This window comes from Macaca nemestrina, chromosome 5 (genome assembly GCF_043159975.1).
Source record: "Macaca nemestrina isolate mMacNem1 chromosome 5, mMacNem.hap1, whole genome shotgun sequence".
NCBI classification, from domain to species: domain Eukaryota; kingdom Metazoa; phylum Chordata; class Mammalia; order Primates; family Cercopithecidae; genus Macaca; species Macaca nemestrina.
Window position 1 is genome coordinate 133,252,400 of NC_092129.1, and position 144,179 is coordinate 133,396,578.

Here is a 144,179-nt window from a genome sequence, read left to right on the forward strand (position 1 = left end):
TGTCTCATGAACGAGAATAAAAAGAAAAGGAACCCAGGTGAATGGTAGTACGATAAGAAAATAATATAAAGGTATTGACCCCTTAGTTATTTTTTATATATTCTGAAGAAAACGATTTTGCTGCCCTAAACTTACAAGGCTGAAAGGGGGTAATCTCTACAGAGGATACGTAAGAACATGAGAGTCATTTAAAGAATTTTAATTACTTCAGCCTATTCTTTTAAATGAAAAGTCATTCAGAGTTTACCCACTTCTTTCAAAAGACTGAAATTTCAACAACCATGTTAGTATTTACTTGGACATCTCAGCACTCAATACCTGAATCTTAAAATAATATGCAACACAAATGTCTCAATGGCATATGCAGAGTGCTTCAGTTTGAATGCGATCACATGGGAGGATTCTGTTTACCATCTTTATGTCTCATAAAATGGTAAGTTAGGGCATTCTTCACTAGAGGGCACTGAGCTTTGTAATACAATGGGCAGCTAGTAGTTCACAACGAGTGGAGAAATTGTATTAGGTGTCAACTACTGAATGTCAAAATAAGAGCTTTTGATCTGGCTGTATATACTGATAACTTCTTTTTTAAAAGATGTTACTGAGAACAAAGTATACCTACTTTTGGCCCTAAGGAGCCTATATAAATATAGTTTTCTAAATATTAACTGAGTAAAATAGATTTTTTATAAGTTAAGCTAAGGCTTTTATTTACAAAACAGAAACTCCTTTAGATAGTAAGTGCAATATCCTGGGGGAAACTTTAAAAAGTTTGAGGTCTGGTTATTTATAAACTCTGAGACATGTAAAAGTCTCCCCAAATTTAGATTACATCTTGTTTCCAAGTGCATTTAAAACAGAAACTTGAGCTCTTTGTTCTTTATAAAACATCAGAACTAATTGGATCTAACTTTTGCCTGAATAAATAAATGATAAGACAAAACATTACTTTTCCAGGACAGTATGGTTGAAGGTAATTAAATTTGAGATATTTATATATATCAGGCTAAGGCAAACTTTTAATTCTGAGATTAAAGGAAAAGGGAGGAAAAAAGGAGATTCCCACTGTAAGATTAAAGAAATTGTCTTCTGAAGACCCAGGTGAACAAATCCGCAATACATATCATCACTTTACTGAGAAAAATACATCAGATTGTACTTTGCTGTAATAGGGGTTATTCATTAGATTCAGTAGCCCCTTCTACTTGTAGTTTATCAGAAGACTCCTAAGAAGAGGTTCAGTTATTTTTTCACTTCCTTGTTCTATCATTTACTATCTGTGTGATCTTAAGTGATTTAGCCTCCCGGTGCCACAGTTTCTTCACCTGCAGGATGGAGGTAATAATGAATGTTAAGAGGTTTAATTCCCATAGGGTTGTCAAACATTGGCATAAATATATGTATATATGTAATGGGATTAGACTAGTACCTGGCATGTAGCAAGCACTCAATAAACGTTAGCCATTTTTCTCATTGTTATTACTGTCTTATATCCCTGTTGTACCATTTGAAAACTTAAAGTAATTTTAAGGACCCCTCTAGGGGGTAGAAATGGGTCAAAATTGGCTAAGGCACATTTATTTCTATTAGTGTAAAAATGAAAAACTTCATTTTTAAAATGTGCTCTATTGTAGTTCTATTGAATTTAGAAAATGTCCCTCTTTTATCTTCTTCTTTGTCCAGTTTTAACAGCTATTATGTCCAATTTTGGATATGGTTGCTAAAGCAACTTCACAGCCCTGAGAAGAACAGAGGCTACTATAATAAGACAGCAAACCCCTAAGCCAAGAAAAATTGGTTCTATGGTGCCTTAGTTGTGAAGAAACACATTTAGTAACAACTCTAAACCAAAAATGCAAATTAGAAAACAAAAATAGCTCTTTTGACATAATAAAGCCCAACTGAGAAATTAAAATTTCTCTCTGCTTTTACGTTCCTTCTTTCCTTTCTCTCTCTCAAAGCTAAATATTTCTTAACAATGAATGAAACATGAGAGGATTTAGACTTATGTTTAGAAACTAAGCCAATCCGTATACTTCAAATACTAATTTTGACAGGTGCAACTGCATATTTTTGGTAAACACAGAATGCCAAGAAATTCTATCCAACCAAATAAACAAAAGTAAATCCCTTAATTTTTAGGTTCCAGTGCAGGTGGCTCATATTTAAACAAAGCCTGTTTGTTGAACATATGCCAACTGGGAGTTGGGGAAAATCAAAGGGCTCATATAAAGTAAGAATTTTAAGTGGCTGACATTACACTAAGGTTCTGCAACAAATCTGTAAAGTCCGCCTCTCAAAACAGTTCTACCAATTCACCTTCCTTCAGCACAAGTACTCAGTGCCCATTTTTCAGTATGTTCAGCAATTTTCTTTTAGCTTTTTCCAGTCTTCGTCAATTTGATAGGTGAAAACATGTTTTAATTTGCATTTAAATGGTGAAGTTAAGGTTGAACATCTTTCAAATACTTATGGATGTCTTCCTTTGAGAACTGCCCATTTTCCTATTTGTATTTAAGCTATTTGTTAATGATATTTTAGAGCTCTTTATTAATAAAAGTTTTATTTCTTTTATTTATATTGTAGATATTTTCCTGTTTGTGATGTGTTTTTGGCATGCTTTTGTATTATTTTTATTTTTATTTTTGAGATAGAGTCTCACTCTGTTGCCCAGGCTGGAGTGCAGTGGCATGATTTCACCTCACTGCAACCTCCGTTTCCCAGGATCAAGTGATTCTCCTGCCCCAGCCTCTTGAGTAGCTGGGATTACAGGCGTCCACCATCACACCCGGCTAATTTTTCTATTTTTAGTAGAGACGGGGTTTCACCTTGTTGGCCAGGCTGGTCTTGAACTCCTGACCTCAGGTGATCCACCTGCCTCAGCCTCCCAAAGTGCTGGGATTACAGGTGTGAACCACCATGCCCAGCCAGTTTCGTATTTTTAAAAATCTTATTTCAAAAAGTTCAAAAGATTATGTAATAATCTTTCATGGTTTTACTTTTGCTTATATGCATAATAGGGCATTTGCTACCGTGACATCCACTGTTCATTTATTTCTTTTTAGCTTCCATTTTTATATTTAACTTTATTTACTGGGAATGTGTTTAGGCATAAAGTAGGAATATTAAACATCCTCTCACCCTCCATCATGTAATTAGCCAGTTTTATGAAGACCATTTATTGAATAATACATATTTTTCTGTATATCATTGGAAATGCTATCTTTATCATGTGCTACATTTTAATACAATATATCCTCTATTCTGAAAGTGTATTTTTTTTAAGTTTCTGGCATTGGCATTTATCAGTCACTAAAGAAGAGATGCATCATAGTTGGCATGGGCTGTGCATGGGAGAAGTTAGATGGCTGACTGAGGAGAACTGTTATTTGAATTATTGGGACCACGTATAGTTAATTTATTTATTTTATTTTTTGAGATGGAATCTCACTCTGTCACCCAGGCTGGAGTGTAGTGGCACTATCTGGGCTCACTGCAATCTCTGCCTTCTGGGTTCAAGCGATCCTCCTGCCTCAACCTCCCGATTACAGGAGCCCACCACTGTGCCTGGCCAATTTTGGTATTTTTAGTAGAGACAGGGTTTCACCATGTTGGCCAGGCTGGTCTCGAACTCCTGACCTCAGATGATCTGCCCGCCTCAGCCCCCCAAAGTGTTGAAATTACAGGCGTCAGCCACTGCGCCCGGTAGTTTAATTTTATTTGGATCTTGTCTTGGGTCTCTTTGGTGTGGCCATAAAGGAATACCTGAGGCTGGGTATTTTATAAAGAAAAGAGATTTATTTGGCTCATGGTTCTGTAGGCTGCACAAAAAGCATCGTGCCAGCATCTGCTTCTGGCCAGGGACTCAGGTTGCTTCTACTCATGGTGGAATGTGAAGGGGAGCTGGCATTTGCAGATCATGTGGTGAGAGAGAAAACAAGAAAGAGGTGCTAGGCTTTTTAAGAAGCAGTTCTCATGGGAACCAAGAGAACTTATTTACTCCTGGGAGAATGTCACCAAGCCATTCATGGGGGATCTGTCCCCAGATTTCTCCCATCTGGCCCCACCTCCAATATTGGGCATCAGATTTCAACATAAGATTTGGTGGGATGAAAAACACATCTCATCTCTTTCTCACATTGCAAAATACAATTATTCCATCCCCCAAAGTCTTAACTTGTTCCAGCATCAACTCAAAGTCTAAAGTCTCATTTGAGACTCAAGGCAAATTCCTTACAACTGTGAACCTGTAAAATAAAAAAACAAGTTATTTACTTCCAAGATACAATGGTGGTACAGACATTCCCTTTCCAAAAGGGAGGAATAGGCCAAAAGAAAGGGGTAATAGGCCCCATGTGAGTCCCAAAGCTGTCAGGACAGATATTAAATATTAAAGCTCAAAAATAATCTGCTTTGACTCCATGTCCCGCATCCTAAGAACACTGGTTCAAGGGGTGGGTTCCAGAGCCTCAGGCATCTCCATCCCCATGGCTTTGCTGGGTGCAGCCCATGTAGCTGCTCTCACGGGTTGGAATCCAATACCTGCAGGCTGAGATTGTAAGCTGTTGGTGGCTCTACCATTCTGAGATCGGAGAGTGTTAGCCCTGCTCCATCTGCTCCAGTAGGTACTTCTCTAGTAGAGGCTCTCAGCCCCTGCGGCAGGCTTCTGTCTGTGTACCCAGGCTTTCTAATACATCCTCTCAAATGTAAGTGGAAGCTGCCAAGTCTCCACTACTCTTGCATTCTGCATGCTTGCAGACTTAACACCACATGGAAGTCCCCAAGGCTTACTGGGTACACCTTCCAGAGCAGCAGCCTGAGGCCTTTTGAGCTGGTGCCATTGGGGTACAGGGAGCAGTATCACCTGCCCCGTCAAAAAGCCATTCTTTCATTCTAAACTTCTTAATCTGTGATGGGAGGGGTGGCATCAAAGATTTCTGAAATAGCTTTGAGACTTTTTTTCTCCATAGTCTTATTAGCACCTGGGCCCTTTTAGTCATGCTCATCTCTTTAGCAAACTATTGCTCCTGCTTGGCCATACTCTCAGACTCCTCTCCTAAACACACTCTTCTTTCCTTCTCTAACACAAGGCAAGGCTGCACATTTTCCAATTTTCCTCTGGTTTCTACTGTAAGCAGTTAGAAGTAAACATGCAGCAGTCTGAGTACTTTGCTGGTTAGAAATTTCTTTTCCCAGATACCCTAGGCCGTCTCTTAAATTAAGCCTTCCATAAAGCCCTAGAGCATGGACACAATGCGGACAAGTTCTTTGCTACGGCGTAACAAGTGTGACTTTTGCTTCAGTTACGTATAAGTTCATCATTTCCATCTAAGGCTTCCTCAATATGACCCTTGCTGTCTCTTTTTCTATAAGCATTTTGGTCCACAACTACTTAACCAGTCTCTAAGAAGTTCCAAACTTTCCCTCGTCTTCCTGTCTTCTCCTGAGCCCTCCAAGCTCTTCCAACCTCTGCCTATTACCCAGTTCAGAAGCTACTCCCACATTTTCAGGATTCTTTAGAGCAATGCCTCACTCCCGAATACCAATTTTCTTAGTATGTTTAGTGTTGCTATAAAGGAATATCGGAGGCTGGGTAATTTATTAATGAAAAGAGATTTGGCTCATGTTTCTGCAGGCTGTACAAGAAGCATGGCACCAGCGTCTATGGCACCACGCCATTCATGAGGGATCCACGCCATGATCTAAACAACTCCCACCAGGCCCCACCTCCAACATTGGGGATCAAAAAATTTCAACATGAAGTTGGTGGAGCCAAACAAACCATAAGCAAATCATAACGGATCTGTAATTAATTCTTAAATTCTTTCCAAAGAGTATACCAAGATGCAGTCTTATTTAAAGAAAATATTGTGTATGTTTTGGATTGGATGATACCTATCAGATGACACTGTAGATCTCTTAAAGTTAGATTAGAAACCCTTCAAAGCAACAAGAGTAGTATGGCCAGTTCACACAGGGTGAAGAACTATATCACTCAGCAACAATGGTAAGTTAAAATTCCAGTTAACTATCAGTTATCTGTTAAACAGATGCCTTGGGAGAAACAGCATACGTAATTCCTCCCTCCCCACCAAAAGCTACTATAACATTAGTGTTAAAAATCACTGAGTTAGGGCTCTCCTACTCATTCTAAAAACATGAAGCTTTAAGTTTCCACGTGAAGGGTTTTTAAGACATTTTGTAATAACCTTTACTTTTAGTCACTTTGCCAGGTTTTTCTTTGAGATTTTATTTTCCTCCAAAATCTATTAATAGGTCTTCTTTACCATTATTCCTATGAGGATATTGCTTGTGACCCCTCTCGGGCTGCCCCAGGGTCCTCATGTGTGATCTCCTCAGTACAGTAAAAACCTAACTTGTTTAACTACAGGTGTGTTCCTGGTGGTCTCTGCCTGAAGGGTATTAACATAATTATGGCATCTCCCAAATTAACTGATATTATAGGTTACACAAAAAAGTAATTGCAGTCATTTTATTTTACAGATAAAAAAACAAAAAACAAAAAAAACCAAGACAGTATACTGTAGTTAGAAATAATTTTTGATACATTAGGTTATAATTTATTCCCATATATAAGCTTACTGTCATGATGAGAAAAGGTTTATAAAGTTTTTTGGTTTTTTTTTGTTTTAATGAAATAAATGTGCTAAGGTTCCTTTTTAATACTTTTTGGGAGTATGTTTTGATGACAGTAGAAAATAAATATTCAACATTAATTCACTAAACCACCAAAGAAGTAAAATTTTGATACTACCTCCAAAGTTAAAGATACCAGGCATATCTTAACTACTTCCCAAAAAAGACTATGGAATTAGGTAAAAGAGTGAAGGCATTTGAGGATTTTTCAAGTTCCAGATGACCAGACAAAAACTTAATGTAAGCCTTGGCTACAGAATGAATGACAGCAAACGCTTAGGTTTTTATGCACTAGACACTATATGTAAACACTTACTTATCACAGTTCCTGATATGAGCTGTTAATCAATAAATGACCTCCATTCAGGCATTATAAACTATTCGATCCTTAAGGCAATTCCTATTTTGTGGTTCTAGGCAAATACTTATTGATAGAGCAATATAAATGTTAGCTTCCTAGAAATGGCAACTGCTAAACACAGTTTTCAGAACTACATTAGATGCTAATGATAGACCTACAAAGACTAATTTTAAAGTGCATATCAGGAGATAATAAATCCTGCAGAAGCCTTAGCCTCTGTACATATAATCATAGGTTAACAGTTTTACAAATTCATGAACATTAAATTAATATGGAACAATCTAAAAAATAAAAAAGCTCTTTAAGAGGCATTCAGTTTCTTGTAGGCTTCTTCAATGAAGGTTGACATGCTCTTCATATGTGATGAATTATGAAGAATATCCAAGTCCTTTAGAAGAGCATTCTGGTTTGGAATTAGTGCCAAAATTTCTTTCTGTGGGAAAGATAGTATTAAATATAGTTGTTAACATTTTACTATGAGAAATCTCAAATGTATGTTAGAGAGAACAGTTTAAAATAAACCTTAAGTATCTATCACCCAACTTCAATAATTGTCAACTAATGGCCATTCTTCTTTCAAATCTCTCTCCCTCTCCCCATCCTGCTCCTTTCGCCACTGGTAAATGATTGAGAGGATTTTTTTTTTTTTTTTTTTTTTGAGGTAGAGTTTTACTCTTGTTGCCCAGGCTGGAGAACAATGGCACAATCTTGGTTCACTGCAACCTCCATCTTCCAGGTTCAAACAATTCTCCTGCCTCAGCCTCCTGAATAGCTGGGATTACAGGCATGTGCCACCACGCCTGGCTAATTCTCTATTTTTAGTAGAGATGGTCAGGCTGTTCTTGAACTCTCGACTTCAGGTGATCCGCCCACCTCAGCCTCCCAAACTGCTGGGATTACAGGCATGAGCCAACTGTGCCCAGCCAATAGGAAAATTTTAAATTACTTTTTAAGAAAACATGAAGACTTTCCAATGCTACAAACATTTACACTACAATATCTACTGGAGTCTTTGAAGAAAGATAAATTACCGGTTTAGAGTTTACTACAAATAAGACAGCACTGTTTTATAAGGAGTTATATGCTGTTGTTAAAAGCATAAAAAAACCAAACTGTCAATTATTTACTTCTAGAAATGTAGCCTACAATTATGACTACACAAATCAGTAAAGATATATGTACAAGGGTGTACCCAGTCTTACCTGCAACAAAAAAATTATGTATTTCCATCAGTAATTTACAAATTATATGACCTCCATGCAACAGAATGTTACACAGCTGTCAACAAAAATGAGCGATCTACATGACTGACAAGATGTTCAAACTATACAGTCAAATGAGCAAAGTAATTTGCCAAACCGTTTATATCAGGTTCCATTTGTTTAAAGAACGAAATAGGACATAATGTTTTCATATATATGTGATGTAAAACTGGTCTATTATATATAGGGATGCCTTATTTTACTGTGTTCCCAGATATTGCGTTGTTTTACAAACTGAAGGTTTGTGGCAACTCTGTGTGAAGGAGGTCTATCAGCACCATTTTTCCAAAAGCACATGCTCACTCTGTGTCTCTGCGTCACATTTTGGTAACTGTTGTAATATTTCAAACTTTAAAAATCATTATGGTATCCGTTATGGTGATCTATGCCTAGTGTTCTTTGATGGAACTGCTGTAATTGTTCTGGGTGCCACAACTGCAACCATATCAAACAGCAAACTGAATTGGTAATTGTTATGTGTTCTGACTGCTCCACCAACCGGCCATTTCCCAGTTTCTCTCCCTCTCCTTGGGCCTCCCTATTCCCTGTGACACAACGATACTGAAATTAAGCCAGTTAATAATGCTACAATGGCCTCTAAGTGTTCAGGTGAAAAGAAGAATCATGTCTCTTACTTTCAATCAAAAGCTAGAGATTACTAAGTTTAGTGAGGAAGGCATATCAGAAGCCACGCAAACCAAAAGTTAGGTCTCTTGTGCCAAACGCCCAAGTTGTGAATGCAAAGGAAAAGTACTTGAAGGAAATTTAAAGTGCTACTTCAGTGAATACATGAATGATGAGAAAGCAAAACAGCCTTACTGTCGATATGGGAAAAGTCTGAGTGGTCCGGATGGAAGATCAAACCAGCCACAACATTCCCTTTTAAACCGAATCCTAATCCACAGCAAGGCCCTAACTGTTTTCAAGTCTATGAAGGCTGACAGAAGTGAGGAAGTTGCAGAAGAAAAGCTTGAAGCTAGCAGAAGTTAGTTCATAAGGTTTAAGGAAAGAAGCTTTGTTTGTAACATAAAAAGTACAAGGTGAAGAAGCAAGTGCTGACAGAAAAGCTACAGCTAGTTACCCAGAAGACCTAGCTAGCTAAGATCACTGGTGAAGGTGGCTATAGTAAACAACACATTTTCAATGTAAACAAAACAGCATTCTATTGGAAGAAGATGCTATCTCTAGGACTTTCATAGTTGGAAAGGAGAAGGCAATGGTTTTGTTAGGCTCTTATTAGGGGCTAATGCAGCTGGTGACATGAAGTTGAAGCCAATGCTCACTGATCATTCTGAAAATCCTAGGGTCCTTAATTCTACTAAATCGACTACATCTGCATTGTCTGTGCTCTGTAAATGGAACAACAAAGCCTGGGTGACAGTACATCTGTTTAGAGCGTGGCTTACTGAATATTTTAAGCCCACTGTTAAGAGCTACTGCTCAGAAAAGAAGATTCCTTTGAAAATATTACTGCTCATTGAAAATGTTCAGTTACCCAAGAGTTCTGATGAAGATGTACAGGAAGATTGTTGTTTTCACATCTGCTAACACAACATCTATTCTGCAGTCTATGAATCAAAGAATAATGTCAACTTTCAAGTCTTATTATTTAAGAAACACATTTCATAAGGCTATAGCTGCCCTAGGTAGTGATTTCTCTGATGGATCTGGGCAAAATAAATTGTAAACATCTTGAAAGAAATTTATCATTCTGTCAGTAAGAACATTGATGATTCACAAGAGGAAGTCAAAATACCAATAATAGGAGTTTAGAAAAAATGGATTCAATTTTCAATCCTCATGGATGACTTTGAGGGGTTCAAGATGTTAGTGGAGGAAGTGACTGAAGATGTGGTGGAAATAGCAAGAGAACTAGAATTAGAAGTGGAGCCTGAAGATGTACCTGAATTGCTGCAATCTCATGATAAAACGTGAATGGACGAGGAGTTGCTTCTTATGGATGAGCAAAGAAAGTGGTTTCTTGAGATGGAATCTATTCATGATGAAGATGTTGTGAACACAGTTGAAATAACAATGAAGGATATAGAATATGACAAAAACTTAGTTGACAAAGCCAGGACAAGGAATGAGAACTGACTCCAATTGTGAAGGAAGTTCTACGGTGGGTAAAATGCTATGAAACAGCATCACATGCTCCAGGGAAATCTTTCGTGAAAGGAAGAATCAACTGATGTGGCAAATTTCATTGTTTTCTTATTTTAAGAAATTGCCACATGCATCCCAACCTTCAGTAATCACCACGCTATCAGTCAGCAGCTATCAACATTGAGGCAAAACCCCCCACCGGCAAAAAGATTACGACCTGCTGAAGGTGCAGATGATGAACATTTTTTAGCAATAAAGCATTTTCTAAATTAAAGTATGTCTTTTTTTTTCTTTTATTTTTTAAAGAAATAATGCTTTTTTGCACTTACTAGACTACAGTATAGTGTAAACATAACGTTTATATGCAGTGGGAAACCAAAACATTTGTGTGATTTGCGTTACTGCAGTATTTGCTTTTTTGCTGTGGTCTGAATCCAAACTTGCAATATCTCTAAAGTATGCCTGTAATCAATATGGTAAATAGGTACTTACCTGAAGTGTGGGTGCTTTGAGAGTTTTCTGAGAAAGTTCTGGAAGAGAGAGTACTCCACTAGTATTTATTTGATGTATCTAAAGTAGAAGAAAGCTACAGATTATTTCAAAAAGCTGGTTTCTCTCATCATATCATACTCGAAAGCTGTCTTGGCATAATTTAACCATTAAAAATTATATCCAAATTCCAGTAATACAGTTTAAAATAATTACCTGTTTTACCCTCTCCTCTTCTTCTTCCACCTCACTTGCCAGAATCTGAATTTTGTTCTTTAGGCTCTGAATATTCCCAGTCATTAACTCTGTGGTCTCTACCATTTTATCTATTTCTTCCTGAATCAGAAAGAGAAAAAAAAAAAATTTTAACCTAAACACATTATTATATTAAATCCTAATAGATATTGTTATACATATACATTTTTAAAAAAACACCATATACATTTAAAACATTTTTAGAAGCAAATGGCGAATTTACTTTTGTTTCTTTCAAAAAACAGACTTCTTGGAAAGCTGGTATGTCAAGGTATTAATGTGGTATATAGATATCTAATTTCCCTGGAATAAGGAGATGTACATGAACACTTCCTCAAAACTTACCAATGCTGGTAGGGTCAGAGATCCTGGAAGATCCAAGTGTAAATCTAGCAGAGCCCAGAATCAATGACAGCAAATATAGTAACCTTCCTTAAGCAGCATGAAACTTCATGTAGTGGAGAAATTCTGAATTGTTTTCATTGATTTAGGAACATTTGAGAGTCTGCTATTTTAATTTGTCAAAAGGAAGTAATGTTGGGCATTAGAGCAGGGAGAATAATAAAAAAAAATGAGTAACAGTTTCCCACATTAAAGGAATATATAATTTAGAGGGGAAGATGAAAAGAAAATAAGAAATGAATAAAACAAGTATGGGGACAAGACATTAAGGATATGTTGTGTGCAGGCTGAGGAAAAAATTAAAATTAGCAAGTCTCCAGGTTTCTAAAGGGTATTAAATATGGCACTGCTTTCAAATATAGTCCTAGCAACAGTCAATGATAACATTGCCTGCTGGCTTTGGGGAATAAGTAAATAAGCCACACAGAAAATATACAGAAGTCGTAACTCTTACATCTTGTTCAGCAATAAGGTTGATGCTATATCTATGTCATTCTCCAAATACTGGATGCAGAACTGTTGCTGGCAACTAGAGTAGTCTTCCTCAAGAAATATATTTTGGCTTCTAAATGACCTTTTTTTTTTTAAAGAGTAGCCGCAGGGGTCAACAATTGCCCATGGCATGTTTTTGTACAGTTCAAGAACTGTGAGTTGTTTTTACATTTTAAAAGATTGGTCAAAACCTCAACAAAACAAAAGGATATGCAACAAAACAGTCAACCATATGTGGTCCAAAAAGGCTAAAATGTTTATTGTCCAGCCCCTTACTGGGAATGTGCTGTTCCCTGAATGCCTAAGATTTTGGGACTGTGAGCTCTATTCACTTGAATCTAAACTCCACGGAGGAACAGACTCTGTTTTTATTTTTTATTATAGTAAATTTCAAACACATACAGTAAGAGAGAATGTTATCATGAACACCCATATACGTATCAGCCAGTTTCCATTATCAACTCATGATCATCTTTTTTTTTTTTTTTTTTTTTGAGATGGAGTTTCGCTCTTGTTGCGCAGGCTGTAGTGCAGTGGCGCTATCTTGGCTCACTGCAACCTCTGCCTCCTGGGTTCAAGTGATTTTCCTGCCTCAGCCTCCTGAGTAGCTGGGACTATAGACGCCTGCCACCATGCCCAGATAATTTTTTTTTTCTGTATTATTAGTAGAGACAGGGTTTCACCATGTTGGCCAGTCTGGTCTTGAACTCCTGACCTCTGGTTATCCACATGCCTCGGCCTCTCAAAGTGCTGTGATTACAGGCGTGAGCCACCGTGCCTGGCCCGTGGCCATCCTGTCACACCTTTAACTCCATCCACTTCTCCTGCTTCCCCTGCGCTATTTCAAATACTAGATATCCCATCATTTTATCTATAAATATTTCAGTATATAGCTCTAAAGGATTTAAAGATATATGAGTACAACATCATTACTACACTTTAAAGAATCTCAATAAATTCCTTAATATCAAGCATATGGTTAGTATTCACATTTTCAATTTTCTCATAAATTGGAGGTTTTTTTTACATTTTGTTTTAATCAGGTTTCAAACTGTTTGTGACTGGTTGATATGTCTTAAGTCTCTTTTCATCTATAGGAGGCTTCCATTTCAATTCATTTGTGGAGATTAGTTCGCTCTGTGGAATTTCCCATGGGCTAAATTTTGTGAACTGCATTCCCTGGTGAAGTTTAAACTGGTTCCTCAGCCCTGTATTTTCTGTGAATTGGTTGCTGGATCTAACAGAGTGCTGTCCAATATAAATATAAAGCAAACCACATATATTAGTTTCCTGTGGCTGCTGTACCACCTACTTGGCTTAAAATAACAGAAATTCATTCTGTCATGGTTCTGGAGGACAGAGTCCAAAATCGAGCTGTTGGCAGGGACACAATCCCTCTGAAGACAAGAGAGAATGGTCTCTTGTCTTTTTCAGCTTTTGGTAGCTGTACGCATTCTTTGTAGCTGCATTGCTCTAGTTTCTGCCTTTGCCTTCACGTGACTTTTTCTTTGTACCTTCTCTTGTCTTTTATAAGAACACTTGTCGTTGGATTTGGGGCCTACCCATGACAATACAGGATGATTTCATCTTGAGATCCTTAATTATATCTGACAAGACCCTTTTCCTAGATTCAACCCACTACAAAGGGAATGTATAACAGCACTGAATGAATAAAAGGGTTAAATATAACAAGGATTAAAATTTCTCATTATGAAATTTATTTTGTTCCATTGCTTTGGTTATCTTTGGGTATTACTACCATACTCATATGGTATCTTCTTTGAGGATTTTTTTCTCAATTCCTTTTAAAAACGTTTTTATGATTCTGAAAATTTTCTCCTTATGTTATTTTCTATTTACCATAAGCATTATCTGTTGTGTTTATTTGCTTTAGTGTTTCTTCTAATTTAGTCTACATATCTGAAAGGCTTTTTCTTTTATGTCTCATTCATTCCTGAATTTTCTTCTTTCATTTATAGTATTTCTAATTCTGATTTATAATTTTTTCCCTATACTTCCTATCATTTTTTCTGAATTTATTTCAGTTCACTTGATAAATTAGGTTAATGTTATCTGTTCTAGGCACATGTCTTTTTGGCATGCTTTCGGTGTATCAGGAATGTTATTTTTGGTCTTTATTGTCATATTATGCTAACTCTGATTCTGAAATCCTATGGCTCCATTTTTATGACAACATCAAGGGAGTCTAAAAAATTATGCTTCAGCTGTTCTAATGCTGTCTCCCCAGAATCTCCGAGATGTTGTTCACCATTGTTTCCCCAGCACCATTACTGAGTGAGAGCACAACGAAAATGTTAAATAAATAAAATTTCTGTTACTATTACAGGTTTTAGAAGATCATCACCAGCAATAGCTCTAGGCTGCAGTGAGAAAAAGCAATGGGTCTAAGGCACAGAGGAGAAAACTAACGGTTACAGATCGAGTTTACAAGCTGCTAGTCCAAAAATCCTCTTATGCCAATGAAGAACTCTCCTGCCCCAGGTGCCAGTGGTGCTTCTTCTGAGTGACTAACAAGCCCACCATAGACTGTAATTATGCTTATGTCCCATGGAGGTCAAATTTCAGCTGAAGACCAAAAATGCTTACAAGTAGCATAAAAATCATACTATCATTTATGACTTCAGAACACCCTTAACTGATGTGCATAAATACTAAATGTTAAAATTCTCCACGATCATAATCTCGAACCTTTTAAAATAACCAAAATAAACGTCATCTAAGTGTTTAGGTGATGAAGCTAGTGCCAATACTGAAAAGATGCCCTAAAAAAGTAGGAACCTTGGGATGGAAATAAAATATAATGTTACACTTTGAATAAAGTGAGGTAGCCACCAGAAAATGCCACCCTATTAACTAAAAATATATATAGATTTGTGCTCAAAGTGACAAAGTTAGCATCTCAACTTTAAGCAATCTGTCTACGGTTCAGTTAGAAATAGCATTATGTCTTTTTATCACATTTGTAAAAAGAGAATAATTTAGGTCATACTCTAAGTTATGTGAGGATTAAGGGATATAAGTATAAAGTGCTTAGAACAGTGTCTGAAGTGTAGGAAGTCCCCAGTACATTTTAACTCTAATGATACTTGTGTTTTCTTGCCATATACAGGTCAGAAAAACTTACACATTTTAAAATTCCACAGTATTGAGTGATAAACTCCTATAAAGTGATAATTAAAAATACTAAGATAGTTCAGTTAAAGTTAGATGAAAAAAACAGGACTGCTACTTAACCACAAATATATTAGAAATACTTCAACTTTAGAGGCGCCAAGTTCAGACAAATTTTTGCTTTAATGAAAAAAAAAATTTAATAAAAAAACCTGGTTCAAGATCTAGTATTCACTACTGCAGGAACATCATGATAATTTAAAAAACTTTAGTCTTTTCCCCTTTCCCTAACTCTCTAATTATGGATTTCCTATTCAAATTTCATACCTGCAGTAATGCCAGACCTTCTTCATTAGCTTTGCCTCGTGCCCTTTCCATATTCAGTAGCCTTGACACATTAGTTAAATCTTCCATCTTTTTGGGAGGGACTTTCAGAGTTTCACACAGTTGTAGCAATCTTAAGGATAAAATAAAAACGTAATTATTTTATTTTTTAAGTCTTATTATTATTTTAAAACAGTTCTCATTTTTTCTTGTTCTCATATTCTTAAAAGGTACAATATTCTTTTATTACCACTGGGTAACACTGCCAGTAAGTCTCCCCCTCAAAAAGCCCTGACAAATCATCATTTAGCCTTTCGATTTATTAAGATTTACCTCAAATTAAGGGACACTGGGGCTACTTTACTAAAAGAAAATTTTCTATTTTACACATTTGACAATGTATATACATTTTAAAACCAAAATTTCCTTGTACCATCCAGATGTTTTCTAGACTATTACAGGACATGAGTCTATTATATATTGTGAATTGTTGGTTAAGAGACAGAACACTAGTCTAGAAGTCTTAACTATGACCCTGGACCCCAAATCTCAATTATTTTAGAGAATGTGATAAAAGACAGAGAAGATTTACCTTAGTTTTTTAAAATGATTTCAAAAAAACTAAGTTCTATAGAGTTTAAGGTAAATAGAACACTAAGATTAAAGTGCACTGCTCGAAAATACTATAAACATGAATGGTATTTAATATTAAAGTTAAAAAATTCCTTTATAAATTCGAGTTGATTTGATCACCAGTAGAAACATCTATTTCTATCGTCGCATCTGGCAGACCACAAAATAGCTTTCCCAGATTTGATTCTTGAATTTATGAGGAAGAAAAGCTAAATTTGATTCCTTTTATAACAGCAGCATCTTTGCGTTCTAAAAAGTTCTACTACTTAAGATTTGAAGAAATCTGAACAATAGTGGAACCCACTGTCCCACTTTTGGGATCTTGTTAAAAATCTTAATTTAAAAAAAAAAGAATCTTTTATTTTAGATTCAGGAGTACATATGCAGGTTATGTAGGTAAATGTTGTGGGGCTTTGGTGTACAGATTATTTTTTCACCCAGGTAATAAGCATAGTACCTGACAGATAGTTTCTCAACCCTCACTCTCCTCCCTCAAGTAGGCCCTGGTATCTGTTGTTCCCGTCTTTGTGTCCATATGTACTCAATGTTTAGCTCCCACTTGTGAGAACATGCATTATGTGGTTTTCTGTTCCTGTGTTAGTTTGCTTAGGATAATGACCTCTAGCTCCAACCATGTTGCTGCAAAGGACATGATCTCATTCTTTTATGGCTGCATAGCATTCCAAGTTCTATATGTCCCACAATTTTCTTTATCTAATCTACCGCTGATTGGCATTTAGGTTGATTCCATGTCTTTGCAATTGTGAATAGTTCTGTGGTGAGCATAAGTGTGCATGTATCTTTATGGTAGAGCAATTTATATTCCTTCACGTATATACCCAGTAATGGGATTGCTGGGTTGGAGAGTAGTCTGTTTTAACTTGAGAATCTGCCAAACTGCTTTCCATAATGGTTGAACTAATTTACATTCCTACTAGCAGTTTAAAAGCATTCCCTTTTCTCGGCAACCTCCCAGCATCTGTTACTTTTTGACTTTTTAAGAACAGCCATTCTGACTGGTGTAAGATGGTATCTCATTGTGGTTTTCATTTGCATTTCTCTACTAATTAGTGATGTTGAGAGCATTTTTTTTCACGTTTGTTGGCCGCATGTATGTTTTCTTTTGAAAAGTGTCTGCTCATGTCCTTTGCCCACTTTTTACTAGGATTATTGGTTTTTTGCTTGCTAATTTGTTTAAGTTCCTTATAGAGTCTTGATATAGACCTTTGTTCGATGCATAGTTTGCAAATAAAATTTTAATTTTTGTAAAGAAGAAAGTAGGCAGCAAAAACTCCATAAATCGTAATTCTCATTAAACTGTTAAGACAAAACTCCAGTTATTTAGAAAAATCGTCATTAGGCTATCACATTTAAACACAAACTATCTGCCTAAGCCTTCCTAAGAGGGATAAGTTTTTTATTTTCTTGACAAAAATATTTTATTTATGAAGTTTCTTCTATATGTTTATTAAATCAATTATGTAGAAGGGTCATTCACTACTCCAAATGTTCTAAATAGCAGTTAGACTTCCAGGAGTCTCACTAACTCTTAGAAACTAAAACCATGGCTTGAATATATCCTACTATATCAGCAACATTTAATCACCACTTGTAACATTGTTTCTATAGGGCAGACTTTCTAGAAGTATGTTCCTTTAGAATTGTAATGGTGAACAGTTGTGTTTGCCTAGCAAACTTATCAGTGTAATCATGGGGCTAGGTATATAATCCAGTCTATATCAATCATATCCATGGTAGCTCTTGTCACAAAATCACGCCAAGAACAGATAAATATCACCTAAGCTCAACCAATTAGAAACCATCTCCTAGAATTTTCTAACTGAAGCTAAGGGGTAAGAATTGTCTTTTTCCTCTCTTTACAAGGCTAAAATGATATATATAGGTAGCTGCCTATCACTATAGTTGTAATCTAGTAAGAACTGAAAACTAAAAAAATGAAAATAATGAAGCTAACATTTAGTCAAAAGCAGAGATGAGCCTAATATATGAAAATGAGTTCCCGGAAATATCAATTTGGGAGATGCTAGGTTAAAGAAAATGAAATAGATTTATTTACTGCAGGACTTCTTACATGCTAAGGTACCCAAATATAATTCACCATAGGTTATCTTTATCCATAGACTAACTGTAAGAACAAGTGTTTCAAATATACTTTGAGAAACACTGCTACAGAAGAATGTATTTAGAGTTCCAATTATCAGTTTGCTAATGCTATACTTTGTTGTATTGGTATAAGTAACTGTATCTTGGGTATGGTTACTTCGGAACGAAAGAAAGCAAGCTGTGAAAGTAAAAATAAGGAAGAAACAGTCAGGCCTTGAAATGTGTATCTCCATAGCTGCTACATGATGAAGAGACTGCCTATCTGTTGAATATAATCTTTTCCAGTGAACCAAGGTGATCACTATGAACAGCAACTATTATGTAATGTAATATTCTCATTCATACACTAAACATTAGTATTTGTCCTATATTAAAAAGATCCTAAACAGCTACATTTTCATTATGCTTGTATTAGCTTATTTATTATCTTTTTAATATCTTCCTCCTTCTTTAATAATAGGCTGCTATACCTTTAAGCAATTTACAAGCCTGCTTCTAGCAGTCTTTAATTTGTTCAACCTTTCTCAACAAACTCCCACCCCCACCAAAACCATCCCATTCACTCTTTCTACTTGGCTACTATGGGTTGAAAATTATATTTAAAGGAAAAGTAAATAGAATTTGTGCTCAAAGGAATTCCTTAAAATAGGTCACAAACATTTCTAGGCAAACTTGAAACTGAGAAGCAGAACATTTTCTTATAAAAAGAAAAAGTCATGTAAATACTAGAGAAAAGTAATTACTGAAAATCACAGGCAGTGGTGTGCCTTTTAAGAACTCTTGAAAAGAAATCTCCATTGGTGATTTACCATAACATGAAGAGCAATAATATCTTAGAAAATTAGACTTGTTGCTCGTGCAAATAATTTAAGACAATATGAAGTGGAAAAACACAGCAATAGGGTAAATATCAGATAGATAAGACTGGTGAACTATTAACTTCAAATTATTAAAAATGAAGTTGAAGGGAGTTCAAGTTGACAAAACTGTTTTCAAATTCTGATACGGAGGAGTGAACTGTGGAAACAGAATTTTGTGATTTTCAGGGTTTTTTTTTTTTTTTTTGTAAGTGCCCCTGAAACTTATTTGAGAAATACGTGCAGCAGCAGTTTAGAAAAAAAAGAAAACATATTTCCAAGTTGTTCACCTTCTTTAAAAAAAAAGAAAAACTTACATTCCACCAAGTGTCTGTTTGGCAACATAGGAAGAAGTCAGGTTTTTAAAAATTTTGTTTTAATCATTTTAATTATGCAACAGTATTACCTATTCTTCAGGAAGTTGAGATGGTATTGTATTTCTTCTTTATCTTTAATTCTGTCACTCAAAATTGTCCTAGAGAAGAAAAAAGATGGAATAAATAGTAGTCTGAAACACAAATAATAATATACTCTGTGTATTTTTTCTCTCTGATTTCTCTCAAGTGTCCCTCCCTACTAGCCAGGCAAAATCAATCACTTTTCCTTTCATATTAAAGACACTTTAAACAGAGGTACAATGAAAAATTTCTACTTATATATATATTTTGCCACACTGTATTGTAATAATTTATATGCCTGGCTCTTCTGATAGAATTCAGCTCCACATAGCAGAATTCTATCTTATTTTCTCTGTATCCCCTCTAGTGTGGTAGCTTCTATGTAAAGTGTCACTCTGAACTCAACTTCTTCCTAAACAATCTCTATTGACATAAATTAAAGTTTTATTGATAGCAAGTCAGGCCACAAACACTTGCTTTTATTTCATTGATAGAATTTCAAGTTTCTAAAATTAACAAAGACTTTTCTGCCGAAGGCAAATACCACCACATTAATTATATCCTCTTCCGAAATAGAAATATACTCTATTACCTTAAGATAGATAGCAATATTTAAAAGAACAGTATCCATAGGAAATGCCTAAGTGGGAACCAAAAGAATGAAATGGAAAAATTTTATACTCACCTTATTACTGATTCCATCATAGTTTGCAAATAGTCTCTGGTACTCTTTGACAGAGGTTGCCATGTTTTTCTCTTGTTGGGTGCTATCTTTATCTGTTTTAGGTTAGTGTGCTTTGTTTGTCCTGTCGTAATAGAAGAGGTTCTGATCAATCTAGATGTTTTACATATTGTTGCTTAAAAACTGAATGTTTGCATCTAAAAAAGCTTATGAAATTATCAGAACAAAATATTATAAAGCTGTATAAACTGTTTTACTTTTTATCACACAGCTATAACATCCCAGGTGTTGAATATGAATATGCTTTCTATTGATAAGTTAATGGAAATACTACCAAGTGATAATAGAAATAATTTTAAATGAAGAATCGAACTTTAATTATGAAAAGTTTCATTCTCAGAAATGGCCTAAATTCTTTAAACATTTCATTGAGAGGACCAGAAAACTATTTTCCAAATGTTGGATGGCAACTGGAACAAAACAGACTAATCAAACCACAAATAGTGTCAACTATGTTGTTGGTACTGTTCTACTTATTAGGTATTAAAAAAAGAAGAAATAGTGCTGGATCTCATGAAAATCAGTGCTGGAGAGAAGGAATATTGAACAAATTATAGGCGTGCAAAGCATACAAAAGGAAAAAAAAAAAAGTATTGTATGCTATGGGAGTATAAAACCAGAGGACCTAACCTAGTGTTGGCTGAGGAGACGTAGAGAATCCTTCCACGAAACAGTGATGTTTAAGCAAAGGCAACTACTCCAAACTAATTTACTCTAAACCGACTTATAATAGTGGTTCCAAACTAATCTATACAGAATAGAAAGCATATTTGTCTTGAAGAAAAATCAGGTTTGCTTTTTATTACAGATCACTAATAATTCAGGCTGTGGGCCACTTTGATTTTCTCTATTTCCTATCAACTCAGTGGCATTGAAGTCTCTACAGCATTTTGCCAGAGGTGCTAAATAAAATTTCAGTTGACCAAAATAACTAACCACTACTACATATTCTTACAAAAATGCAAATGTAGTTGTTTATTACTATCTTTTCCAGAACTCATAAACAAGATGCTGAACATTTTTTCATGAATGTATATATAGCTTGACAGAGAAGCAGGTTAAACAAGGTAATAGAAAAGAAATACCTTCAGAAAACAGATCTTTTAGATGATTTTTATTTCTTTTCACTGTGTTTCTAACCTAGAGGGGAAAACACATGCATAAACATAAACAGAATTAAACATCAGATAAAAGGATACTTTTACAATAGATTTTTATATACGTCAAAGAGTATTCATATAATTTCTAGTAGATAGAAAAAATGTATGTTGCTACTTCTACAGAAAAATGGTATATATTTATCACAGGCAGAGGATATACTAAAGCAATTCTTGACAATGGTGATAATAACAAAATTTTATACAGTGTCAAAGAATGTTTTAAATGAATCATTACTTACTTTGCCTATGAAATAGTGTTACATACTTTTCCTCCAAAACAAATATAGGCATTGCCTAATGAGTAGGGTAAAACCTGAAACTTTTTTTTTTTTTTTTTTTTTCAGATGGAGTCTCATTCTTTTTGCCCAGGCTGGAGTGCAGGGGCACAAGCTTGGCTCACTGCAACCTCCATCTCCTGGGTTCAAGCGATTCTGCGGCCTCAACCTTCCGGGTAGCTGAGATTACAGGTGCGCACCACAACTCCCGACTAATTTTGTGTGTGTGTGTGTATATGTATATACATATATTTATACTTTTTTTTTTTTTCTTTAAGTAGAGACAGGGTTTCACCATGTTAACCAGGATAGTTTTGATCTCCTGACCTCGTGATCCACCGACCTTGGCCTCTCAAAGTGCTGGGATTACAGGCATGAGCCACAGTGCCCGGCCCTAGTCGAAGATTTCTAAATGAGAAACTTTATATTTTCATTACCTTTTTCTCTGACAACACAACTTCCTCATTATCCTTTTTTCTCTTTGGATTTCTTTTTAACTGTTCAAAGTTTTTCTTGGAAGCATTTGCTTTACCAGACATCTTGATCTAAACACAGTGCTTCCAAAAAAAAAAATCTGTAAAGATGAAAATACAAAAAAAGCTAAAGCCGTGCACAATGTTTTGTTTAAAAAACTTACCTATAAATGTTCGACATTCTCTTTTTTTTTTTTTAAAGAAAAATAATAATAAAAGTTTGGGGATAGTATTGTATGCTTTTAAACAAACATATTTTAAAACAAATAATTTTCACTCTTATCAGAATAAGGATATCTAATTCAATTTCATTCCTAGAAATTAACTTCCATTTGTATGGATTTTAGAAAATCATTTAAAAATGCTTTTGTATCTCTTATTTTATACTCTATCGTATGATAACATCCTCTCAACGTTTAAGTCCATGGAAATAGAAATATAAAGTGGTCACAGATAATGTCAGTTCAAGGAGTAAAACCTAGGTCTTGTTATTTTAAGTAATAAATTTAACATTACTCAATTTTTGCCAAAAATGGAAGGAGACACTTTTTAGGATTATACCATCAATCTATGTGGAAATTCATGTGTTAGTCTGACACTACTAAGAATTTAAACTGCAATCCTATCTGGGCTATGTGCATTTTAACAAGAGTACAGAAATGTACTGATTACCCTGCCCTCCCACAAATTACAAAACAGACATGGGATTGGAAATGGGGATTTGATAAAATTTAGAGTAATTTTCCCTCTTTTATTACCAAACTCATTTCTGATAAAAGGAACAGAAGAATGAGATGCTTATTCTTGCATTACACCATAAGAAGTGGATAGAAGTTAGGTGCAGTATACAAGGAAATATGTATATGCACATATTAGCTATATATGCCTAGAAAATATATATATACACACATACGAATACATACACATATTAGCCATAGCTAGATATACAGATAAATTATTCATCATTCCTTTTCTAAATATTCAGAATTATCATACTGATACAATTTAAATATACCTGTGGATTTAGAGAGAGACAATAAAGTAGGTACTCTGGATAAATCTATTCTTTCAAATGTTAAAAACTTCACGCTCCCTTCCACTGAAGACTGCAAATAAAAAGTGGGAAAGAATTAACAGAAAGGTCACAAACTACATTTAGCAACCACATATCAGACCAGTTACAAAAAGCAGTAGGTCAAAATATCACTTTACCCTGCTCTTGAACAATGTGATACCTTACCAAACACTCATTCTCTATCTTGTGTTCAATTTCTAAAATGCCTACTTCCCTCAACTTTACATCTACACCCTTATACCTCCCCTACTTAAAAACCCATCCACATGACAGAATTTCACTTGTAGATCTCTCCTGGAAGGGCTGACATGTACAGCAGTTCAAGTTATTCACTGAATAAAAGCATCTAGTGAAAGGGCAAGTGACAGCTGAGATTTTAGATTAAAAATGGTACCCATTCCTTCTTACGATTGTTAATGAGAAGTAAGGTGTTCTGTCCCCATGTCTTAAATCTCGGCAGACTCTGAAGCTGTTTGAGCAGCAGAATATAGTAGAAGTGATTCTGTTCTAGCTTACTGGCTTAGACATGAAGAGACTGGCAACTTTGACTTCCTCTTGCTTAGAAACACTTCCTTTTTTTTTTTTTTTTTTTTTTTTTTTTTTTTTTTTTTTTTTGAGACAGTCTTGCACTGTTGCTTGGGCTGGATCTCAGCTTACTGCTGCAACCTCTGCCTCCCAGGTTCAAGCGATTCTCCTGCCGCAGCCTTCCAAGTAGCTGGGATTACAGGCACCCGCCAGTACGCCCAGCTAATTTTTTGTATTTTTAGTAGAGATGGGGTTTCACCATGTTGGTCAGGCCAGTCTCGAACTTCTGACCTCAAGTGATTCTCCTGCCTCGGCCTCCCAAAGTGCTGAGATTACAGGCGTGAGCCACCGAGCCCAGACAACACTTGCTTTTGTAACCAAGCCATAACCATATGAGGCATGCCAACACTGAGAGGAACTGAAACCCCAGGAAGGTCTTAGCTGAGCTCCCAGCCAACAGCCAGCACCAACTTGCCAGTCTGGTACATGTACCTAAGTCAATATGTTGCAGCCCACACTGCGTGGACATGAGCAAGCTCTGCCTAATCCCTCCCAATCCCAAATTTTGGAACAAATTAAGTGAGTAAAAAATGTACCCCTATATGTTCTGTGTAACAGTCAAACTCTTTACCATGCCATTTTTAGTTCTTAACAACCTAACTCTGCCTACCTTTTCATACTTCTCTCCTACTACTCCTTAATCAAATCTCCCTCTCTAGCTAGATTTGATGATTTCCTGAACACACTTTGAGCAATTCTGCCTCCCAAACATATACTGTACCTTCTACCTGGGCAGCTCTCTCCCATCTCTGCCCACCCTCTCAGATCATGAGCCACCTCCTTCTCAAAATCTTCCTAACTATTCTACTTCATTTCTCTCTAAGTCTGTGGCTCTTATGCTCTCTCTCATTTGGCACTTATTTATAGTTTGGTTCCATTAATCATTTTCTTCTTGATATTCTTTATTAAAATAACATGTAATTTATTGCTACTCCAAATCTCATTCAAACTGTTTGCCATAATCCTTTCAAGTGTGGAAATTGAAGGTAATCATTTAGAAACTTTTACAGCAATTTTTGATAGAGTAATTTTATGCACATTGAACCTAATCATAAAATAATTAGCCTTGTCTTTGCCATATCATTTTCTAGTAATTACTATTTCTTTAAAAATAGACTTTTTTCAGAACAGTTTTAGATATACAGAAAATTGAGCAAAACATACAGAAACTTCTTGTATAATCCCTGCCCTCCCCCATCCCCTGCAAGCTCTAGTATTAACATCACACACCAAAGTGGTACATTTGTTGTAATTGTTGACACATCATATTACCCAAAATTTATTGTTTACATCAGAGTTCACTCCTGGTATTATACCACAAGGCAGTTTGACTATAATTGATTTTTAATTGCATTTTACAAAATTATCAGTTATGACTGATTAGAAATAAAAAACAAAACCGGTCTAACAGAGTTTGAGAAATACTGTTAACAATGAAACCTACTTGAGGCACTAGACTATAGCACAAAGTTTCTCAACCTCAGCACTATTAACATTTTAGATGGATCATTCTTTATTGTGGAGTCTGTGGTGTGTATTGTAGGATGTTAAGCAGCACGCTTGGGTCTACGTAGACCGTCACATGCTAGAATACCTCCAACCGCTGAGTAGAGTCAACCAAAATTGTTTCCAGACATTGCCAAATGTCTCCTGGGTCAAAATCAACCCAGGTTGAGAACACTACCATAATGGTTAAGAGCAGTCCTGAGACAAGGGTAAATTGTTCAAGCTCCAAATCTAGCCCTGCCACTTAATTAACTGTATATCTTTGGGCAAGTAAATTAACTCATTTTCCCTATTAGTCAAATGATTAATAAAAGTACTAACATTAAAGGCTTTTGTAAAGCAAAAATGATTTAACAAAGAATATATAAACCACCTAGAACAGTATTTGAGACATAGTAAGAATCCAATAAACAAAATACATAGTTTCTCTTAATTCTGGGCTACTTGCAGTGCATATAAAAATGAATAGATATTTCGTCCCATTCTTAGATCCAAGGGAAACCATAGCTTAGTGATAGTGCATAGGTAGAGACAGATATGAAAATAATTACTATATATATTTATAAATGTTATAAAGAGGCAAGTGAGCGAATGACTGTCTTAAACTGGTTTGTGCATATGGGTAAGAATGTACAGGCATAACTCTTTTTATCGTGTTTCACTATATTGAGCTTCGCAGACACCGTATTTTGTTGTTGTTGTTGTCATCTTACAAACTAAAGGTTTGTGGCAAGCCTGCATTGAACAACTATATTGATGCCATTTTTCCAACAGATTGTCCTCACTCTTCGTGTTTCTGTGTCATATTTTGATAACTCTCACAATATTTCAAAACTTTTCATTATTATATCTATTATGGTGATTGATGTTACTACTGTAATTGTTTTGGGGCACTATGAACCATGCCAATATCAGACAGAGAACTTAATAGGTAAATGTTGTGTGTGTTCTGACTGCTCCACCAACTGGCTGTTCCCTGCCTCTCTCCCTCTCCTTAGGCCTCCCTGTTCCCTAAGACACAATGATATTGAAATTAGGCCAGTTGATAACCCTACAATGGTCTCCAAGTGTTCAAATGAAAGAAAAAATCACACCTCTCTCACTTTAAATTAAAAGCTAGAAATGATTAAGCAAGGTGAGGTAGGCATGTCAGAAGCCAAGATAGGCTGGAAACCACACCAGTTAGCCAAGCTGTGGATGCAAAGGGAAAGTTCTTGAAGGAAATTTAAAGTGCTATTCCAGTGAAGACATGAATGATAAGAAAGCAAAAACAGACTTATGACTGATAGGGAGAAAGTTCGAGTGGTCTGGCATTGAAAATCAAACTAGCCACAACACTCCCTTAAACCAAAGATGAATTCATGGCAAGGTCTTAACTCACTTCAATTCTGTGAAGGCTGAGAGAGGTGAGACAGTTGCAGCCAAAGAGCTTGAAGCTAGCAGAGCTTGGTTCCTGAGGTTTAAGGAAATAAGCCATCTCCATAACACGAAAATACAAAGTGAAGCAGCAAGTGCTGATGCACAAGCTGCAGCAAGTTATCTAGTTCTAAGTAAGATAACCGATGAAGGTGGCTACACTAAACAACAGATTTTCCATGAAGACAAAACAGCCTTCTCTTAGAAGATGCTGTCTAGGAGTTTCATGTCTAGAAAGTCACTGCCTGGCTTCAAAGCTTCAAAAGACAGGCTGACTCTCTTGTTAGGGGCTAATGTGGCTGGTGACTTGAAGCCAATGCTCATTGACCATTCTGAAATATCCTAGGGCTCTTATTCTTTTAAATCTACTCTGTCTGTGCTCTGGAAATGGAAGAACAAAGCCCGGGTGACAGCACATCTGTTTACAGCATGATTTACTGAGTATTTTAAGCCCATCTTTGAGACCTACAGCTCACAAAAAAAGTTTCCTTTCAAAATAATACTGCTCAAAGACCATGTACTTGGTCACCCAAGAGCTCTGATAGAGATGTACAAGGAGATTACGCTGTTTTCATGTCTGCTAACACATTCATTCTGCAGCCCATGAATCAAAGAATAATTCTGACTTTCAAGTTATATTATTTAAGAAATACATTTTGTAAAGCTATAGCTGCCCTAGACAGTGATTCCCCTGATGGATCTGGGCAAAATAAATGGAAAACTTCTGGAAATGATTCACCATCCCAAATGCTAGTAAGAACATTCATGAGTCATGGGAGGAGGTCAAAATAGCAACATTAACAGGAGTTTGGAAAAAGTTGATTCCAACCCTCATGGATGACTTTGAGGGGTTCAAGACTTCAGTGGAGGAAGTGACGAAAGATCTGGTGGCAATAGCAAGAGAAATAGTGGAGCCTGAAGATGTACCTGAATTGCTGCAATATCACGATAAAACTAGTGGATAAGAAGTTGCTTTTTATGAATGAGCAAAGTTCTTGAGATGGAATCTACTCCTGGTGAGGATGTTGTGAATATTGTTGAAACACCAACAAAGAATTCAGAATATCACAAAAACTTAGTTGCTAAAGCAATGGTAGGGGTTAAGAGGATTTACTCTAATTTTGAAAGAAGTTCTACAGTGAGTAAAATGCTTTCAAACAGCATCGCCGTTTACTAAGAGATTAGTAAAAGATTCACTAAGAGAAATCTTTAGTGAACGGAAGAGTCAACTGCTGTAGAAACTTCATTATTTTGTTATTTTAAGAAACTGCCACAGCAACTCCAATCTTCAGCAACCATCACCCTGACTGGTCAACAGCCATCAACATCAAGCAAGACCCTCCACCAGCAAAAAGATTAGGACTTGCTGAAAGCTGAGATGATTGCTAGCATTTTTAGCAATAAAATATTTTAAAATTAAAGTATGCACAGTTTTTTTAAATACATAATGCTATTGCACACTTAATAGGTTACAATACAGTGTAAATACAACTGTTATATGCACTGGGAAACCAAAAAAATCATGTGACAGGCTTTACTAACTTTATTGTGGTGGTCTGGAACCGACCCCGCAATATCTCGGAGGTATGCTTGTACATTATTCATGGAAAAAGTATTATTTTAATGACGTTTTGAAATAGTGAAAAAGTAGAAAAATGAAGCATCCAAGGGAAAACAGTAAAACTCGGACGGCAGGAAAGCTCGGGAAAAACAAAACAAAAAAAAACTGGCGTGTTCAGGGACAGGAAAAGTTCAGCGAGTCTTTTAATGTGTATAGGAGAAGTGAAAAGAAACAAGGCTGGGAGAGTAGTTTGCCGCCAGACTATATGCTTTAGGGGAGAGGGAGGCATTCTAGGTTGTCTTGTTTTCCTTACCAGCTTGTTGATACTCATGGGACTCAATTATCTCAATTTAGACCTCTATGTGGGCACAATAGTGAGTAGGACGCCTGGAAAAACAGACACTAATGTCCCAGGCTGCACTTGACTTCACTCGTGCCTGCAGAAGAAATCCAGAAATGAGGATGAGCATAAGGATGATTCGGGGGAAATAGGGAGGAAGTATTCATGGCTTTGCTCCCTCCTCCCTTATCAAATATCTCAATCCCAGGATCCTAACGGCAGACCTTTTAGGACATCGGCATTTCCCGGTGAGCAATCCCCCCTCGCCCTCCTCAAATACAAACCGCGAAGTCTACCACAAACGCGTTGGCTTTAAAACTCATCCCTCAACTTTGGATCCACCCAGCCAGTTAAGGATATCACGACTCACCACTGATTCTTCTTGCACCCTTCTGGGAGCCGCGCTTAGAGTAATTCGCGCCCAAACATTCGTAAAAGAGGAGACCCGGAAGTGGGCGGGAAGAAAGCGGAAACGGGCATCTAACCCTACCCCTAAACGTCATCAGGAACGCGCCCGTGAGGGCGCGATTAGATTGGCTGGAAGGAAGGCGGTGTCGGCCTACGCCCCCAGAGTCATCTGGCTGTCGCTGGCGGTTGCGCGGTTTGTGTGGGCTAGGTGAGGGCGGGGAGGCCTGGCTGTCTGGATCTCTGACAGGTGAGGCGGGGGACGCAGAAGTCCAGCCGCCCTCTCATGCAGCGGAGTCCGAAACAGGCCTACCAGTGAGTAGGACGTACACCTTTCAGATCTCTCCATTCTTCTGGCTCCTGTCCTTCCTCTACCCCTTTATTTTGAACTTTTGTCCTTTCTCTCCCCGTCTGTCCTTTACTTCTGTCTTCTTACCTTCCTACTGTGACGGGATCCCACTCTCTGCCTTCTCCTTAGGTTTAGATTTTCACTTCGACCAATCTCTCTTTTTGGGCGAGGTCCTTGGCAATTCGGAGGTACTTCTGGAAAGAAGGTGCTTTTAATACTTTAGGGGCCATGTCGTTATCTTCTCTGGCCACCTAAGCACCCTGACTGTTCCCGTTGGCGGAGGTCAGTTTTTGTATGGTTCCAAAGGGATGAGCTTGCTCCATGGCTGCCTCCCTTCTAGTTTGTGGGTTATGTCATTGTCAGGGTTTTTCTAAGAGTTTTCGGGACTAAAAGTGATTTTCTGTGTGCAAACAGGATTAAGAGTGTAAACAGGGTTAAGAGTGAGAGGTAGAATAGAAAAGACAGGTCTAAAGTGACATAAAAGCTTAAATTACTAACTCGTTCTCAGTTTTGTCTAGAAAGAAGGTGGTTTTAGGGAAGCTTGAAGCCCTGGATAACGTACGTGTGTAAAGTTTTAAACCACTTGATGATTTTCTCCCAATATAATTTTGTGTTTAATGATGTACTTATGCTAATATCAAATATAATTTTCATGTCCTATGTTTCCATCTCCAAACCCAACTGGTTGAACATCAGAGTATCTTCTTGAACTATTAATGTACAATCACACGTCAGCAGCTAAAGCTTGAAGTTACTGGTTCAGAATTTTTTTCTCACTGATTTGTTTTTGAGGTGTGGGGGTGGGATTAATCATTCCTCTTTAACTCATGTTAGTTGTCAGTAACATATTTGCTTTGCATGTTGCTTCTTTGAATGCTTGAGGCCTCTCTTGATGGTCTTCTGAGAAAATTCAGAGGTCGTATTGCCTTCCGCAGTAGTTGTGTTTTTATCTAAAAGTGGTATCTGTTTCCAGCGTCCACCAATTCACATGTGATTTTCAAGCAAGATCCTCCACCAGCAAAAAGATTAGGACTTGCTGAAGGCTGAGATGATTGTTAGCATTTTTTAGCAATAAAATATTTTAAAATTAAAGTATGTACAGTATTTTTTTTACACATAATGCTATTGCACACTTAATAGGTTACAATACAGTGTAAATACAACTGTTATATACACTGTGAAACCAAAAAATTTGTGTGACAGGCTTTATTAACTTTATTGTGGTGGTCTGGAACCGACCCTGCAATATCTTGGAGGTTATTGTCCCTTATACGGGGCTCTTTCCTATTAGTTGTTCAGATTTGGGAAAGTCCACATGAAATGAGTGTGATATTTCCTGCCAACAGTTTAGACTCAGGTGGGTTTCAAATTACCTTTTATAGGATTACTATTGAAACGGTTTAGTTGCAGCTTCATTATTTTTCTCACCCACCTTTTAAGCTAGTAAATAAAGTGGATGGCTTGCAAAAAGATGGATGACAAGGACCCCATAGATTTAAAGAATAAAAATTGTGCTAGTATTAAAAAATTGAAGGGTTTTTTGTTTGTTTGTTTGTTTTTTCTTTTTTCTTCTTCTTTTTTTTTTTTTGAGACAGGGTCTCTCTGTTGCCCAGGTTGGAGTGCAGTGGCACGATCTGTGCTCATTGCAACCTTTGCTTCTCGGGTTCAAGTGATTCTCATGCCTCAGCCTCCTGAGTAGCTGGGAATTACAGGCGTGTGCCACCACGCCTGGCTAATTTTTGTATTTTTAGTAGAGACTGCATTTCACCATGTTGGCCAGGCTGGTCTTGAACCCCTGACTTCAAGTGATCCACCCGCCTCGGCCTCCTGGAGTGCTGGGATTACAGGCGTGAGCCACCATGCCCGGCCTCTTTTTTGTTGTTTCCATTTAGACTTTGTTCTATGTACTTTTTACATAGTTGAACCTATTGCATTTAAAATTATGTGTCTTGAGTCTTTTACTTACTACTTTTTGAGTTTCTCTTTTTTTGGGAAAATACGCATAACACATTTTTAACTTTGTACTTATACATGTATTTACAGAAACTGCATAAAACATAACTGTATAATTTGATGAATTTCCACAAACAGAATATATCTATGTAAGTGGCAATCAGATCAAGAGCATTACTCCCAAAAGCCCCTCTCTTGCTCCTGTTGTATTCTAGCAACCATAAGTAATCATTCTTCTGACTTCCGACATCAAAGATTAGTTTTGCTAGCTTTCTAAACATATTTTAATAGCTACATGAAATGCTATCATTTTTATATGCTGTAATTCACTTATTCATATGTTATTAGACACAATTTTCCTAAATTTTCTCTATTACAAATAAAACTATAGGGAACATCTATGTATTATTACAGAAGCTTTCCCAGGAGTTATGTTCCTCAGTGGAACGGCATAAACATTTCTGAAACATTTCATATATATTGACAATTTACTTTCCAAAGTAGTTAAAATAGTTCATACTCTCACCAGTGGTTTATGGCTCTTGTTTAACGACCCCGTAATAAGTGTTGAGTATTTATTTCATTTAAACTTTACTAAACTGATAGGTAAGAAATGGTATGGAAAATAAAATTTGAAACTCCCTTTATTTGTTGCCGTATGCAGTATAATACACATAGTATAGTGAATATATTAATGTTTGTATCTCAGTATCTTTTTAAATAATAGGCTCTATATGTTTAGGCTGTATGACTCTGACAAGTTTTAGTAATTCAGGTGAACAGTTTACTGCTTTGTGAGGTGGGATTTTGATCAGGCGACTTTATTTCTCTAAGCCTCAGTTTCTACATCTAGAAAATGATGACACTGAACCCAGCAACCTAGTATAAAAATCTTTGCTAGTTATCAGGAATGTACAGCTCTAATGTTGGAGCAGTTTATAAATTAGCACAGAAATAGATTACTGAAGAGGCCATTTGGCTCACCTTATGGGTTCTGGGATGAGTTGTGAGCGTATTAGTTAAATGCAAGGACTTTGAAACCAGCTGCATAGGTTCCAGTCAATGCTGGCTCTTCTGTGCCTCGGTTTCTTAATCTGTAAAATGGGGCTAATAATAGTACCTACCTATTAAGGGTATTGCAGAGATTAAAATTGCTACTCTCTGTGATGTCATTATAGACTTCTGTGTTACTAGCCCATAGAAACGCTGCAAGTTGGAGATAATGCCTTAGCTGAATTAGCAAGAGAATAATATTTTAGGCAGAAGGAAGAGCAAGAGCAAATTCACAAAACTTTGACATATGCGCAGCCAACTGTAGGTAATCCAGTATTTCTAGTGCACAAAATGCATAAAGAGGACAAAGACAGAGGTGGGTCTGAGGGGGAAACAGAGACTGGTTCATGAAGGCCTTGAATACCTGTTTGTCTTATTCACCACTTTTTTCCTCCTTTACCCAACATAATGTCAGTCATAAACTGATATTTAATAAAAGCATTTTGATGTTAATTAGGAGGCTGTAGTATATCTTCCACATGATACAGAGTCTTTGAAAAATTTCATGGGGAGTGTGACATAGTCATATTTACAATGATGTCATTGTATGGAAGGGATTCGTATAGAATGGAATAGAAGGGGGCTAAGACTGGTCAGTAAGACCAGCTAAGAGGCTACTGAGGAAAAAGAGTGGAACTAGAAGACTGATAGTAATTGTGGAGAAGAGGGGCCAAAGTTATAAAATATCAGGTGCAGGAAGCAGAAAAGGGGAAGAAATGAAATCAGACTAATACATCTTCTTTCTTTTTTATTCCTTTCTAATCAGTAGCTCCTATTTCCCACCCCTTGTTCTAAATGTTTATACACTATGTTTCTTTTTCTAGGTCAGTTCTTATTTCTGTTGGGTGTTTCCATGCTCCACCATGTTAAGAGCTAAGAATCAGCTTTTTTTACTTTCACCTCATTACCTGAAGCAGGTAAAAGAATCATCAGGCTCCAGGCTCATACGGCAACGATTTCTACACCAGCAACAGCCCCTTCACCCAGAATGGGCTGCCCTGGCTAAAAAGCAGCTGAAAGGCAAAAACCCAGAAGACCTAATATGGCACACCCCGGAAGGAATCTCTATAAAACCCTTGTATTCCAAGAGAGATACTACGGACTTACCTGAAGAACTTCCAGGAGTGAAGCCATTCACACGTGGACCATATCCTACCATGTATACCTTTAGGCCCTGGACCATCCGCCAGTATGCTGGTTTTAGTACTGTGGAAGAGAGCAATAAGTTCTATAAGGACAATATTAAGGGTGAGATTTTAATATAAGACATAGTATTTGTGATAAGACATATACCTCCTATATTTTTATTTTTTTGAGGTTAATCTCTGTAAAGATGATATTCACTCCATAATTTTGTAGTTAAAGACTACACTCTGAAAAAAGTAGATTTTTTTAAACTTCTGTGGTCAAAAAGATAAGTGAGTTAGAATAAGGTGCTAAATTTTTGAAAGAAAACAACACTTACATGCACATTATTTAAAAGAAATTAGGTGAGGTGAAATTGCATGAAGAAAAGAAGACATTAGCTTTGCCTTTGAAAAATGTTTAACATTGTTGGGATAGGTATTGGAGAGGAAGATAGTTAAATGATGCCCAAAGAAAGTGTAAATGTGATAACGTGGTACAAACATTCAGTGCAATCTGGCATTCATTCACTGAAAATTATCTTAATTATTATTAATTCTTTCTGAGCTGTAATAAAATCATAGTGTTTGAATACTAAACTGGTAGATTTATAAGATTGTACTGCCCATGGAAGGTTGAACTTATATTTAGTATAGATTATTTTAGTTATTTAAAAATTTTGTACGATTGTCATAATTCTGTTTTCCAGAATATTTTGAATAGCCAAGAATCCTCTTGTGGCAGTGTTAGATAAAAGAACAAAAAAGTAAGCAAGCATACAAATGTTAAGTTATTTTTACCATATATGAACAGCCAGATCTTTTCATGAATTTTAGAAATATTTCAATCAAGTACCATATCTTCAGATAGACATGAGATGATTGAGATTTGTTGTTTCTTCCATTCTTTCCTTTAGTGAGGTCCGGAACTAAATTTGTGCATTTTGGCACAAGGGAAACAACTGACTCTCTTAAGAAGTGAAGTATCTTTATTTAAATTGGTTTTGACATGTATGAGCATAAAAATAGTTGTTATAAAAGTATACTGTTATGAGATGAATCAACATTTTTAGTGGTGTTAAAGTAAATCATTTACCTTGATTCCAGACTCTTGAATCTTACATTATTTTTCTATATGTATTTAGCTGGTCAGCAGGGATTATCAGTTGCCTTTGATCTGGCGACACATCGTGGCTATGATTCAGACAACCCTCGAGTTCGTGGTGATGTTGGAATGGCTGGAGTTGCTATTGACACTGTGGAAGATACCAAAATTCTTTTTGATGGAATTCCTTTAGAAAAAATGTCAGTTTCCATGACTATGAATGGAGCAGTTATTCCAGTTCTTGCAAATTTTATAGTAACTGGAGAAGAACAAGGTGTACCTAAAGAGAAACTTACTGGTACCATCCAAAATGATATTCTAAAGGAATTTATGGTTCGAAACACATACATTTTTCCTCCAGAACCATCCATGAAAATTATTGCTGACATCTTTCAATATACGTCAAAGGTATACTTTGTGGTTATTATAGGTTTTTCTATAGTTCCTTGAATGTAGGAATTTTTACACCATGCTAAAACCTAATTTTAAAACTGAGTATTATAAATTTGGAATGTTTTATTATTGTTACTTTTTGTTTTTAATGTACTAATTTTATGTTCTGTCATTACTTGTAGGAATCTGGGCAATAGATCCTTACTGTGTTTTCTTTATTCCTAAAATTTAACTCTGATAATTGTTAGATTCAGGGAGGTCTTCTACTTACATTTTTAAATTTTCCTCCGAAATTCAGATGCAGTTGTGAAGTAGACACTGGTATCAGACAAATGGGGATTGGAATATGAGCTTTATTTCTGCTAAAAGCTGAATTGGAAGATATCACTTATCACTCATATCTGCAATCTCAAGGAGGTCCCTAATATTCACCCCTGAATTAGACTCATCTTTCCCAATGAGAATGATGGGAAAAGTCCCTCCATAGGGACACATTTTCCTCCTTCATTTTCCTGTGAACAATTTGTTTATATTTCCACCCATTATTCACACTTTGCTTCTTACTAGCAATGCACTCCTTCTCTTTACCTATGTTAAAGTCAGACCATTATTTCATGGCACAGGGAAAATCGTCATCAACCCTTTTTATCTCTATCAATCCTTGTAATTACTATTATCTCCAAACTCTAGCAAGCATTGCTTAGCAAGCATTTTATGTATGGTTAACTCTTGGTAAAGATAGTTTTTCTTGACTCTGCAGGATATGTGTGATATACTCTACCTAATGTGAAATTTTAGAGGAATGGTGGAAATACAGTTTTTGTAGTGATTGTGGTGGAAAGAACCTGTCTGGGATATGCTTAGTATTAAATGTCACAGTAAATCAAACTGGAATCTTTGATTTTTAAAGCCATGCATTTTATCCCATTTTGTTTCAACATATAGTACTAAGAATTAAATCATTTTCTTTTTTTTCCTGCCATGTACTTATTCATGTTTGATGCCTTCATTCAAATTAGAAAATTAATAACTAGTAAATAATAATAAATTTATACATCTTCAGCAAATTAACCCAAAGTTTGGGTCTACAACCTCTTATGAGGTCTAAGTGATTGGTTTGGAATTAAAAATGCCTCATTTAGTTCTCAGACCAAAGGTTACATTCCTAACCTCAGCTAGCTAATTCCACAATTTAAACTTTTAGAAGAATGGTTAGTACAAATTCTTGTCCACCAGAAAAATAAAGTAGGTAGAATCCTGATGATGGTTCATGGACGAACCATTTCAATTGGAAAGCAAATTAAATGTAACAAATAAGTATTAAATATTTTGTTAACATTATAAACTACCAAGTATATTTGAGTTTAACGTAATTTTAAAATAATATTTACGCTTAGAAAGTGGATTTAATAGAACCTTTTAATATTTTACTTATTCATTGTTACAATTTTTTTTTTTTATGTAGCACATGCCAAAATTTAATTCAATTTCAATTAGTGGATACCATATGCAGGAAGCAGGGGCTGATGCCATTCTGGAGCTGGCCTATACTTTAGCAGATGGATTGGAGTACTCTAGAACTGGACTCCAGGCTGGCCTGACAATTGATGAATTTGCACCAAGGTGAGTAAATTAAACCTAGATATTGTTTCAACATTAAGAAATGCATAGGACCATTTTATATGTTGATAAAATGGATTTATAAATATAAATATCAGGCTAGATTTAGATTTTCTTATATTTGAGTGATAATGAGAGAAAAAGCCAATATTTCTAATAAAAAATAGAATTAAATTTGGCTGTACTTCTTTGTAAATTCCAGGAATATCTTGTTTCCAACTATTTAGAGAACACAAGTTTCACGTTTTAACAAACTATATTAAAATGTAGACATCATGTTTAGGCAGTTTTATTTTTCTAATTTTTCCATTTTAGAATACGGAATTAATCTATTATTTATTTTTTATTTTTTATTTTCCTGTTGCACTATCTAATGTAATGTTTTGGGATCCACTGTGCTGTTGAAACATTTGTTTCACAACAGTTTCTTAATAATGTTGTATGACAAATATGGGAAAACTTAAATGAAGTTTATGAAATATTTAAATTTGGAAGTCGAAAGTCATTCAGTGGTTCAGTCAGTACAGCAATCACTTGCTAAGCTTTGCTGTGCCAAACACTAGCCTATATGCTGACAATACAACATGTAGAAAACATAGCTTCTGCCTTCAGTGTTTATAGACTACTGAAATGCTCCTTTATACCAGGGATTTGTGTACTTATTGTGACAGCAGTTCCCAAAGTGTGGTCTAAGAACAGTTGGGCATTGCTAAGACTCTTTCTGGGGTATTTGAGATAAAAATGGTTTTTATGCTTATATTAGAGCCTCTTTTTCACTTTCATTTTCTCAAGAATTTATAGTGGTGTTTTTCAGAAGCTACACGATAAGTGATATTGCAACAGATTGCAGAAACGGATATGAGACTCCAGCTGTCTTCTCTTAAGCCATACATTGAAGAGATTTGCAAAAATGTAAAACAATGATGCTTTTATTATACATATATTTTAAGAAGCATACTTATTTTTCATAAGAAATGTTACTAATGTTAACATGTTGTGGGTTTATTTTGATTTGATTTGATGATTATTGAGATAGGATCTTGCTCTGTTGCACATGCTGGAGTGCAATGGCATGATCACTGCTCATTGCAGCCTCAGCCTGCCAGGCTCAAGCGTTCCTCCCGCCTCAGGCTCCCAAGTAGCTGTGACTACAGGTGTGTGCCACCATACCTGGCTAATTTTTAAATTTTCTTGTAGAGATGGGGTTTCCCTGTGTTGCCCAGCTGGTCTCAAACTCCTGGGCTCAAGCTATCCTCCTGCCTTGTCCTCCTAAAGTGCTGGGATTCTAGGCAGTAGCCACTGTGCCCTTCCTTATTGTTACTTTTAAGTGAACTAGTAAAGAAAATATTGATAAATATTATACAAATAAAGAAATAAATTCTTTGGAATCTTCAGTAAGTTGTTTTTTTTTTTTGTTTTGTTCTTTTTTTGAGACAGAGGCTCGCTCTGTCGCCCAGGCTGGAGTGCAGTGGTGCGATCTCCACTCATTGCAAGCTCCGCCTCCCAGGTTCACACCATTCTCCTGCCTCAGCCTCCCGTGTAGCTGGGACTACAGGCGCCCGCCACCGCGCCCGGCTAATTTTTGTATTTTTTTTAGTAGAGACGGGGTTTCACACCATGTTAGCCAGGCTGGTCTCGATCTCCTGACCTCGTGATCCGCCCGTCTCGGCCTCCCAAAGTGCTGGGATTACAGGCATGAGCCACCGCGCCCGGCTGGAATCTTCAGTAAGTTTTAAGAGTAAAAAGGGAACCTGAGATAAAAATATTTGAAAATTGCTGTGTTAAGAACTTTCAAGGCTGGGTGTGGTGGCTCATGCCTGCAATCCCAGTGCTTCGGATGACCGAGGTGGGCAGATCACATGAAGCCAGGAATTCAAGACCAGTCTAGCCAACATGGCAAAACCTGGTCTCTATTAAAAATACAAAAGTTAGCTGGGCATGGTGGTGCTTGTCTGTAATTCCAGCTACTTGGGAGGGTGAGGCATAAGAATCGCTTGAACCTGGGAAGTGGAGGTTGCAGTGACCTGACAGTGCTTCATTGCACTCCAGCCTGGGCAATAGAACAAGACTCTGTCTCAAAAAATCAACTTCTTCCAAAAATGTATCAGGAGTGGATTTGCCAGCTTTGTGCCTTTAGAGACAGGCAAGTAACCTAAATGTTTAAATCAGCACAGAATATGAGATAAAAGGGAGAGGTGAAGGAGAAGTATATGCCTAGACCAAATGCACAATCATTCTTTTACAAAACACTTTCTGACTATTTAAACAAAGCAGATTTGCTGTTTTATTTCATTCATAAGTGACTCCTATCTTACATATTGAGTATTCCTAAAATATATTTTTTTAAAGAAATTGAATCTTTCTTTAATGAAGGACACAAGAAGAGATTCTTTCATAAAGAAAACCAATTACAAAGTGAATAATTCTTACCTGAAACAAAATTTCTTCCATATGCATAAAACTGTGATTTTATGTTAGGTTTAAAGTTACATAAATATACATGTACTGATCTTAATTCAAATTAAGTTGTTTGAAATTAAAATATAGACCTTGATTTTCTAGTGTGTGATGCAATTAGTTTTTTTTTCTGTTCTATATTGTTAAGTTTAATTAAATTCTGGACCTAGCATTACTATTTTAGGTTGTCTTTCTTCTGGGGAATTGGAATGAATTTCTATATGGAAATAGCAAAGATGAGAGCTGGTAGAAGACTCTGGGCTCACTTAATAGAGAAAATGTTTCAGCCTAAAAGTTCAAAATCTCTTCTTCTAAGAGCACATTGTCAGACATCCGGATGGTCACTTACTGAGCAGGTGTGTATATAATTCAAAATGTAGAATTTTAATAAAGTCTTTTATATATATATTTTCTGAGCAATATGGCACAAGCAGGAAATAGATTTAAGAAGCTATCTGTTAATATTTGAAATCATAAATATTCTGAAGCATAATGTATACTTAGATTTGTAATTATACATAGTATAATAAATAAATAAATAAAAATTGTCTCCCTCTAGTGGTTAACAATATAAAATCACTTACATCCTAGCTTCCATGTAGTGCTGAAACACTTTTGTAAAAGTAAACAAGGCTGGGTGAGGTGGCTCACACTTGTAATTCCAACAATTTGGGAGGCCGAGGCAGGTGGATCATCTGAGGTCAGGGGTTCGAAACCAGCCTGGCCAACATGGCAAAACCCCGCCTCTACTAAACATACAAAACTAGCTGGGCATGGTGGTGCATGCCTATAATCCCAGCTACTTGGGAAGCTGAGGCAGGAGAATCACTTGAACCTGGGAGGTGGAGATTGCAGTGAGCCGAGATCACACCACTGCACTCCAGCCTGGGCAACAAGAGCAAAACTACGTGTCACACACACACAAAAAAAGTAAATGGAATTTAATGATGAGGAAGAAGCAAAAGTCATAAGTTAATACTCCCATATATTTGTAAGAGTTATAATTCTTAACATAAAACTGCCTATTTAAAATTGATTGTATATACATACATATTTTATATGTTAAAGTTATATGTTTAAACAAGCATGCAAGCAAACAGACTGTTTAAAGACTATTTTTACTTGGGTAATTTTATTTGTTCTCTTAAAAATTGTATAGTTATGGCCTTGTTTTTATACATGTTCTCTTTACATATGAAATTATTTTGGTACATTTAAAAATAATTTATATGTGCAAAGTTACATTGCTTTTATACATTTAAATGTTGAGTAATAACTATTGTGCTCCATATGAAATATAACTTCAGGTTCTTTTTTTTTTTTTTTTTTTTTTTTGAGACGGAGTCTCGCTCTGTCACCCAGGCTGGAGTGCAGTGGCCGGATCTCAGCTCACTGCAAGCTCCGCCTCCCGGGTCTACGCCATTCTCCTGCCTCAGCCTCCCGAGTAGTTGGGACTACAGGCGCCCGCCACCTCGCCCGGCTAGTTTTTTGTATTTTTTTAGTAGAGACGGGGTTTCACAGTGTTAGCCAGGCTGGTCTCGATCTCCTGACCTCGTGATCCACCCGTCTCGGCCTCCCAAAGTGCTGGGATTACAGGCTTGAGCCACCGCGCCCGGCCAACTTCAGGTTCTTATAAATGGAAAAATAGACTGGGCGCAATGGCTCACGCCTGTAATCCCAGCACTTTGGGAGGCCAAGGCGGGCGGATCACGAGGTCAGGAGATCAAGACCATCCTGGCTAACATGGTGAAACCCCGTCTCTACTAAAAATACAAAAAAATTAGCCGGGTATGGTGGCGGGCGCCTATAGTCCCAGCTACTTGGGACTGAGGCAGGAGAATGGCATGAACCTGGGAGGTGGAGCTTGCAGTGAGCCGAGATTGTGCCACTTCACTCCAGCCTGGGCGACAGAGCAAGACTCCATCTCAAAAAAAAATAAAATAAAATAAAGTAAATATAAGTGAATAAATGGAGAAATAGAGACTTTTAGGTTGGAAGGAACCTTAATAATCATTTTTATTTTATCTTGCTTATTTTTTCAGCTAAGGAAACTGAAGTTCAGAGAGATCCAATGACTTGCCCAAATCACAATTAGGCATACAATAAACTAGAACTCAAATTTCAGATATCTCAGTTCATTGTTTTATCTGTTTGGTTAACATTTATTCAGTGCCTGTTTTGTACACATCATTGTGGTAGATACTGTGAGGTAGACAAAATAATTAGGGGAGAGTGAATTATGAAATGAAGGACTATATAGTCTTAAGTAGAAAAAGAATGTGTTCTTGATATACTTATAGAAAAGTATTTAGGCAATATATAAGTAAGCACAACAAACGTCTGATATTTCAGAGGATTATAAGAGGTAATGTTTTAGTGCTTAAGAGAAGATTAAGCACTAAACAGTGACTCTGACTCTTCTAATTCTCTTCTAATTCTGGCTTCTAAACTAATTTGTCTAAATTTATTTGCTATTCTGAAGCTTAGTATGGAAATTGACATAGAAAGTATGCAGCAGTTGCTGTTTAATCATGTTGCTGTTTATAGTTACAATATCTATCACTTGTTTCTTTGGGTTTTTGTTTTTTATCAAATATTTTAGGATCCTTACAATAATATTGTCCGTACTGCAATAGAAGCAATGGCAGCAGTATTTGGAGGGACTCAGTCTTTGCACACAAATTCTTTTGATGAAGCTTTGGGTTTGCCAACTGTGAAAAGTGCTCGAATTGCCAGGAACACACAAATTATCATTCAAGAAGAATCTGGAATTCCCAAAGTGGCTGATCCTTGGGGAGGTTCCTACATGATGGAATCTCTCACAAATGATGTTTACGATGCTGCTTTAAAGGTGAGTTTTTCCACTTTGCAACTTTGTTTTCAGAATTTGCAGATTTGTAAAGATTTATAGATGTTAAAACTTATAAGTCAAGATTTATAGATTTTAAATTTATAAATCAAATCACTTACAAATTTATATAATAATTTAAACAATGTTTGCAAAAAAAGAAATTCAGATTTAATTTTATAGTTTTCAAAACTGAATCCATTTAAAAATACATTTGTATTAAAGTATTTTATTAAAAGAATTGAAAAGATAGCTAGTAGTTAAAAGCTCATAGAAAGAACAGCAATTTTTGATCTTCCACTTTTTTTTTCCTGCTTCCTGGAGTAAGATACATACTTCTTTGCTTATTTTTGTTTTTATCTGCATAGTTTATAATCACATGTATACTGTTTCTTCTAATTTTATCAACTGTAGACATTACACATGAGACCTTAGACACTATTGCTTTCCTAGTAGAGTAGTTTAGATTTTGGCTGATTCATACCCCTACTATGCCTCCTCCCTTAGTACTGATATAATTATATCTCAATATAATCCTTTCTGAAATCTTCTAATGTTCTCATTTGATTTAAATTGTCTTTTCTCTATTTCTGCTCACTATTGCTGTTGTTTCACTCCTCTTTGCCATTATAGTAGGAATATATTTTCATTTCTCCTCTGTTGAATTCTGAATCTTGAATCCCATGTCTATCTCTTGGTTATTTGGAAGTACATCTCATAGAAACCTGCTAAAAATGGTGCATGGGAGATAAATTATTTGAAACTTTGCCTGTTTGAGAATGTCTTTATTCTGTTTTTATACTTGATTGATAATCTGACTAAGCTTGACATTATTTCCATTCAGGAAATTCATAAGCAAGTTTGTAAGCATTGATCTGTTTTTTATTCTATATTTTTATTCTGGCTTTCAATATTTCTGATCAGAAATTTGATGCCATTCTTATTCAGGATCTTTCTTTTTCAAAGTATTGGGACCTCGTCTTTACTTTTTGTGTTGATGTATAACTTGGTGTATTTTTTCCTACATGGTACTGAACCTTTATTGGGTCTTTTTCATCTCACTTTTTAAAAAAATATATTTTTATAGCTCTAGGAAATTTTCCTGTATTATTTCTTTGACAGTTTTTTTCTTGCCATTTTCATATGGTTTCTCTTTCTAGAACTCCTAGTCATAAGCTATGGACCTCCTTAAATAATATCCTGATGTTCTTATCTTTTTTTTTTTTTTCTTTTTTGAGACAGAGTCTCGCTCTGTCACCAGGCTAGAGTGCAGTGGCACGATCTCAGCTTACTGCAACTTCTGACTCCCTAGTTCAAGCGTTTCTCCTGCCTCAGCCTCCCGAGTAGCTGGGATTACAGGTACATGCCACCACACCCAGCTAATTTTTGTATTTTTAATAGAGACGGGGGAGTTCACCATGTTGGTCAGGCTGGTCTCAAACTCCTGACCTTGTGATCTGCCCACCTCGGCCTCCCAAAGAGCTAGGATTACAGGCGTGAGCCACTGCTCCCTGCCTGTTCTTATCTTTGCTATAGTATATCTGTTTGCCTTTTTGTTCTGTGTTCTTAAAGATTTGTCAACTTTATGTTTCTACTTATTTTTACATTCATGTATTTTTAATTCGTAGAGCTCATTTTTGTTTTCTAATTTCCCCCTTATAATTAATGTCATCTTCATTTGTTGCATTAGTGCAGAATCCCTTTTTATTCTGAATTCATGATATTTTCTGAAGTTTTCTTTTGCGTCCTGTATTGTCTCTGCTTTCTCTCTGTGCTTTTTGTTATTAGCCTTTAGTTAGAGTACAGGCTTTTATTTTGGTAAGACATCTTACCCTTACTTCTCTCTGTATTTGGTGTTTGATAGTTCATTGCATCTTGAGTTCATTTGCTGTAGACAGTAAACGTTGGTTCTCCTGACAGAATGAGAGAGGGGTGGTTGCAGACTCTGAAATTGTCTTCTTCTTTTTTAGCTTCTCATTTTACACTTACGTAGAATCCAATTACGTAGAATCTTGAATTCATCAGGGAAAAGCGGGTTGAACTTGATCCTTTCTGCTAAGCCATATATCATTCCACTGTCTGCTTTCTGCTTTCATATAGAAGCTATGATTGAAAGTTTAAATGTTTCCTGATTTCATTAAAGATGAGGTTACATTGTTTCTCTGCAGCTCAAATAAAAAGTAAATTACATTTTAAAATATATTTTTCTTAGAGACTTTATGTAATTATGAAAACTTTAGGTACCTAAAAATAAAGATTAGAGAATTGATGTGGCTTTAATTTTCTCCCAAGACTTAAGAGGTTTTGTGTTTTTTGGAATATACTTGTTAGTTGTCTTTTCAAGTAACTATAAACACACAAATTCTAATTAATGTCTTTGGTGTTTATTTAATTATGTTCTTATGAAACATTAAAATTTAGTTTATAATTTTATTAATATTAGTAATTATGTAACACTCATAACAAATTTGTATAGTTTATATACATTTTTAATATTCTCTTTTAGTTTTGTTAATGTTTTTCTTTTTAGCTCATTAATGAAATTGAAGAAATGGGTGGAATGGCCAAAGCTGTAGCTGAGGGAATACCTAAACTTCGAATTGAAGAATGTGCTGCCCGAAGACAAGCTAGAATAGATTCTGGTAAGATAAAGTGAGAAAGTTCATATATGAAATCCAGCATTTGAACAGAAATTCATTTCTATTTGAAGATAACATGTATGGTTACTAAAACAAAAATAATGAAAAATGGAACTTGGGTAAATTTTTTCTCATATACTTTATCTATGTTTGTATTTTCGCATACATGGATGCACACAGGCAAGCATATGTACAAAGTGTGTGTGGATGTCTACCCATTGTATATATGTACTTGTTTGTGAATAGATGTCATTAACATTTTGAAGATGACACTGTTGATGATCAGTGTTCTCTGCATTGGAGTATTCATTCATTCAATGAATACTTTTTTAGTTTATTTTGTTTGAGGCACTTGCTATGTCTGGGCATACAACAGTGAACAGGACAGACATGACCTCTATGCACACAAATCTTACATTCTAGTAAAAGAGAGGGAAATGATCAAGCAAATAAAGAATTATAGATCATGATAAGTGCTATGAAGGAAATATGAAGGAGTATAACCAGTGGTAGGGGTTGCGGGAAGTTTTATATAAGAGTAATAATCTGGTAGTTTGAGGTAAAATATATTCTTTATCATGTAAGGAAGTATCTTTGTCATTTTGATTTACTACTTATAGAAGCGTTCTTTTTTTTGTTGAAAAGTGATTGGCTGAATTCAAAAAAATATTAGAAAAGCTACTGGGTATTCATTCTCTACCTTATAAATCTTAGATGGCAACTTCTCTGATTGTTATTTTGAAGTGATAGAAGATTTATTAGAAACTGTGGGAAAGTGTGTATTAATAGTTTGGTAGAATAATGAAAGTCCTTCCTTACAGAGATTCTGACATATTCCTCTACTTTCCTCCCACACCCCCTTCTCAGATTGGGATTTGCTGATCTATGTCGAAGTTTCATTAAGACTTAAGAATACTACTTAAAGATATTAAATTTATAAGAAAAATACGTCATACCCAGAGCATTACAATTAGGCAATTATTTGGGAATAAAATTTTTCTTTGGGAAATTACCAGGTTCTGAAGTCATCGTTGGAGTAAATAAGTACCAGTTGGAAAAAGAAGACGCCGTAGAAGTTCTGGCAATTGATAATACTTCAGTGCGAAACAGGCAGATTGAGAAACTTCAGAAGGTATTAATAGCTTTTTTTTTTTTTTTTTTTTTAGTATTTTCTGTGTTCTGGGCACTGGCTAGGCTCTGAAATTGTTGTGCTTAAATTAATCCTTAAAACAGCATGAGGTGGGTATTAATTTCCATCATTTCAAATGTAAGGGAACTAAAGATAAGACTTTGAGAAACTTGCTCAGGATAAATAATTAGACAACCCGGACTCAGTCTTAGTCTGTTGACACCAAAAACTTGTTTTAAACCATGATATCTACCTCTGTGAAACTTCTAAGTTGTTATTAAAAACCACACTACAATAATACCTTCCATAATTTATAGATTAAAACAAAGGCTTAGATAATTATGTAACTTACTCAAAGTTAAAAACAGAATAAAGTTTAGAGTTAGTATATGAATTCAGGGCTTCTTATTATGATTTCTTTCACCAGAATGGTAGCATCTGATACTACTGTTAAATAATTACTTGCTTTTTGATTTTTAAAATTCAACTATATTTGGTAGTGCTTTAGTAAGGTACAGTATATAATAACCTTTATTTATTTTGATTGAAACTAGAGTACTGTATTCCCTCCTTATTTTGTCACTGAGTTGATCCAAAGCATATGAAATAATAAAATAGGTAAATCAAATTCATTGTCACTGTTGTAACCTATATATTTTTGTTGTGTGAAGCTACTTTGGCCTCTTAATCTTTGGCATTTGTAATTACTGCTGTTTCCAGGGTAGGAGGCTTAAAAATTTAATGGCTTTTCTTTGTTCACTTTTCCTGAGATTGTTTAATGCATGACTTTTTTTTAGTTCAATCTATAAAAATCTAATAGTATTTATTGTATTTGGAAAACCCCTTTCTTCTCTCTTATACTTTAGGTTCTTATTAACTTTATATCTTCATAGCCTGAGGGATTTCATTTATCGTAAATAATGATAAACCTTATTTTGGGCAACAGAGAGGAATTCATTAATGACAATATAGGAATAATAGTTTTCCTATATTATATATAAATAACATTTATTGAGCACTTACTATGTACCACATACTGTACTAAATGCTTTTCTGGAATTGTTGTTTTTGTGTATTATTTTATTTAACAGGTAATTACTATTTTTATTTCCATTTACAGATGAGGGAACTAATGATTGGAGAGTCTCATTTAGTTGCTCAAGTTTATAGTATAAGTGAGAAAGCTGGGATTTGAATGCAGGCTTTTTGACTCTAGTGCCAGTTTAGGATAAATGGATATTCTGATGTAACTTTTTCCTAGTTTTGAACCTTCTTAGGACCATGACCAAATCAAAGTTCTTCTATTATAAAAATTGACTTTCATAGCTAGAATCAGATATTTTTATAGCAAAATATATTTCTGCTTCAATACTCTGAGCTCTCTTCAGTAATGAACTCAAGTTTATATTGTCTTATGCTTTCCTCTTACCCATGGGTTTTAACAGTATTTTACCTGTGGTGGTAATTTTTTTTAAATCGTGAACTACCTCAACAGTAATTTTGTATTAAATTATTTTTTTTAATCCTTAGTCCCAATTAATTTTAGCATGTGTTTTCACTCCCTGAATTTTAGTAATCTGTTGTTGAGATAATTATAGCAAACTACCTAATCTAAGGACGACTAGTTTTCTAGGAAACCAGAAAAGGTATACTTCTCAGGTCTTTGCTCAAATGTCACCTTATCTAAGAAGCTTACAGTGATCCAATATCTACAATGGCACCCTACTACCCTGTGCCAAATCACTTCATTATTTTCTCGATTTACTTTATTTTTCTCTTAAATTGTATGTGTTTATTGTTTCTGTCTCCAATGAAAGATAAAGGAAAATGGGCATTTTTTTTTTTTTTTTTTTGAGATGGAGTCTCTCTCTGTTGCCCAGGCTGGAGTGCAGTGGCCTGATCTTGGCTCACCACAACCTTCACCTCCCTAGTTCAAGCAATTCTCCTGCCTCAGCTTCCCAAGTAGCTGGGACTACAAGCATGAGCCATCATGCCCGGCTAATTTTTGTATTTTTAGTAGAGACGGGGTTTTAACTATGTTGGCTGGGCTGGTCTCGAACTCCTGACCTCATGATCCACCCACCTCGGCCTCCCAGAGTGCTGGGATTACAGGCATGAGTCACCGCGCCCAGCCAAAAATGAGCATTTTTATAGAGAATTTGGGGTTAAGTTTTTTCTTGCCCTAAATATAGTTGGACCTCCATATCTATTGGTTCCACATCTATGGATTTAACCAATAATGAATTGAAGATATTTCAGAAAAAAAGAATGGATGCATCTGTACTCAATGTGTACAGACTTTTTTTCTTGTTATTTCCTAAACCATACAGTATAACAACTATTTATGTAGTACTTACATTGTATTAGGAATTATAAATAATCTAGAGATGATTTAAAGTATACAAGAAAATGTACATAGGTTATATGTCAATACTACATCATTTTGTATAAGGGCCTTGAACATCCCTGAATTTTGGTGTCTGTGGATAGCGTGGGCAGTGGGTCATGAAACCAATTGCCCAAAGATATTGAGGGATGACTGTATAAATTTTCTATACCACCTCTGCTTATATATACTATATAATATTCGTGGCAGCTTCAGCAGTATCATATTTTAGACTCTCTTACAGGTGGTACAATTTGTAAAAAAAATGGATTTATGCAACTTTATTTTGACAAATTGTTGGCAGAGCAGAGTTAGGACCCAGGGAAAACATTTTTTACTATGTTTTTCATTGTGTATCTTAGTCTCTCTTTCTCTCTTGAGATTATTTTTAAATAAAAGTACAGCAATATACATACATATTATTATTAATATATTGTTATTTATCTAAAGGAAACTTAAAATATAACTAAAATATTCTCCAAGTTCATATTTTTTTTCTCTTGTCACTACTAATCTTTAGTGTTCCTTCAAAATACTTCATATGAAAGACCTACTTGTTTTCAATGTCTTGCTACTTTAGAAAAGCCTAAGTAACATGTGCTGCTTGGGAAGGTCAGCACTATTATTGCCCTGCATGTTTCTGATTTGTTGGGGTTATACCAAATGTAATATTATTTTAGGAAATCCTGAGTAAATGAATGAATTGAATGAATAAAATTCCTAGGTTATATATTATTCTGTTCATTTTTTTCCTCTTATATTTGGAGTTAGGATTATGGGAAAAAATGCCACGTGGTATGCATCAGGGTCTAATCTCTTGATCTCTGTTTTATTCTCTCTTCATGTAAATTGTCCCTTTCCTTGACTTTTTCCATAGATCAAATCCAGCAGGGATCAAGCTTTGGCTGAACGTTGTCTTGCTGCACTAACCGAATGTGCTGCTAGCGGAGATGGAAATATCCTGGCTCTTGCAGTAGATGCATCTCGTGCAAGGTAGAGATACATAAGTTGGAGGTTTCCAAAGACTAAAAGTTGGCCGGTTTAGCTTTCCAGAGTATACTTAAATGAAAGGTTGACCCTATAAACCATGCGAGCCCAAAAGAAAATAATGGCATCCATAATAAATTTAATTCTTATCATTTTAAAATCCTCTGTATTTAAAACATTCACATATTTTGAGTGAAATGTATTAATAAATGTATATTTTACTGTGGGTGAGGAATTTTGAAACTACTGAAATGAATCCATTTCACTGATTCACAGGTTGAAATGTGTTGGACTCTCAAGTATATCACTAGGTTTATGCCTATTACCTTGATATTTTACCAGTTAAAATGGCTCTGGGGTGGGGAGGGGAACATTAATCGGAGAATTAATAGGAAAAACTTGTCATCCCATTGCTTTTGAATTAGTTTTAACCATGAAGCAACCAGAAGAGTAACCAACTTCCCCACACTCTCATCCCAGTCCTTCTTCCCTTGTTACTAGAACCACATGTTCTTTTAGGAGTAGAATACTTGTTAATTGTTACTAGTCTTCTATCTCCTGTTGACATTTTGGTCTACTGCATTTGATTTTCTACTGTAATATAATTGCTCTTACTAAGTTCACTAGCGAATGCTCTTTGTCTGATATTGTGGATAATTTTTAGTCCACATCTTGAATTCTCTACAGTATTTAACATTATTGACCACTTCTTCCTTCTTGAAACTTTTTGCCATTTGTAACCCTTAACATGCTCCTTTGTCTGCTAACTTTTGTCATCCTGCATTTTTAAAAGGCTAAGTAAAAAACAGAATCTAATCTCATGTTGTATCTGCTTCTGTGTTACCATAGACGTGATATTTGGCAAAGTGAAGTTTTTTGTATTTACTACCCAATAGAATTGTTGTGAAGACATTAAAGCATTAAAAATAGTTCCTGAAACAGAATATGGCACTTAATGTGTTAATTGTTATTATTTTTCTATTTGTTGTTGTTTTAAAATTATCTCATTATATATATCAATATATAAATAAATTCATTATATTAAGAACCAGAAGGGGCCTGAAATATTATCCTTCTTGTAAGCTAGCAAGTTATTCTGTTTAGTGGGGTGCTGGTTGATGATATGAGATCCCTGGATCAGAACCTAATGACAGTTTGTTACTACAGTATTAATAGCCATAACATCAGCAGGTTTGGGCTAGTTCCTTTGATGCCCAATTGATGTGAGTGATGTGAAAAGGGCTGCTAGGTGATACCTCTTGTACAGTGTATTGGGTTACTTTCAAGGAGAGGAACCCTGAGCTTAGGGATTCTGAATCTTTTGTAATGGGTAATAAGCATGGCCCCCATTGTTCTAGAGGGAGACATTATTATATTGGACAGAAAGCAAACCTACCCTTTGCTCTGGGGGTAGCTAATATTCCTGTCTTCTAAGGCAATTCACTATACAGACATCTTTGAAAACATAGTCCAGAATAAAGAGCCATCAGTGCTTTGCTCCACAGGATATGAAGAAATGCAAGTGACCCACGGAAAATTTTTCTCCCAATATATGGCAACATCATTAAATAGATTACTTTTGCTTTTAAGTGTTTATTTCTTAATATAATGAACTATTAAAAAAATATGTTGCTTTAACTGGTTGAGGTATAGTATAAATAGTATGCGTTGTTTTTTTCTACTACTGATTTCATAAAAGAAATTAGATGACTTTTTTTATTATTATACTTTAAGTTCCAGGGTACATGTGCACAACGTGCAGGTTTGTTACATATGTATACATGTGCCATGTTGGTGTGCTGCACCCATTAACTCATCATTTACATTAGATGACTTTTATTAAAGGCCTTTGACGGTTGCCCATTCCTTTTAGATTAAAACCTAATCTTTCGATAGTCTGCAAGATATGCTAGATGTGACTCTTGCCCATTTCTCTGACCTCATCTTATACCACTTTCCTCAATATGCTGTGTTCCTAATGCCCTTCTTTCTATGTTTAGAACATAAAACATATTTTCCTACATCTCAGAGCCTTTGCTTTTAGTGCTTCCTTTTTCAAACACTCTTACTCTTTTATGTTCCCTTGGGATCCCCTTTTTTATAATTTATATCTTAGTTCAAAAGTCATATCTTCACATCTTCAATAACTTTAAAATAGTTCTTCCAGACACCCCATTCCATCTTTGCCTGGTTTAGTGTCTTTATAGTACTTATTACCTTATGAAATTATCTTACTAATTTATTAATTTAGTTGTTTATCATGTGCATCCTCTGACTAGATGTTACAGATGTTAATGTCTATAAGAACAAGCACTTTTTCTTTGGTCTCGTTTATTACTGTATTGCTCTAGTAGATATAGAGATATAGTAATATCTGGCACATATTAGGCACACAGCTAATGTTGGATGAATTAGTGAACAAATGGATGGAATATGCTAAAAGATTTACTTCTTATCAAAAAATATTTATGGGAGTGTTTCTCTTTATCCATTTGTGTTTAGTGGTGAATTATTCAGCAACCTTCAGGTACTTGTCTATATATATAATTTTTAGGTCATTCAGTCATTTCTTGATTGACAAATGTTGAAAAGATAATTGGATGCATAAAGGCATCCAGAATACATTTTTCACGAGTATTTTCAGAAGAGACGCTTTCATAATACATTAAAAACATTCTTATTTTACATTTTTACAGTCTATTGTTAATAAACAGTCTTAGGTAATAAAATATGTTTAATTATATTGAATATTATGGTAAGTAGATATCTTTATCACGAAATAATGAAGTTAATGGAACCACCATTTCATGTTTCAGATGTACAGTGGGAGAAATCACAGATGCTCTGAAAAAGGTATTTGGTGAACATAAAGCGAATGATCGAATGGTGAGTGGAGCATATCGCCAGGAATTTGGAGAAAGTAAAGAGATAACATCTGCTATCAAGAGGTAATATGTAAGGTTTCTTAGGCCAGAATTTCATCTTTTCTGTTAATAGAATCCCCTTGAATCTACTGGGAGCTTAATTTCCTTACATACAACTGAGAAAATTTTTGAATTTTAAAATAATAAATAGCAAATTAAATGTTAATTATATTATCTATATTATATAGACTATATAACATAATTAATAGAGTATATAATTTGTTCATTACATATAATATATAATTAGAAATATACATGATATATATTATATCTGTACTATCATTATTTTAATATGTACATGATAATGTTTATTTTATTTTATTTTTTATTTTTTAATTTTTTAATTTATTATTATACTTTAAGTTCTAGGGTGCATGTGCACACCGTGCAGGTTTGTAACATATGTATACAAGTGCCATGTTGGTGTGCTGCACCCATTTACATTAGGTATATCTCCTAATGCTATTCTTCCCCCCTCCCTCCTTCCCCCTCCCCACAACAGGCCCCAGTGTGTGATGTTCCCCTTCCTATGTCCAAGTAATCTCATTGTTCAATTCCCACCTATGAGAACATGCGGTGTTTGGTTTTCTGTTCTTGTGTCCATGTCCCTACAAAGGACACGAACTCATCCTTTTTCATAGCTGCATAGTATTCCATGGTGTATATGTGCCACATTTTCTTAATCCAGTCTGTCACTGATGGACATTTGGGTTGATTCCAAGTCTTTGCAATTGTGAATAGTGCTGCAATAAACATACGTGTGCATGTGTCTTTATAGCAGCATGATTTATAATCCTTTGTGTATATACCCAGTAATGGGATGGCTGGGTCAAATGGTATTTCTAGTTCTAGGTCCTTGAGGAATCGCCACACTGTTTTCCACAACGGTTGAACTAGTTTACAGCCCCACCAACAGTGTAAAAGTGTTCCTATTTCTCCACATCCTCTCCAGCACCTGTTGTTTCCTGATTTTTTTAATGATCGCCATTCTAACTGGTGTGAGATGATATCTCATTGTGGTTTTGATTTGCATTTCTCTGATGGCGAGTGATGATGAGCATTTTTTCATGTGTCTGTTGGCTGCATGAATGTCTTCTTTTGAGAAGTGTCTGTTCATATCCTTTGCCCACTTTTTGATGGGGTTGTTTGTTTTTATTTAATAATAAATATTAAATATTGAAACTAATAATATTAGTTTTCATATAATTAATACTATTTTGAACTTTCACTATGGTCCCCTTCAGGAGTTTCTCATGTCAAACAGATGTTTAACTAACAATGATACTGCTTCATATCCTCCAGGTATTTATATTTCAATCTGCTTACTCTGGTAGAGTTTCATATTTTTTGAATTTGTTTACATTATTTATTGCTTAAATAATTATAAAATCTTGATTTTCGTAATTGAAAGTAAACATTTAGTTGGCATCTATGCATACATTACAATCAGTATTTATTGAACTGATAATAACTTATACTTCCACAGCATGACTTGGAAATATATATTAATGTGATCATATCTCTCAAATGTAAAAACTAGCTTTTTGATGATTGGTCTTTCCAACCTCTGTAACAAGTTTCCCATTAAAAACTGAATTTCAATACTTGTACACTAGGTAAATATCAAAACAGCCAAGGTAAAAGTCATCAAAGTGGAACTTTTTTTCTTTTAACAAAGATAAGTGCTTTTTTGTGTTGGAAGTAAATTTGTCTATGGAGCAAGCAAGCATTTTGATTATTTAGCATTATAAGAAACCATATTGCTCTTAGCTTGGGAGAGTTCACACTTATGAAGGGTAGATGAGATATGGACAATTCAAAGCATCTAGTCTGTCACATATATGTATAAATGACTATGAAGTCACTTTTTCGCTTATATTTAAATCTTTCTGCATGTTGTACTCTGTACACTGGCTCATGAAGGTGGGAGGTTGTCATTTTTTGTCTTACTTCACCATGATGTTCTCAGCGCTATGTGCTTACAGTCTGTGCCATCTTTCAGATTTTCCTCTAAGGGGGAGATGGCTTTAATGGAGCTTTCAATGTAAATAGATACATTAACAAAATATGGATGGGAGCAGGGAGAGCATCAGGAAGAATAGCTAGTGGATGCTGACCTTAATACCTAGGTGATGGGGTGATCTATGCAGCTGTTCGCCATGGCACATGTTTAACTGTGTAACAAACCTGCACATGTACCCCTGAATGTAAAATAAAAATTGGAAATCAAACAAATAGAACAACAACAAAAAAAACCCAAAATACAAGTAAACAAATTAAGTATTTTTAAATAAACTTGAAAGATTTGCTGTAAATAAATTAGTTTTTATATCTCACCTTTGGAAAATTAATATCTAACTACTGATATATTTTTAAATGTTTTTTAGGGTTCATAAATTCATGGAACGTGAAGGTCGCAGACCTCGTCTTCTTGTAGCAAAAATGGGACAAGATGGCCATGACAGAGGAGCAAAAGTTATAGCTACAGGATTTGCTGATCTTGGTTTTGATGTGGACATAGGCCCTCTTTTCCAGGTACTAAAAACTGTTGGGGGGAATTTCAAAAGTATGTACTAGTCACTTACATTTAGAAATAGTAGTAAAATGATGACAGACCAAGACATTGAGCAAATTAACACACCTCCTGGTAACTGGTATGCAGCCACTGACTTGGCAAATGCCTTTCTCTCCATTCCTGCCTATACGGCCCACCAGAAGCAATTTGCCTTCAGCTGGCAAGGCCAGCAATATACCTTTACTGTCCTACTGCAGGGGTTTATTAACTCTCCGGCTTTGTCATAATCTTATTCAGAGAGATCTTGATCACTTTTCACCTCTGCAAGATACCACACTGGGCCATTAATTGATGACATTATGCTGATTAAATCCAGTGAGCAAGAAGTAGCAAACACACCAGACTTATTGGTGAGACATTTGCTTGCCAGAGGATGGGAAATAAATCTGACTAAAATTCAGGGACCTTCTACCTCAGTAAGATTTCTAGGGGTCCAGTGGTGTGGGGCCTGTTGAGATACTCCTTCTAAGGTGAAGGATGAATTGCTGAATTTGTCCCCTACTAAAACCAAGAAAGAGGAACAACGCCTAGTGAGCCTGTTTGGATTTTTGGAGGCAACACATTCCTCATTTGGGTGTGTTACTCTGGCCTGTTTATCGAGTGACCCGAAAGGCTGCCACTTTTGAGTGGGGTCCAGAATAGGAGAAGGCTCTGCAACAGGTCCAGGCTGCTGTGCAAGCTGCTCTGCCACTTGGGCCATATGACCCAGCAGATCCAAGGGTGCTTCAGGTGTCAGTGGCAGATAGCAATGATGTTTGGAGCCTTTGGCAGGCCTCCATAGGTGAATCACAACAGAGTCCTCTAGGATTTTGGAGCAAGGCCCTGCCATCTTCTGCAGATACCTACTCTCCTTTTGCGAGACAGTTCTTGGCCTGTTGCTGGGCTTTGGTGGAAACTGAACGTTTGGCTATGGGTCATCAAGTCACCATACAACCAGAACTGCCTATCATGAACTGGGTGCTTTCTGACCCATCTAACCATAAAGTGGGTCATGCACAGCAGTATTCCATCATCAAATGGAAGTAGTATATATGTGATTGGGCTTGAGCAGATCCTGAAGGCACAAGTAAATTACATGAGAAAGTGGCTCAAATACCCATGGTCTCCACTCCTGCCACCCTGCCTTCTCTCCCCCAGCCTTTATATATATATATATATGTAAGGGGGAGTTTATTAAGTGTTAACTCACATGATCACAAGGTCCCACAATAGGTCTTTTGCAGGCTGAGGAGCAAGGAGAGCCAGTCCGAGTTCCCGAACTGAAGTACTTGGAAGTCTGATGTTCGAGGGCAAGAAGCATCCACCACGGGAGAAAGATGTAGGCTTGGAAGCTAGGCCAGTCTCTCTTTTCACATTTTTTTGCCAGCTTATATTCTAGCCATGCTGGCAGCTCATTAGATGGTGGCCACCCAGATTAAGGGTGGGTCTAGCCCTTTCCTAGCCCACTGACTCAAATGTTAATCTCCCTTGACATCACCCTCACAGACACACTCAGGGTCAATACTTTGTATCCTTCAACCAAGTTGACACTCAGTATTAACCATAACACATATAGTCCAATTAATTATGATAGAAATAAAAATAAAATATAATTATCAGACTTTTAAAAGTGTCAATTCAGAACTAGAACTGATTATGCCTGGAAGATCTTATTGTACTCTTTATGGAGATTTGACTAATATTTTGTGGAAAAGATAGCCCACATGGGATTGGTGAAAAGTGTTTTGAAAAGGAAATCAAATAGCAATATAAGCTCAATTCATAAGTAAAGTTATTTTTGTTTATTTTTGTTTTTGTTTTTTAGCTCTCTACTAATATGTTACTTAGTCACAGAATATTAGACTTAGACAGGAAAATAATTTGCTGGAGATAAATTACACTGATATTTTCCATAGAATGATAATACAAAAAAATTTGTCTAAAAAGTACATTGTAATAATTTTATATGAAAAGCCTTATCTAATACATATTTATTAAACATCTACCAGATGCTAGGCTCTGAGTTGAGTAGGATACAATTTTGTCCTCTAGGAGGTTACAATCTCCTAACAAAGAGAGATTTACTTACTTGTAATTACAGCAGAGCATGAAAATTACTGTAACTAAAATATGGACAAGGAGGGCACCTCACTTGTTACAAGAAACCCAGAAACTTATGTTTGTTGATCCTTGAAACTTTTGTTTGATTCAGAAGCACAGTGCCATTCCCTTTCTAGTAAAAATCACTCTCTGAAGTCGATGGAAAAGAGCTGCAACTAGATGCAAGGAGTCCGGTGAAGAAAAAAAATGAGAAACAGTGAGGACCTTAACTAGGGCAATGTCAGGATCTCAAGAGAAACCAAATCTCAGCTAGGATTTTGAAGAAAATTTAATGGAGGGACTACTTACAGATATATAGGCAGGATTGATAGAACCACTAAGGAATAGCGAGGCCTCCAGGAATTAAATTTTTAAGAATTTCAAAAGACACTTGTTTTTCATGGTGTGAAATGGTGTCTTATTTGTTTAAGTTCCTTATAGATTCTAGAGATTAGACCTTTTACTATTGCTTGAAACCAAAGGTAATAAGTACTAAAAACTCATCACTCCCTATACTTACTATGTTTTATTATTATCTGCTCTTTAGGTTATTTCCATCTGCTTTATCTATATGGTAGAGATACTGTGTAATTGTGTGACTATTGTGCATCTTTTCTGCTTTGCATTTAGTAATGTCATGTTAATAGGGTGAAATTGGCTGTGGTTGGAATATTCACAACATAAACTAAAAATTAGGGATTGAGTTATTGCTTTCAGAAAATTTGATGAAAAATGTAGATAATCAGAACAAAGTTCTCTGAGGGAAATAATAATATAATGATGAATATTAAATTTAAAAGTTTCTGATACCTGTAGGCATTACATTAGGAAGACCTCCCCCAACATTTGAGGAAACATTCGTTTAGTATTCAAAAAAAATTATTATTATTATTTTTAACTTTTATTTTAAGTTCAGGGGTACATGTTTAGGTTTGTTATACAGGTAAACTTGTGTCATTAAGCCTAGTACCCATTAGTTATTTTTCCTGCTCCTCTCCCTCCTCCTGCTCCTCTAACCCCTGATAGGCTCCAGTGTGTATTGTTTCCCTCTTTGCCTTCTTTGTGTCCATGTGTCCTCATCATTTAGCTCCCACTTATAAGCAAGAACATGTGGTATTTGGTTTTTCTGTCCCTGTGTTAGTTTGCAGAGGATAATGGCTTCCAGCTTTATCCATGTTCCTGCAAAGGACACAATCTCATTCTTTTTTTCTGGCTGCATAGTATTCTTTAGTGTGTATATATCACATTTTCTTTATCCAGTCTATCATTGATGGGCATTTAGCTTGATTCCATGTCTTTGCTGTGGTGAATAGTGCTACAATGAACATACATGTGAATGTGTATTTTTTTTTTTTTTTTTTGAGAGTCTCACTCTTTCGTCCATGCTGGGGTGTAGTGATATGATCTTGGCTCACTGAAACCTCCACCTCCTGGGTTCAAGCGAGTCTTCTGCCTCAGTCATATGAGTAGCTGGGACTACAGGCACGTGCCACTGTACCTGGCTAATTTTTGTATTTTTAGTAGAGATAGGTTTCACCATGTTGGCCAGGCTGGTCTCAAACTCTTGACCTCAAGTGATCCACCCGCCTCTGCCTCCCAAAGTGCTGGAATTACAGGCCTGAGCCACCGTGCCCGGCTGCATGCATGTGTTTTTATAATGAAAAGATTTCTATTCGTTTGGGTATATGTACGGTAATGGGATTGCTGGGTTGGGAGGTATTTCTGTTTTTAGGTCTGTGCGGAATCACCACACTGTCATCTACAATGCTTGAACTAATTTACACTCTCATTAACAGTGTATAAACGTTCCTTTTTCTCCACAACCTTGCTAGCATCTGTTATTTTTCGACTTTTTAATAATAGCCATTCTGACTGGTGTGAAATGGTGTCTCATTGGGGTTTTTATTTGCAGTTCTCTAACAATCAGTGATTTTGAGCTTTTTTTAAAATATGATTGTTGGCCATATGTATGTCTTTTTTGAAAAGTGTCTGTTCATGTCTTTTGCTCACTTTTTAATGGTTTTTTTTGTAAATTTGTTTAAATTTTTTATAGATGCAGATATTAGACCTTTGTCAGATTCACAGTTTGCAAAAATTTTCTCCCGTTCTGTAGGTTTTCTGTTTACTCTGTTGACAGTATCCTTTTTAGTGCAGATGCTTTTTAGGTTAATTAGATCTCATTTGTCAATTTTTGCTTTTGTTGTAATTGCTTTTGGCATCTTCATCATGAAGTCTTTGCCTATTAGTATGTTCTGAATGGTATTGCCTAGATAGTCTTCCAGGGTTTTTATAGTCATTATCTAGTAATAAACAATGATTTATCTTTACTTTCTGACTGTTTAGACTCCTCGTGAAGTGGCCCAGCAGGCCGTGGATGCAGATGTGCATGCTGTGGGCGTAAGCACCCTTGCTGCTGGTCATAAAACCCTAGTTCCTGAACTCATCAAAGAACTTAACTCCCTTGGACGGCCAGATATTCTTGTCATGTGTGGAGGGGTGATACCGCCTCAGGTATTTTTCATCTCTATTTTTCTAGTACTGTGATGGGAATCCTGAGTAATGATAGCTTATATGTGGTTCTAAAGATAATATGTTCCTAAATCTACAACAAATTTATTTCCTGTTGATTTCACTAAATAAATTCTAGAAGGTCTAAAAGTGGACAGTGTTGTTTTATATTCACGTTATATTGCAGTTCATTATGTATAATTTAACTTAACACTTTACAAACCTTCAGTGAGAGAACTACCTCCTTACAAACCAATAACCTGTGCCAGATGTCTACCTTCATCCTCAATAAACAGTTATGGAGAAAGAAAAGGATAAAAGTAATAAAACTCTTAAGAGGAGTAGAGAACAGTGGTAGTACATACACAGTGAATATATCAAATCCTAGCCAGACATATAGTGAGTATTCCTTGTCCTGGGGGGTGGGATGAGTCCTTTAGTTTGCTTGCTTCCATTTAGAAGGAGCTACCTTGTCCTTTTCCTCCAGGATGGTCCCATCCCTAAATGTTATCTTACCTCAGAGCTGTATCATTTACATGGTCCTATAAAACCCTTTATTATTTAAGCTAATTTGATTAGGGTATGGTATTTCGGGAGCCAAAAATATCCTATTGCAGACATAAATAGAATCAGCTTGTCTTGAAAATTGTAGGCTGAATGGGGAGGAGGTGACTACATGAACAAAACTGTGAGTCCTCTTAGGAAAGGAGAAATAGATGTTACCTACAACGATATCAGTTAATTTATTAGTGAGGTAGGGAGACACTTTCCACATATGACATTCCTGGCCAGTTAAAATAGTTATTTAAGTTACAAATAGGTTCTATTTCCAATCCAGTTCTCAATTATATCAAGATTTTCTTTTTTATTGAGTGGAAAAAATGTCAAGTTAGAAGAACTGTATATGAGGCCACTGTAAGTAAATGACTCATAGATGCTACAAAGGCCCCATTGCTATAGCAGGAATCCATCAGTGAAGTGTGACCTTGTTTCCAGCTCTACGGCTTTTTTTTTCTCCATTAAAACTCAGAATATAGAATAGTGCATTAATATACTACTCGTGAAAGGAGAAAATTCATATGAATAAGGTTGTGAGATTCATAATAAAGTGGGGCTAGTGAACAAACTACATATTTATTTTCTTTCCAACAGCACATTATTTAATATGATATAATCAACACAAAATTCTTTTTGTTAATATACTTGCCCATTATATTCATAAAATAGGTCATTATTTGAGAAAATAAAGGGTAGTTATTCTTTATTGCAGTCTGTCTGCAGGACACTTCTATCAGTGTTGCAGTTTTAGAGTCTATGATACCTAGGCATGATATTAAAATGTAAGGACCAAAATAATTAGCCAGTAGAAAACATTTGAATTGGAATTCATGTTGAGAAAAAAAATGTAGGCCTATTATATAAGTGAGCTGACATTTTCAAGAATTGTATTTCAAATAAGTTGTATTAATTCTCTGGATATTTAAATTACTTAGAACATCTTTAGGTGTTTTCCATGTGATTTTTCCCATGAATTTAACAACTGAGGATAAGGACCATTTTCTGTATTATACTTTTGTGTGAATATGGGTATCCCATATTATATAATTATAGCAGTTAACACCCTTATTTTATCACTATTTGGTTGAAGTGAATATGTAAAATGTTGCTATTATTCAATTAAAGGTCACTTAGTTTTAAATTAGAAGGCACTAATATCTAGTGGCTAATCAAACAGATACAGCCTCTGCCATGTGGAGCTTACTGTTTCTGCTGTCTGATTAAATGAATAAATGTGGTCTGTCCTCACCAGTATGTTACTACAATCAGGATTTTCTAACTCTCTTAGCAGCAGTTGCCTCCAAGTTTTTTTCAGCAGCTTGAGCAGACTCACGATGCCTGCTTCCATCCTGAAGCAAGTACTATGCTATCCCTGGCCCAGCTAAGTGGAGGACATTCAAACATATATTTTTATTTGGAAATAATTTCAAACTAACAGATAAGTTGCAAAAATAAAAATAGTACAAAAAATGTCTGTATACCCTTTACCCAGATTCACTTACTGTGAAAATTTTACCCTCTCACAAAGGTATATTTTACAAGGCTTATGTAAGAAAGAGTTAGGTAAGTCATATACCCTTTTTGCAGTTGCAACATTTTGCAGTTCTCTTCCAGTTGAATCCTCCATTCTAAATCCATAACTCAGATGTCAGGACAAATGTACTTGGGATTTTTAGGAAGGAGAGAAGTATATGACCTATTAATCTGACGATCTCCAATTTAGAGATGATTATTATTACACATTTCATTCAGTTCCTTTATGAGCTCTTAAACTCTGTAGCATCTGCTCAAGAACAATGACATGTTTTGAGCACTTTTATGTGTCACATACTGGGGAAAGAGATTGGACATGATCTCGGCTCTCAGAATTTCACAGACTAGAAGGAGACAAGTTCAATGAGATGTGTTAAGTTCTATTGCAACATTATAGTATTATAAGAATACAGTTATATAATAGAGACAGAAAAGTAGTAGTTGGGGAGTAATTAGCATGACCATATAATTTATCATCCAAATATGATCACTTGAGAGTAGAAATGGGTGCTCTTAAAAAGGGTGCTGCAACAATAAACTGTCCTGTCATATATGATCACTCATCAGACTGTCCTGTCATATATGATCACTCTACTGGATAAGGATCAGGTTCTTATAGCACATCGTAACCGCAATCGATATTGTAGCTACAAATGTTCAGATGTTAAAACGGCCTAAATCCTGCAGGGTTATTTGTGCCCTTGCTATCTTTTCACTCATACTTTGACTGTTACAATAAACTAAAAATGGTGGGTGCGGTGGCTCACGCCTGTAATCCCAGCACTTTGGGAGGCCGAGGCGGGCGGATCATGAGGTCAGGTGATCGAGACCATCCTGGCTAACGTGGTGAAACCCCGTCTCTACTAAAAATACAAAAAATTAGCCGGGTGTGGTGGTGGGTGCCTGTAGTCCCAACTACTCGGGAGGCTGAGGCAGGAGAATGGCGTGAACCCGGGAGGCGGAGCTTGCAGTGAGCCGAGATCGTGCCACTGCACTCCAGCCTGGGCGACAGAGTGAGACTCCGTCTCAAAAAATAAAAAAAATTAAAAAATAAAATAAATAAAATAAAATAAAAAACAACAGCAACAGAGAATGAAAAAAAGGGCTTATTTTCATTTGTAGGAAATCTATCAGGTGTCCAAATTCAAAGTGCCACCATTCACTAACTGCAGACAGAATACCTAGGAGAAAATAGTTTTTTAGGCTCAAACTTATCATATGATACTAAATTTAACACAAATAATGACAAGTAGTGAAAATTTAGGTGAGAGAAAATTATGACTTAAGGCTCAGAAGTTCTCAGGATATCCAGCTTCCCACCACAAACAACACATAGAGGTATTTAGAAAATGGGTGGAGTGTTTTGTTTTTTAAATAATGTGGCCCGGAAGACTGGTGCTGAGGGCTATTAGTAGCACTCCCAATCAAGGAAGAATTTTTTAGACCCACATGCCAATAGTATACCAGTTGAGAAGGTTTTGGGTATTTGAGGGACAAAGAAGAAAGGATAGCGTTTTATTTCCTTGAAAATGGAAATAGTGTCTCTTATTAATTAAACAAATTCTTTCGACAGGATTATGAATTTCTGTTTGAAGTTGGTGTTTCCAATGTATTTGGTCCTGGGACTCGAATTCCAAAGGCTGCCGTTCAAGTGCTTGATGATATTGAGAAGTGTTTGGAAAAGAAGCAGCAATCTGTATAATTTCCTCTTTTTGTTTTAGCTTTTTTCTAAAATATTATTTTAGTTATGATCAAAGAAGAGAGTAAAGGTATGTCTTCAATTTAATTTTAATACCTGATTTGTACTTTCCTTGAAAGCTTTACTTTAAAATACCTTACTTATAAGCCTGGCGTCATGCTATACGTATGTACATACAGTTTCACTTCAAAAATTAAAAAATAAAATCTCTAAAACCTCTCTATAACGATACTTTATCAAGAACTCTAGACAAAGGTATTATTTTAAAAAATCATGGTGATGTATTTATTAGAGTGTTTCTTATAAATCTGTTTACTTTTTATATTGAGAATTAAACTATACCTAAAAAACTCTGACTAGTCCCATTTGTCAGTTTAGCATTACATGTCTTGAGCACCAGAAAATAAAATCCATATATTAATAAACACCTATCTTGAAAAACTAGTGGAGTGTATTTACATGGAGAAAGAGATTTTGGGTGGAGTCCTCAGCCAAATTCTACCAGAATCACCTTGATAAAAGAAGTATTGAAATCAAGCACAGCAGGTTGGAATATGGGGAATTTGACATCATATTTCTTCAAGTCTGATTTTACTTTCTTCCTGAGCATGACCATTTGACCTTGTTATTTCTGGGCTTTGCTCAAGACCCAGGAGAGTAGATGTTTATGAACATTCCTTTAAATGAAAGTGCCTAGGTTATAGTTATGGCTTTGTCTGGAGTGGTGATGTCAACTGTGAGTGTAGGTCTGATACAGAAAGAATTCAACTTTCCAGATCTAAAAAGATGCTACCTTGCATAGATTTGCTCATTAAACATAAATTGCAAAAATAAAAATATCACAGAGAACACCTGTACTTTGCTTATTGAAAGATTTGCTCACTAAAGAAGGAAAGTTGTCATTTACCTGTGTAACAAATCTGTGCATCCTGCACATGTTCCCCAGAATGTAAAATAAAAATAAAAATTTTTTAAATAAAAAAGGAAAGTTGTCCTTTATTGTTAACATGATACATTACATGAATATAAAATAAATAATTATCTTTTGTAATAAATTTCTGTTGTGTTAGATCAGAGAGCAATCTTTTGGAAAGTATAGATATATTACTGTAGAAGTTACAAACTCATTGTAATACAATGTATTTAATTTTTAGAATAAGATCATCTGAATGGTATTGTCATGATTATTGTTCCCATTTTACAGATGAACACTCTGACTTCAAGTCCAATGATATATTCACTATGCCATTGTATTGACTTTTCCTTGTAAAGCAATGCATACCAATTTAATAAGTATTTGATTTCTGTAATGTGTTCAGTTGTCTGCTGGGTGACGTGAAATAAACTCATCTTTGAGGATTTTAGAGTTCTTGACATTCAGTATCTTTTGAGTAGACTACTTTGGAAGGAAGAATAGCAGCCACCTGCTACCAAATTTCACATCCATTGTGTGTGTGTGTGTGTGTGTGTGTGTGTGTGTGTGTGTGTGTGTGTACCTGAAGTCAGAAGTACTGGGCTCCAATAACCTTGATATTTGAAAACCTATTTCTGAAATATCCAGTGGCATAACTCACAGAAATTAAATCTGGCCTGACTCTAAGATTAAATTTTCTCATTAAATTGAGAAAATGTTAAAACTTAAACACTTTAGTGTTGTTTAGATTCCAAAAGAAATTTCATCTGACTTTTATTACTATCCTTATTTTTGGATGAAAACTTCTATGGCCAACAATGAGCAGACTTTTGGAAATGATCGGGAAAATAACCAAGTATATTTAAAAAGTGGATAGATGTTTTATACAGATAAGCTATCCCATATTCACCAAATAGTATAAGAAAATAATTAATGGATCAGGAAGATAACTACTTTCCTCATTTCCTTTCATCAAAAACATCCAATTCAAGATAGAAGATTCCAGTAACAATTATAAAACACAACCAAAAGATACGGTACAAAGCAATTTAACTTACTGAGATACGTGTTGTTTCACAGGTCAGCACTTCATCAATCTAATAGTGCCCAATCTCAGTTACAGCTGTTTCATCTTTGATAAGATTATATTTATGTGCATGATGCCAGTGAGGTAACTGACAGATAGGAAGAAGAGGTTGCATTCATAGGCAGTGTGATCTAGATACCTTTGCTTTGTTTACAGGCTAATGAAGAATCAAAAGTTCATCTGTGAGAAACACACCACTTCCACACATCCACACCTGAATTGAAGAAATAGGGAACTCGGGCATTAACTAACTTAAACTCATATAATCAGGATTCAATCAAAGAAGAATCAGTAGGAGAAATGTGTGTGTGAATGTGTATGAGTTTGTGTGTGTGTGTGTGTGTGTGTGTGTGTGTGTGTTTATGAGTTGGCTGGAACCCCACAGGCATAAGCTGAAGCTTGTTTTCTTCAAGGAACCAGTCAGGAAGGAAGATAATAGACTGAAGGGAGAGCAATTGTTGATTCAGTGACTGGAGTCTCTGAGCTCAGTAAAGGTTCAAACCCTTTTTATTGTTTATTAATTATTATTTATTTTGTAATTATACTTTAAGTTCTGGGATACATGTGCAGAACATTCAGGTTTGTTACATAGGTATACATGTGGCATGGTGGTTTGCTGCACCCATCAACCCATCATCTAGGTTTTTTAAACCCCACATGCATTAGGTATTTGTCCTGATGTTCTCCCGTCCCTTGCCCCCCAACCCCCCAACAGGCCCCTGTGTATGATGTTCCCCTCCCTGTGTCCACGTGTTCTCATTGTTCAACTCCCACTTATGAATGAAACATGCGGTGTTTGGTTTGCTGTTCCTGTGTTAAACTGCTGAGAATGATGGTTTCCAGCTTCACCCATGTCCCAGCAAAGGACATGAAACTCATTCTTTTTTATGGCTGCATAGTATTCCATGGTGTAGCTGTGCCACATCATTTTCTTTATCTAGTGAGCTTTTATCAGATTAAGTCAGATGACTTGCTTAGGATAATCTCTCTTTTGATTAAAACCAACTGTTTAGGGGCTTTAATTATATCTACAACATTTCTTTCCAGCATTATTCAGAGATTAGTGTTTCATCGACTGGCAGAATGTGTTTGTGTGTGTGCTACAGAATGACTGTCTCCTTTCCATCCTCCAATTCACAAAAGAGAGGGAATATCTTATCCGTTGTATCTCACCCTAACTGGAAATATACTAGAAAGGGAATTTTGGAGACTGTAGTTCATTCTAGCTAAACTGACACATTACAATTACAAAATCATCATATCCCCTCACTTTATAGATAGGCAACTGATGCAGAGAAAGGAAGAAGATTTAACCACGATGACATGGTATTTATAGCGTGTATAGAGCCCGGTCTGCTGGCTCCAGACTCAGCAGTTTTCAGATTCATATCTGAGGAAAGTCACATTATCAAGATTTATAACTACCCATATTTGCTATTCATTATTCCACAGAAAGGTCCAAAATTTAGAGTCAGTACATATATGGTTGGTGACAAAAATATTGAAGAATCACTTTTGTATTGAATCAAACATTTGCATCAAAGGTATCTGGGGATGTACTTTCTCAAAACCAGTCTTTTAAACAAAATTCTCAGAGCTTCTGTGTTATTAATGAATATATGTCAACTGGGATTAGTAAATACATAAGACTTTTCCAAGACTGTAACAACTAACAGTAATTGTTATACCAAGCAGGCACTACTTTTCCTTTACTGTAAAGACAGCTCTGATTATAGACACTATTGACTCTTCTTCCCAAATGAGTCAGGAGTAAATAGACTCGGGTGGAACTTCTGGCTCTAATAGACGGAGTTCCATAACTACAGGGAAGGCAAAGTCTTTCTAGCAATATTATAAGTAGGCTAGTTGCATCACATCTTATCTATCTGCAGTGTTCTATCAAAAAGCTAATCTGGAGAAGGGAAGTTCATTTGCTGAGCCTTGGACTCTTTCAAAGTCTTGCACAAAGTGTTATTGAAAAAAATATAGAAAATACATATAAAATATATAAAAAGAACTCCAGACTGGGGAATCCAGAAAATATGTTTCCAACAAATAGTCTGCTGATAATAGAGTGCTAGTTAAGTCATTCAAGAATTCTGTATCATATATTTCCTAACTAAAAGTGAGGAGATTCTTTCCCTAACAATAGTGACATATTTTTCATTTGGATACTGTGTTTCTTATCTCTAGAAGTTACATTTGTTTTTTGTTTTTTTTAATAGCTTTCTATTTCTCTTGTCACATTTTCTTTACATTTTGAACATATTTGTAATATATTAGCTGTGCTAAGGTTTTTGCAAGACGATTCTATTATTTCTGTCATTTTGGAGTTTGCATTAATTAATTTATTTTCTTTCTGGTTATGGGTTGTGTTGCTTTTTTGGTAATTGATCATTAGATTGCAGATACTGTAAGTTTTGTATTAGTTTGCTGTATTGTCTGTTTTCACATGGCTAGAAAGAACTACCTGAGACTAGGTAATTTATAAAGGAAAGAGGTTTAATTGACTTACAGTTCTGCATGGCTGGGGAGGCCTCAGGGAACTTACAGTCATGGCAGAAGGTGAAGGGAAAGCAAGGCATGTCTTACATGGCAGCAGAGCAGAGGGAAAGAGGAAGTGCCACACTTTTGAACCATCAGATCTTGTGAGAACTCACTCCCTAGCTTGAGTACAGCATGGGGGAAACCACTCCCAAGATCTAATCACCTTCCAGCAGGTCCCTCCAACAAGTGGGGATTACAATTCAAGACGAGATTTGGGTGGGGACGCAGAGCCAAACCATATCAGTTGCATTCCTTCAAAGAGTATTGAACTATGTCCTCACACAAAGTTAAATTACTTGCAGATCATTTTTATTTTTTCCATACTTGCTTTTAAGCTTTGTTAGTCTGGATCAAGGACAGCCTTTACAGTAGGGCTAATTTAGTGCCTTTCTTTCTTTCTTCTTCTTCTTTTTTTTTTTTTTTTTTTTTTTTTTTTGAGATGGAGTCGCACTCCACTGCCCAGGCTGGAGTGCACTGGTGCAATCTTGGCTCACTGCAACCTCCACCCGCTGGGTTCAAGCAATTCTTCTGCCTCAGCCTCCCTAGTAACTGGGATTACAGGTGCGTGCCACCACACCCAGCTAATTTTTTATATTTTTGGTAGAGATGGGGTTTCACCATGTTGGCCAGGCTGGTCTCGAACTCCTGACCCTGTTATCCTAGTGCCATTTTAAAAATTCTGATATCACATGATCCAGTAATTCCATTTCTGGGTATATACTCAAAAGAAGTGAAAGCAGGACTCAAAGAGATTTGTACACTAATTGCTATGAACTGAATGTTTGTGACTCCCCAGACTTTTATTTTGAAGTGCTTATCCTCAATGTAATGGTACTTGGAGGTAGGATCTTTGGGAGGTAATTAGATTTGGATACTGTCATGAGGATGGGAGCCTCATGATGGAATTAGTGCCCTTTTATGAAGAGACCAGAGTTTTCCTGGTCAGGTGAAGATACAGTACACAGGTAGCTATCTTCAAGAGGATCTTCAAGAGGAGCTGTACTGGTTAGCATCTTGATCTTCCACTTTCCAGCCTCCAGAACTGCCTGTTCTGGAATAACAGAAATAAATGCCTGTTGTTTAAGTCATGCAGTCAGTGGTAATTTGTTATACACCCCAAGCAAAGACACAAACGTTCATAGCACATAGCAGCATTACTCATAATAACCAAAAGCTAGCAACAACCCAAGTGTCCATGATAAAATGTGGTATATACTTACAGTGAATATTATTCAGCCTTAACAAGGAAGCAAATTTGACACATGCTACAATATGCACATGTGTCCCTGAAGACATTTTGCTAAATGAAATGAGCCAGTTAAAAAAGAAAAAAAACAAGCACTGTATGAATCCTATTGTATGAGGTTTCTATAGTTGTCAGATTCACAGAGATAGAAGTAGAATGGTGGTCATCTGGAGCTGGGAGGGAAGGGGAGAAGGGGGAGTTATTCTTTAGTGGCTACCGAGTTTCAGTTTTGCAAGACAAAAAGAGTTCTGGAGATGGATGTCAGTGATGGTTGTAGGTCAATGGGAATGCACTTCAGACCACAGAACTCTACACCGAAATATGGTTAATATGATTAATTATATGTTATATATATTTTATCACAATAAAAGCAATATACTTAGGACAATGGTTAGCACATAATACAGACTTCGTAAATATTAGTTATTATTATTGTATTATTATTCCTATTATTATTACTTTATAGAAATTAATGAATGTGAAGGTGTGAAACCAAGAAACTAGGTGGAGAACAGATTATTTAGAGGCTTATGCTGTTAAGAAATTTCGTTTGTTATCCTGAAGATTATAGAGAGCCAGTTTTAACCAGAGAAATATTCTCAGATTGTTTCAGCACAGCAGATAGAAGATGCCTTTTTATGGGGGCAATGACGGAGAAAAGAATTAAAAGGCTGTTATAGTGATATAATAGAGAATTCAAAGTATCTAAGCTTATCTGCTTAGGTGCTGATCAGAGATGTCAGAGATGGAGAGGATATGATTTTGTTTTGGAAGATTGGCTTGACAGAAACTGGATTTTATCTTTTTAAAAAAAGTCTCTAGATCCTTAGGTATTGCTGTGTGCAATCTGCTATATCCCCTCATCCATTTTAGTTGTTTTCTGTGGACCTCTTTTGATGTGTAGTGATTTCATGACTGAATACACTGGTATAATGTCAAAATCAGGAAAAGGTAAAATTATGGGAATTTTTTCTCAGTGATAATTTGTGTCAATACTAGAGCTCTCTAAGCTTTTCTGGCATCAGAAGAGCACCAGAATGATGTATTTAGGGGGTGCTGAAGACATGAAAATTCTCTTCCTGTAATATAATGAAAATTTAAGTATTGTATAAATATTTTAAGTACAGGAAATGAAGGACAGCTTTGGAAATGTGTCCTTTCTGAGCAAAACCTGCATGGAACTGGAGATTTAAATTAAACTAACAGAAAACAAAAACAAAATTTGGATGGTTACTTCTTCCTTTGATTTTCATCTCATGGAGTGGGAATTTATATAATGGGAGGTGGGGGGTGAGGGGAGAAGCTTTTAAAAAGCTCTAGATCTGTCTATTTGCTAACAAAATTATACCGCATGTCACTGCCACCCTCCATTCGCATCCTTAAACTCTTCTGCACTTCATACTAGTCAAAAACCTATTCTTAAAAATGAATCTAATAAAACCATATATGTTATGGCAAAAATGTCTATTAATGCGAAATGTGTTTATTCTACCAGAAATATTTTTATTTTAACTGAAGAAAAAACTTACCAAAGTGATTAATATCTAAATATACTTGTTGCCGCTTGGTAGACACTCGGTAAAAATGATAATGAAGAAGATGATGACAATGATGACAACTAATGTTATTTCTACCAATAAGTAAATCCCAACTCACTTCCAAAGAACTATGGGTTATCTTTTAGGCCATTAGACAAAGTTTGATTTTAGAAGTAGTCTAAAGCTGAGAGAGAAAATTGAAAAACCATATATTTGCTGTTAAGATATCCTTGTATATGTTGTGTTTATCATTATGAAAAGTGCTCTAAGCATTCAAAAATATTTTCAAGAAAAAATTATTTTGGTTTTCCTAATAAAACACAATGCTATTGTTTTCTGGTTCTCAGATCCTCATTTTATTATTTTTTTTCTACTGTACCTGTAGGTGTCTCCCTAAGTTCAGGATTATTCTATTTTCCTGACACTGTATTTGAAATGATGCCCATCCAAGAAACCCTTAGGTGCTATAAACAATCTGAGAAAAAACATGTCTGTTTAATAATTTACTTAGACGCTCCTTAGGTCACCCTTTGTGATTGTGATCTGTGGTCAATAAAACTAAATGTTGAGAATTGTTTATGAACTGTGCTGCCTGTCATACTAAATTGATTAGTTCATTAGCAGTGAAACTAGAATTATATGAGATTAATATTGAATTATATTCTGTGAATCCATCTCTAACTCACATAGACTCCTTTTTAAGTTACTAATTCTCCATGGCCTGTTTCCTCTATTTACATTCAAACCTCTTATTGTTATACTGACCTCTTCCTACTATTTACTATAAATCCCTTGAAGTCTTGAAAAACAGGGAAATGCAGAATTTAATAAATTCTGTCAGGATAATTCCAATACCCTTTTGATTCTGAAATCATGGGTAAAATATTAATTCAGACAAATGCTATGAATTCATGACACCATATACTTCTATTGGTTGACTATCATTTGCCAAATTTTAATATGCTATTACTTTAGAAAATAAAAACAAGGTTTTCCTGTGATTTTGCAGAGCTACTCATGCCCAATAAACACTATATATCTCTTTAGCAAAGAGACATTTTTGCTGTTCAATTGCTTCTGCAAATGGAAGGCTCAGCCCTGAGCTTGCTTAAGGGAGTAGAAAAGCAGAGCCACACTGATGACATTCTCAGGCTTTCTGAACCATCTTGACTTGACTTTAAGCATTCTGTCCTATTGCCCTTTTTAGTTTTGTCATTCTCATCAGACCATACGGTCATCATAGCAATATTAATGGCAATTTTTTGTCAGACAGAATAAAATGGTTATCTAGATATCAAGTATTGAAGGACACTAGGCAGATGGCCCTCTTTGCCTGTAACATATTCTCATTGGTTTAGGGTATCTATGCCTTTAAAAATATTATTTGAAAAAACTGCAAATACACTGAGAAAGTTTAATATTAAGTTGAACATTTATTTATTTATTTGTTTTTTGGGATGGGGTCTTGCTCTGTCACCTAGGCTGGAGTGCAATGGTACGATCTCAGCTCACTGTAACTTCTGCTTCCCGGGTTCAAGCAATTCTCGTGCCTCAGCCTCCCGAATAGCTGGAATTGCAAGTGCACACCACCAGGCCTGGCAAATTTTTGTATTTTCAATAGAGACAGGGTTTCACCATGTTGGCCAGGCTGGTCTTGAACTCCTGAGCTTAAGTGATCCACTCCTCACAGCCTCCCAAGGTGCTGGGATTGTAGGTTTCATCCACTGTGCTGGGCCAGAACATTCAAACTTAATTCTAAAAACATTGACTGAAAGGGCCATTGCTAATTGTGCATGGGTCATACACTGTCCAACTCCAGAGAGAGCCATTCACTTTGTCGACACGCACTGTTGTAGTCCTGCATACTCTGTGCTGCAGTTTTTTGGTCTTAAAAAAGGGATAATAATAGAACTCAAATGTTTGTTACAAGAATTAAATGAGATACTGTATATAACATTTTGGAACTGAGCACCATGTGGTAAAAACCACAATAAATGTTTGTTATAGAAATTATTATTATTATACTTTATAACAGTCTCATGCCTAACCCTTGAAAACAAAAGTTTGCATACCACATGATTCTTCTCCTTGAGGAGCTTGTAGCCAATTTGCAGAAGATGAACTGATAAAAAGATTGTTAGTACATTTCATTAATTAGATTTCTACATAGTACTATGAGAAGGTAAAAGAGGTACTTAATTTTCTTCTGTGAGAGAAATAAAGCCTTCAAAAAACAGACAATGTCTGGAGCCTAAATAATGACAGGGATTAAATGGACAGAGCATGAAATTTGTAAAAGGAGATAAGATTGAAAATATAGGGTATGAATTTTATCACTTGCTAACATGTTACAATGATATCTTTTTTAAAAAAACTGAATTTGCTCACTAATTTCAAGTTGCATTTCTTTTTTGCTAGGATTGGCCAAGTCCTGTGATTAGAGAGATACTTCCCAAGTCATGGCATTTGGATGACCTGCTTTGAAATCCTTTGAGATTGCTTATTAAAAGCATAAGTTAGCTCACAATAGACCCCTTACTTTCAGTCCATTTTGTAAAACCCATACTCAAACCCAGGGTGGTTGTACTAAATACATCTTATTGGTCACAAAAGAATCTGATAACTAGACTACTGGCAAACAATTTTATGGTTTGCGCAAGAAAAACTTTTCAGACATGCTTTATGTGTATCTAGATGGACAGCACCATTAATATAAAGTGGTCCATAGAGATTATATTTGCAACAGGTCAAATAATTGAGATAACCTGTGTTTGCTGCCTTTTTTAGGTGAGAAAATTTCATCTCTTCCTATTTGGCATATCCAAACAGAAAGTTATTTCTTCCAAAGAACTAGGTTCCTTGACTAAGATTTATTTTGATCATCCGGTGAATAATCCAGAAACAGTAAGAATTGTTTTTGTGTGCCAAAATTCAGAATGATTTTTTCTACTCTCCCTAATATCAGATTTTACTATAGAAGGCATTTGGAATAATTCTAGGCTTCCGTTTGCTAAGAATTCAGCTAAGGATTCTTTAAACATCCAATTGTTAGTCAATCTGTGCACATGAATCATTCCTGAGCAGAGTAAGAATAGTCCCTTGACATACCTTTCCTCTGTTTTTCTGAGGATGTGGCTGCTTGAGATTACCATAATACACATGATATTAAATAGCAGTTTTACTCTTTAAAAATTTCTGAAATTCTTCAAAGTCACTATTCAGCGAGACAATACATCGTAGAACAACAAAAAATCAACTCGCATGATATCAGAGATGCTGCCCCAAAATAAATTCCTGCATGCTACTTTGTGCTGGAAATTCCTTTAACAATAGAACACATCTTTAATTTCAGTTAGAACTTGGACTAAACTAAATAACTCTGATAGAGATGTTAACAGACCATCCGTATTAGGTCACTTACACACATACATTTTGATCTAGGAGAGATTATATAGGAGGTAATAATGCGAAAAGGGGATTTGTGTGAGCAACAGAATGGGGAAAAGGTTGGGGAAGAGGAGATGATATTAAGGCACATTCTTGCAATGGGTTTTCCTAAACAATGGAAAACTGGCAGCAAAAACATTTTTTAGTTACTCATGTGCAGCTTAGGTTATCATTCACTCTACTACCCTACTGTTTATCTTCCATGCAAATATGGCTTTACGAAGGTGAAATTTAATTCAATAACCAGGAAATACCAATACATGTGTGATAGTATACTTCCTAGGATAATGTCAGTAGGAACTCTGCACTCCATAGGGAACCAAGAGTGGAAAGAAAACAGGGGTGCTAAGAAATGCTGCATGCATACCTTTCTGTATAGACACATTTCCTCTGTCGGTTTCTTTATTCGTATTCAATAATTGGAGTATTTTTAACATTGATTCATGTGAATATTTGTGTGTGTGTGTGTGTGTGCGCGCGCGTGTGCATGTGCACGTGTGTGTGTGTGTGCAGATGATGTGGAAGTAACCTAATTGTGGGTATTGACGGGTATAATGCCTTCCATTTCTAAGATTCTGATTTCAATTTGAAAACAAATTTCTTTGTCTTTCTGTCACATTGATCAAGTTTCCTCTATAGGCTTTTATGATTGTACACCTAGGACTTTGTATCTCAGCTGAATTCAGTGAATATACTGAGTTTTGGAAAGAACATGGACGTGGGCAATAGACTGACCTGGGTTGTAGCTCTCTTTCAGCCTCTTCCCAGCTGTTGGATTCTGGGCAAGTTATCTATTTGTCCTGCTTAGCCTCAGGTTTCTTAATACCTTAATACTTTCCCTAAATGTTCTTTGCATGAACAGAGTAAACTGAAGACATGCTCATTTTACTTCCCTTAGGGAGAGAGAAACCAAATATATGAGTTATCTAATAATACAACGGATAAAATTTTTAACTCCATTAAGACTGGAAGGAAAACAAAATCTGACCTTCTATTTTACATTGACTACCAAAGATATCAGAGGACACTAGTAAGTAAGGTATGATATTTATTTAGTCAGTTTTCAAGGTGTGGATTTGTGATATATAGAAGTCTACAGCAGCACATTCAAAGTAAGTCCTGCAAATAGATTTGATTTGAGTCACCTTGTCAGTTTAGAAACAATATCATAAATATAAATGACAAATTCCCAAGGAAAGACAATGGCCATGCCACTTTGCTAGCTTTCACAAAACCTAATTTTCCGTGCAGTCTCTGGTGCATTAAAAAAAATAAAATGTAACATCAGTGTTGAAAGGTGTTTCCAGATGGCATTTTATTAGCTACTGAGAAGGCTATTTCTATTCTCTATCAACCGCACACATCACAGCAGCAATTTTCACTTTTCTATATGATAAGGTCTCCTTGTTGCATGAGATGCCAAATAACGTTTGGAGGACTGGTCCCTAAAATATTTTTTGAAAATGCCATGTTCATGGCATAGTCCACAGGATCACAAACGCAGATTTGTTTATTTACTTGGAGGTCAGGCAATGTCAGTAATACTCCTTCTCCCTTTTAAAAATTATTTCTGCTCTTGACCTCTCTTACGAAAGTTCCACTGAATGTTGTATATCTCAGAATAATTTTAAGTAGGAAGAAGAAATTGTTTAAGAGTTTATTCAACTGAGCACGTTGCAAATGTTTAAGACTAGAAGTTCCTTTGGGAAAGCAGGTCTAGTTAACTTTACTAAAAAATAGTGAACGAAGGGGCAACTCCTAAGCTCTTACATGACATTATGTAAGGAGAAATCTTTGTCTATTTTCCATGAAATTCCCTGTCATTTTCCTCTCTACTTTTCTACTCGCCTATTTTTCATAAGGGCTTTCTGGAACAAATTCATTCAGCATTCCCTAGAAGTAAAGATTAAAAGAAAACCAAACAAAAAAGAAGAACCAAAACAGAATTAGGGTTTAATAAATATATTTTAGGCTAAATTCTGGATGGATCTTATATCTTGACATATGTTGATTTCCATGGTTATTAAGAACATGAGAATCAGGTCATAATAAGCCCTTGATTTGAACAGGAGAAATAAAGGACTATTGAGAAAAAAAATCTAACCAAATGGAAGCCAAGGACTCTCCTGACCTGCTCATAATTGTCTTCCAAGGGATTTTCCTGAAACCATGCAATGCGGTTCTCCTAACACATGTTCTCATCAAAATTACTTGGAGCATTAAAAAGAAGGCACACTGATTGGTTAGTGCTCATGTCAAATGATCTGGGCATCAAAATAGTTCTGTAATAAGAGTATAAGTTTTCATTAGCAATTGCTCACTTCCATTGGCGATAAACGTCCAATATGGAGGGAGAAGAAAGCTGAATAAAAGACTGTGGTATCCTGTAAAGATGAAGTCCTCAGTTTAAAAAGGAAAGGTGTGGAGGATGAATTGGATCAGAGGTAAGACAAGTGACATCTACCCGGACTGTGCTGGCCACTTCACATTTAACTATCACAATCACCCTAAAAAGGACGTGTCATGATTCCCAATGAGAAACGGGCCCAGGGTACTAAAATGGCTTTTCAGTGAAGTTGTGGAGTCAGGAATTTATACCAGGGATATCATACAAGTCTGCTCCATTGCCATAGATGACAGCTTCATTCTCATGCAACTCCCATGCTCTCTCTGAGAAGCATCCATGGCCCCAGCCAGGCTATTTCAGCAGAAGCCAGAGACATTTGCTTCTTCGCCATTTTTGCTACTTCTGCTCAATTTATATTTTTCTTTTTATTAATTTTTAATTTTTATCAGTACTTAATTGTTGTACATACTTAAGAGGTACATGTGATATTTTATACACGCATACAATGTGTAATGATCAAATCAGAGTAATTGTGATACCCATCACCTCAACTGCCCATTTGCCTCTGGTACATAAGGACTGTTCACCTGCTGCCCTCTCTTGTTACCTGCTCCAGATGACTGTTAGACCCAAAGTCCTTTATTTCAAACTAAAAATTATTTCCTGTTTAGAGGCAAACAAAGAATACAGCATTTATTCACTGATTCAGTTGCCTAAATGGAATTGGTAGTAGTCCCCCAGGAGATGGGGGAAGAGGAGACACAAGAAACTGACTGAAGCACCAGGAAAGGACAGGATGCTATGAACATTTTTAGAAAGGAGGAAGTTCTAGTTGTCTATTCAGGGTGATGTGGATTGGGTGCTACTAAATTAGATAGAGTCAGTGACCTTAAATGTGACTAGCACAGCTCCCACGAATTCCACGTTACTATGTGATCTTTCTCCACAGTTGACGTTCTACCCTTTCCTCTTCTAACAGACGGAAAACCTGACACTGAGAAAGTGAAATGACTTCTCCAAAGTCTCACAGCCAAGTTGTGGTGAAGAAATGTTTAGACTCTCAGCTGCTCTTATTCAGCTTGCAGTGTAAAACAAGACAAAATCAAGTTTCTACACACACTGGTGCTAGAATTCACTTCAGTGTCATCTGTCCAGCCTAAGAAATTCTCCTCCCTTGCTTCCCTTTCATGTCCCTCTTCTGCTTCAGGTTCACCCGAGTTCCAACAAGCCAGGCTCCTGAACATGGCCCCTGTGGGTCAGTGCCATATGCCACCACTTATTTATAGACACAGAACCTGTCTTTCAAATTATACAGGTGAAAGATGATTACACACTTTCTATCATGTGAAAAAATATGAAAGTGTATAGAACAAATGTGAAAACCCTCATTCATCCCAGTCTCCAGATATAATCACCATAAAATGTTATACGTGCATCATTAATACATACTTTAAATGTATTGACATTGCTTTATCTAAATGGCACAATTCTATATGTGTAGTTCTAGAAATTGTGTTATAAAAATTTAATGTGTCTTTTCTCAGGTCAGTGTGTATTAATCTACCCCATTCTTTGCACATTCTTCATATTTCAGAACTACAGTTATGTAATTATTCTCCTATTGATAAGCATTTGGGTTATATCAAGGTAGGCACCTATATGAATGTTTATTCAAATTCATTCCCAGGATTGAAATTGCCAGTTTAGTACTTTTCAGCATTAATATTCATTCTTCTATTAAAGAATAAAAGAAGCCTCCTCTTGGTGTCCCAGATTTGAAAGGAAAAGTTGTAATAGTGTGTCAGCACAGTCATCTTTTTATGGAAGAGTGAGTGTGCTGAGCAGTGACAGGTCACATCCTTGGAGGTCTTCCTCAGGTGGCTTTATCTGTGTCCATTTCTCTGCTAAGGTAGATAGTCTCTGCTACCCAGACCTTTGAGCTGAAAGAAAAATCTCACCCATAGAGGCCGGAAAAACCAGTGCAAGTAACATATGATTATTCCTTGACATTCCCTTGAGTTGGAAACAAAAAGGGATTGTTTTGGAAACACCCTTTGATATGGCATTTAGCTTTTAGAGTTCTGTAACTTTCACTGCCTGTCTCATAGAAAGAATCAGTAAAAATAAATGAAAGAATAAATGAACAAATAATACCGACAAAAAGAAGGGATCTAGACTTCCCGATATTTGATCAAGAATTTTGCAAAACACCAGGATGATTTACTTGGGATATTTTGACCATGTGCTCGAGTTTTTACTTTGTAAGCAAGACCAAAGAAAATATGGCAATTATTTGATGAATTACTTCTGAGTTTACTAAAATGTTATATAACATGTATCTATTTTGTTGTAATTTATTCTTCATTTCTCTGGTTTCTTTATTCAATTACTCACCAAATATTTATTTACCATATGTTATGCATTAACACATAACAGATGTGTAACCAATTGGACATAGCACATATACAAGATTTTTATGTAAATTTCCTTCATTCCTTCTTTCCTCCCTCCCTCTCTTTCTCCTTCTCACCCTTTGTTCCTTCCTCTCTCCACTCTCTCGTTCTTCCTCTAGGTGTTTAATGAATATGTTATGTGTCAATGTTATAACACTAAGTTGTACTAATTGCTGACCAAAGCAGTTTTATAGTCCAATGTGGCAGACAGCAGACACACATATCCATTCATCAAGCAACATACTTTTAGTTGGTGATGGCTACTATGGAGAAAATTCAACAGGGTGATGTAATAAATGTTAATAGGTGGCACTGGGATGAGCCTATGGAGACAAAAACATTAGATTGGCCAGAAAAGGCCTTTTAGAGGAGGTGACTTGGGGGAAAGAAAGAAGGCGGAGAAGTGCAGGAACCTGTGAAACATTAAACACTCTAATTTTTGCTTTTACATAGTTGCATTTTTGGAATTCCTACTGATAATCTCACTCTTATTTTAGTGAGTGGATCTTTGTCTAAAACATCTACCAGCACCTCCACATTGACATTCCTAATATTCTACTTTCCTGCAAGATCAATGTCATATCTGTTATTTTTCAAGTCTGATTTCTTTATGGCTAACACCCCAAAATTCTAGTTCTAATCTTACTCCTTTAATATTAATGTAAGAGCCTATCCAAAATTTCCATTTTGGATTCCAATTTCCATTCCAACTTACCATTTCCAAAAATTCGCTGTATCTCAAACAAGACATTATTTTACCTTCCAAACAAAGTATTTTTCTCACTGCTCTCATTTCTCTTAGTGACACCAACATTGCTTTAGTATGTCAGGCTAAAATATTTGGAAATTTCTTTCATTTTTCTTTAATACGCCATAGTTATTTTGTCATCTGATGTTGCCTTTTATTTTTTCCTTCTGACATATTTATCGGAGGCACACATCTATCCAATTTCCAGTCCTTTTACTATCTTTGCTCTCAGGCATTGTATCATCGTGACCATTGCCATGGCCGCTCATCTGGACTCACCCTTCCCAGCACAAACTGCATCTTTCAGCCAGGTTAATTATTTTCGGATAATACTTTGATGACGAAATTGCTCCACTCAGAACTACTGTGTCTTATGAATGCTCACTTACTTATATGTGGATCTCCTCTTTCCCCCGTTACCTGGCCCCTTAAGGCCCATCCAGCGTCATTCCCATAGCTCCTCCACATGGCCCTCGGGCATTCACAGTGACACCCAGGCTCCCTGCCACATGCCAGCCTCCTTGCCTCCTTGTTTTGCTTATGCTCGCAATTTACTTATTTTTTTTTTCCATAAAGAAAATATATTTACTATTCATTAAGTGAATGTTGTTCATTGTAAAGGTCTTTCTTTTAAAAAATTTTTTTTTTTTTTTTTTTAAATTTTAGGTTCAACGGGTACATGTGCAGATTTGCTACATGGGTAAATTGTCTGTAGCGGGGATTTCATGTACAGGTAATTTTGTCATTCAGGTAATGAGAAAGTAACTAATAGGTAGTTTTTCATTCCTCACCATCCTCCCACCCTCCACCCTCAAGTAGGTCCCAATGTTTATTGTTTCCTTCTTTGTGTCTATCTGTACACAATGTTTAGCTCCTACTTATAAGTGAGAACATGTGGTATTTGGTTTTCTGCTCCTGCATTAATTCACATACAATAATGGCCTCCAGCTCCATCCATGTTGCTGAAAGTCCATCATCTCACTATTTTTCATGGCTGCATAGTATTCTGTGGTGCATATGTATTATGTTTTCTTTATCCAGCCCACCACTGATGGGCATCTAGGTTGAGTCTTTGCTATTGTGAATAGTGCTGTGATGAATATATGTGTGCATGTGTCTTTATGGTAGAACAATTTATATTGCTTTGGGTATATACCCGATAATGACATTGCTGTGTCAAATAAGTGGTAGTTCTATTTTAAGTTCTTTAAGAAATCTCCAGACTGCTTTCCACAGTGGCTGAATTAATTTACATCCTCATCAGCAGTGTATAAGCATTCCCTTTTCTCTGAAACCTAGCCAACATCTGCTATTTTTTAACTTTTTAATAACGGCCATTCTGATTAGGCTGAGATGATAGCTCATCATGGTTTTGATTTGCATTTCTTTAATGATTAGTGATAATGAGCATTTTTTCATATGTCTATTGGCTAGTCATATGCAGAAGATGGAAACTGGACCCCTACTTTTTACCATATACAAAAATCATCTAAAGAGGGATTAAGCTAAGACTGAAATGTGAAACCTAAAACTATAAATTCCCTAGGAGAAAACCTAGGAAATACCATTCTGGACATCAGTCCAGGCAAAGATTTCATGATGAAGGCTCCAAAATCAATTGCAACAAAACAAAAATTGACCAATGGGACCTAGTTAAGCTAACAAGCTTCTGCATAGCAAAAGAAACTATCAACAGAGTAACCTAAAGAACAGGAGAAATTATTTGCAAACTATGTACCCAACAAAGGTCTAATGTCCAGAATCTATAAGGAACTTAAATCGACAAGTAAAAATCAGCCCCATTATAGAATGGGCAAAGGGCATGAACAGATACTTCTCAAACACTTGCACTTCAGATGCCATTCTTCATCCTTTCTCACTCATCGATTCCCACGTATCCCAGCATTCTACCTGTTCTGTTAGGTTCCCTTCTTTACCCTTTTAAACACGCACTCCGTATTACCCCGTTTGCTAATATGTGTTGCCTCCACCTGTAATACACTCTCTCCTCATCTCAATCCTTTCTTTAATGGTAAGTGACATACCGCCTCCTCTCTAAAATCTGCCTACATTTTTCCATCTTTCTCCACGTGCCCATGGAATACTGGGATTCATATTCCTATCAGAGCATTTATTAATTGGTGTTGTATTACACTCTGCTCTTTGAGGGCAAAGACTAAGTCTAATTTAACCTGACTTTCTCCACAGGCTAACTCTCGCACAAAGTAGGTGCCCAGTAAATTCTGTGGGCTAAACTTCTTGGCTGATCTCACATTTATAGCCCCTGTCTTTAAGTTTAGTTGCTCATTCGGTGCTAAATTTTTCTTGTTTGCTAATGTCTTCCTCTTCTAGATTATAAACTAATTTTTGGTGGTGATTCTGCTATGTAGCACCTGGTTTTCTTGACTCAGTCTCCAGTCTTAAATGTCCACTCTAGTTATAATTGATGTCTGTGATTTCTAAATTTGTATACTACTAGGCTTACAAAGTTGAAGAATTGAAGAAAACTTCATTTGTGCTACATTGCTAGTCTTTTTCATTACCAAGATTAACTTTTTTTGTTAAAAAATATGAAAAGGGTAATTTACTTTGCAAGGTAATATAAAGATTAAGTGAGGTAATTTATTTGAAAGTGCTTCATGAATTGTCAATCACCATACAACGTGGTATTATTAGTAATAGTAAATTGTAAGCCTCTTGAGAGTAAAATATACCTTTTACTGTGTGGCAGATTGTACCCACTAATCATCTGCCAGCTGCCTGCACCCTACATGCTCCTTTGTGCTTCTTTGCTAGCAGAATACTGGTCCCACAGTAGAGGCTAAATATGTCTAATATTCTTTTTCCTGTATCACTTGCAGCTAGAACCTGGGCAGCGGACTCAATTTTGCCCAAGGAGTCCTGAGTGGAAAGCCGCTCTGTGATTTCTGGAATATGGTTTGCTCTCTGATTTTTTTTAATGCATGAAAATAACATTTTCTGTTTTCTGTCTTGCTGTGATTGCCAGGGACCATGATGGTAATCTTGCCACCCCAAGAGAAAAGCCAAAAATGAGTGCCAGTTATCTAAGTGTGGCAGAGTGGAAAGGTGTAAGGAACATGGGCTCTTGTTCTATTGTTGAACTACTGCCTACACCCTGAAACTGCTTTGCCTCCAGAACTTTTGTTATAGAAGAAAATAACTGTTCTTATCAATTAAACCACTTTTAAGCTGCATATTCTGTTCCTTGTACCCCAAAGGATTCTACTTCTATTATATCCTTCACAGTGTCAAGACCAGATTTAGATTATTAAGTACTCCATATTTGATTATAATTCTATTTATTTTCTTCTCATGTTTTTGTAATATAGGTACTAATATTCATCAACTCCTTGCAAAGGCTAAGAAATTATACCCCAAGAAAACATAGACACATTGATTGTTAAGATTACATGACCATTGTCATTAGTAGGATGCCACAGACCCAAGGCCTGAAATAAACAAGACTTAAATTGAAAGTAGAAATACTATAGGCAAGATAAAAAGGGTCAATACAAATGAAAACTGTGATGGAGGACAGCTTCCAACTGTGCCTCTGCAGACTGGTAACAATGCAAAGCTTCATAACCTCTTGGGTAAATAGTTCTCATACTTCCATCATTGTGCTAATGTCTCTCTCATTTCTCTTTCTCATGTCTAAGGTCAATGTATCAAATTACATGATTTAATGGCCTATATTATCATTTAATTTCAATAGGATTGACCACATTTATACTCAGAAATGCTCAAAATCATATGTACGCTTTCGAAGGAAATTTCCCTTAGAAAAATTCCAAGCCTATTATTAAGAACCGGTGTCACCCAATTAATCCATCTAAAATTGTTTATCAGGCTACAACCATAATATAAATGGTACAAATACATTTTACCAGTTGGATAATCTTCATGTTAAAACTGTGCTTTCTGATTATATCCTATCCAGCAATTAACTCTTAGCATGAAGAGAAAATAGAGCTTGAATGACTGACAAATGTACTTATCAAGTAATTGGACTGGGCTGGTTGTCAGTGGCTTAAAAAAATGTATGACCCATGAAATTTCTTAGTAGTGTAGTGACTGCCCAGGGTACCCGACCAAAACAAAGGCTCTGTTTTCAACTGCAGCTGGAGTATCATTTCAATATAAGGACAGAGTTCCTTACTCCTAAAGTGAAAAATGGAATTTCAGATGTGAAAGGGTTCAGCTTTTCTTCTCTCTGAATTGATATTGCTACCAAATTTAATATTCTTATTATCCAGTGTGGAGACACAATTATCAAAGCGAGGCACATTGTTAAATTAGGCAAAGAAAGGTGTGAAAACAGGAAACATAGATGAGAATGAGAATTCAAATCTAACGAGTCTAACAACAGAGGAATCTGTTGCCTCATGCTGAGTAGCGAGAGAGCTCTTAGGAGTCTCTACCTATTACAAACTTGGATTTGGATAACGGCAAGAGTTGTGTAAAGGGAATTTGGAATTATTGGCAGTGCATCCCAGCAGTGTTAGCCTCTCAGGCGCCTCTGGTCATTTCAGCTCATCTGTAACAGTGAACAGCTGACAGCTGCCTCAATATTGTGTGCTCCGTTGAAGGAGCTGCTATACCACAAATGGGCAGGAGAGGTCAGCATCAGAAGTACATGACGGCACTCCTGGATTTTCAGAAAAGCTGTGATAGCTGCAAGGAAATCAAAAGGAAAATATCTGCGAACTATTTATCTGATAAGGGTTTAATTTCCAAAATATATAAGGAAATGTAAGGAATTCCTGTCACTAAATGCCATATATATATTATATTATAATCTATCTATCTAAATGATAGGCAAGGATTATAAACACAAAAGAATAAAAAAATAGGCAAGGACTGGAACAGAAATTTCTCCTATTGACATACAAACAGCCAACAGGTATATGAGATGCTCAACATTATTAATCATTAGAGCAATTAATATAAAATTATAATGAGATAGTATTCATACCTGTTAGAATGTCATAGATAGATAGATAGATAGATGATAGATAAGTGTTAGTGAGGATGCAAAGAAATTGGAACCCTTGCCCATTGTTGGTGAGAATGTAAAATGGTGCAGCAGCTACAAAAAACAGTGTGGAGTTTCCTCAAAAATGTTAAAAATAAAATTATCATATAAATGAATCAGGAATTCTACTTCTGGGTATATAGCCAAAAAAACTGAAATCAGATTCTCCATGATATATCTGCACTCCCATATTCCTTGCAGTGTTCTTCAAAATGGCCAAGATAAAAAAGCAACACAAGTGCCCGTAGGCAGATGAATGGATTTTAAGAATGTGGTATATACATACAATAAGATATTATCCACTATTAAAAAAGAAGAAAATCCTGCCATTTGCACAACATAATAAACCTGGAGCACACTATGTTAAGGGAAATAGGCAACTCACAGATGGGCAAATATTGCATGATTCCACTTATGTATGATATCTAGAAATAGAGAATATAATAGTGGTTTCCCACACCTGAGGGGTGGAGGAAATGGAGAATTGTTCAATTGAACAATTAGTACAAAGTTTCTCTTATGTTAGATGAGCAAGTTCTAAAGATATGTCACATGACATAGTCCCTATAGTTAGCAACACTTCAAAATGTTAGCAGGGTGGATCTCAGGTTCAAAAGGAAAATATTTGCAAACCATATATTAAGGGTTCTTACTATAAAAAACAAACAAACAACTGAAAAACAAAAACAAAAGAAAATAAAACTTTGGGAGATGTCATTCTCCTTAGGAAGAGGCAATCTAATATGCTTTCTGTGCTCTGAGGCCAGAAAAATCAAGGAAACAGCTTAGTGCAGTAGATACTGCCTGGGATCTATACTCAGTAGATCTGGATTTCCGTCTGGAGTCTACCCCCTTTTAAGGAATCATGTAACCTCTTTTAACATGAGTTTTCTCACATACTGAAATAGGGTTCATAATATGTACTTCACAAAGTTATTAATAAATTATAAGTTTATTGTGGAAATGAGTTAAACATCTGGAAACCAATGGGTACATATAAATTGATAAAAATATTTTTTTGGAAATTATAATAACTTTTCCTTTTCTAACAAAATGGAAATATGCAAAATCATTAGAAGAAGAAAACTGAGCAGCAATACCTATACAGATCCGGGTCTGGGTTACAAAACACAAAGCAAAACAACTCTGACTCAGTGGAATTTATTGACAGGACAGTACATAGTTTTCTGAACTTAAGGGAGGGCTGAAGAGATAGACTTGGAGGTGAACCAAAATTTGGAACGATGTCACAGCCAAAATTTCATCCTGTGAAAAGTTTGGTGATGCTGATGCTGGCTCCATTGTCTCTGGATGTAGTTTCCAGGACATCAGTCCCCATAGCCACCAGCATCTTACCCTTAGACCCTCTGCTATTACTTGAGTCTCAACTTTATCATAGCTGCTCTGAGTAAACACTAATTTTTTCCTTTATTTATTTCAACAATGTTTCTGTAGTTTTTAGGGTGTATATTTTGCCCTTATATTAAATTTATTCCTTGCTGTTTAATTCTTTCTGATGTTATTGTAAGTCAATTATTTTCTTAATTCATTTTCAGATTGTTCATTGCTCGTGTATCGAAATAAAACTTCTTGTAGTCCACAAACTTGCTGAATTAATGTATTCATTCAAATGAATTTTTAAGTGATTTTTCTGGATTTTCTATATGAAAGACAATGATACTTGAAAATGGAGATAATTTTAGTCATTCCTTTTCAATCTGGTTGCCTTTCATTATCTTGCAAATTATACTGACTAGGACCGCCAATACAATGTTGAATAAAAGTGGCAAGAATGAACACTTTTGTCTTCTTCCTGGTCTTAGGGAAAAGCATTCAGTCTTTCTCCACAAGTATGATGTTAGCTTAGTTTTTACAGTGCTATTTATCAGGTTGAGAATGTTGTGTACTATTCCTAGTTTATTGAGTGTTTTGTCATGAAGGGATTTTAGATTTTGTAAAATGCTTTTTTTCCTGAATCTAGTTAGATGATCATGTGGATTTTGTTCTTTATTCTCCTGATATGATGTATTATACTTACTTTCAAATGTTAAACTACTTGGTCATGGTGTAAAATTTTTTTATATATTGTGACTGATTCTGTTGGTGTTTTATTAAAGTCTTAATTTTCTCTAAACTTGTATCATTCTCTCAAGGTTTGAAGGTTCCAATGTTCAAAATCTCAGTTGGGGCATCTATTGGTTGATTTTATGCCTGACACCCAGTGCTAGCTGCCAGAGGGCTGGAGAAGACAATCTTTCTTGTTTTGTAGGTAGTAAGAAATGGAGTCTGAGTCTCACCTTTACTTTAGGATTTAGGTTTCTCCTCAAACAGGAAAAATGTTTATTTACTAGACATCCCAAAATGACAAATGTTCATTACAACATTCCATACAAACATTCATGTTTTGTGTTATATATTTACATTCATATTTATAAGCACACAGTATAATTTCATGAAAGGGCAGCAGAATTTTTTATTTTATAAAGTAAATTGAATCATGCCCAGCTTTGCATTTTCACTTTGATGTGCAGCCTCTTTGGTGTCTCTGGGCTAACAATGTAGGCAAGGCGAGAGGTTTACTACCTAAGTTACAGATGCCTTTGGGAGCACGTTGGGTGATTTTTGGTGTGATATATTTTAAGTACTAAAGAGCCTCCTTCTCTATTTTTCTTCTTAAAACCAGTGCCTCCTGCTGGGTGAACATGGTAACAGCCCATCTCAGGAAAGTCAGAGGTCACTTTTCCCCCTACTCCATTCCCATGCTTCTGTATTAAATTTTCCTGTTCATACCATCCTTCTACTCTTGACACATGCACACAAGTGTACTGGCAAAGCAAGAGTAAAGGCCTCACAACTCCCCGCATGGAGTTTGGAAGCTGAGTCAGAAGGAGGTTAAGTGCCAAAGCCTAGCTCTTCCAGCACAGTGAGAGCTCCCCAGAATTGAGGTGCTCATCCATGCTTGTGAATTGATTACCTTAAGCACCATGATTTAACACAACCCTGCCCTAGAGCAGCAGGGAGGGAGCAGGAAACTCTACATTGTGCCAAGTAGAATTAGCTTCTGAGTTTAGGTCACAAAACTACCAGCCCTGGAACCGAGGATCTCTCCTGGTTACCCTTCAGCTTGCACTCTACCGAGGGAGAGGCATCACTGATAATTGGACACGTTACTCTATTTGTGACACGATAACGTTACTTAACATTCAGCCTGTCTCCAAGTGTGCTATTCAAGTGGATGAGCTCACTCTTTGATTACAGGGAAAATACAAGATAAATGTACTCTTACATTTTAAATGAAATCCCACATTTTTCTTGGAAATTAATGTAAAATGATCAAGTAAATATTTAACTGAGAAAATGTTTCTGAACTTTTGTGGAGAGACATCAGATAAGCATTTAGTCAACAAGTTGGAGTAGGGGAATGGGGTCATGAATGAGCCAGGAGTGTGCCGGTGGCAGCTGAGAGACGTGGATCGAGACACCCTCTGAGAACAAACTGTGGGATTTATAAGCATTGTCACATCCCGAGGCACAGAATAGCGAAGTGGGAGACTGTGCAAACCCTTTTAAGGTTACTTAAATTTTTTTTTTTTTTTTTGCAAACAGAGCCAAGTTCGTATTTAGGCTAATAGGAGGAGCTATACTATGAGAGAAAATATTTGCAAACTATGCATCTGACAAAGGACTAATATCAAGAATCTACACGGAACTCAAGTAAGTTAACAAGAAAAAAACAACACCATTAAAAAGTGGACAAAATACATGAATAGAAAAATTTTTAAGAATACATAAAAATGGTCAATAAGCATGTGAAAAAATAGCCAACATCACTGATCACCAAAGAAATGCAAATTAAAACCATAACGTGATATTATCTTAAACCAGTCTGAATGGCCATTATTAAAAAGTCAAGAAATACTATTATTTCTTGGCCACTGTTGGTATGAATGTAAATTAGTACAACCTCTATCAAAAACAGTATGGAGAGTTTTCAAAAATATAAAACCAGAACTACCATTCAATATAGCAATCCCACTACTGGGTATCTGCCCAAAGGGAAAAAAACTCATTACATTAAAAAGATATCTACATTGATACACTGATATGCTTATCATAGCCCTATTTACAACATCAAAGATGTGAAATTAACCTAAGGGTCCATCAACAGATGACTACATAGAGAAAATGTGGGGGGTGTGTGTGTATACACACACTATATATATGGTGATACACTATATATATCATGGAATACTATATATTTCACTAGTGCTGAATGTATATATATATAATATAAATACATGAACATTATATGTATATAATAGAATGCTACCCAGCCATAAAAAAGAATGAAATCACATCTTTGCAGCAACACAGATGGAACTGGAAGCCATTATCTTAAGTGAAACAACTCAGAAACATACAGTCAAATACCACATGTTCTCATTTATAAATAGGAGCTAAATAATGTATACACATGAACATATAGAGTGGAATAATAGATATTGGAGTCTTGGAATGGTGGGAAGGTGGGAAGGGGGTGAGGAATGGGAAATTGCTTAATAGATACAATGTACACTATTGGGTGATGGTTGCATTAATAGATCAGACCTCACTGCTACTCAATATATTCATGTAACAAAAGTGCACATGTACCTCCTGAATCTCTAAAAATAAGAAAATTTAAAAAAGAAATTTTCCTTCATGACAGCTATGGTAAAAGCACTAACAATGTGCCTCAAAATAGACATGAAGAAAGAGCTCGTGAAGGCTTAATTAATTAAAGTGGGTAAAGTACCTAGTAAATGTCTTGGTGTATAGTAGTTGCTCAGTGAATTTTAGTTATTTTACTTTCCCCTTTCCCTATCTCCTTTTCATACTCTCTCACTCACATTTTCCTGAAGAAAATAGGAGGCATGGCTGTGTGGCTTAGGGGGCATCAATTGTTGCTAGACACCTAAAGATGGGGACATACATAAAAATGGAAGTGGAAGTCCACTGAGGACAAGTTTATCATTTTACTCTGATTTTGGGGGGCAGTATAAACAGTGTTTAAGACCCTGGAATTTGGAGTACGGAGCTTAACCCTGATTCCTGCTAGCTGTGGGATCATGATAAACTAAGTGTCATCTGCAAATTATGATAACAATATCTATAACAATATATGTGCTGGAAGAACAAACATAACAAGATAACATATGTCAAGTACCTATTTCAGTACCTGGCACATGTTATGGTAGCTATTTAGAGCTTTGCTGAACACTGATCCTCCCTAATGGACACACTGCCTCTTCTTTTGTGTGAACTTAGCATGCCCTTCTTGGATTCTTGTCCATGGGCCATAGGAAAATCATATTTTAATCCTATGCCTTCTAAAGTACAATACTCTGAGCACTTAAGTTTGGAGAAAGAAAAAGGAGGAAAGAAGAAGCAGTTTGGTTGAGAAGGGAGGTGACTCGATAAGAATTGCTTAACCCATTGTTTTAAACTTGCAGGTTTCTTATTTATTTATTTATTCAATTTTTATTTTAGGTTCAGGCTGTACATGTGTAGGTTTGTCACATGGGTAAATTGCATGTCACTGAGGTTTGGTGTACAAATGATTTTGTCACCCTGGTAGCCATCAATGGTAGTTTTTTGATCCTCACCCTCGTCCAACCCTCCCTCATCAAAGGCCCCAGTGTCTCTTGTTCCCTCTTGAACCATGTGTGCTCGATGCTTAGCTCCCATACACAAGTGAGAGCTTTAGATATTTGGTCTGTTCCTGAATTAATTCACTGTGGATAATGGCCCCCAGCTGCATCCATGCTGCCGCAAAGGACATTTTAAGTACAATTTTTATTTTATGTCTTAGATTATAGGAAAATTGAAATGATGGTACAGAGAGTTCTCCTAGTTCCCCTATTGTTAACACCTTACATTAGTACGGTACATTTGTTACAATTAATGGACCAATATTGACACATAATGATTAACTAAAATCTATCTTCTATTCACATTTCCTCTGTTTTTACATAATGCCCTTGTCTCTTTAGGCTGCTTTTGGCTATGAGATTTCTTGGACTTTCCTTATTTTTGATGAACTTGACACCTTTGAGGACTACCATACAGATATCTTTTGGAATGTTCCTCAACTGAGATTTCTCTGATGTTTTCCTCATGATTAAACGGGGGTTACATATTTTGGGGAGGAGCACCAGAGCTGAAGACCATTTTCATCAAATCGTATCAAGGGTGCACACTGTCAACATGACTAATCATTGTTGATGTAGAGGACAGCAGGTACCCATCCGAGGGGACTGTAAGGGAACCAACATTCATTGAGCATGTAGTCAGGTCTGTTTTATTCATAATCCCATTTAACATTCACAACCACTTAAAGAGGTATGTTTTCATTATCACCATTTTGTAGTTGTAGAAACTGGCATGAGAGAAGTTGAAAAACTTTCTCACCCCAGCACACAAAATACAGACTTTGTATTTGGAAGACTCGGGTCTATCTGATCTAAAACTTCTTCTCTCCACTATACCATTTTGCCTTCTTTGTAATTATATAAGATTTAAAATGTTAGTTGAGATTTTATATAAATAGAACTAAAGGTGTTGTGTGATGTGCTTTTTGGTAAATTGAGTAGGAAACGTGCAGCTTCTTTGATATTGGATTCAGATGAGTATGTTATTGGGAGACACTTGTTGGCAATTTAGGGCCCACCTAAACTAATTTAGTCTTATGTGAGATTTATTTTATGAATTGAAGCTGATGAACAGACATGAAATGTCAGCAGACTGAGGTGAGCAAATACTGTACTCAGATGTAATATGCAGTTGCCATAAAATAAGTTTATTAGACTTGATCTGGATATTTGATGGATAATTTATGAAATACTCAGAGAAAACCCTCTGAGTTGTTCATGCCAGTCATTCTTTTGTATGAGGGATTTTATGGTGCCAAGAGTGAGAGTGGAAGGACTGACCATGAGTCACTATTTTAATGCTCTGGCACAATGTCCTGTGTCCCTGGTAGTATTAGTATGATCTTTGAGGCACTGATGTCCAGGGAACGTATGTATACATGAATTTCAGAACCTCATTTCTTTCTAGGCCAGATGCACTAGTGTTTACAAATTTTAAAGTATTGGTTATAAAATAGAAAAGTGTCTCATCGAAATGCAAATCAAAACCACAATGAGATACCATCTCACACCAGTTAGAATGGCCATCATTAAAAAGTCAGGAAACAACAGGTGCTGGAGAGGATGTGGAGAAATAGGAACACTTTTACACTGTTGGTGGGATTGTAAACTAGTTCAACCATTATGGAAAACACTACGGCGATTCCTCAAGGATCTAGAACTAGAAGTACCATATGACCCAGCCATCCCATTACTGGGTATATACCCAAAGGATTATAAATCATGCTGCTATAAAGACACATGCACACATATGTTCATTGCAGCACTATTCACAATAGCCAAGACTTGGATTCAACCCAAATGTCCATCAGTGACAGACTGGAATAAGAAAATGTGGTACATACACACCATGGAATACTATGCAGCCATAAAAAAGGATGAGTTCGGGTCCTTTGTAGGGACATGGATGCAGCTGGAAACCATCATTCTTAGCAAACTATCACAAGAACAGAAAACCAAACACCGCATGTTCTCACTCATAGGTGGGAACTGAACAATGAGATCACTTGGACTCAGGAAGGGGAACATCACACACCGGGGCCTATTATGGGGAGGGGGAAGAGGGGAGGGATTGCATTGGGAGTTATACCTGATGTAAATGACGAGTTGATGGGTGCAGCACACCAATATGGCAAAAGTATACATATGTAACAAACCTGCACGTTATGCACATGTACCCTAGAACTTAAAGTATAATAAAAAAAGAAAAAGAAAAGTGTCTCATCACCACTAGATACAAACTTTCAGATAAGCAGTTAATAGTGGTAGCCTAGAATAGTGTTGGTATCAAGGATATAGGAATTCAACTGACCTCAGACTGAAATATACACATGTGGCTATCATGGTTGACTAAAAGAAGGAGAAGTTTCACACCTACATTTTAAAATTAGAATTGCAACAAAGAGTGGTAACAGGGCTGAAACCAAGACTCCATTAGTCGATGTGCTGAGGTAGGCAATGCTTTCTATTAGGAATGGGGTTTGACAGATACCATTGTGCCTAAGGACAGTTGGGACTCTGTAGTTGACACTTTGTTGTCTGCCATTCATTTTTCTTGTGTTCTTGGTAGTAATATCCCAGGTTTCTTTTGGGGAACAACTTCTTAGCCCCTGGCTCTGGTCCTCAAACTGACAGTTTCAGGAATGGATTCTGATTGGTTTAAACAAATCAGGGTAGCCCTCTCCATAGTTACACTAATTGGCTATGGATGAGTAGGTGATTTAAAAGAGTCCAATCAATGTAAGTCTAAAAAATTTTATTTGAAATAACAAAGATGAGATTCTTCTGATATTGAGGGAAGCAGCATAGAACTGCTGCAGCTACAGGGGAGCAGCCTGGAGTTGTTGGGTGGAGACATAAGATAGAACCCTAGAATGGGTCAAATCTGAGGAAGGCGAACCAAGTGGTAAATTCCAGAAGATGTTTTTGGAATACCAGATAAAACTGGTGCCTGAAGTCAGATGTCTGACAGGAGCAATTCAACCACCTTTTTTGTTTAACTGATGAAGGCTGTCACACTTACTTATGTAACTATTTCATATGTGAAATGTTCCTAAGTGATAAGGGGACCAAATGTAATTAGAATGCAAAAATAAATTATGGGGTAAATGAGAAAAAAATCACCATAAAAGCCACTATAATTGAAAATGGCACCTGGCATATGAGGCACAGCTGCTGTAGAGACAGATACGACTGTGCTAGAACATCCTAGCATCCACTGTACTTCGTGCATCACTTCCCCTTGCCCATGGGGGTGGCAAATTGGAATAAAAAGCTGATTTATTCAGGGGTCCACAAGCTCTGCTGTGAAGTTTTCTATGGCTGGAGAAAGAAAGAGAGAGGAAACCAGAGATAGGAACAGGTATCAACAGCTAAAGACTCTTGGTAGGGAAATGGCCAAGCCCTAAGAAGGTCAGTAAGCAATGTAGTCAGTGGCGTGAGATCAGCAGAGCAAGAGCAGATGTTGGTGCAGAGGAACTGCAACTCTGATTCTGTGAGGAAACAGACGGAGGACTCTTGCAGGGAAGGTACCATAAGCTACAGTCAAAGCTGCTGGGGAATAAGTATTCCCCAGGTGAGGTGATTGAAAATATTCTGGAAGTGAAAAACCTGAAAAGGGGAAGAATTTATTCTTGTTAGCAGACTGGGCAAGAACGCTTGTTACTGAGAGATCTTGGAATAGCGCAGTTTTGGGCATAATCACACAGGTTCCCCAGACACTCTATGGTTGATCATTTTCAAACTTCAGAGCATTCAGTCTCCAGAGAAGAAAGATAGTGCAGCCTCAGTATTGAAAATGTCAGTATCAATCAATGCCGCAAATGCTCTTTAGAGATTTTAAATGTGTAAGTCTATTAGGGGATTGGATGTTTATTTTTGCCCACTGTGGTTGCCTACCATGGTGACACGAGACTACTGGCCAAGAGTTTTGCATTTGGCTCTTCCTTTAGTTAGTTGGTCATCTGGACTCCCAGGGTCTTCTTTGCTACTAATTTGTTATGGATATTTACATAAATTTCTAAACCTTTTTAGTTTGTTTTTCTTGAAAATGTGACTAATAAATATAACACAGGGCTATTGTGAAGATTGACTGCACCAATATTTCAAATCCTTTAGGACAGTGTCTGGAACACACACAAAAAAGATCTCAAGTGAGTATGCACATCTTCCAAAAGACATAATTTTGGGGTAGGAAAGGTATGTGAACATTGCTTATTACTAGATTTCTTAATAAAGCATCCAAAATCAAAGAATCTTTCAGCCTTCTCAGTGGCTCGCCAAAGACTCCCTGTGCCACTGTGAAGTGAAGTTAGTTGGACTGTCTTTTGAATGTAGCAGTTAGTATTTACAGCACTGGGCTCCAAACAGAGGAGTGAGAGGTTGGTGCATCCATGGAAAAAGGATGTTCCAATTATAAGTGGCACATTTTATCATGTGTTTAGTTCATTCATTTCCATGGTGGTATGTATGGTGGTATTTGGTGTGATGGGATATAATCATTATTAGAAAAAAAAAGATAGAGGATGAGTATGACATGATATATGGATTTCCTGATTTGGGGAGCTCTAGATTTTATTAATATAATACTATACTTTTGTCTCCATTATGAATTGATATCATACATTAAAAATTTCTGATAATGAGAAAAATGCTCACACCTAAACACAAAATAAATGAGATATAAACAAGTAGCAAAATCTTCAATTAGTCAAAGACATTAGAAAGAGTGCTGCTTTTATAAGACTTAACAAATGAAGTGTTATTTCATCTCAAAGAATTTAAAAAAATTGAGACTTAGGGGTAATAGCCAGTTTCAAGAAAATCAATGCTAATTAAAGAAGAACAAGCTGTTCTTTCTAACAGTACCCTCGAGGAGGGAAAACCTGACATTCTCCTTTGTCACAAGACTTACTGACAGCATGTCAAACTTTAATACAGAAGATGACTGCACAGGTGTGCTGGGCATTCACAAAGACCCAGTGATGAAGGCATGAATTTGTATTGAATTTGATGAGTATGTTTCCCCAGAGATGAGACGTTGCATATTCAGACACTTAGGATGTAAGTTGTGGTTATATTAGTGGTAAGAGACTGATTATCCAGATGCTCTTGGAAATTGTTAACATAAATTTATTGTACCAGTCTAATATTTTGTTCCATAAAGAATAGACAATACAAACAACCAAACTTGTCTTTTGACATCAGGCCAATCCTTGTACTTGTGTCACCTCTTCATTAAGAAATTGGGGCTCTAGGCCGGGCACAGTGGCTCATGCCTGTAATCCCAACACTTTGGGAGGTGGAGGCGGGCAGATCACCTGACATCAGGAGTTCGAGACCAGCCTGGCCAACATGGCGAAACCCCGTCTCTACTAAAAATACAAAAATTAGCCGGATGTGGTGGCAGGCAACTGTAATCCCAGCTACTTGGGAGGCTGTGGCAGGAGAATCACTTGAACCGGGAGGTGGAGGTTGCATGAGCCAAGATTGCACCATTGTACTCCAGCCTGGAGGACAAGAGTGAGACTTCATCTCAAAAACAAAAACAAAAACAAAAACAAAACAATTAGGGCTCTAAGCCTTATTTTACTTTCCTCAAATTCTTGCTTTCCCATTGATGATATAAACGTGTGGCTCCTTAATCCTATTTCTGGAGGCTCGGTTACCCCTTCAACTCTTCTGCTTTTTAAGATCTCATCTTCTTACACTTCCCCTGGGCCATTGTCTTCTATTTTCTGTTTCCTAACCTTTCTCTCTTGACTGGCTTGCTTCACTAGCCTTCATCCATGACTTTGCTGAGAGATCCATTCTCTGTCATCCAGTAGTTCTCCCCTTGTTACATCAACTTCTCTAAATGTTCATTCTATCACTAGCTCTTCCTTATCCCTCATTTACTCCATGAACCATGACACTCTAGTTTCTTGCTCTTACTGCTCAAAGGAAACTGCTTTTAGTAAAGATTAAAGGCATTAATAATTTCCTAATTATAATTCTATTGGATATCTTTCAGGAATTGCCTTCTTGGATTGATCTTGTTCATTCGCTACTTTTGTTTTGTTTTGACTTCTCAAAAGGACATTTCACTTCTTTGACAATCATAACACAATAGTCTGTTGCTTCTATTGATACTTCTCTGCCTATTCCCTTTACACTTTTGTGTGAGTTCTTCCTTTTTACTTAAAAACAAAAAAAGTCATTTCCCCCCATGTTTCTCATTCAAGCCACAGCCCTTAGTCTGCACATACATTTTCCAAGTGACCACCAAAGTGATCCATTTCAAATTTGGGTGTGATGATACCATGTGATTGCTTTAAATCCTTCAATGACTCCTCAAGGATACATTTTTTTATACAGTAAATATTATTTTCTATTATCTGTTCTCTATCTAGCTCTGTAGTCCCATATCTCTTTATTTTGTTTTACTGTTTGTTTAAATTTTTAATGTTTTATTTCAATAGGTTTTTGGGGAACATGTAGTGTTTGGTCACATGAATAAGTTCTTTAGTGGTGATTTCTGAGATTTTGGTGCACACATCGCCCAAGCAGTATACACTGTACCCAATCTGTAGTCTTTTATCCCTCGCCATCCTCCCAACCTTCCTCTGAGTCCCCAAAGTCCAATGTTTTGTTTTGTTTGTTTGTTTGTTTGTTTTTTGTTTTGTGTTGTTTTTTTGAGACGGAGTCTCGCTCTGTCACCTAGGCTGGAGCGCAGTGGCCAGATCTCGGCTCACTGCAAGCTCCGCCTCCGGGGTTCACGCCATTCGCCTGCCTCAGCCTACCGAGTAGCTGGGACTACAGGCGCCCGCCACCACGCCCGACTAGTATTTTTTTTGTATTTCTTAGTAGAGACGGGGTTTCACCGGGTTAGCCAGGATGGTCTCCATCTCCTGACCTCGTGATCCGCCCGTTTCGGCCTCCCAAAGTGCTGGGATTACAGGCTTGAGCCACCGCACCCAGCCCAAAGTGCAATGTTTTATATCATTTTTATGCCTTTGCGTCCTCACAGCTTGACTCCCTCTTATGAGTGAGAACACGGTGTTTGGTTTTCCATTCCTGAATTACTTTACTTGGAATAACAGTCTCCATTTCCATTCAGCTTGCTGCGAATGCCATTATTTTAATCCTGTTTATGGCTAAGTAGTATTCTAATATATATATATATATCACATCATATTTTCTTTTTCTACTCGTTGGTGGGCATTTGAGTAGACCCATATCACTTAACTCTCTGCTTTATAATGTATAATCTAGCAATTTAGAGCTTTTTAGAGTTTCCCACTGTGCTTTCTCAGTGAGTTACTCTTGCTTGTATTGCCTATTCTGCCAGTCATGTCCTTCCCTGCGCTACTCTACACCATCCTTACCCTTTTGCCAGGTTAACATCTACACATATTCTTGATCTCAGCTCAAATAGATACTTAGGAAGCCCTTCCACTACCCAATAGTCTGAATTAGGGATCACTCCTTGGTACACACATAGCACATGTGCATGTCTCCCTTGGCGCACCTACTTCATAATATTATAATTATCTATTTATGGGTCTGCAATCCTCACAGACAATGCATTCTTTGTGATCAGGAGCTATTTATTTACCTTTGTATACTTTGAGCCCTGAACAGTATCTGGAATATCAACATAGTTAGTCATTTATTATGATCTCCCAAAAACACTTCTCAGGAAAAGATTGTCTTTCTTTGTCTCATTCTACTAGAACTTTTTGAACTTGATAATGATAGTTCTGTCAGACATACAGTCATGCATTGCATAACAACAGGAATACCTGAGAAATGCATCATTAGGTGATTTCGCCATTGTCTGATCATCGTAGAGTGCACTTACACAAACCTAGATAGTACAGCCTACCACACACCTAGGCTATATGGTCTAATCTATTGGTCCTAGGCTGCAAACCTGTACAGCATAGTGCTGGACTGAAAACTGTTGGCAATTGTAACACAATGGTAAGTGTTTGTGTATCTAAGCTATCTAAACATACAGAAGATATAGTAAAACTATGGTCTTATAATCTTATGGGAACATCATTGTATATGTGTTCTATCATTGACCAAACTGTCCTTAATCAAAATGTAGTTATATGGTGCATGACTGTATTTATTTTGTGCTACTTGTAAGGATTATAAACTTTAAGGTTCTAGATAAGATTTGAGAGATTGAGGCCGGGCGCGGTGGCTCAAGCCTGTAATCCAGCACTTTGGGAGGCCGAGATGGGCGAATCACGAGGTCAGGAGATCGAGACCATCCTGGCTAACACGGTGAAACCCCGTCTCTACTAACAAATACAAAAAACTAGCCGGGCGAGGTGGCGGGCGCCTGTAGTCCCAGCTACTCGGGAGGCTGAGGCAGGAGAATGGCATAAACCCGGGAGGCAGAGCTTGCAGTGAGCTGAGATCCAGCCACTGCACTCCAGCCTGGATGACAGAGCCAGACTCCGTCTCAAAAAAAAAAAAAAAAAAAAAAAAAAAAAGAATTGAGAGATTGAGTAAAAAATAAAATAGGTAAAAAGATGTTCTATTTTCTACAAATTTACATTATGAGAATCCAAAATATTTGTTTTATTCTGTGTATTAGTCCATTTTCATACTGCTATGAAGAAATACCTGAACTGAGAAGTTTATAAAGAAAAAGAGGTTTAATGGACTCATAGTTTGACATGGCTGGGGAAGCCTCACAATAATGGCAGAAGGCAAAGGAGGAGCAAAGGCATGTCTTACATGGTGGTAGGCAAGAGCGTGTGTAGGGGATCTGCTCTTTATAAAACCATCAGATCTCGTGAGACTCATTCACTATTAAGAGAACAGCACAGGAAAAACCTGCCCCCACGATTCAATTACCTCCCACCAGGTCCCTCCTATAACACATGTGAATTATGGGAGTTACAATTCAAGATGAGATTTGAGTGGGGACACAGCCAAACCATATCATTTTGGAATGTCAAAACTTAACAGTTATTACATATTGACTTTTATTTATTAAATACTCTATGTAGTACTTCTAATATTAGTGTCCATGTGACTCATAATCTAGGAGAAATATCAAGTTCCACTTTCTAATGGAGCAAGTTTCTTTAGTCATGTGCCTGAGAAACATTCAAAGAATGAACAACCTGAATTTTCCATTTTTTAGCCCAACCTATATGCCTTAGGATTTACCCTAAAGTCAGGGACAAATTAAGAATGTGTGGGCTGGGCATGGTGGCTCACGCCTGCAATTCCAGCACTTTGGGAGGCTGAGGTGGGTGGATCCCAAGGTCAGGAGATCAAAACTACTCTGGCCAATATGGTGAAACCCAATCTCTACTAAAAATACAAAAAATGTAGCTGGACATGGTGGTGTGTGCCTGTAGTCTCAGCTACTTAGGAGGCTGAGGCAGGAGAATTGCTTGAACCCAGAAGGCAGAGGTTGCAGTGAGCCGAGATCATGCCACTGAACTCCAGCCTGGGCAACAGAGCAAAAAAAAAAAAAAAAAGTGTGAACTTGGGCAAAGTAGGTAGGTAGCTCTAAATCACACTCCTTGTTAGACCTCTCTCATGTACATCCACATTCTTGAGTTATTTGGTGCCTAGTTTTATCAAACTTTTTCTAAATATGAACCTCAGAGAGGAAATCAACTACATCGTCTACAGTTTTAGATAACCTGAGCCTGTTCTATTTTCTTAGTATGCCCTAAGCATTTACCTATGGGCATATCTTCTTTAATTAAAGGTATTATAATAGTTAAGCATAATGTCCCAGAGACACTACTTTTGGCATAACTTTCAGTTATTAAAAAACACTCCACAAAACCTGTGGGACTGAATTTTACTGATGCATTGCAACAAAGGGCCTTTCTCTTGTTTTTCATTTGTCCTTTCACTGCTGCTAAACCTCCTCTAATTGCTGTTTTTATTTATGCGACCTTGGGATGCATTGCCACCAAATGAAGAGCATGCCAGGAAATAAACAAGTTTGTTCCTAAAATCACCTGAGGCCGTCATTAAAAACATTGGGAGACTGATCCTAATAAAATATTGGAGGAGGAACAAGTTGGATAGGCCATGGTATCACCTAAGAGCATCTCCTCTCAGGGCAGAAATTTCTACAACTTTCTGAATTGAACCAGTGAGAGATGTACCAGTGAGGGAGAACATTCTAGATCATTATATGTGTATTTTATATGCATATTTTAAGTAATTGCTTAATGTATATTTTATTTTATATTCTATTCATTTGCTTTACATTCAAACTTTAAACATTTCCTAGGTCTGCATGACTTGCCCTTCTTGCTTCCTTCCTTCCATTTAACTCACATCAACACTTACTACTAATATCAGTTTGGGCTCAGGCAGATATGTGTCTGAAACTAAGCTCTTATCAGTTCTTAATGGAAGGACATTAGCTAGGTTACTTAATATCTCTAAGCTTTAATTTCTTCATCTGTAAAATGGAGATGATAATGATTACGATGTTGTTATAGGAATTCAGTTTGATAATATATATATACATTGATTTCATTCTTTTTCCTTTTTTAGAAATTTAGTATCTGGAACTACAAGACCCTGTCCTGATACCAAGGAGCTCAGAGTTTAGTGAAGAAGACAGATGACAAGTGTTGACTAGTATAATGTGAAGTGTGTTACTGGAGTTACACACACAGTGCAAGCCTATATATACATGTCATGTTTCATTAGACTATCCAAAATTATCTAAGCATAAACTTAAAACTTTCAAAAGTTGTATGTATTTATAATAAGTTTCAGAAACTACAGATAATCCAAAAGAGAAAAGAAAATCATACTCTAACCACTGTTGACATCTTGTGGTATTGATTTTCAGACATTTTTCTGTGCTGTATTTACATAGATATGTTATATCTAAGTCTATATATGATGCATTTGTAAATAAATGGGCTCACATTAAATATGGATTTTGGAGACCTTGATCGTTTCCTCAACAATAGACTATGAATTGCTTTCCATTTTAAACTTTTTTTTTTTTTGCATCCCATTTTGTGCTTCCGTTTCCCTTTTCAAGCCACTCCAGAATAATTCAGTATGTGCTCTCTCTTTTTATACTCTCTCCCTGGATTTGGCTGTAGCTCCCTATGGTAGCAGTGTATCACTCGGTTCCCAGAACTAGAAATGTCACTTTTAACATCTGCTATATTGCTGGACTTTTGTAGAAAAAAAATTAAATACAGAACAAGGTTGTACTTCATTCTCCCAACCCCTTGCCCTTTTTAATACTGTGGCACTTAAAACAGAACACAGTGAAAAGAATTTTACCTCTTTAACGTACAGTTTTAAAAAAGTCATTAACTGACTCAATTAGCTGAAATTCTACATCAATTCAGGCAAAAACAGGACTGAAGTTTTATTTTTCATAGTATATTTTAAAAACTTTTTAAAAATAAAATTAATATAACACATATATGCTTAGAAAAGCATAGTTTAAATTCTGGAGAAAAAATAATTTTCATGTCTTTGAGGCAGACTATTTCCAAACATTATATATATATGCATATATCTTAAACACATTTTTTATAATGTGAGTATTAATTTACCCTTCTCAGAATTGAGGGTCACAGAAAAACTTCTATTTGATAATTCTTAATATAGTCTCAAAAATATGAACAATATTTGTTATATGAGTACTCTGGGGCAAGTCATTTAGTCTTTGAGTCTTAGTTTTGTCAACTAGGAAGAGAGAATACAATAATTCTTTCATAATAGGGTTAATGAAAGATCTACAAAAACTGAGAAGTATTGTATAAAAAAACATTTTCATCTCTCTTACTACTTAGTCCCAACTACTGTATGAACTTAAGTATAAATATATTTTTCTTTAAAGCATCATATAAATCAGCTTTTTCTCAATTCGAATGAGATCATTTTTTATTTCACTGCTCAGTGAAATAAAAGAGGACATAAACAAATGGAAGAACATATCATGCTCATGGATAGGAAGAATCAATACCGTGAAAATGGCTATACTGCCCAAGGTAATTTATAGATTCAATGCCATCCCCATCAAGCTACCAATGAGTTTCTTCACAGAATTGGAAAAAACTGCTTTAAAGTTCATATGGAACCAAAAAAGAGCCCGCATCTCCAAGACAATCCTAAGTCAAAAGAACAAAGCTGGAGGCATCACGCTACCTGACTTCAAACTATACTATAAGGCTACAGTAACCAAAACAGCATAGTACTAGTACCAAAACAGAGATATAGACCAATGGAACAGAACAGAGTCCTCAGAAATAATACCACACATCTACAGCCATCTGATCTTTGACAAACCTGAGAAAAACAAGAAATGGGGAAAGGATTCCCTATTTAATAAATGGTGCTGGGAAAATTGGCTAGCCATAAGTAGAAAGCTGAAACTGGATCCTTTCCTTACTCCTTATACGAAAATTAATTCAAGATGGATTAGAGACTTAAATGTTAGACCTAATACCATAAAAACCCTAGAAGAAAACCTAGGTAGTACCATTCAGGACATAGGCATGGGCAAGGACTTCATGTCTAAAACACCAAAAGCAACGGCAGCAGAAGCCAAAATTGACAAATGGGATCTAATTAAACTAAAGAGCTTCTGCACAGCAAAAGAAACTACCATCAGAGTGAACAGGCAACCTACAGAATGGGAGAAAATTTTTGCAATTTACTCATCAGACAAAGGGCTAATATCCAGAACCTACAAAGAATTCAAACAAATTTACAAGAAAAAAACAAACAACCCCATCAAAAAGTGGGCAAAGGATATGAACAGACATTTCTCAAAAGAGGACATTCATACAGCCAACAGACACATGAAAAAATGCTCATCATCACTGGCCATCAGAGAAATGCAAATCAAAACCACAATGAGATACCATCTCACACCAGTTAGAATGGCAATCATTAAAAAGTCAGGAAACAACAGGTGCTGGAGAGGATGTGGAGAAATAGGAACACTTTTACACTGTTGGTGGGACTGTAAACTAGTTCAACCATTGTGGAAGACTGTGTGGTGATTCCTCAAGGATCTAGAACTAGAAGTACCACATGACCCAGCCATCCCATTACTGGGTATATACCCAAAGGATTATAAATCATGCTGCTATAAAGACACATGCACACATATGTTCATTGCAGCACTATTCACAATAGCCAAGACTTGGATTCAACCCAAATGTCCATCAGTGACAGACTGGATTAAGAAAATGTGCTACATATACACCATGGAATACTATGCAGCCATAAAAAAGGATGAGTTTGTGTCCTTTGTAGGGACATGGATGCAGCTGGAAACCATCATTCTCAGCAAACTATCGCAAGAACAGAAAACCAAACACCGCATGTTCTCACTCATAGGTGGGAACTGAACAATGAGATCACTTGGACTCGGGAAGGGGAACATCACACACCGGGGCCTATCACGGGGAGTGGGGAGGGGGAAGGGATTGCATTGGGAGTTATACCTGATGTGAATGACGAGTTGATGGGTGCTGACGAGTTGATGGGTGCAGCACACCAACATGGCACAAGTATACATATGTAACAAACCTGCACGTTATGCACATGTACCCTAGAACTTAAAGTATAATAAAAAATAAAAATAAAAATAAAAAATAAAAAATAAATGACCAAAAAACAAAATCAAAATGATCCTTTTCTTAGAGTTAGTGATGCAATAATTCATAGAGACAATGCAGTTCCATACGTTTCTCTAGCATGTCTTATTGTTAATAAATCAATTTCTTCCTCAACCTCAAATGTCATTATTGTTTTCACAAATACTTCACAGGTAAGTTAAGAAAGGAGGTGGTTTGGAGGAACAATTGAGGATAAAGTAGAATGATGGCTCAGAATCATCAATTTCCCATTTCATGTGTTCACTTTCAATGAATTCACTGAGTTTCACATTGAGAGTGGATTGGAGAGAAGAGTGCCTGGTTCTGTGCAAAGGTCTTGTGGTGGAGTTGAATGTTTCCAGTGCTGCTTTCCCAGATGCTCCATGGTGTGTTTCTTTCGTAGGTTCAACACAAAGCAGAGGGGACAAAAGATTGTCACTGGGGACAAAGGATTCACACTCTTCTTTCCATTCTTGCTGTTTGGTTTATGTTCTGCTAAACATGAATAAGTAGGAAACAGACGAGCAAGATCTGAGATACTAGGCTTGTTCTCTCTCTCTTTGGTAGTGGAAGATGGAAAGTCATATATCTGATATATATCTTGCAAATATTTTTCCTAGTCTAGGGATTTTTTCATTTCTTAATAATGCCTTTTCAAAAGTGAAAGTTTTTAATTTTGATGAAGTCCAATTTATAATTTTTTCTTTTATGGTTCTAGTTTTTTTGTGTTCTCTCTAACAAAACTTTGCTTATTGCAGGTCACAATTGTTTTTCTGTGGTTTCTTCTATAGGTTTACCAGTTTAGATTTATGTTCCATTTTTTATAACTCATGAGATATGAATTGAGATTTCTCTTTTTGCATATGATTGTCCAATTGTTGTAGCAGTATGTGTTTAAAAGATATCCTTTATCCATTGAATTGCTTTGGAACTTTTGTTAATGATTGATAATATATGTGTGTAAGTCTATTTCTGAACTTTGCATCCTGTTTTATTAAGCCATGAAAAATGTAACTTTGCCAATATCATTGATTTATAGAATCATTTTGCAAGTACTATACTCTATTGTGTACTGTGGCTTCATGTTAAATATTAAAATCTAGAAATTGTAGTCCTGCAAGTTAGTTTTTTCCTTGAGATTGTTTTGACTATTTTATGTCATATGCTTTTCATATATATATATTTTTTTCTTTTTCTTTTTCTTTTTTTTTTTGGAAGCAGTGTCTCACTCTGTCACCCAGGCTGGAGTGCAGTGGTGTGATCTTGGCTCACTGCAACCTTCACCTCCCGGGTTCAAGCAATTTTCCTGCCTCAGCTTCCTGAGCAACTGGAATTACAGGCATGCACTTCCACACCTGGCTAATTTTTATACTTGTAGTAGAGATGAGTTTTCTCTTGTCTGTTGGCCAGGCTGGTCTCGAACTCCAGGTGATCTGCTGGTCTCAGCCTCCCAAAATGTTGGGATTACAGGTACGAACCACTACGCCCAGCCCCGCTTTTCATATAAATTTAATAATTAATTTCAATATTTTTACTAGAAATCCTTCAGGAATTTTGATTTTGAACTTTTATATGTGGTTTTTAATTATTGTTATTTTTTGCTTTATTGAATTGTCTGAGACCTTCAGCACATTCATTGAATGAAAAGTGTTGATAGTGGACATCCTTGTCTTATTTTTGATCCTAGATATATTTCAATATTTTTTGCAGAGAGTCTAATGTTAGCTGTAGGTTATTTGTAGACTTTTTCTTTAAAAAAATAGAGACAGGATCTCCTTCTTTCACCCAGGCTGGAGTGCAGTGGTGTGATCTATGCTTGACCTCCTTGCCTCAAGTGATTATATTGCCTCAGCCTCTCAAGGGATTCTCCTGCCTCAGCTTCTCAAGAAGCTAGGACTACAGGTGCCTGCTATCACACCTGACCTAAACTTTTCTAAAAACTCAGATTAAGGGCCAGGCGTGGTGACTCACGCCTGTAAACCCAGCACTATGGGAGGCCAAGGCAGGTGGATGGCTTGAGGCCAAGAGTTTGAGACCAATCAGGTCAACAGGGTGAAAACCCATCTCTACTAAAAATACAAAAAATAGCCAGGTATGGTGGAGCACACCTCCAATTCCAGCATACTTGGGAGGCTGAGACAGGAGAATCACTTGCACCCAGAAGACAGAGGTTGTGGTGAGCTGAACTTGCGCCACTGCACCCCAGCCTGGGCAACAGAGCGAGACTGTCTCAATTAAAAGAAAAAAATAGGCCAAGCACAGTGGCTCACACCTGTAATCTCAGCACTTTGGGAGGCTGAGGCGGGTGGATCACGAGGTCAGGAGATTGAGACCATCCTGGCTAAGACAGTGAAACTTCGTCTCTACTAAAAATACAAAAAATTAGCTGGACATGGTGGTGCTCACCTGTAGTCCCAGCTACTTGAGAGGCTGAGGCAGGAGAATGGTGTGAACCCAGGAGGCGGAGCTTGCAGTGAGCCAAGATTGCACCACTGTGCTCCAGCCTGGGCAACAGAGCGAGAATCCGTCTCGAGAAAAAAAAAAGAAAGAAAAAATTAAAAGAAAAAAATCAGACTAAGGAAGTCTTATTGTTTTCCTAGTTTGTTGAAAGTTCTCTAAAAATTATGAATGGATTTTAAATTTAATAAAAAAAATTTTCACATCTATTTATATATGATTTTAATCTTTATTCTATTAATATGGGAATTTGCATGGATTGATTTTTGAATACTAAACCAACTCTACTTTCTTAAAAGTAACACCATCTGGTCATGATTGAACATTGTTAGAGTTTACTGCTAATATTTATTATGAGAGATTAGTATTCATTTTCTCTTCTTGTAATCCTCTTTGCAGTGTTTGGTGTAAGGCTTATTCTGGCTTAGAAAATCACTTTGGAAGTATTTTATTCTCCTCTACTTTTCTGTAAGTACTTGTTTAGTATTGAAATTATTTTTTCTTAAAGAAGATATTTTCTTTCATGTTGGAAGACATCTTCTTTATAAACTTTGCAACCGTGTTGACTTTCACTTTTACGTAATTTCTTTTTTCTTCTTTTTCTTTTTCTTTTTTGTTTTTTATTTGGTTTTTGTTGTTGTTGTTGTTGTTGTTTTGAGAGGCAGCCTTACTCTGTCACCCAGGCTGGAGTGCAGTGGCATGATATCAGCCCACTGCAACCTCCGCCTCCTGGGTTCAAGTGGTTCTCCTGCCTCAGCCTCCTGAGTAGCTGGGATTACAGGCAAACGCTACCATGCCCGGCTAATTTTTGTATTTTTAGTAGAGATGGGGTTTCACCATGTTGGCCAGGCTGGTCTTGAACTCCTGACCTCAGGTGATCCACCCACCTTGGCCTCCCAAAGTTGTGGAATTACAGGCGTGAGCCACTGTAATATGATATCTTCATAGGTTGTGCATATCTAATTTAAGGAATAGTATTTGTTTCCATCATACAAAAAAGACTGCAAGAAAATTACACTATGTATTTTTTAAATTCTTGTATGTTTTTAATTGATGAAAAGTTTCTAATTACTTATGTATAGATTGCAAACTGAATTACTGTAAACTCATTAAGGGTGTCAACTGTATGACCCTAGCAGTCAAGCATAATGCTGGGCACATTTAATTTGCTCAACAAATGTGTCAACAGATGATAAAGGAAGGACAATTTTCTGAAAAAAATATTGCCAACATTGCAAACTTGTGCCATATCATGCATCACTGGGCATCAAGAGACAAATGAGAAACGTGGGATTGAAATATTAAAGAGAGATATTAAGAATTGACATAATTGTCCAAGCAAGAGAGTATACTCAACTGGAAGTAGGATATTACGCAAGAATTAAATTTAGCAATTGCAAATATAATTCAAGAAGATAGCAAGGGCCACATCCAACAAGCAAGGCAGTCGGATTGACATTTCTTTAGCCACTTTTTCTTAATTTCCAGCCAAATATAAATCCATCCTTTTTGATCATGGTTGGAGCTCACTGTTTTTTAAATTGCATGAAGTTGTGATATCCTATAATTTTATAACAGTCTTTGTTTCTAATATACCACTTTCAAGCTTTCAATGATTTGCAAATGAAGAGACTGCATATATTTCTTTTGATAGTGTCTGAAGAGTTGGTATAATGCTTAACAGGAGTCCCACATCACATGACTATTTTATATAATTGAATTATCTAACTAGAATCAGAGGTGATGTGTGAGATATTCTTTTATACATACTGACTATATCATGATTTCTATAACCACTGTTGTATAAGTGCACATCTAGATTGTTTACAAGGTTTTTTTACTTGTGGTGATGCAGCCAAACGTATTCTTGCACACAAAAGTTTTTGGATCTGTATGAGTATTTTTTAGAAAAAGGTTTCTGGAATTAGAATTATAGCTTCAAAATACAAATTTAAAAAATTTGACAGCTATTATAACCAAATTCCATTCCTTTACAAGACTTTTTATTAACTAAAGTGTACAAGAATAGCTGGCACATTTTCTGCACACTTGCCAAACTAAATATAATTCTCTTTAGACTCTTAACAGAGGGCTCTTGAAATCGGGAGCATCTTCTGTAAAAAAGTGATGGCTTTTATAGTTCAAGAGGTAGTATCATTGTTTGGATCAGGATATAAAAAAATAAAAAGTGGTAGGTATTGTGCTGAAGTCAAGAGGGCTTGCCTAGTATGGAGACATTCAAATTCAAATCCAAACACCACCACAACCAAATGCAGTATAGATCTGGGCTGGAGTCCACCAGCTGGAGTTCATGGAAGTAAAGAGTCTCAATAAGAAGATAACTGGTCCCATTGTTCATTATCCTTAAATCATTATAATTGGCTGGTCATCCAACATCTCATATACAGAAGGTGGGCTTTGTCTCTGAATCAGGCTGCCAGACCCACAAATATGAAAATTCCTTGTTAAGAATTGAGAGAGTGGAATTTCACTTGCTGACATCTTAGCATGTGGTAAATTTTTTCTTACTCCTAGAGCAGTCAGACAACATAATAGAGGAAAAAAATACATATTTAAAGGGATCTTTTATGTTTTAATTAAATTGCATGTTCAATAATGAAAAAAATGGCCAGGTGCGGTAGCTTACGCCTGTAATCCCAGCACTTTGGTAGGCTGAGGCGGGCAGATCACAAGGTCAGAAGTTAGAGACCAGCCAGGCCAACATGATGAAACCCTGTCTCCACTAAAATAATACAAAAATTGGCTGGGCACGGTGGTGTGCACCTGTAATCCTAGCTACTCGGGAGCCTGAGGCATGAGAATTGCTTGAACGGAGGTGGAGGTTGCAGTGAGCAGAGATTGCACCACTGCACTCCAGCCTGGGCGACAGAGCAAGACTCAGTCTCAAAACAAACAAACAAACAAACAAATTAAATTAAATTAAAAACACTTTAATAATGCTCTGGATAATGCTTTGTACAGATCCAATATCTTAACTAAGAAAATGAATTCCAGTAAAAATCCATGAAACTAATGAGTTTTTAAAAATTCTATTCCTTTTTATTTTGTGGAAACATAATATAATGTTTCAAATGACGGTGTTGTGTCTTATGAATTGATTGAAGTCAATTCATTCAAAACACTGAAAAGTAGGACTGTTTTGTAGATTATTCAGGGGAAAAAAATTACTTTCAATCCACGAATGTTTTCCCAGCCTAGAACATTTCCTCTCTATTTTTCCCAAACCTAGTCCAAACTATATCATTGACATATTTGAAAGCCATAAGTATGAGGAACAGCTGGACAAGTTACTGATCTCAATGAATACCTTTTCCTGGTTTGCACCCCAATTCTGTCCCTGTTGAGGAGCCTTAAAAATGTTCTTAGCCAGAGGAAGTAAGGGATAAAATTGAATTTTCTCCAACTCAGCATATCTACTTTAAGGAGCTCCCCAGGCTTCCTTCTACATTTGCCTAGATAACTGGATAATAACAAGAATTCTTACAGTATGTCTTTTATGATTAAAAAAATATTTTGCCTGTGGGTAAAATCATAAAATTGGTAAAATTGGATAGGAGAGTCTCTTGTAGGGGAAGTGTTAACTTCAAAGTTAGTGGGTGGGTCTGTATTGCTAATTCATCTCAGCCATTTGTGGATGACTTCTGGTCAACTAATAAAAACTGGTTTGTTGTGTGCATTAGATGAGACAGAATGTGTAGGGCACCCAGCACTGGGCCAGCACATAACTCTTAATAAATGTTACTGGATAGGAAAAGATTAAAACAATTTTTTTCTTTATTTATTTCTCTGCCCTGTGGATTACCACAGTGGTTCTGATGTCCTATGCAACTACTCCATTTTCCCTCTCCACTTCCTGTGCAGTCTTTTGAAAGAATGGACTTCTCAGAGAGAACTGGTCTGTGGAAGATTCATGAGGACTGCATTCAAAACAACTTTATACCCATGCTTTCAATCTGACACATTATCTCACTTGACCAATCTCTCCTTTTACCACTCATATTGTTTGATATGGATCATCATTATCATCATCTTCTGAAAGTTTGGCGAAACTCCTAACCTGTCACCTATCCCCTCCAACCAATTAAAAAGCAGCTTCTGACAGGCTAAAAAGTCAGGTGATCATGTCCATATTAAACCGGTGGTTACCTGTTTGACGGACCTATAGAGCTCAACATGCACAGCAGTATTCCAGTGTAAACTGGAAATGGCACGAATGTGATTGGATCTGAGCAAATCCAGAAGGTAGGAAATTAAAGCAGATGACTTAAACTGTCATGGCACTTACTTTCTACTACTTCATTGCTTCTCTCGCCACCCATATCTTTGAAGTAGGACTAGTTTTTATCTGTAACTGTATAGTATGTTAGCAGAGTTGATCCAGGAACTAGTGAGGAAATCCTTTAAATAGATAGCACTTTAGGTTGTGCCTTTGGTCATTTACTTCAAGTGGGAAGAAGGCCTGAGATACAAATCTACAGATTCAAGAACAGAGGCTAATATATTGGTCAAATGGTTAAGAATATAGAAAGAACAAATATTGTAAGCTTTACAAGGGGTGAGGGGTGTATAGTAAGGGCATAGAGAGTATGATGAGATCTATATCCCATATGAATGTTTACCAGAGGTCTTCAGCTGACTAGAAGGGTCTCCAAGGCACTCTTTCCAGATTTTCCTTCAGGTTTAGGGCCTCATTCCCCCAACTACTGGTCATGTTGGCCACCACTGATGGATCATGGCTGCTTCCTTCTCTTAGAATTACCTTGAGTGATAAGAACTGATTCACTCAAGGATAGTTTCCCTGTCCAGGGGCAGACCACATTCAATTACTAGTAAATGCAGAGGTAAAGCCCCACCCCTCACCTCAATGTAAGAACACTTTGAAAGTCCCCAAATAAAGAGCTCCCTGTGGAATCAGCTGAGGCTTCTGCTTAAATTGTACTGTTTTTTCCTTTTAGAGTTACCAAAGCAGGCTGGGTGTGGTAGCTCATGCCTGTAATCACAGCGCTTTTGGAGGTCAGTGCATGCAGATCACTTAAGGCCAGGAGTTCAAAACCAGTCTGACCTACATGGTGAAGCCCTATCTCTACTAAAATACAAAAATTAGCCAGGTGTGGTGGCATGCACCTGTAATCCCAGCTACTTGGGAGGCTGAGGTGGGAGGATCACTTGAGCCCAGCAGGCGGAGGTTGCAGTGAGCTGAGATTGTGCCACTGCACTCCAGCCTGGGCAACAGAGCCAGATCCTATCACAAAAAAAAAAAAATTTTTTTTCAAAGCAAAACTCCCACAGATAAGAATAACTCTTAAATATTCCCTAAGAGGTTCATTTCTTTGTTTGTATTATTCCATTTCAAGTTAACAGACAAGTATATTTGATAATTTGATTGATTATGGACAAATGTGTCTCAAATTTGAGTAAGGCTGATCTAATGGCTCAAAAGACATGTGGCTACCTGTAAAAGAATAGCCTTTTATTTATGAATTGTAACATAATTTGTAAGGATTTGTTTTCCAGAGTTGGCAAAATAAACAAGAGAAGTTTTAAACATGACTTAAGGGAGGTTGCCGTCAATGCAGTAAGAAATGTTGATTCCAATCTGACTGAGAATTAGAGATCATAACATATCCATCTGGCTACTTGGAAAGTTGAAATATTTACCTTTTAGTTGTCATCATCCATGATGAACGTTCCTAGGACTTCAGACAAGCATTTGCATTATTAGTGTTAGGACAGACTCTCTGAGCTTCTGAGATCCAGATGATTGTGACATGTGTATGAAGAAAGATTTAAAAATTAACTGAAGAAGGATTTTATGAAAAAGAGTGAAAGGAATGTCAGCTATGACTATTTAAGATGCTTTTTAAGGATGTTTCTTTCTTTCTTTGACTCTGTATGGGAGCCAAAAACTTTCTGTATGAGGAGGTTTTATGATGGTTGCTATAATTCCAGATCACATTTCAGGCGTAAAGTCCTGGAAATGTTCGTCGTGCATGGTGCACCTTAGGGAGCTCATGGGAGGCATTCTCACTGTGTATTAACTTATAGTGCTGTATTTATTTATTTAACTTTTATTTTAAGTTCAGGGATGCAGGTTTGTTACACAGGTAAACTTGTGTCATGGGGGTTTGTTGTACAGATTATTTCATCACCCAGGCATTAAGCCTAGTACCCATGAGTTTTTTTTTTCCTGATCCTCTCCCTCCTCCCACCCTCCACATTATTTATTTGTTTGTTTATTTCTTTTTTTGAGATGGAGTCTCGCTCTGTTGCTTAGGCTGGAGTGCAGTGGCGCGGTCTCAGATCACTGCAAGCTCCGCCCCCTGGGTTAAAGCCATTCTCCTGCCTCAGCCTCCTGAGTAGCTGGAACTACAGGCTCCCGCCACCACGCCTGGCTAACTTTTTGTATTTTTTTAGCAGAGACGGGGTTTCACCGTGTAAGCCAGGAAGGTGTCTATCTCCTGACCTCATGATCTCCCTGCCTCGGCCTCCCAAAGTGCTGGGATTACAGCCATGAGCCACCATGCCACATTTTGAAAGGCCCTTGTGTGTGTTGTTTCCCTCAATGTGCCCATGTGTTCTCATCATTTAGCTCCCACTTATAAATAAGAGCAAGCAGTATTTAGTTTCTGTTCCTGTTTTAGTTTGCTGAGGAAGTGAACTCCAGCTTCACCATTCTTTTTTATGGCTGCATAGCATTCCATGCTGTATGTATACCACATTTTCTTTATCTAGTTTATCATTGATGGGCATTTAGGACAGAGCTCCCAGAGGAAGGGGCAGGCTGCATTATTTATTAGATAAAGGATTTTATAACATTTTCCACAAAAATCAGAGCATAGTACTATTTCAGAAGTTCATAATATTTTTATATAAAGACTTTTCTTCCACCAATGGGATGTAAGATGCATGATGGAAGCCTGCATGAGTAATTGTCCACATTTAAGGTGTTTGTTATAATTTTTTAGGAGTTACATGAGGGATGGTTATCTCTTAGGGATTGCATTTGGCATGATGTTACAAAATCTTAGCTACAGTGGCTTAGACCAAAAGGAATTTATTTTTGCATAATGCAAGAAATTTTTGAGGCAAGTAGTCCAGGTCTGAGGTGGCAGTCCAATGAGAACATCTGTATTTTAGTCTACCTATAGCTTTATCCTCTTGGTATGTGGCTTTTATTCTGATGATTTTATGATGGTTGCTACAATTCCAGACCACATTGCAGACATAAAGAAAACTGAAGAAACAAGAAAGAGCATGAAAATTTTGTTTTAGTAATACAAAACATTTCTAGGAACGCTGAGTAGAATATGGCTTATATCTCATTGAGCAACAATGTGTCACATGGTGATATGGTTTGGCACTGTATCCCCAGCCATATCTCATCTGGAATTGTAATCAGAATTGTAACCCCTATGTGTCAAGGGAGGGACATGGTAGGAAGGGATTGGGTCATGGGGGTGGTTTCTCTCATGCTGTTCGCATGATAGTGAGTGAGTTTTCACAAGACCTAGTTGTTTGGTAATTGTCTGGTGTCTCCCCTGAGCTTTCTTTCTTGCCTCTTGCCATGTAAGATATGCCTTGCTTCCCTTTTGCCTTCTGCCACAATTGTAAGTTTCCTGAGGCCTCCTCAGCCATGCAGAACTTTAAGTCAGTTAAGCCTCCTCTTTACAAATTACCCAGGCTCAGGTAGTATCTTTATAGCAGAGTGAAAATGGACTAATATAGAGAATTGGGACCGAAGTGGGGTACTGCTATAAAGACAACATGAAAATGTGGAAGTTACTTTGGAACGGGGTAACAGGTAGAGGCTGGAACAGTTTGGAGGACTCAGAAGAAGATAGGAAGGTGTAGGAAAGTTTGGCACTTCCTAGAAGTTTGTTGAATGGTTTTGACCAAAATGCTGATAGTGATATGGACAATGAAATCCAGGCTAAGGTGGTCTCAGATGGAGATGAGGAACTTATGTTTAAATGGGAAGCAAAATATGAAAGTTTGGAAAATGTGCAGCCTGGCCATGCAGCAGAAAAGAAAAATCCCATTTTCTGGGGAGAAATTCAAGTTGGCTATAGAAATTTGCACAAGTAACAAGAAGCCAAATGTTAATAGTCAAGACAATGGCTAAGACAAATGTCTCCAGGGCATGTCAGAAATCTTTGCAGCAGCCCCTCCCATCATAGGCCTGGAGGCCTAGGAGGAAAAAACGGTTTTGTGGGCCAGGCACAGGGCCCCACTGCTTTGTGCAGCCTCAGAACTTGGTGTCCTGTGTCCCAGGCTCTCCAGCTCAAGCCATGTCTAAAAGGGGACACAGTACAGCTCAAGCTATCACTTAATAGGGTGCAAGCCCAAAGCCTTGGTAGCTTCCACATGGTGTTTGGCCTGTGAGTGCATAAAAGACAAAAGTTGAGCTTTGGGAGCCTCCAACTAGATTTCAGAAGAGGTATGGAAATGCCTGGATGTCCAGGCAGATGTCTGCTGCAGGGGTCCTCATGGGGAACCTCTGCCAGGGCAGTGCAGAAGGGAAATGTGGGGTTAGAGACCCCATGCAGAGACCCCATGAGGCACAGCCTAATGGAGCTGTGAGAAGAGGGCTACCGTCCTTCAGATCCCAGAATGTTAGATTCACTGACAGCTTGCATTGTGCCCTGGAAAAATCACAGGCATTCAACGCCAGCCTGTGAAAGTAGCTTCAGGGGCTGTATCCTGAAAAGCCACATAGGTGAAGCTGCCCAAGGCCATGGGAGCTCACCTTTTGCATCAGCATGCCCTGGATGTGAGATATGGAGTCAAAAGAAATTATTTCAGAGCTTTAAGGTTTAATGATTTCTTTGCTAGGTTTTGGACTTGCATGGGGCCTGTAGACCTTTTGTTTTGTCCCATTTCTCCCATTTGGAATGGGAATATTTACCCAATGCCCATACCCCTATTGTATCTTCAAAGTAACTAATTTGTTTTTTATTTTACAGACTCATAGGTGGAAGGGACTTAACTTGTCTTACATGAGACTTTGGACTTGGACTTTTCAGTTAAGGTGCTGGAATAAGTTAAGACTTGGGGGACTGCTGGGAAAGCATGATTGATTTGGAAATGTGAAAATGACATGATATTTGGGAGGGTCAGAGTGGAATAACTTGACTTGGCTTTGTGTCGCCACCCAAATTGCATCTGGAATTGTAATCCCCACATGTTGAGGGAGGGACCTGGTGGGAGGGGATTAGATCATAGGGTGGTTCCCCCCATGCTGTTCTTGTGATAGTGAGTGAATTTTCATGAGATCTGGTTGTTTGATAAGTGTTTGGTGCTTCCCCTGTGCTCTCTCTTAGGCCTGTTGCTATGTAAGACATGACTTGGTTCCCCTTCACCTTCTGCTATGATTGTAAGTTTCCTGAGGCTTCCCTAGCCATGCAGAACTGTGAGTCTGTTAAACCTCTTTTTTAAATAAATTACCCAGTCTCAGGTAGTATCTTTATAGTAGTGTGAAAACAGACTAATACACATGGCCACTATAGATGCAAGAGAGGCTGATAAATGTTGATTTTAGTTGGCATATTGACAGTATGTGTCAAGTCTGTAAAAATGAAAGGGAGTATAGATATTAGGTAGGCAATAATGGTTCTGACAAAATGGATTTTTGCTTCTAAGTACATCACTACTATTTTACTTTTCTTCCTCAAACTATGCCCACCATTACTAGATTTTATGGACTTACATCATTGCCTACTTAAACACTAAAAAGTTAGTGATGCAGTTTTCTACAGTAATTTTTTGCATATACGTGGAGTTAGAGTATGTGTAATTATCTCTCTGGCTGCCCATTTTTATGAGAGGAGCCACTTTCAATGAAGAGGTTGCCAAACTATCTCCTTAGCAGAACTGCCAAATGTGTAATACCAATTTAGAAGGAACAAATTATTATGCTGAGAATGATTCCCTATTAGATAACCTTGAAAACTCACCTTTTAATTGATGTCACATAAATAAAATCATTCTTTAAACCAGAGAAATTATCTTTACCATATACATTGTATGGCTATTTTTTAAAAATTACAACTTTTTATAACTGATAAAACTCAGATTGGTGAGGGCAATTTTAATTCCCCTGTGGTTCAGTGACAAAAGTGGTATCTCTGGCTTCGTTTGCAGTAGAATTATTTGCTCTTTTTATGACTTAATTTCTTGCTGAATTTCACTGGCATGCTCTTCCTACAGAGGAAAGTTACAAAGAACAAACTTCCCAGATGGCTAAATTTCATTAAGAGTCATCTGGGAATAGGACAACTTGAAAAGAAGTTCAATATTTGTTTACTGCCACCATCAACTCCTTCTGTCACAGATGAAAATGTAAAAAAGTCAAATGAAAGCTCACGACATTCTCAAATTAAAAAATTGGTGTGTTAATGATTTCTTATTTACAAAAAAACTGCAAAATGTTGTAACTGAAATTATCTAATTTTAAAATTGACTCATTTCTATTAATTAATTAGAAAAGTTTTTGATGTGTCTGGATGGATATTTAGCAGTAGATTACAATGTGGAGAGTTGGACAGTTCTTTTTTTTTTTAACTAACGCATTAGAATATATTTGTTGTTTTGTTATTGTTAAGCCAAGTGTTATTTAAAAGTACAGAAGAATGGTAGCACACCAAAAACTGTATCAGGGGATAAAGGTAGAAAAAAAGACATTTTACTTGAAGTTTGATTTACATTGTGCTTAATAAGCAATCTAAATTCACCCAAACTTTGTTTAGTCACTTCAGGATATTGAATAGCAAGGTATTAAGCTGAAGAGAAAGATTAATATTTAGAAACAGCATTTTTACACTGGAAAGTTTTGAACAAAAAGGAATAACCTAGAAAATCACATTTTCCAGAGAACTTAAAATTAACCCAGACAATTAAATAAAATTTACCACTTGGTTTCTCCCTCCCTTAATATCTTTTAAATTCATTTATGGTCCAATAAATGTTTTAATTAAGGTCATCCAAGTAACCTGTCAACTAAAACATTTTGCTGGGGGCAATCTTCATTGTCAAAAGAAAATAATTGATTGAAATAGCTATTGAGATAATTAACACACACAGACAGATACGCACTGTAAAAAAATGCCCTTGCCCTTGGTACTAACCTTGTTGGATAAGTTGAGTGAGTTTTTAATTCTTTCTGATTGCCATGTTTGTTTTTCTGGACTTATTCAGTTATATTAATTATTTGTTTTGGTTTCAGAATTCCATCTTCTCAGGGCAATGTTTGTGTATACATCCATTTTCTACTTAGTGCAAAAAAAAAAAATGGGATCCTGAGTAAATGCTCGTGAAGAAGCAAAACAAAATAAAAACTAATATTTTGCTTTTTCTGTTTGCCATATTGTCTAATCAAAAAATTCTACCAGCAACTTTTATGAAAAAATGAAATGTCAGTATGAAATAAATTGATGGGATTTGTATTTATCTAAGGAATATAAGCATTCTCATTTAATGGTTTGTCAGTTTTCTGCCACGTAAACCAGGTACTCAGAAAAGAAGTTTTTCCTTAACAAAATCAAACATTTTATAAAATTTGTGTTCAGTGTTTCTCTAATCCTTTTCTATCCTAATTTAGTACTCTCACATTCTTTTTGGGTGCCTTTCATACCATAATCTCGTATCTTCTTCTGCTTTCTGTCTACCAAGCAACCCCCACAGTAGAGGCTCTTCCTAGTAGAGATTTCATAAATATTCATTGAGTAAATGATTGTGGGGGTAGTTTTCTGACCTTCAGTTATAGCAAGGTTGTGGGATCTTGAATTCAGAAGCTGGAACAAAGGATGCCTGATTGTGGTGGAAGTAGGAGTCCCCTTGGTGGGCTGGTTTTACAGTATGGTCCTGGAAGTATTTCTGGAAGCACACCATAGAGAAGTTCTTTAATTCTACCAATAATTTTGAAAACACCCAATTCCTGGTATAAAACTCTTTGCTGGTTAAAATAGCCAGAGCGTTTTCTGTTACAGTGAGCCAATACAGTATTTGATACCAAAAGACATTAGAAGCAACAGAACTCAAGTTGGTGATAAGAAATTTATTATTTGATCTGGTTAGATACGAAGGCAGTGAGGGGCAGGTTGCCATTAGACAGGACATATTTTTAATGCATGACTCCAGTCATTAAAATATTAAGAACAGATCAAATGATGGTTGCTCAAACATATTGCAATGGGCATAAGTTATACAAGAACTATAGAGTGAGGTAGTCCCAGAAACCACTATTGGAGAGAAAATGATAGAATCAGAGCTTTAAATTCTATACTCAAGGCACTATACCAGAGATTTTCTATGACTATTCCTAAAATAATTTCTTATAGCCACTGAGTTTATGTAGATATTTCTCAGGTATAGAATCTGAATTTTTTTATTTATGGAATTTTAACATAGACTAGGTTTACAGTCTCAGTATGTTTCTTCTGAAAGTTAGGATTTATTTGGAAAAAGTAAAACATTGTGATACGGAATACGGCATTTTGGAGGCTTCAAATATATCTCAGTGCCTCAAACTCCAAAATTTCCCAGAACTTTTTATATCAGTAGAATCCATCCCTCTTCATTGGTTTCATGACCTGGTTTCATTGGTTTTAAAGACTGTGCATTAAATTCATGAGCTTATTATCTTGCAGGCGGACGCAAATTCTCATTTCTGATCCCTATCACCTCTCACTGTCCTCTTCTATAACTAGAGTCAGCATGCCCTACAATTGTAAATTTAAATCTCAGAGGAAAAGGTTACACATGAAAAACTTTGTAAAACTTTAAAAACTTATACCAGCCCAAATCTGGAAAGCTCGTTGTGCAATCGGCACTGAGGGTACTACACCAGGGAGAGGAAAATATGGCTAAATTTATTAATTTGGAGCTCTTAAACAATGTTATACTCTGTTCTTGAGTAGCTGAGAGAAGCTTGGATTGTTGACTAAAAGTAGACTAAATGGGAGCCTGTACCGAATGACGCTTGGGATTCTAGAAATTATTATGTGTAAGGTAGAGGAAGTAATCTAAATATTTAGGAAGAAAAGGCCCACACTTCTTTGTTTGTTTGTTTTTTCACCAAAACACCAAGAGATGAACTGACAAGGAAGGCACTACCTTTCTTAAGTAATTCTGTAGTGGCTGTTTTTTTCTAGACTTGAAAAGAAGAAAAAGGTAGGAGATGCTGCCAATAAAATTAACTCCTGATTTCAATAAAGAAGTTAACTTAATTACTACAGACTAAGTGAGCACGGTTACCAATATTCGATGCAAGAAATCAGAATGGTTTGAATTTAACCAAACTTTGAAGATAGTTAATCGATCATGCAATATCTAGGACTGAAAAAGATGGGGAGTCTACAAAGTTCTCTAATGGGAGAGTAGCCAAGGACGCTTGGGGAAGACCCATTGCATATAAATATACATATACATAGATATATACATATACATATTTCAAATATTTCTCTTGTCCTTCTGCAAACCTGCAGCCAAAGTAATATTGAACTGGGTAAAGTGACAGACCCAGACTTTCATATAAAAAATATATATTTATATGAAATATATACATATATTTATATATAAATATGAAATATATACATATATTTATATATATATATATATATATATAACTTTTTTTCTGAAAATAAAAAGCTGATGAACAGTTTCAGAATGCCATTGAGGACGACCAGTAAGAGAAAAGTGAGGAAATTAAATTATTCAGGTAACTGGAGTTTTGGAACCAATCTACATTTTACAATGGGCCCGGTAGATCTGGAAAAATATTTCTGTGGTTATTTACTTAGCTGCTGAGTTAATATCAGGAATAAATACATTCAGCAACAGCATCACCACATTGCCTCTTTAACTAGTAAAGGCTCTTACAGTAAAAAAATGGCCAGCTCCTAGAATATTCTATTTTTACTCAAAAAGTACATCAAAGTCAATATCTGATCCCTGGAGGGAACCAGAGAGATTAGTGGCACCATCAACATCTTAAAAGATGCATGTAAAAATAACATTTTTATATACTCACTTAAATTGACAATTTGACCTGCACAGAAGGTAGGAAAATCTTGTAGGACAGTAGATTAAAATACACTTTATTAGGAGATGACTGCAATTGCAGATGCTATTTCACATGTGGCATATTTGGAAAACAAAGTAAATATAACTGATGGGGTCTATGTGACTTCATGTGTATTTTTTCTCTGAGTTAATAAACATTTCACTACTTTATTTGCACAGGAGTATGCTTTCTTCATCCTGCCTTAGGGTTATAGCAACTTTCCAATTCTGCTAATTGTCCTGTGTAAGGAATGTAATCATTTTGCTATACTTCTGAGGATCATGTTTATCAATTATATGGACAATATATATTATAGTTCACTGGTAAGGAGAATATAGCAAGATGAGTTGATAAAACATGTGAAAAAGAAAAAGGGTTTACAAGTAAATTCTATGCATGGTATATTGGGAATTGTTAACTTTATAATTCAGTTTAAAAGTTGGCAAACTTTTTCTGTGAAGAATTAGATAGTAGCTTTTTCACAACATGTTTGCTTCCAGAGCACTTGCTGCTAAAACCACCCCTAAAAGCCAAAATGGTAAAGGAAGAGATTTATAACAACATCATTGTTATTGGACACATAGAACTGGGAAAGTCCATGACTACTGGCCATCTGATCTCCAAATGTGATAGCATCAACAAAAGAACCATTTAAAAATTTTAGAAGGCAGCTGCTGATGTGTGAAAGGGTTCCCTTAAATGTGTCTGGGTCTTGGATAAACTGAAAGCTGAGCATGAATGTGATATCGCCATTGAAATCTCCTTGTGGAAATTTGAGATCAGAAACTCCTATGTCACTCTCATTGACACCCTAGGAAACGAAGACTTCATCAAAAACATGATCTCAGGCAAATTCGAAGCTGGTGTCTCCAAGGATGAGCCAACCCGTGATCATGCCCTTCTTGGTTACACTGTAGGTGTGAAACAATAGTTGGCTTTAACAAAATGGATTTCACTGAGCCACCCTATAGCCAGGAGAGATATGAGGAGATCGTTAGGAAAGTCAGCACTTACTTTAAGAAGACTGGCTACAAACTTGACATAATAGCATTTGTGTTAATTTCTGGTTGGAATGTTAATAACGTGCTGGAACTGTGATGGTTAATATTGAGTATCAACTTGATTGGATTGAAGGATGCAAAGTATTGTTCTGGGTGTGTCCATGAGGGTGTTGCTAAAAGAGATTAACATTTGAGTTAAGGGACTGGGAGAAGCAGACCCACCCTCAATCTGGGTGGGCATGATCTAATCAGCTGCCAGCATGGCTAGAATAAAAGCAGGCAGAGAAACGTGAAAGGACTAGACTGGCTAAGTCTTCTGGGCTCCATCTTTCTGCCATGATTGATACTTCCTGCCTTTTAACATCAGACTCCAAGTTCTTCAGCTTTTGAAATCTTGGACCTACACCAGTGGTTTGCATGGGCTCTTGGGCCTTCAGTCACAGACTGAAGGCTGCACTGTCAGCTTTCCTACTTTTGAGGTTTTGGGACTTGAATTGGCTTCCTTGCTCCTCAGTTTGCAGATGGCCTTTTGTGGAACTTCACCCTGTGATTGTGTGAGTCAATACTCCTTAGTAAACTCCCTTTCATATACATCTATGTTAGTCCATTTTCATACCACTGGTAAGGACATACCCAACACTGGAAAATTTACAAAAGAGAGTTTTAATGGACTTACAGTTCCAAGTGACTGGGAGGCCTTACAATCACAGTGGAAAGCAAGGAGGAGCAAGTCACATCTTACATTGATGGCAGCAGGCAAAGAGAGACAGCTTGTGCAGGAAAACTCCCCCTTATAAAACCATCAGATCTCATGAGACCCACTCACCATCACAAGAACAGCATGGGAAAGACCCACCCCCATGATTCAACCACTTCCTACCAGGTCCCACCCACAGCATGTGAGAATTCAAGATGAGATTTGGGTGGGGACACAGCCAAACCACATAAACATCTATCCTATTAGTCCTGTCCATCTAGAGAACCCTGACTAATATGAGAACCAAGTGCTCACGTCTTGTTTCAAGGGACGGAGAGTCACCTGTAAAGATGTCAATTCCAGTGGAACCACACTGCCTGAAGCTCTTGACTACTAACGCATTCAACTAACAAGCCCTTCTATCTGCCTCTCCAGGATGTCTACAAAATTGGTGGTACTGATATCATCCCTGTGGGCTGAGTGGAGACATGTTCTCAAGCCCAGCATGGTGGTCATCTTTGCTCCAGTCAATGTTACAACTCAAGTAAAGTCTGCTAAACTGCAACATGAAGTTTTGAGTGAAGCTCTTTCTGGGGAAAATATGGGCTTCAATGTCAAGAATGTGTCTGTCAAATATATTTGTTGTGACAATGTTACTGGTGGCAGCAAAAATGACCCACAAATGGAAGCAGCTGCATTCACTGCTCAGGTGATTATCCTGAACCAGCCAAATCAAATCATTGGTGGCTATGTCCCTGTACTGGATTGCCACACAGCTCACATTGCTTGCAAGTCTGCTGAGCTGAACGAAAAGATTGAATATTATTCTGGTAATAAGCTGGAAGATGGCCTTAAATTCTTGAAATCTGATGGTGCTGCCATTGTTGATGTGGTTTCTGACAAGTCCACATGTGTTGATAGACTCTCTGACTATTCTCCTCTGGGTCGTTTTTCTGTTCATGATATGAGATAGACAGTTACTACTGGTGTCATCAAAGCAGTGGACAAGAAAACTGCTGAAACCGGCAAAGTCACCAAGTCTACTCAGAAGCCTCAGAAGGCTAAATGAATATTATCCCTAATACCTACTACTCCAATCTTAATCAGTGGTAAAAGAATGACCTCAGAACTTTTTGTTTCAATTGGCCATTTAAGTTTAACAGTACAAGATTGGTTAATGGTAGCAATGCGTCATAAAATCTTCAGAAGGAAAGGAGAATGTTTTGTGGGCCCAATATTTCTTTTCTTTTTTTCTTTTTTTTTTTTTTTAATGTGTGGTAGTTTTAAGTTATTAGTTTTTAAAATCAGTGCTTTTTTTTTTGGAGATGGAGTCTCACACTGTTGTCTAGGGTGGAGTGCGGTGGCGTGATCTTGGCTCATTGCAACCTCCGACTCCAGGGTTCAAGAAATTCTCCTGCCTCAGCCTCCTGAGTAGCGAGATTACAGATGCCCTAAAATCAGTACTTTTTAATGAAAACAACCAAAAACCTGTCACAGTATTTTGAGACCTGTTAAAACTAAGTTTAATGAGGAAAAAAAAGAGTCAGATAGTAATACTAACTTTTGTAGGCCAGGAGACTAAATCAAGAATACTAGATAATCTAAGGATATTAAATAACTAATGTAACAAGAGAGAAAACAAATGTCCATTTTTATTGGTGAAATTAAAAGATAATATAACTGAGTACATATTTTGTAACACAGTTGAGTAAGAAAAAGAGTGAAATTTTATTTTATTTTGGGGAGCACCTATTATTTTGCTTATTTGGTGATCAAAATTAGTGGTTCATATTTCAAAATTGATTAAAAATATTCATCTGTTCATGATAATGTGTAATAAGAATTGGTGTATTTCATCTTTGAAAATATCTTTCTCTACAAATGGTTACTGCCAAATACTGATATAAATCTATGAGCGTATGATTTTAATTGAGCATATTCAATGCTTGGAGGCATTTATATATTTCTATTAGATTTTTCTTTTGATACTTACCATTTAGCATGTCATTTTATTGCAGATTTATCATTTCTAATTGAAGGTTAAGTGGAAGCTCTGCAATTGCTCAGTCAAGTGGATTCTGAAATACAGATATTTCCTTTGCATTTACATAGAGGTTCCCAAGACACTGCTAGAACTGTAGTTTGATCTTGTAAAATATACCCACTACAACTTTGTATGAGAATGGATTTCTCATTTTTTAAAATTTGATAGCATAGTTAAGTATATAAAGTAGTTTAACATTACATGTGATTCCAACATTTAGCTGTCATTGAAATAACTTTACCATAAGTTTTGCATACATGTTGTTTTGGCTTGAAATTTTAGGTTTAATTCATTAAGAAAAATAAATCTGTAATGAAACTAAATTCCAAAGCCAGTCAGTGTTCAGTTGAAGGGATTTCTTTTCACTTATAAAGAAATTTGTTCTGGGCTTGAACCAAAAATGCAATAAAAGTTTAAGCCACCAGGATGTTGTACATTAGGGCATGTTAGGATATTTAACTTCTATTTCTGACAAAAATTCTTGGAAACTGGTGATAGTTGAGTTCTCAAAAGTAATGAAGTTCACTGTTGACACTACATGAAAAAGCCAAGTGTTTTCTGGAATGTACTTTCTGATGAATTCAATGAATAATCATTGGCTTTAAACATCTTACATTTTTTACAACTTTATAATTTGTCCAAGTGAACACTTTTAGCTCCAAACATATTTTACCACTATAAATTAGGAAATATTATCAGATTCCCCTTTAATTTGTGCTAAATTAATGTTTTCTTAAATTCTTTTATAATGTTCTTACTTGGTGTTTTTCCACTTAGCTTATTCAGTGAACTTAATTTTTCAGTTGATCCACACTCAGCATTGACACTTTAAACAACTGAGTGATAGAGTGGTCCCTTGATGTCTGTAGGGATTTGATCACAGGATCCCCTTGGATATCAAAATTCAAATATGCTGAAGTCCCCTATAAACAATGGTATAGTATTTGTATATAACCTATGGAACTCTTCATGTATACTTTATTTTTTATTTTATTTTACTTCATTATTATTTTTTAGAGATAGAGTCTCACTCTAATTACCCAGGCTGGAGTGTAGTGGTATAATCATAGCTTACTGCAACCTCAAATTCATGGGCAAAAGCAATCCTCTCACCCCAGCCTCTCAAGTAGACGGGACTACAGGTATGTATACCAGCCTGGCTAATTTTTACTTTTATTTTTATTTTTGTAGAGATGGAGTCTTACCCAGGCTGGTCTCAAATTCCAGACCTCAAATGATCCTCCCTTTGGTCTCCCAAAGTGCTGGGATTACAGGTACAAGCCATCGCACTGAACCACTTTCCATATACTTTAAATCATCTCTAGATTACTTATAATACCTAACACAATGTAAATGCTATGTTAAAGTTTCTAAATATGTTCTATACTCAATTGGTTTTTGTGTTATTTTTTAGTTTATTTTAAAGTTTCTAAATATATTCTATACTCAATTGGTTTTTATTTGTGTTATTTTTTATTATTGTATTGTTACTTTAAAAAATTACTTTCTTTGGGATTCAGGGGTATTTTGCAGGTTTGTTACATAGATCTATAGCATAAGGGTGAAGTTAGGGTTTCTAGTGTATCCATCACCCAAATAATGACCATTGTACTCAATAGGTAACTTTTCAACTCTTAACCTGCTCCTACTTCGCACCCCCCCCCCCATCTTTTGGTGTCTCCAGTTTCTATTATTTCCATCTCTATGTCCATAAATTCCCACTGTTTAGCTCCTGCTTGTAAGTGAGAATATGAGATATTTGATTTTCTTTTTCTGAGTTATTCACGTGGGAGAATGGTCTTCTCCTTTGTTGCTGAAAGGGAAATGACTATACTTTTTTAATGGCTGCATAGTATTCCATGGTGTATATATACAACATTTTCTTTATCCAATCCACTGTGGAGGACACACGTTAGTTTCATTACTTTGCTACTGTGAATAGTGCTGAGATAAACATATTAGTGCAGCTGTCTTTTTTATATAATGATTTCTTTTTCTTTGGGTAGACACTCCATTGTAGGATTGTTGGATTGAATGTAGTTCTATTTGTAGTTATTTCAGATATCTACATGTTGTTTTCCCTAGAGGCTGAACTAATTTACATTCCCACCAACAGTGGAATTCCTTTTTCTTCTCATCCATGTCATCTGTTGTGCACGTGTGTGTGTGTTTTACTTCTTTTTTCATAATGATCATTTTGACTGGTGTAAGATACCTCAGAGTGGTTTTAACTTGCATTTTCCTGATGATTAGTGATGTTGAACCTCTTTGCACGTGTTTGCTGGCCACTCGTATTTCTTCTTTTGAGAAATGCCTGTTCATGTCCTTTGCCTAGTTTTTAGTTTGGTTGTTTGCTTTTTCTTGCTGAGTTGTTTGAGTTCCTTATAGATATTGGACATTAGTCCTTTGCTGGAGACATAATTTGCTTGTATTTTCTCCTGTTCCATATGTTGTCGGTTCACTCTGTTGATTATTTCTTTTGCTGGATGGAAGCTTTTTAGTTTAATTAAGTCCCAATTGTATTTTTGTTGTTGTTGTTGCTTTTGCTTCTGGGTCCTTCATTACAAATTATTTGCCTAGGCTAATGTCCAGAAGAGTGTTTCCTAGAGTTGTGCCCAAAATTTTTATAGTTTCAGGTCTTACATTTAAGTCTTTTATCCATCTTGAGATAATTTTGTATATGGTGAGACATAGGGGTCCAATTTAATTCTTCTGCAATTGGCCAGTCAATTTTCCAAGCACCATTTATGGAATACAGTGTCCTTTCTCCATTGTTTAATTTTGTCACTTTCATTGAAGATCAGTTGTTTGCAGGTATTTGGTTTTATCTATCAGTTCTCTACTTTGTTCCATTGATCTATGTGTCTACTTTTCTGCCAGAACCATGCTGTTTTAGTTACTATAGCCTTGTAGGATAATTTGGAGTCAGGCAGTGTGATGCCTCTGGATTTGTTCTTTCTGCTTAGGATTGCTTTGGCTATTCAGGCTTTTTGTTGTTCTTGTTCCATACGAATTTTAGGATTTTTTTTTTTTCTAATTCTATAAAGAATGTCATTGGTATTTTGATAAAAATTGCTTTGAATCTCTAGAATGCTTTGGGTGGCATGGTCATATTAATGATATTTATTCTTCTAATCCATTACACAGGATGTTTCTCCATTTGTTGTGTTATCTACCATTTCTTTCATCAATATTTTATAGTTCCCCCTGCAGAGATCATTCATTTTTTGGTTAAAAGTATTCTCACATTTTTTTTTGTGGCCATTATAAATGGGATTGTATGCTTGATTTGGTTCTCACCTCCAATGTTACTGTTGTGTATAAATACTACTGACTTTTGTACATTAATTTTGTATCCTGAAATTTTCTTGAAGTTGTTTATCAAATCTAGGAGTCTTTTGGAGAAGTCTTTAGTTTTTTTTTTTTTTTCTAGGTGTATGACCATGTCATCAGCAAATAGATAATTTTATTTCCTCTCTTTCATTTTGGATGTTTTTAATTTTTTTTCTCTTGCCTGACTGCTCTCACTAGGACTTCCAGTGCTATATTGCATAGTAGTGGTGATGGTGGACATCCTTATCTTGTTCCAGTTCTTAGGCAAAATATTTTCAACTTTTCTTTATTCTGTATAATGGGGGCTGTAAGACTGTCATATATGGTTCTTATTATTTTGAGGTATGTTTCTTTGATGTCTGTTTGTTGGGATTTTTTTAATCATGAAAGGATGTGGGATTGTATTAAATGCTTTTTCTGGATCCATTGGAATGATTATATGGTTTTTGTTCTTAGTTCTGTTTATGTGATAAATCACATTTATTGATTTGCATCTCTAGAATAAAGTCCACTTGATCATAAGAAATTATCTTTTTGATGTGCTGTTAAATTTTGTTTGCCAATATTTTGTTAAGGATTTTTGCATATTTCATCAGGGATATTGGGCTGTAATCTTTTTTGTGTGTGTTCCCTTGCCTGATTTTGGTGTCAGCGTGATAATGTATTTATAGAATGAGTGAGAAAAGAATCCCTTCTTGATTTTTGGAAATAGTTTAAGTAAGATTAGTACTAGCTCTTCTTTGCACATCTAGTAAAATTTGGCTGTGAATACATATTGTCCTGGAGTTTATTTTTTTGGAAGTGTTTCTTATTACCGATTTGATTTCATCATTCATTACTGGTCTTTTCAGGATTTCTATTTCATACTGGTTCGATTTGGGGATAATGTATTGTTCCAGAAATTCATTCATTTCCTCCAGGTTTTCTAGTTTGTGTGCATAAAGGTGTTCACAGTAGTCACTGATGATCTTTCGTATTTCTGTGGTATCAGTTGTAACATCATCTTTGCCAAGTCTGACTGTGCTTATTTGAATCCTGTCTTTTTTTTTTTCTTGGTTAATCTAGGTAGCACTGTCAATTATGTTTATCTTTTCAAAAAATCAGCTTTCTGTTTCACTGATCCTTTTTTTTTTGTCACAATTTCATTTATTTCTGCTCTGATCTTTGTTATTTCTTTTCTTCTGCTTTAGGTTTGGTATATTCTTGTTTTTTTTTTAGTTCCTTGAGGTATGACATTAGGTTGTTAATTTGAAATCTTTCCATCTGCTTGATGTAGGAATTTTATGCTATCAACTTTCCTCTTAGCATTGCTTTTGCTGTATCCCTTAGCATTTGGCACATTGTGCCTCTATTTTCATTCATTTCAAAAAAATTTTGAATTCTACCTTCATTTTATTGTTTATCCAAAAGTTGTTCAAGAGTAAGTTGCTTAGTTTCCATGCACTTGTGTAGTTTTGAGAATTCCTCTTGGTATTCATTTCTAATTTTATTCCATTGTGTTCTAAAAAAGTATTTGATACAGTCTCAAGTTTTTGAATTTATTGGGACTTGCTTTATATAAGGTCAAGCATATGGTTGATTTTGGAGAATGTTCCATGATCAGATGAGAAGAATGTACTTTCTGTAGTTTTTGGGTAGAATGTTCTGTAAATGTCTATTAGGTGTATTGGGCCTACAGTCTAATTTCAGTCCAGAGTTTCTTTGTTAATTTTCTGCTTTAATGATATGTCTAGTGGTGTCAGTGGGATGTTGAAGTCCCCTGCTATTATTGCATTACTGGTAATATGTTTTCCTAGGTCTAGAGGTATTTATGGTATGAATCTGGGTGTTCCAATGTTGGGTGCATATATTTTATATAGTTACAATTTGTTTTATTGAACCCTTTATTGTTATATAATTCTCTCTTTGTCTTTATTTTACAGTTGTGGTTTAAAGTCTGTTTCTCCTATCTGATATGAGAATCTCACATCTGATATGAGAATGGCTATTTCTACTCACTTTTGTTTTCCATTTGCGTGACATATCTTTTTCCACTTCTTTACTTTGAGCCTGTAAGTGTCTTTAGCTAAAAGGTGGGTCTCTTGTAGGTAACAGATGGTAGGATGTTATGTTTTATCCAACTTGCTAGTCTAAATCTTTTAAGTGGAGAATTTAAGCCATTTATATTCAAGGTTAATGTTGATATGTGAGGTTTTGTTCTTGTCATAGTGTTGTTAGCTACTTGCCTTGGAGTCTTAATTGTAATTACTTATAGAATCTGTGAGCTTTCTATTATGTGTGCTTTGATATTGGTGAGTATTTTCCTTTCACTTGTGTGTTAAAACTCCTTTGAGCATTTCTTGTAGGACTAGTATAGTGGTGTTGAGTTCTCTCAGCATTTCCTTCTCTGAGAAATACTTTTTTCTCCTTCATTTATGAAGCTTAGTTTGATAGGATATAATATTTTTGTCTGGCTCTTTCTTTTCTTGGAGCAGGTAAAAATAGGGCTCCAATCTCTTCTGGCTCCAAAAGTTTCTGCTGAAAACTCTAGTATTAGTCTGATGGGATTTCTTTTATAGCTGATTTGGTGCTTTTCTCTGGCTACTTTTAGGATTTGTTCTATCACGTTAACCTTGGATAGTCTGGTGAGTGTGTAACTTGGTGATATTCATCTTATGTAGTCGCTTCAAGATATTCTCTGGATTTTGTGTATCTGTATATCTACATCTTTAGCAAGATCCAGGAAATTTTCCTGAATTATTTTCTTAAATATGCTTTCTAAACTTCTTATTTTTTCTTTTCTCCTTCAGGAATGGCTATGAATCACAAGTTTGGTTGCTTTATAAAATTTTATGTTTCTCAAAAGCTTTGTCATTTTAGAAAATTCTTTTTCCTTTATCTTTTCTGACTGGGTTTATTCAAAAAACTGGTCTTCAAGGTCTTAAATTATTTCTTCTGCTTGGTCTAGTCTCTTGTTAAAGCTTTCAATTGCATCTTGAAATTCTGTCAATGAATTTTTATTTCCAGAAGTTCTCTCTGTTATTGATATGTTTTTAAAGGTATGTCTGAAAAACATCCCATGAATTGTTTTCCTGGTTGCTTTACGTTGTTTTTCAACTTTCTCTTGAATGTCATTGAGCTTCCTTATAATCTGTGTTTTGAATTCTATATCTGTCATTTAAAATTTTTCATTTTGGTTAGAATCCATTGCTAGGGAGCTAGTGTGGTTCTTTGGGGGGTGTGTCACAACATTCTGTTTCTTCATGGTGCTGGAGTTCTTGGCTGGTTCCTGCTCATCCTTCGAAGGTTTTGATTCTTATTTTTGAATTTACTTTCATTTAGATAGTATATTTTTTCCCCCTTGCTTGCTGGTGTGACTGTAGAGCCTGTTGGGTAGAGTCTTTTGGCTTTGCTTCTATTGCCCTGTGCACTTCTGTCATCGTTTTGTATTGGATTGTGCAGTTACACTTACAGGTCAGTAGATGAAACTAACAGGTCAGAGCCAGCTGTGGCAAAAGCAGATGGATATTTACTAGATCTTTGCTTACTGTGTGGTGCACTCTGGTGACACAGCTGGGCAGGTCTGGATCACCTGGCTTGCCCATGAATATTACAGTGATGAGCACAGGAACTAGTCTTGATGGGAGTGGCTCAGGGAGCTCCTGGTGAAATACTCTGATGTCTGCTGAAGGTGAGTGGACTATACTAGCTTTATGTCCAAGATAGGCAGGAATGCAGTGTGGGTCCCCATGACACCCCTGTGCTGGGCTCATGACTCTCACTTCAAATGCACACTGTCATCTACCTCAGCCCTCAGCGCAGCTAAGAGCCATGGAAGACCCCTGTGCTGTGATTTTCTGTGGGACTGGTTTCAGTGTGGAACCTCCTCACTCAGCCTATGTATTGTTTTATTTTTTTCTTTTCTTTTCTTTTTTTTGAGGAGTTTCACTCTTGTCACCCAGGCTGGAGTGTAATGGCATGATATCGGCTTACTGCAACCTCCACCTCCTGGGTTCAAGAGATTCTCCTACCTCAGTCTCCTGAGTAGCTGGGATTACAGGCACTCACCACCACGCCAGGCTAGTTTCTTGTAATTTTAGTTGAGACGGGATTTTGCCATGTTGGGCAAGCTGGTCTCGAACCCCTGACCTTAAGTAATCTGCCTGCCTTGGCCTCCTAAAGTGCTGGGATTACAGATGTGAGCCACCGTGCCCAGCCTGCTATTTTTCTATTGTTATTTCCAAATATTTTCCATGGCCTTTAGTTGAATTCATTGATGTAGAACCCGTGGATACAGCGGGCCAACTGTATTGGTAATATCCCTCAATTTGTCAAGAACCAAGGAAAAGCACTCTAAATCATTTTTATTTAAAAAATTATTTGATTTTTCTCCTAAAGTCCTCAACTCTTTGAACAACTGTTCTTGCAGAAAGGCTAATAGTCCTAAACAAGATTACTTTCTCTGAACACATTTTCTGTAGCGATCATTATTGTGATAAATGCTTAATTTGGTAATATCAACTTACATTGTAATCTTTTAGCACAGCTATATTGTTATCGTATAATGAATACAATTCTTGTTAACTAAGATAACAACATCCACACTTGATTCTGCCTTTAAAGTGCAAAGTCCACTTTTTTTTTCTTGTTTTAACAGAATGGGTATGTAGTGATGATAGAAAATAAAGTTGCAATATGGAGGAGATATATATAGTATTTGAAGAGCTGTCAAGTTATAACTATGTCACTGTGATTTGTGAATTGCATAGCAGTGAAAAGTAATGAGAGTATCAGATAAGGTCTTTGTTGCATATACTCAACTCGGTAGCCATAGAGAATACATAAACCATTGAGTATTGCCTAGTGAAATGAAACTTTTTCTCTGGACACTGAAATTTGAATTTTATATAATTTTCATTTTGTCATTCCTTGTCAAGAATGAAAAAATGTACCATAATCACACATAAATATTCAAGTCAGATTGAAAACATAGTGCCTGATCATCAGTTAGTTTAAAAGAATCATAGCATGTGTGACCACATCTTAAAGGATATTGAGTCTGACTCAGTTAATTTTTTAGAAAATAAATCAAGGGGCTGGGCAGGGTGGCTCACGCCGGCAATCCCAGCAATTTGGGAGGCTGAGGTGGGTGGATCATCTGAGGTCAGGGGTTCAAGACCAGCCTGACCAGCATGGTGACATTCTATCTCTACTAAAAACACAAAAATTAGTATTGGGTGCCTGTAATCTCACCTACTTGGGAGGCTGAGACAGGAGAATTGCTTGAACCTGGGAGGCGGAGGTGACAGTGGGCCAAGATCACGCCACTGCACTCCAGCCTGGGCAAACAGAGTGAGACTCCATTTCCAAAAAAAAAAAAAAAAGAAAAGAAAAGAAAGAAAGGGTCTGAAGTGTTAAATGACTCATACAAGACACACAGACAGTGATAGTAGAGCTAGGAATCTTGTTTTAAAATTTTCTCTGCAGTGTATTTCTCTAAGTACAACATGGACTTTACATATACAGTAATGAATATACACTGTTTGTTTGCTTTATAATATTTGTCACTCTTTTGGAAAAAATATATATTAAGCATAAAAGTATCCACAACCAATGTACAGACTAAATAGCAATAATAATAGTTATAGTAATAAGGCAAATCCAAGGTACCTGCTATTAATTTTTTTTTTTTTTTTTTTTTTTTGAGACGGAGTCTCGCTCTGTCTCCCAGGCTGGAGTGCAGTGGCCGGATCTCAGCTCACTGCAAGCTCCGCCTCCCGGGTTCCCGCCATTCTCCTGCCTCAGCCTCCCGAGTAGCTGGGACTACAGGCGCCCGCCACCTCGCCCGGCTAGGTTTTTTTTTTGTATTTTTTTAGTAGAGACGGGGTTTCACCGTGTTCGCCAGGATGGTCTCGATCTCCCGACCTCGTGATCCGCCCATCTCGGCCTCCCAAAGTGCTGGGATTACAGGCTTGAGCCACCGCGCCCGGCCCTTGCTATTAATTTTAAGAAAGACAAGTGATGATGGTGGCATACCTGGCTTTTTAAACTTAAAATATGATACTTTAAACATTGCACGATTTTTTGTGATTTTACTGTAATTACCTCTTCTTTTAAAAAATAGATTCCCTTTCTAGGGTTAAGAAAGTTCCCTTCATTTTTTAGGACCCTAAAGGGTTTTCCCCATCTGGGTCCTCTGGCCTGAAGCTGGAGTTTTTCTTATTCTGCTCCGTAGCTCATTTTCTACAACTGTGCTTATGTCTGGGACAGGAAGACTGAGAACGAAAATAAGCAATTGGCTTTTTTTTGCCCCATCCTCTTGAGACCACCACTTCGCTACTGGAGACAAAGTTTACCCTGTCTCAAATTTTAAGTACTTCTTGGACCTTGCTGTTGCCAATATTCCTCTTGTTTATACCACTACTGTGAGATCTCCTGAAGACTAGGGCATGCGAGAAAAGAGAAAGAAAAAAAAAAAAAAGAGAGACAAATGGGGAAATTTCCCTCCACATTCTCTGAGTGTCAAGAAACCTCTTTCCGGTTCTTCAGGAGAGAACTTGAGAGTTTCTAGAACTCTATCTGTTGCCACTTCCATGTTTTGGGCTGCCTTGGTACCCAGCTGCATTCCATAAGGAATGCAGGGGCTTCCTGTAGAATCTGCCTCCTTTGACCCAGAATTAGGACCAGCCAGCAGAACTTCTTATATTTCTAGCTCTACTTAGAGCGAAGTTCGAGACAGGCAACCATATTTATCTTCCTCTATGGCACTTTTTTTTTTTTTTTTTGGAGACGGAGTCTCGCTCTGTCACCCAGGCTGGAGTGCAGTGGCGAAATCTCGGCTCACTGCAAGCTCCGCCTCCCGGGTTCACGCCATTCTGCCTCGGCCTGCGGAATAGCTGGGACTACAGGCGCCCGCCACTACACCGGGCTAATTTTTATGTATTTTTTAGTAGAGACGGTGTTAGCCAGGATGGTCTTGATTTCCCGACCTCGTGATCCACCCGCCTCGGCCTCCCAAAGTGCTGGGATTACAGGTGTGAGCCATGGCGCCCGGCCTATGGAACTTTTTTTTTAACAAATAGACCTTTTGACGGTATTGCCCTTCTCTTTAGGGAGCCTTCTTTTGTGTGGAGGTGCTGTCGTTGATCTTCCATCTTGCTTGTCTCTAGACTTTATTTATCTCCTATATTCAGGGGCTCTGAAATGCCAACCCAGGTAAAATGGCTGCTTCAATGTGCTACATAGTTCTCTGGAATCAATTTTTCTTTGCTCTCTCTTACCTCTGAGGTTATTCCCTATTTTTAAATAAACTCATCCATGACAAAAAGGTAGATTGTTTTAATATTTTATATAGTATTATAAATATTCTCCACGTGGAGTACTTTTTTATACCTCTAGCTCAAAACACTTGCTACAAATGGCAGTTTTGATGGATTTTTTAAAAATAAAATTGATTTGTGGTTTTCATATGATGTGCATACTGTTCCGAGAAATGGCTCTAGTGAACCCCTAGTTATGTTACCTCGTTGAGTTAATTAATCAGAAACTCAATATCTAATATTTCAATTTATTTCTCTGGAATATTTTTTTCTCAGATTTTTTTAAACATTTGAGATAAAGAGAAGTCAAATTGACTTGATTTTAGGTATTCACTTGATACATGGGTATATTTGCATTAGATTATAGTTCATCCTCTGTGCTAATTTCAAAAATATGAACTCAATGATATGTTTACTGTAATTTAAGTATCAATGATTATGATGAATATGAATTTATTCGAATTTGTAAAGTCCACCTCTAAATATACTCAAGTGGCAACTTTTGTATAAATCATCTTCTCATTCTGTACCCTTTATCCTTCTGCTGTCTCCTGTTATCTGCCTTCAGAAACATGCCTCTGTTCCTATAAAACATTGAGAAAATGAAGTATTAGAACAAGGTGGTTTCTTCTGGAAAGATTTGCATTTTAATCATCATAAAAGCTTTAAGTTATAAGTCTATGATAATGAAACTTCAGACATCAGAGAGGATTTTTAGAGAAAACTCACCCCCCAAAAATTGGCCTAAGATTGTGGCATAATACAAAATGCATAGCTTTCAGATTTTAAAATTTTGAGTTGATTTGTTGAAGGAATTTACGTGGGAAAAGGTGGTTATTGTCTATTATGCCTGGAGGTTAGTAATACTTACCCATTCCCTAATAAAACCCAGTGATGTTCAGTGTGATTTACAAGAAGAGTATTTCAGGAATAGTGGGATATATAAAGACAGCATTTTTTTTTTAATAATAACTAAGTCAGCAGTGTTACTCCCTATGGCAAACTTTATTTCAAAGTCTCATAAGCCTATTAATTCTTCAGTAAGCGGATTCCACTGGACAGGGTGTTAGGTATATCTGGAAGGCTTGAAGGGGTAAATTCTGAATAAGTTGTAATTTTAGGGTTTTAAATTAGGTTTAACAAAGCCTGTAGGGTATTATGAGCCCAATATTCTCTGCGCACTTGAAAATTAATGTGTGTGGCTTAAAAACATCTGGGTTAGAGATTAAGCTTTCTTTGGTGTAAAACATTATTACAACAGTAGATATGTAACTAGAGAGAGAAATTGAAGTTTGTGGGTGTGTTCCAGTTCAGTAGGTAGTTTAATTATTGCAGTAATTCTTCCAGCTTGCTTTCTCTTTGTGGAGTACTTGGAATTCCTTGGTATGTGTGGCTTCCTAAGTAATACATCTGATCCTGATGAAAGCCAACCAGCCCTGTCCTTGGAGGGTGAACTTACTCTAAGATGTTGAAAGTGAAAGTCAACAACCACTCTGCTGTCTGTATTCGAGATATTTATGAGAGCAAATAAACGATATGAATATAGAGCAAATTGAGTGTCTTGGGTATAAAGTAATGATGATCAGGCCTGTGTTGAACATGTCACATAGTCATTGTTGACTCAATTTTGCTTGATCTTTGGATGCAGCCAGCCTTGGGATGTAGCCAGACTTAATCTTGGATGGATCTTGCTGCACATTTTAGAATGAAGTCTGTGAGTTGCCACGGAATGGGCTTCCATGATTATGAGTATAGTGGTGCATTGGTTTGTTTGGATTCACTTAAGCTGTGGTAACAGACATGCACTGAGCCAGTGAATGTTGGAAAATATCCTTTAGGGCTCCTCATTAGTCACACTAGAGACTCAAACATTGTTTAAAATATATAAGCTTCATATGACTTGATCATCCAGTACGTGAATTTTCTTTCCAAATCAATCAACCGTTCCCGATTTCTCTCCCACAGGCCTCCATCAAAACAAGTTATCCAGTGTTACAGCTCTTTTAGAATTTGTCTAGCAAGTTCTCTGGTCTTCACTGGAAAACCCATAAAATATTAATAATAAAACCAGTTATCTAAAGAGCAGCTACTCGTTTGCTATCTCTTCTAGTAGACGTAGGGAGTTCAAACTGTTTTCACCATTACGGCTTTTGAATCCACATAGCATTATGTCTAGTGGCATTCTAATCTCTGGGGCTTCAAATGATGCTCAATTCATATGCTACAGTACTTGTGTGATAAGAGCTTCATTAGATGATGTCTGGGATCTGCTCAGTGTCCAAGTTTCAAGTATAGGACTTAAAAACACAGTTGTTACCTGATACCTGCCTTTGGTAAATGCTTCCTATTTCCTTCTTTCATCCCTACTTTCTAGTGAAAGGTTGACAAGCAGGAGTTATGCATCCAGAATGATCCTTTATTGCTCTTCTTCCTGTATTTACTCTGCAGAGAAACACTGAAGGATAGCATGCACAAAGTTGTGAAGGAAAGTGTGGCAGACAGACCCTAAGGTGACCTCCCATTATCCTTGCCTTTTAGTATTTATAATGTTGTATAACCCCCTTCTCCTAAATGTGAGCAGGGTCCTTGACTTGCGGCTTATAAGTAGAACAGGGCAAATGAGATGAAATATCAGCCCGTTGATTAGGTTATGTTACATGGCATAAGGTAAAGAAATTTTGCATATATAGTTAAGGTCCCCAAACCAGTGGTTTAGAAGTATCAAAAGGGAGGTTATCAGGAGAGATCAGGTGAAAACCCTTGACAAAATGACTGGGCCTTCTCTGAGTGACAAACTCTCCTGCTGACCTTGAAGAAACAAGCAGCTAAGATGTGAACTACCATGGAGAATGCCACGTGGCAGGGAACTGAAGGCAGCTTCTAGGAGCTGAGGGCCTCAGTGCTACGATTGTAATAAATTAAATTCTGGCAACAACCACAAGAACTTGGAAGAGTACCCTTAATTTCAAATGAGATTGTAGCTTGGTTGACACATTGATTGCAGCCAGTGAGACTCTCAACAAAGAACCCAGTTATGTTCCCAGACTCCTGACTCACATAAATGGAGTATTTTAAAGTGTTGGGCCAGGCACAGTGGCTCATGCCTGTAATCCCAGCACTTTGGTAGGCTGAGGCGAGAGAATCACTTTAGGTCAGGAGTTCAAGACCAGCCTGGCCAACATGGTGAAACCTTGTCTTTACAAAAATATTAAAAAATTAGCTGGACATGGTGGCATCTGCCTATAATCCCAGGTACTTGTGAGGCGGAGGCAAAAGAATCACTTGAATCCAGGAGGCGGAGGTTGCAGTGAGCTGATACCGTGCCACTGCATTCCAGTAGTGTAAGACTCCATCTCAAAAAAATATATAAATAAATAAAATAAATATAAAATTAATAAATAAGCAATGTATTTTAAAATGTTAAATTTATGGTAATTTGTTATACAATAATTAAAAGAAATGAATACACAAGTAATATAGGAGATTTGGGATTTTATAATCACAGACTTGTACCCAAGAGAGGTGACTACAAACTTTCTGCTCACATAAAACGTGTGGAGAAGGAGTCCCCTCTTAGTATTTATACCTGTGAGAGGGGATTTGTAGCCAGGTAGGCTCAAATTATGATCTTACCTCTGCCACTTTATAAGCTGAATAATTTGTGGCAAGTTCTTTCACTTGTTTTAACTTGTCTTCTCATTAGAAAAAGGGGATAATGGTAGTAATGACTTTGCAGTATTGTGGAGATGAAAGTGAGATATGTCCAGTGCCGAGCCCATAGTTGTTCAAAAACACTACTCTCCTTCCCCATTCTTCATGTTTGCAAGGCGCCTCTCTCTTTTGTATACATATTTAAATTACACATATACTTTTAGATTCAGCTCAGATCACATTTTCTAGTTCATTAACTAGACTTCAAGTACCTAGCAGAGAAAGATAGGTCTTATTCTTTTGTGTTCCCAGCATATAGCACAAACGCTGGCATACTACATGTGTCCCTGTAACACTCCAGGTCAGTTGGATCTCTTCTTTGAACTCAAATGTTTTTGTTTGGGATGGAATGCAATTGATTTTGTACAGAGGCTTGAGGAGGCAGTGATTGATTTACCAGGGCTGTGGAGGGGGGAATTGGTTTGACCAGGTGTGCCATTTACATAGCCTGTGAAAAGCCTGGCCCTCCCATCCTAGTCTTTTATCATGCAAATGTGCCTCTACCTGGAGCTCTGCCATGGTGCACGCACGGTGTGGTATTATCTGGAGGCCGCCATGATACTGGCACACGTGGTGACAAGGAAAAGAGAGTGGGAAACGCCATACTGAATGTACCTGGCTTTCAGGTACAGCTGCCAGTATTTATGTATAAAAGCTTCTAGTTTGCCTATTTATGCCTGACTCTTCAGGCTGCTTTCTGGTAGAGAAGCAATGGTTTGGGGCTGCTTTTTATTAAAGGAAAATTCCACCCAGAACTCTTTTACCCTTTCTAGCTTCTTACCCTTTCTCTGCCACTTATTTTACAATACTGCCTTTCCTATTTCTTTAATTTTAATTTTGCTCTTGCTTTCTGAATTTCCATGTGTAGGTCATATCTTCCAAACAGATTATAAAGTCCTTTAGGGTAAACCTTATTTATATGCAATACCTTGTGTGTTAGTCTGTTCTCACGCTGTTAATAAAGACATACCTGAGACTGGGTAATTTATAACGAAAAAGAGGTTTAATGGACTCGCAGTTCCACATTGCTAGGGAGGTCTGACAGTCATGGCGAAGGCTAATGAGGCTTGTTTTACATGGCACCAGGCAAGAGAGCTTGTGCAGGGGAACTCCCATTTGTAAAACCATCAGATCTCGTGAGACTTGTTCACTAACACGAGAATAGTATGGGGGAAATCACCCCCAGAGTTCAATTATCTCCACCTGGCCTCACCCTTGACACATAGGGACTATTACAGTTCAAGGTGAGATTTGGTTGGGACACAGCCAGACTATGTCACTTTGCCTAATAGTGAAAATATACATAGCATTTAAAAAAAAAAAAAGAGGGACTTGGGTGGGATATTGTAATCGGACACGGACTTAAATGTTCATCAGTTAAAATAATTTGCACTCTTGTTTACTTAGAGATTAAATACCTTGAAGCTATGATATTTATTATTAAGCAGGTGCATTGCTGCCCAATTTTTAATTTTTATTTTTTGGGTACACTGAAGTATAATATCACTTGAGTGTCACCAAAAATTTTATTGTATTGTAGTGTGAAATCTAGCTTGGAGATTTTAATGAATCTTCAAGAACTGGTTAAATTGGTTTTTAATTAAATTTCATTTTATTTGTAGTGATTAATTTTAAACTAATTTAGGATTAGATAAATGAGATTAATCTTGAAATCAAGAAACTGACTTAATTAGGAGAAAGCTATTTCTCACTGTGAAATGAGAAATAAAATACTAATTTCATCTAAGAGGACACTGTTTTAGCTAAGATAAAATTACAAAGAAAACTTTTGGGGAGGAAATTTTGCATTTAAAATAAACTTAGGATACAGAACATATGTTAACTGAACCACTGATGAAGAAAGCTTGCAGCGTAAGTTTACTAACTGAAAAGCAGTTACCATCGTGAATCCCGAAAATCTGAGACAGGTCTCAGTTAATTTAGAAAGTTTATTTTGCCAAGGTTGAGGACACACGCCCATGACACAACTTCAGGAGGTCCTGACAACATGTTTCCAAGGTGATAAGAGCACAGTTTGGTTTTGCATTTTAGGGAGACATGAGACATGAAACATATGCTAGGGAGAAATGAGACAATCAACATATACAAGATGAACATTGGTTTAGTCTGGAAAAGCGGGACAACTCAAAGCAAGGCAGGAAGACTCGAAGTAGGGAGGGCCTTCCAGATCATGGGTAGATAAGAGACAAATGGTTGCATTCCTTTGAGTTTCTGTTAGCCTCTCCAAAGGAGGCAATCAGATACAGATTTATCTCAGTGAGCAGAAGGTGGCTTTTCATAGAACGAGAGGCAGGTTTGCCCTAAGTAGTTCCCACTTTGACTTTTCCCTTTAGCTTAGTGATTTCGGGGCCCCAGTTTTCATGCCGTAAAGTAATCTTCAAAAGGGATAAGATCTGGAGGTTGAAGGAAAGATTCGTCTTCATGATTCATCTCCGATTATTTGTCCAATCTATTTTTACATTTTCTAATTGATGCAGCATTTTAAAGTCTTTAAAAATGTTACATTAGTTATTCATAGACATTGTTAGAAAGGTGTAATAGATATAATAAAGTTTTCTCTCTGTTAATTTTATATAATTTTTTTCACAAGCTCTGTTGTTTGACTAAATGTCTTTCTTCTCTTCTCAACTGTCCCTTGCTTTTCTGTTCCTTCATCTTTGCCACTGACATGATCTATATAAACTACATTTCTTTCTTTTCTTCCACTTTATTCATTTTATTTCTTCCATTGTATTTTACTTTGCAGTCTAAATATAGAAAATTTGCTTTATTTTCACAACAGGTAGATAGAAGATATAAGAACATTTAGTTTCATAGTGTCATGGTATGCAGAAATTCAGCTGCTTATTTTTTTCCAGTAGCAGTACCATGACTGAAGATGCATTCAGATATAAACACACACACATGAACACACAAACATTCACATGCACACACATACACTAAATCAAAAGAGAAAAGTTGGCAGGTAAACAATATGAAATTGAATAGAATTAAGTAATTACATGTCATGACAAAGAATCCCTCTATACTGAGGGAGGAGACCACCCCTCATATTATCTTATGCCCAATTTCTACCTCCAAAGAAAGAAGAACTAAAAACTAAAAGAAATGAAATCCACAGGCAGACAGCCCGGCGCCACACCCTGGGCCTGGTAGTTAAAGATGGACCCCTGACGTAATTGGTTCTGTTACAGGCATTGTATAGAAATGCACTGTGAAAATCCCTATCTTGTTTTGTTCCGATCTAATTACCCGTGCACGCAGCCCCCAGTCACGTGCCCCCTGCTTGCTCAATCAATCACGACCCTCTCACGTGCACCCCCTTAGAGTTGTGAGCCCTTAAAAGGGACAGGAATTGCTCACTCGGGGAGCTCGGCTCTTGAGACTGAAGTCTTGCCAATGCCCCGGGCTGAATAAACCCCTTCCCTCTGTAACTCAGTGTCTGAGGAGTTTTGTCTGCCACTTGTCCTGCTACATTTCTTGGTTGCCTGACCAGGAAACGAGGTGAATGGTGGATGGTGGAGGCATCTCCTTAGGCGGCTTAAGCCTGCCCTGTGGAACATCCCTGCGAGGGACTCCGACCAGCCCGAGCTACGCGGATCCTGAGAGCACTCCCCGGTAAGCATTTCCCCCGGTGGGACGACTTGCCAGAGCAGTGTGTGGCAGGCCCCTGTGGAGGATCAACTCAGTGGCTGAACACCAGGAAGGAATGGGCACTTGGAGTCTGGACATCTAAAACTTGGTAAGACTAGTCTTTGAAACTTGTCCACTCCGTTTGAGTGGAAGCGTGGCCTGAACACCCATGGTGTGCATTTATCGGCACTTTGGTTTTTGTTTTGACTGGTCTTGGGAACTTGCCTACTCCATTTGAGTGGAAGCGTGGCCTGATCACCCATGGTGTGCCTTTATCAGCATTTTGGTTTTTGTTTTGACTTGGTTTGAATTGCTTGACCGGACTGGTCTTGGGAACTTGCCTACTCCATTTGAGTGGAGGCGTGGCCTGATCACTCACAGTGTTCCTGTACTGGCACTTTGGTTTTTGTTTCTGACTTGACTTGGATTGCTTGATACTTTGGTTTTGGTTTTGACCTGGCTTAGATTTCTGGATACTCTGATTTTGGTTTTGATTTTGGTTTGGTGTAAACTACAAGTGTGTGTGTGCCCTTTTTACCCGTTCTTTGTTTTGTGGTGTGCATGTGGTGTCAGCATGGTTGGTCTAGAGGAAACATGGGTGAGGCACAAAGTAAGCCCACCCCACTAGGAACTATGTTGAAAATTTTCAAAAAAAGGATTTAAGGGAGACTATGGAGTATGTGACACCAGGAAAACTTAAAACTTTGTGTAAGATAGACTGGCCAACATTAGAGGTAGGTTGGTCATTAGAATGAAGCCTGGATAGGTCCCTTGTTTCAAAGGTATGGCACAAGGTAGCCTGTAAGCCAAGGAACCCAGACCAGCTTGTTTTAGATCCCCGCCCCCAACACACGGCGGTTGAGAGAACAGCAGCATAAGTGGCTGGCGGAGGCAAGGAAAGAGCAACAGAGAGAAAGGAAAGAGACAGAGAGGAGAAGAGGCAAAGAGAGAGAGAGGAAGAGACAGAGAGGAAGAGACAAAGAGGGAGTCAAGGAGAGAGAGAAAGAGACAGAGAGAGAGAGGAAGAGACAGAGGCAAAAGGAAAGTCAGAGAGAGACAGAGAGAAAAAAAGAGATATACAAGTAGTTAAGAAAAAAAAGTGTACCCTATTCCTTTAAAAGCCAAGGTAAATTTAAAACCTGTACTTGATAATTGAAGGTATTTTCTGTAACTCTGTAACACTCCAATACCACTTTGTTGTCAGTGTAACAAGGGCGTATCCCGAAAGCACTGAGGCCTTCCTTCTGTTTAAAAAAAAAAAAAAAAAAGGGGGGGGATGGAATTTATGTAAAAAGAGTGTTATATGGTAAATTCGTGTGCTGAAATAAATTAACTGGTTGTTTAAAGAAATGTTTGTAATAAGTCACAAAGTTAAGGCATGTCAAAAAATTGCCTGTAAAAGTCGAAAAAAAAAGATTATAAAAAATGTGTGTTAAAAAAAAGAATTTATGCAAAAAATGTTGTATAATTTAAAAGTAACTAGGCCTCCTGAATGTAAAACTATTGGGGAAAAAAAAAAAAGTTTATATGCAAGGTGTATAAGAAAAGCAAAATATATCTTTGGTAAAAGAATTATAAGGAGGCATAAGAATGTACATTTTAAAAAATTATTGTTTTGAAGGTTTAAGCAAGTTTCAAAACGTTAATTGTAAGGAATATTCTGTGTGTAAACATATTAGCTACAGTTAAAGAAGTATCATCCAGTTTTTCTGTGAACTGGACATTAAAAGCATAACAGGTTTTTCTTAAAGCACCAACCTGCTCTTTAGCAAAAATTAGATTAATAAGAGTCTATAAAATCTTACCTTATGCTCAAACATTAAAAATTAAATAAAAAAATATGTCCACAAGGTTTTATTAAAATTAGGTTTAACATTAATAACACACTAATATAAAGATAAAATTTAGCTTATCTGGTATACAAATCATACAAGAAGCATTGTTAAATGTAAAATGGTATTTGGCTTTCTTTGGTTTAAAAACTAATAAAAATAGGTGCTAAAGGAAATTCCTCAGTAAAAAGGCACTAAGGACTATAAAGTCCACTGCCAAGGTCCTCACATTTAAAACAAAAGGTCCATTTCTTAAAAATTATATACTTGGTTTATCTTCTACTTTCCTTTCTCACAAAATAAAAAAAAAAAAAACTAAAAGTCTTTTAGCATATGTACCACCCCTAGAATTTCCAGTAAACCAACACCAGCCTGAAGATCATATGCTCATCTAAAGGTAGAAAGAAGAAAAACTCGAGCCAGCCTGGGAAGGAC

The 144,179-nt window shown here is 36.6% G+C and overlaps 2 protein-coding genes, 1 non-coding gene and 1 pseudogene across 4 annotated transcripts; 3 read left to right on the forward strand and 1 right to left on the reverse strand.

The window, feature by feature from the left end:
• Positions 1 to 3,996: 3,996 nt before the first annotated feature.
• LOC105490897 (centromere protein Q) lies at positions 3,997 to 29,090 on the reverse strand. Of its 2 annotated transcripts, XM_011756874.2 has the most exons (11): positions 28,996 to 29,090; positions 28,599 to 28,722; positions 23,158 to 23,248; positions 22,107 to 22,243; positions 21,320 to 21,374; positions 20,178 to 20,298; positions 19,501 to 19,569; positions 15,484 to 15,613; positions 11,092 to 11,211; positions 10,879 to 10,956; positions 3,997 to 7,451 (listed from the first exon to the last, which is right to left on the reverse strand). In XM_011756874.2, exons 4-11 carry the CDS (start codon positions 22,206 to 22,208, stop codon positions 7,320 to 7,322), a joined length of 807 nt encoding a protein of 268 aa, XP_011755176.1. In that variant the 5' UTR covers positions 22,209 to 22,243; positions 23,158 to 23,248; positions 28,599 to 28,722; positions 28,996 to 29,090; the 3' UTR covers positions 3,997 to 7,319. The 2 variants fall into 2 exon arrangements, with proteins under 2 accessions (XP_011755176.1, XP_011755177.1); XM_011756875.2 differs by lacking the exon at positions 28,599 to 28,722.
• A 99-nt stretch (positions 29,091 to 29,189) lies between these two features.
• MMUT (methylmalonyl-CoA mutase) lies at positions 29,190 to 64,308 on the forward strand. The gene is made up of 13 exons (XM_011756876.3): positions 29,190 to 29,345; positions 33,210 to 33,633; positions 34,655 to 35,022; positions 36,473 to 36,630; positions 39,269 to 39,440; positions 41,687 to 41,935; positions 44,463 to 44,574; positions 45,588 to 45,703; positions 48,964 to 49,079; positions 51,890 to 52,021; positions 54,385 to 54,532; positions 58,995 to 59,162; positions 62,824 to 64,308. Exons 2-13 carry the CDS (start codon positions 33,249 to 33,251, stop codon positions 62,950 to 62,952), a joined length of 2,253 nt encoding a protein of 750 aa, XP_011755178.2. The 5' UTR covers positions 29,190 to 29,345; positions 33,210 to 33,248; the 3' UTR covers positions 62,953 to 64,308.
• Positions 64,309 to 120,931: 56,623 nt separating this feature from the next.
• On the forward strand, positions 120,932 to 122,941 carry LOC105490900 (elongation factor 1-alpha 1-like; annotated as a pseudogene).
• Positions 122,942 to 136,534: 13,593 nt separating this feature from the next.
• LOC112428227 (U7 small nuclear RNA) lies at positions 136,535 to 136,596 on the forward strand. Its single transcript, XR_003020178.1, has one exon. It is a non-coding gene; the product is annotated as a U7 small nuclear RNA (small nuclear RNA).
• The last annotated feature ends 7,583 nt before the right edge of the window (positions 136,597 to 144,179 follow it).

Bases quoted from the DNA above. Each gene is read 5' to 3' on its own strand.
- LOC105490897 (XM_011756875.2), bottom strand. From the start codon at position 22,208: ATGTCTGGTAAAGCAAATGCTTCCAAGAAAAACTTTGAACAGTTAAAA. The intron at 21,375-22,106 runs GTAATGAAAATA...TTTCCCCTCTAG, and splicing joins TTGTGTTGTCAGAGAAAAAG to GTTAGAAACACAGTGAAAAG. The intron at 19,570-20,177 runs GTGAGTATAAAA...TTTCTTCTCTAG, and splicing joins ATGATGGAATCAGTAATAAG to GACAATTTTGAGTGACAGAA.
- MMUT (XM_011756876.3), top strand. From the start codon at position 33,249: ATGTTAAGAGCTAAGAATCAGCTTTTTTTACTTTCACCTCATTACCTG. The intron at 39,441-41,686 runs GTGTGTATATAA...CAAATATTTTAG, and splicing joins GATGGTCACTTACTGAGCAG to GATCCTTACAATAATATTGT. The intron at 41,936-44,462 runs GTGAGTTTTTCC...TTTTCTTTTTAG, and splicing joins TTTACGATGCTGCTTTAAAG to CTCATTAATGAAATTGAAGA.